The 108,442-nt window shown below is 42.9% G+C and overlaps 14 protein-coding genes and 1 long non-coding RNA gene across 19 annotated transcripts; 9 read left to right on the top strand and 6 right to left on the bottom strand.

Moving 5' to 3' along the window:
- Positions 1–15,989: 15,989 nt before the first annotated feature.
- LOC143214455 (uncharacterized) lies at positions 15,990–18,558 on the top strand. Its single transcript, XM_076435539.1, has 2 exons — positions 15,990–16,708; positions 16,776–18,558. The coding sequence occupies exons 1-2, from the start codon at positions 16,476–16,478 to the stop codon at positions 16,843–16,845; spliced, it is 303 nt and encodes a 100-aa protein (XP_076291654.1). The 5' UTR covers positions 15,990–16,475; the 3' UTR covers positions 16,846–18,558.
- A 6,071-nt stretch (positions 18,559–24,629) lies between these two features.
- Positions 24,630–45,939, top strand: LOC143214454 (prohormone-2). Its single transcript, XM_076435538.1, has 9 exons — positions 24,630–24,854; positions 27,401–27,515; positions 27,618–27,725; positions 27,865–28,000; positions 28,233–28,451; positions 36,805–36,906; positions 37,006–37,088; positions 39,299–39,552; positions 40,985–45,939. The coding sequence occupies exons 2-9, from the start codon at positions 27,401–27,403 to the stop codon at positions 41,069–41,071; spliced, it is 1,104 nt and encodes a 367-aa protein (XP_076291653.1). The 5' UTR covers positions 24,630–24,854; the 3' UTR covers positions 41,072–45,939.
- On the bottom strand, positions 35,068–41,004 carry LOC143214456 (uncharacterized). Its single transcript, XR_013010154.1, has 2 exons — positions 40,845–41,004; positions 35,068–39,614 (listed from the first exon to the last, which is right to left on the bottom strand). It is a non-coding gene; the product is annotated as an uncharacterized LOC143214456 (long non-coding RNA).
- A 666-nt stretch (positions 45,940–46,605) lies between the features above and the next one.
- LOC143214570 (transient receptor potential cation channel subfamily A member 1) lies at positions 46,606–48,248 on the top strand. Its single transcript, XM_076435785.1, has 5 exons — positions 46,606–46,746; positions 46,998–47,130; positions 47,196–47,505; positions 47,712–47,906; positions 47,990–48,248. The coding sequence occupies exons 1-5, from the start codon at positions 46,606–46,608 to the stop codon at positions 48,117–48,119; spliced, it is 909 nt and encodes a 302-aa protein (XP_076291900.1). The 3' UTR covers positions 48,120–48,248.
- Positions 48,249–49,949: 1,701 nt separating this feature from the next.
- On the top strand, positions 49,950–57,319 carry LOC143214450 (VWFA and cache domain-containing protein 1). The gene is made up of 9 exons (XM_076435531.1): positions 49,950–51,186; positions 51,255–51,620; positions 51,697–51,873; positions 52,422–52,891; positions 52,955–53,156; positions 53,360–53,606; positions 53,674–54,343; positions 54,678–55,056; positions 55,557–57,319. The coding sequence occupies exons 1-9, from the start codon at positions 50,715–50,717 to the stop codon at positions 56,087–56,089; spliced, it is 3,516 nt and encodes a 1,171-aa protein (XP_076291646.1). The 5' UTR covers positions 49,950–50,714; the 3' UTR covers positions 56,090–57,319.
- Rpn1 (regulatory particle non-ATPase 1) lies at positions 56,901–60,740 on the bottom strand. The gene is made up of 4 exons (XM_076435532.1): positions 60,526–60,740; positions 59,599–60,326; positions 57,966–59,530; positions 56,901–57,886 (listed from the first exon to the last, which is right to left on the bottom strand). Exons 1-4 carry the CDS (start codon positions 60,601–60,603, stop codon positions 57,585–57,587), a joined length of 2,673 nt encoding a protein of 890 aa, XP_076291647.1. The 5' UTR covers positions 60,604–60,740; the 3' UTR covers positions 56,901–57,584.
- A 936-nt stretch (positions 60,741–61,676) lies between these two features.
- LOC143214452 (uncharacterized) lies at positions 61,677–65,400 on the top strand. Of its 3 annotated transcripts, none has more exons than XM_076435534.1 (3): positions 61,677–61,937; positions 62,079–62,989; positions 63,061–65,400. In XM_076435534.1, the coding sequence occupies exons 2-3, from the start codon at positions 62,333–62,335 to the stop codon at positions 64,762–64,764; spliced, it is 2,361 nt and encodes a 786-aa protein (XP_076291649.1). In that variant the 5' UTR covers positions 61,677–61,937; positions 62,079–62,332; the 3' UTR covers positions 64,765–65,400. The 3 variants fall into 3 exon arrangements, with proteins under 3 accessions (XP_076291649.1, XP_076291648.1, XP_076291651.1); XM_076435533.1 differs by having other exon boundaries at positions 61,677–61,951; XM_076435536.1 differs by lacking the exon at positions 61,677–61,937 and having other exon boundaries at positions 61,963–62,989.
- A 126-nt stretch (positions 65,401–65,526) lies between these two features.
- Positions 65,527–69,550, top strand: LOC143214453 (ADP-dependent glucokinase). Its single transcript, XM_076435537.1, has 5 exons — positions 65,527–66,001; positions 66,331–66,618; positions 66,690–66,826; positions 66,902–67,350; positions 68,348–69,550. The coding sequence occupies exons 1-5, from the start codon at positions 65,670–65,672 to the stop codon at positions 68,588–68,590; spliced, it is 1,449 nt and encodes a 482-aa protein (XP_076291652.1). The 5' UTR covers positions 65,527–65,669; the 3' UTR covers positions 68,591–69,550.
- Positions 69,551–69,592: 42 nt separating this feature from the next.
- LOC143214448 (uncharacterized) lies at positions 69,593–77,046 on the bottom strand. Of its 2 annotated transcripts, XM_076435529.1 has the most exons (9): positions 76,882–77,046; positions 76,303–76,610; positions 76,086–76,217; positions 75,412–75,577; positions 75,081–75,259; positions 74,620–75,000; positions 73,968–74,073; positions 72,637–72,755; positions 69,593–72,562 (listed from the first exon to the last, which is right to left on the bottom strand). In XM_076435529.1, the coding sequence occupies exons 2-9, from the start codon at positions 76,591–76,593 to the stop codon at positions 70,274–70,276; spliced, it is 3,663 nt and encodes a 1,220-aa protein (XP_076291644.1). In that variant the 5' UTR covers positions 76,594–76,610; positions 76,882–77,046; the 3' UTR covers positions 69,593–70,273. The 2 variants fall into 2 exon arrangements, with proteins under 2 accessions (XP_076291644.1, XP_076291645.1); XM_076435530.1 differs by lacking the exons at positions 76,086–76,217; positions 76,303–76,610; positions 76,882–77,046 and adding an exon at positions 75,639–75,962.
- A 2,954-nt stretch (positions 77,047–80,000) lies between these two features.
- Positions 80,001–82,599, top strand: LOC143213863 (transmembrane protein 64). Its single transcript, XM_076434158.1, has 4 exons — positions 80,001–80,307; positions 80,646–81,244; positions 81,320–81,481; positions 81,554–82,599. The coding sequence occupies exons 2-4, from the start codon at positions 80,714–80,716 to the stop codon at positions 81,716–81,718; spliced, it is 858 nt and encodes a 285-aa protein (XP_076290273.1). The 5' UTR covers positions 80,001–80,307; positions 80,646–80,713; the 3' UTR covers positions 81,719–82,599.
- Positions 82,600–82,788: 189 nt separating this feature from the next.
- Positions 82,789–85,171, bottom strand: LOC143213860 (alanine--glyoxylate aminotransferase 2, mitochondrial). Its single transcript, XM_076434156.1, has 8 exons — positions 85,001–85,171; positions 84,726–84,814; positions 84,470–84,654; positions 84,050–84,365; positions 83,768–83,968; positions 83,330–83,644; positions 83,002–83,253; positions 82,789–82,929 (listed from the first exon to the last, which is right to left on the bottom strand). Exons 1-8 carry the CDS (start codon positions 85,065–85,067, stop codon positions 82,828–82,830), a joined length of 1,527 nt encoding a protein of 508 aa, XP_076290271.1. The 5' UTR covers positions 85,068–85,171; the 3' UTR covers positions 82,789–82,827.
- Positions 85,172–85,494: 323 nt separating this feature from the next.
- Ecsit (evolutionarily conserved signaling intermediate in Toll pathway, mitochondrial) lies at positions 85,495–86,754 on the bottom strand. Its single transcript, XM_076435784.1, has 2 exons — positions 85,875–86,754; positions 85,495–85,787 (listed from the first exon to the last, which is right to left on the bottom strand). The coding sequence occupies exons 1-2, from the start codon at positions 86,752–86,754 to the stop codon at positions 85,495–85,497; spliced, it is 1,173 nt and encodes a 390-aa protein (XP_076291899.1).
- A 2,457-nt stretch (positions 86,755–89,211) lies between these two features.
- On the top strand, positions 89,212–90,738 carry LOC143213865 (UPF0598 protein CG30010). 2 transcript variants are annotated; one of them, XM_076434162.1, is made up of 5 exons: positions 89,212–89,422; positions 89,699–89,857; positions 89,936–89,984; positions 90,045–90,265; positions 90,327–90,738. In XM_076434162.1, exons 2-5 carry the CDS (start codon positions 89,705–89,707, stop codon positions 90,564–90,566), a joined length of 663 nt encoding a protein of 220 aa, XP_076290277.1. In that variant the 5' UTR covers positions 89,212–89,422; positions 89,699–89,704; the 3' UTR covers positions 90,567–90,738. The 2 variants fall into 2 exon arrangements, with proteins under 2 accessions (XP_076290277.1, XP_076290276.1); XM_076434161.1 differs by having other exon boundaries at positions 89,212–89,446.
- On the bottom strand, positions 90,559–92,822 carry LOC143213862 (angio-associated migratory cell protein). Its single transcript, XM_076434157.1, has 8 exons — positions 92,669–92,822; positions 92,319–92,526; positions 91,988–92,244; positions 91,776–91,920; positions 91,358–91,548; positions 91,099–91,293; positions 90,842–91,023; positions 90,559–90,771 (listed from the first exon to the last, which is right to left on the bottom strand). Exons 2-8 carry the CDS (start codon positions 92,512–92,514, stop codon positions 90,699–90,701), a joined length of 1,239 nt encoding a protein of 412 aa, XP_076290272.1. The 5' UTR covers positions 92,515–92,526; positions 92,669–92,822; the 3' UTR covers positions 90,559–90,698.
- Positions 92,823–94,022: 1,200 nt separating this feature from the next.
- Positions 94,023–102,771, top strand: LOC143213864 (putative glutathione-specific gamma-glutamylcyclotransferase 2). Its single transcript, XM_076434159.1, has 4 exons — positions 94,023–95,088; positions 99,416–99,451; positions 100,771–101,033; positions 102,001–102,771. Exons 1-4 carry the CDS (start codon positions 94,924–94,926, stop codon positions 102,266–102,268), a joined length of 732 nt encoding a protein of 243 aa, XP_076290274.1. The 5' UTR covers positions 94,023–94,923; the 3' UTR covers positions 102,269–102,771.
- Positions 102,772–108,442: the final 5,671 nt, after the last annotated feature.

Raw genomic sequence — 108,442 nt, 5'->3', positions numbered from 1 at the left:
CCTAACCTAACCTAACCTAACCTAACCTAACCTAACCTAACCTAACCTAACCTAACCTAACCTAACCTAACCTAACCTAACCTAACCTAACCTAACCTAACTAACCTAACCTAACCTAACCTAACCTAACCTAACCTAACCTAACCTAACCTAACCTAACCTAACCTAACCTAACCTAACCTAACCTAACCTAACCTAACCTAACCTAACCTAACCTAACCTAACCTAACCTAACCTAACCTAACCTAACCTAACCTAACCTAACCTAACCTAACCTAACCTAACCTAACCTAACCTAACCTAACCTAACCTAACCTAACCTAACCTAACCTAACCTAACCTAACCTAACCTAACCTAACCTAACCTAACCTAACCTAACCTAACCTAACCTAACCTAACCTAACCTAACCTAACCTAACCTAACCTAACCTAACCTAACCTAACCTCTCAAAAACACTCTCACAACACACTAACGCTAAACTAACCTCTCAAAAACACTCTCACAACACACTAACGCTAAACTAACCTCTCAAAAACACTCTCACAACACACTAACGCTAAACTAACCTCTCAAAAACACTCTCACAACACACTAACGCTAAACTAACCTCTCAAAAACACTCTCACAACACACTAACGCTAAACTAACCTCTCAAAAACACTCTCACAACACACTAACGCTAAACTAACCTCTCAAAAACACTCTCACAACACACTAACGCTAAACTAACCTCTCAAAAACACTCTCACAACACACTAACGCTAAACTAACCTCTCAAAAACACTCTCACAACACACTAACGCTAAACTAACCTCTCAAAAACACTCTCACAACACACTAACGCTAAACTAACCTCTCAAAAACACTCTCACAACACACTAACGCTAAACTAACCTCTCAAAAACACTCTCACAACACACTAACGCTCACACTAACCCCTAACTCTAACCCCTGCACAGGTTTTTTGGAATGCGCAGGTTTTTTGGCATGCGCATGCGCAGGTTTTTTAGGATGCGCATGCGCACATTTTTTGGCATGCGCATGCGCAGGGTTTTTTGGGATGCGCATGCGCAGGTTTTTTGGGATGCGCATGCGCAGGTTTTTTGGCATGCGCATGCGCAGGGTTTTTTGGGATGCGCATGTACAGGTTTTTTTGGGATGCGCATGCGCAGGTTTTTTGGAATGCGCATACACAGGTTTTTTGGAATGCGCATACACAGGTTTTTTGGAATGCGCATCAGCACGTTTTTTGGGATGCGCATGCGCAGGGTTTTTTGGGATGCGCATGCGCAGGTTTTTTGGGATGCGCATGCGCAGGTTTTTTGGCATGCGCATGCGCAGTTTTTTTAGGATGCGCATGCGCAGATTTTTTGGCATGCGCATGCGCAGGGTTTTTTGGGATGCGCATGCGCAGGTTTTTTGGCATGCGCATGCGCAGGGTTTTTTGGGATGCGCATGTACAGGTTTTTTTGGGATGCGCATGCGCAGGTTTTTTGGAATGCGCATACACAGGTTTTTTGGAATGCGCATACACAGGTTTTTTGGAATGCGCATCAGCACGTTTTTTGGGATGCGCATGCGCAGGGTTTTTTGGGATGCGCATGCGCAGGTTTTTTGGGATGCGCATGCGCAGGTTTTTTGGCATGCGCATGCGCAGTTTTTTTAGGATGCGCATGCGCAGATTTTTTGGCATGCGCATGCGCAGGGTTTTTTGGGATGCGCATGCGCAGGTTTTTTGGCATGCGCATGCGCAGGTTTTTTGGCATGCGCATGCGCAGGGTTTTTTGGGATGCGCATGCGCAGGTTTTTTGGGATGCGCATGCGCAGGTTTTGTGGGATGCGCATGCGCAGGTTTTTTGAAATGCGCATGCGCAGGTTTTTCGAAATGCGCATGCACAGGTTTTTTGGGATGCGCATGCGCAGGTGTTTTGGGATGCGCATGCGCAGGTTTTGTGGGATGCGCATGCGCTGGTTTTGTGGGATGCGCATGCGCAGGTTTTTGGGATGCGTATGCGCAGGTCTTTTGGGATGCGCATGCGCAGGTCTTTTGGGATGCGCATGCGCAGGTTTTTTGGAATGCGCATGCGCAGGTATTTTGGGATGCGCATGCGCAGGTGTTTTGGGATGCGCATGCGCAGGTTTTGTGGGGTGCGCATGCGCTGGTTTTGTGGGATGCGCATGCGCAGATCTTTTGGGATGCGCATGTGCAGGTTTTTTGAAATGCGCATGCGCAGGTTTTTCGAAATGCGCATGCACAGGTTTTTTGGGATGCACATGCGCAGGTATTTTGGGATGCGCATGCACTCGTTTTGTGGGATGCGCATACGCAGGTTTTTGGGATGAGCATGCGCAGGTTTTTTGAAATGCGCATGCGCAGGTTTTTGGGGATGCGCATGCGCAGGTTTTTTGGGATGCGCATGCGCTGGTTTTGTGGGATGCGCATGCGCAGGTTTTTTGGGATCGCATGTGTTTTTACTCGACTAGCCTGCGGGATGCATCCCCTAGCACGTGTTTTTACTCGACTAGCCTGCGGGAAGCATCCCCTAGCACGTGTTTTTACTCGACTAGCCTGCGGGAAGCATCCCCTAGCACGTGTTTTTACTCGACTAGCCTGCGGGATGCATCCTCTCGCACGTGTTTCTACTCGACTAGCCTGCGGGATGCATCCTCTCGCACGTGTTTTTACTCGACTAGCCTGCGGGATGCATCCCCTAGCACGTGTTTTTACTCGACTAGCCTGCGGGATGCATCCTCTCGCACGTGTTTCTACTCGACTAGCCTGCGGGATGCAGCCTCTCGCACGTGTTTTTACTCGACTAGCCTGCGGGAAGCATCCCCTAGCAAGTGTTTTTACTCGACTAGCCTGCGGGATGCATCCTCTCGCACGTGTTTTTACTCGACTAGCCTGCGGGATGCATCCTCTGGCACGTGTTTTTACTCGACTAGCCTGCGGGATGCATCCTCTCGCACGTGTTTCTACTCGACTAGCCTGCGGGATGCATCCTCTCGCACGTGTTTTTACTCGACTAGCCTGCGGGATGCATCCTCTCGCACGTGTTTCTACTCGACTAGCCTGCGGGATGCATCCTCTCGCACGTGTTTCTACTCGACTAGCCTGCGGGATGCATCCTCTCGCACGTGTTTTTACTCGACTAGCCTGCGGGAAGCATCCCCTAGCACGTGTTTTTACTCGACTAGCCTGCGGGATGCATCCCCTAGCACGTGTTTCTACTCGACTAGCCTGCGGGATGCATCCTCTCGCACGTGTTTCTACTCGACTAGCTTGCGGGATGCATCCTCTCGCACGTGTATCTACTCGACTAGCCTGCGGAGAGCATCCTCTCGCATGTGTTTTTACTCGACTAGCCTGCGGGATACATCCTCTCGCACGTGTTTCTACTCGACTAGCCTGCGGGATGCATCCTCTCGCACGTGTTTCTACTCGACTAGCCTGCGGGATGCATCCTCTCGCACGTGTTTCCACTCGACTAGCCTGCGGGATGCATCCTCTCGCACGTGTTTCTACTCGACTAGCCTGCGGGATGCATCCTCTCGCACGTGTTTTTACTCGACTAGCCTGCGGGATGCATCCTCTGGCACGTGTTTTTACTCGACTAGCCTGCGGGATGCATCCTCTCGCACGTGTTTTTACTCGACTAGCCTGCGGGGAGCATCCTCTCGCACGTGTTTTTACTCGACTAGCCTGCGGGATGCATCCTCTCGCACGTGTTTTTACTCGACTAGCCTGCGGGATACATCCTCTCGCACGTGTTTCTACTCGACTAGCCTGCGGGATGCATCATCTCGCACGTGTTTTTACTCCACTAGCCTGCGGGATGCATCCCCTCGCACGTGTTTTTACTCCACTAACCTGCGGTATGCATCCCCTAGCACGTGTTTTTACTCGACTAGCCTGCGGGAAGCATCCTCTCGCACGTGTTTCTACTCGACTAGCCTGCGGGATGCATCCTCTCGCACGTGTTTTTACTCGACTAGCCTGCGGGATACATCCTCTCGCACGTGTTTCTACTCGACTAGCCTGCGGGATGCATCCTCTCGCACGTGTTTCTACTCGACTAGCCTGCGGGATGCATCCCCTAGCACGTGTTTCTACTCGACTAGCCTGCGGGATGCATCCTCTCGCACGTGTTTTTACTCGACTAGCCTGCGGGATACATCCTCTCGCACGTGTTTCTACTCGACTAGCCTGCGGGATGCATCCTCTCGCACGTGTTTCTACTCGACTAGCCTGCGGGATGCATCCTCTCGCACGTGTTTTTACTCGACTAGCCTGCGGGATGCATCCTCTGGCACGTGTTTTTACTCGACTAGCCTGCGGGATGCATCCTCTCGCAGGTGTTTCTACTCGACTAGCCTGCGGGATGCATCCTCTCGCACGTGTTTTTACTCCACTAGCCTGCGGGATGCATACCCTCGCACGTGTTTTTACTCGACTAGCCTGCGGGATGCATCCTCTCGCACGTGTTTCTACTCGACTAGCCTGCGGGATGCATCCTCTCGCACGTGTTTCTACTCGACTAGCCTGCGGGATGCATCCTCTCGCACGTGTTTCTACTCGACTAGCCTGCGGGATGCATCCTCTCGCACGTGTTTTTACTCGACTAGCCTGCGGGATACATCCTCTCGCACGTGTTTCTACTCGACTAGCCTGCGGGATGCATCATCTCGCACGTGTTTTTACTCCACTAGCCTGCGGGATGCATCCCCTCGCACGTGTTTTTACTCCACTAACCTGCGGTATGCATCCCCTAGCACGTGTTTTTACTCGACTAGCCTGCGGGAAGCATCCTCTCGCACGTGTTTCTACTCGACTAGCCTGCGGGATGCATCCTCTCGCACGTGTTTTTACTCGACTAGCCTGCGGGATACATCCTCTCGCACGTGTTTCTACTCGACTAGCCTGCGGGATGCATCCTCTCGCACGTGTTTCTACTCGACTAGCCTGCGGGATGCATCATCTCGCACGTGTTTTTACTCCACTAGCCTGCGGGATGCATCCCCTCGCACGTGTTTTTACTCGACTAGCCTGCGGTATGCATCCCCTAGCACGTGTTTTTACTCGACTAGCCTGCGGGAAGCATCCCCTAGCACGTGTTTTTACTCGACTAGCCTGCGGGATGCATCCCCTAGCACGTGTTTCTACTCGACTAGCCTGCGGGATGCATCCTCTCGCACGTGTTTCTACTCGACTAGCTTGCGGGATGCATCCTCTCGCACGTGTATCTACTCGACTAGCCTGCGGAGAGCATCCTCTCGCATGTGTTTTTACTCGACTAGCCTGCGGGATACATCCTCTCGCACGTGTTTCTACTCGACTAGCCTGCGGGATGCATCCTCTCGCACGTGTTTCTACTCGACTAGCCTGCGGGATGCATCCTCTCGCACGTGTTTCCACTCGACTAGCCTGCGGGATGCATCCTCTCGCACGTGTTTCTACTCGACTAGCCTGCGGGATGCATCCTCTCGCACGTGTTTTTACTCGACTAGCCTGCGGGATGCATCCTCTGGCACGTGTTTTTACTCGACTAGCCTGCGGGATGCATCCTCTCGCACGTGTTTTTACTCGACTAGCCTGCGGGGAGCATCCTCTCGCACGTGTTTTTACTCGACTAGCCTGCGGGATGCATCCTCTCGCACGTGTTTTTACTCGACTAGCCTGCGGGATACATCCTCTCGCACGTGTTTCTACTCGACTAGCCTGCGGGATGCATCATCTCGCACGTGTTTTTACTCCACTAGCCTGCGGGATGCATCCCCTCGCACGTGTTTTTACTCCACTAACCTGCGGTATGCATCCCCTAGCACGTGTTTTTACTCGACTAGCCTGCGGGAAGCATCCTCTCGCACGTGTTTCTACTCGACTAGCCTGCGGGATGCATCCTCTCGCACGTGTTTTTACTCGACTAGCCTGCGGGATACATCCTCTCGCACGTGTTTCTACTCGACTAGCCTGCGGGATGCATCCTCTCGCACGTGTTTCTACTCGACTAGCCTGCGGGATGCATCCCCTAGCACGTGTTTCTACTCGACTAGCCTGCGGGATGCATCCTCTCGCACGTGTTTTTACTCGACTAGCCTGCGGGATACATCCTCTCGCACGTGTTTCTACTCGACTAGCCTGCGGGATGCATCCTCTCGCACGTGTTTCTACTCGACTAGCCTGCGGGATGCATCCTCTCGCACGTGTTTTTACTCGACTAGCCTGCGGGATGCATCCTCTGGCACGTGTTTTTACTCGACTAGCCTGCGGGATGCATCCTCTCGCACGTGTTTCTACTCGACTAGCCTGCGGGATGCATCCTCTCGCACGTGTTTTTACTCCACTAGCCTGCGGGATGCATACCCTCGCACGTGTTTTTACTCGACTAGCCTGCGGGATGCATCCTCTCGCACGTGTTTCTACTCGACTAGCCTGCGGGATGCATCCTCTCGCACGTGTTTCTACTCGACTAGCCTGCGGGATGCATCCTCTCGCACGTGTTTCTACTCGACTAGCCTGCGGGATGCATCCTCTCGCACGTGTTTTTACTCGACTAGCCTGCGGGATACATCCTCTCGCACGTGTTTCTACTCGACTAGCCTGCGGGATGCATCATCTCGCACGTGTTTTTACTCCACTAGCCTGCGGGATGCATCCCCTCGCACGTGTTTTTACTCCACTAACCTGCGGTATGCATCCCCTAGCACGTGTTTTTACTCGACTAGCCTGCGGGAAGCATCCTCTCGCACGTGTTTCTACTCGACTAGCCTGCGGGATGCATCCTCTCGCACGTGTTTTTACTCGACTAGCCTGCGGGATACATCCTCTCGCACGTGTTTCTACTCGACTAGCCTGCGGGATGCATCCTCTCGCACGTGTTTCTACTCGACTAGCCTGCGGGATGCATCCCCTAGCACGTGTTTCTACTCGACTAGCCTGCGGGATGCATCCTCTCGCACGTGTTTTTACTCGACTAGCCTGCGGGATACATCCTCTCGCACGTGTTTCTACTCGACTAGCCTGCGGGATGCATCCTCTCGCACGTGTTTCTACTCGACTAGCCTGCGGGATGCATCCTCTCGCACGTGTTTTTACTCGACTAGCCTGCGGGATGCATCCTCTGGCACGTGTTTTTACTCGACTAGCCTGCGGGATGCATCCTCTCGCACGTGTTTCTACTCGACTAGCCTGCGGGATGCATCCTCTCGCACGTGTTTCTACTCGACTAGCCTGCGGGATGCATCCTCTCGCACGTGTTTTTACTCCACTAGCCTGCGGGATGCATACCCTCGCACGTGTTTTTACTCGACTAGCCTGCGGTATGCATCCCCTAGCACGTGTTTTTACTCGACTAGCCTGCGGGAAGCATCCCCTAGCACGTGTTTTTACTCGACTAGCCTGCGGGATGCATCCCCTAGCACGTGTTTCTACTCGACTAGCCTGCGGGATGCATCCTCTCGCACGTGTTTCTACTCGACTAGCTTGCGGGATGCATCCTCTCGCACGTGTATCTACTCGACTAGCCTGCGGAGAGCATCCTCTCGCACGTGTTTCTACTCGACTAGCCTGCGGGATGCATCCTCTCGCACGTGTTTCTACTCGACTAGCCTGCGGGATGCATCCTCTCGCACGTGTTTCCACTCGACTAGCCTGCGGGATGCATCCTCTCGCACGTGTTTCTACTCGACTAGCCTGCGGGATGCATCCTCTCGCACGTGTTTTTACTCGACTAGCCTGCGGGATGCATCCTCTGGCACGTCTTTTTACTCGACTAGCCTGCGGGATGCATCCTCTCGCACGTGTTTTTACTCGACTAGCCTGCGGGGAGCATCCTCTCGCACGTGTTTTTACTCGACTAGCCTGCGGGATGCATCCTCTCGCACGTGTTTTTACTCGACTAGCCTGCGGGATACATCCTCTCGCACGTGTTTCTACTCGACTAGCCTGCGGGATGCATCATCTCGCACGTGTTTTTACTCCACTAGCCTGCGGGATGCATCCCCTCGCACGTGTTTTTACTCCACTAACCTGCGGTATGCATCCCCTAGCACGTGTTTTTACTCGACTAGCCTGCGGGAAGCATCCTCTCGCACGTGTTTCTACTCGACTAGCCTGCGGGATGCATCCTCTCGCACGTGTTTTTACTCGACTAGCCTGCGGGATACATCCTCTCGCACGTGTTTCTACTCGACTAGCCTGCGGGATGCATCCTCTCGCACGTGTTTCTACTCGACTAGCCTGCGGGATGCATCCCCTAGCACGTGTTTCTACTCGACTAGCCTGCGGGATGCATCCTCTCGCACGTGTTTTTACTCGACTAGCCTGCGGGATACATCCTCTCGCACGTGTTTCTACTCGACTAGCCTGCGGGATGCATCCTCTCGCACGTGTTTCTACTCGACTAGCCTGCGGGATGCATCCTCTCGCACGTGTTTTTACTCGACTAGCCTGCGGGATGCATCCTCTGGCACGTGTTTTTACTCGACTAGCCTGCGGGATGCATCCTCTCGCACGTGTTTCTACTCGACTAGCCTGCGGGATGCATCCTCTCGCACGTGTTTTTACTCGACTAGCCTGCGGGATACATCCTCTCGCACGTGTTTCTACTCGACTAGCCTGCGGGATGCATCATCTCGCACGTGTTTTTACTCCACTAGCCTGCGGGATGCATCCCCTCGCACGTGTTTTTACTCCACTAACCTGCGGTATGCATCCCCTAGCACGTGTTTTTACTCGACTAGCCTGCGGGAAGCATCCTCTCGCACGTGTTTCTACTCGACTAGCCTGCGGGATGCATCCTCTCGCACGTGTTTTTACTCGACTAGCCTGCGGGATACATCCTCTCGCACGTGTTTCTACTCGACTAGCCTGCGGGATGCATCCTCTCGCACGTGTTTCTACTCGACTAGCCTGCGGGATGCATCCCCTAGCACGTGTTTCTACTCGACTAGCCTGCGGGATGCATCCTCTCGCACGTGTTTCCACTCGACTAGCCTGCGGGATGCATCCTCTCGCACGTGTTTCTACTCGACTAGCCTGCGGGATGCATCCTCTCGCACGTGTTTTTACTCGACTAGCCTGCGGGATGCATCCTCTGGCACGTGTTTTTACTCGACTAGCCTGCGGGATGCATCCTCTCGCACGTGTTTTTACTCGACTAGCCTGCGGGGAGCATCCTCTCGCACGTGTTTTTACTCGACTAGCCTGCGGGATGCATCATCTCGCACGTGTTTTTACTCCACTAGCCTGCGGGATGCATCCCCTCGCACGTGTTTTTACTCCACTAACCTGCGGTATGCATCCCCTAGCACGTGTTTTTACTCGACTAGCCTGCGGGAAGCATCCCCTAGCACGTGTTTTTACTCGACTAGCCTGCGGGATGCATCCCCTAGCACGTGTTTTTACTCGACTAGCCTGCGGGAAGCATCCTCTCGCACGTGTTTTTACTCGACTAGCCTGCGGGATGCATCCTCTCGCACGTGTTTTTACTCGACTAGCCTGCGGGGAGCATCCTCTCGCACGTGTTTTTACTCGACTAGCCTGCGGGATGCATCATCTCGCACGTGTTTTTACTCCACTAGCCTGCCGTATGCATCCCCTAGCACGTGTTTTTACTCGACTAGCCTGCGGGAAGCATCCCCTAGCACGTGTTTTTACTCGACTAGCCTGCGGGATGCATCCCCTAGCACGTGTTTTTACTCGACTAGCCTGCGGGAAGCATCCTCTCGCACGTGTTTTTACTCGGCTAGCCTGCGGGATGCATCCTCTCGCACGTGTTTTTACTCGACTAGCCTGCGGGATGCATCCTCTCGCACGTGTTTTTACTCGACTAGCCTGCGGGATGCATCCTCTCGCACGTGTTTTTACTCGACTAGCCTGCGGGATGCATCCTCTGGCACGTGTTTTTACTCGACTAGCCTGCGGGATGCATCCTCTCGCACGTGTTTCTACTCGACTAGCCTGCGGGATGCATCCTCTCGCACGTGTTTCTACTCGACTAGCCTGCGGGAAGCATCCTCTCGCACGTGTTTCTACTCGACTAGCCTGCGGGATGCATCCTCTCGCACGTGTTTCTACTCGACTAGCCTGCGGGATGCATCCTCTCGCACGTGTTTCTACTCGACTAGCCTGCGGGATGCATCCTCTCGCACGTGTTTCTACTCGACTAGCCTGCGGGAAGCATCCTCTCGCACGTGTTTCTACTCGACTAGCCTGCGGGATGCATCCTCTCGCACGTGTTTCTACTCGACTAGCCTGCGGGATGCATCCTCTCGCACGTGTTTCTACTCGACTAGCCTGCGGGATGCATCCTCTCGCACGTGTTTTTACTCCACTAGCCTGCGGGATGCATCCCCTCGCACGTGTTTTTACTCGACTAGCCTGCGGGAAGCATCCCCTAGCACGTGTTTTTACTCGACTAGCCTGCGGGATGCATCCTCTCGCACGTGTTTTTACTCGACTAGCCTGCGGGATGCATCCTCTGGCACGTGTTTTTACTCGACTAGCCTGCGGGATGCATCCTCTCGCACGTGTTTCTACACGACTAGCCTGCGGGAAGCATCCTCTCGCACGTGTTTTTACTCGACTAGCCTGCGGGAAGCATCCCCTAGCACGTGTTTTTACTCGACTAGCCTGCGGGATGCATCCCCTAGCACGTGTTTCTACTCGACTAGCCTGCGGGATGCATCCTCTCGCACGTGTTTCTACTCGACTAGCCTGCGGGATGCAGCCTCTCGCACGTGTTTTTACTCGACTAGCCTGCGGAGAGCATCCTCTCGCACGTGTTTTTACTCGACTAGCCTGCGGAGAGCATCCTCTCGCACGTGTTTTTACTCGACTAGCCTGCGGGGAGCATCCTCTCGCACGTGTTTTTACTCGACTAGCCTGCGGGATGCATCCTCTCGCACGTGTTTTTACTCGACTAGCCTGCGGGATGCATCCCCTCGCACGTGTTTTTACTCGACTAGCCTGCGGGATGCATCCTCTCGCACGTGTTTCTACTCGACTAGCTTGCGGGATGCATCCTCTCGCACGTGTATCTACTCGACTAGCCTGCGGAGAGCATCCTCTCGCACGTGTTTTTACTCGACTAGCCTGCGGGAAGCATCCTCTCGCACTTGTTTTTACTCGACTAGCCGGCGGGATGCATCCTCTCGCACGTGTTTCTACTCGACTAGCCTGCGGGATGCAGCCTCTCGCACGTGTTTTTACTCGACTAGCCTGCGGGAAGCATCCTCTCGCACGTGTTTTTACTCGGCTAGCCTGCGGGATGCATCCTCTCGCACGTGTTTTTACTCGACTAGCCTGCGGGATGCATCCTCTCGCACGTGTTTTTACTCGACTAGCCTGCGGGATGCATCCTCTCGCACGTGTTTTTACTCGACTAGCCTGCGGGATGCATCCTCTGGCACGTGTTTTTACTCGACTAGCCTGCGGGATGCATCCTCTCGCACGTGTTTCTACTCGACTAGCCTGCGGGATGCATCCTCTCGCACGTGTTTCTACTCGACTAGCCTGCGGGAAGCATCCTCTCGCACGTGTTTCTACTCGACTAGCCTGCGGGATGCATCCTCTCGCACGTGTTTCTACTCGACTAGCCTGCGGGATGCATCCTCTCGCACGTGTTTCTACTCGACTAGCCTGCGGGATGCATCCTCTCGCACGTGTTTCTACTCGACTAGCCTGCGGGAAGCATCCTCTCGCACGTGTTTCTACTCGACTAGCCTGCGGGATGCATCCTCTCGCACGTGTTTCTACTCGACTAGCCTGCGGGATGCATCCTCTCGCACGTGTTTCTACTCGACTAGCCTGCGGGATGCATCCTCTCGCACGTGTTTTTACTCCACTAGCCTGCGGGATGCATCCCCTCGCACGTGTTTTTACTCGACTAGCCTGCGGGAAGCATCCCCTAGCACGTGTTTTTACTCGACTAGCCTGCGGGATGCATCCTCTCGCACGTGTTTTTACTCGACTAGCCTGCGGGATGCATCCTCTGGCACGTGTTTTTACTCGACTAGCCTGCGGGATGCATCCTCTCGCACGTGTTTCTACACGACTAGCCTGCGGGAAGCATCCTCTCGCACGTGTTTTTACTCGACTAGCCTGCGGGAAGCATCCCCTAGCACGTGTTTTTACTCGACTAGCCTGCGGGATGCATCCCCTAGCACGTGTTTCTACTCGACTAGCCTGCGGGATGCATCCTCTCGCACGTGTTTCTACTCGACTAGCCTGCGGGATGCAGCCTCTCGCACGTGTTTTTACTCGACTAGCCTGCGGAGAGCATCCTCTCGCACGTGTTTTTACTCGACTAGCCTGCGGAGAGCATCCTCTCGCACGTGTTTTTACTCGACTAGCCTGCGGGGAGCATCCTCTCGCACGTGTTTTTACTCGACTAGCCTGCGGGATGCATCCTCTCGCACGTGTTTTTACTCGACTAGCCTGCGGGATGCATCCCCTCGCACGTGTTTTTACTCGACTAGCCTGCGGGATGCATCCTCTCGCACGTGTTTCTACTCGACTAGCTTGCGGGATGCATCCTCTCGCACGTGTATCTACTCGACTAGCCTGCGGAGAGCATCCTCTCGCACGTGTTTTTACTCGACTAGCCTGCGGGAAGCATCCTCTCGCACTTGTTTTTACTCGACTAGCCGGCGGGATGCATCCTCTCGCACGTGTTTCTACTCGACTAGCCTGCGGGATGCAGCCTCTCGCACGTGTTTTTACTCGACTAGCCTGCGGAGAGCATCCTCTCGCACGTGTTTTTACTCGACTAGCCTGCGGAGAGCATCCTCTCGCACGTGTTTTTACTCGACTAGCCTGCGGGGAGCATCCTCTCGCACGTGTTTTTACTCGACTAGCCTGCGGGATGCATCCTCTCGCACGTGTTTTTACTCGACTAGCCTGCGGGATGCATCCCCTCGCACGTGTTTTTACTCGACTAGCCTGCGGGATGCATCCTCTCGCACGTGTTTCTACTCGACTAGCTTGCGGGATGCATCCTCTCGCACGTGTATCTACTCGACTAGCCTGCGGAGAGCATCCTCTCGCACGTGTTTTTACTCGACTAGCCTGCGGGAAGCATCCTCTCGCACTTGTTTTTACTCGACTAGCCGGCGGGATGCATCCTCTCGCACGTGTTTTTACTCGACTAGCCTGCGGGATGCATCCTCTGGCACGTGTTTTTACTCGACTAGCCTGCGGGATGCATCCTCTCGCACGTGTTTCTACTCGACTAGCCTGCGGGATGCATCCTCTCGCACGTGTTTCTACTCGACTAGCCTGCGGGAAGCATCCTCTCGCACGTGTTTCTACTCGACTAGCCTGCGGGATGCATCCTCTCGCTCGTGTTTCTACTCGACTAGCCTGCGGGATGCATCCTCTCCCACGTGTTTTTACTCGACTAGCCTGCGGGATGCATCTTCTCGCACGTGTTTTTACTCGACTAGCCTGCGGGAAGCATCCTCTCGCACGTGTTTTTACTCGACTAGCCGTGATTACTCACCGTGAGAAGACTTTCCTTGCGGATCTGACCATCAGGATCTGACCATGCGTTCCAATTAAAATAGTTCAGCTAGTAGATCTGCTTTGTACACCACATGTAAAAGAAAAATATAAAGAAACACAAAGTATCGTATTCATTACTCAGAAAAATGATTACATTTTATAGGCAAAAAATACTTATCTAAATTATCTTTTTCACACAGAATTATTCGGGAGCTGTGAAATCAATTCTATACATTCGTGTAATTTTTCAGTCCTTCGCTCTTCGTTGTCAATGTTTTAATCAGGGGGTCCAAGCTGGTCCAAGCTGTAATGGGAATAGTTTAACCAGTAAGTTGCGTATCCCGAATGTCAGGCGGCGTTGGTGTCGCTGCAGTTTTTGCGTGCGTGTGCCTATCGCGCCAAAAGCTACGAGAGTCATTCATTGCGATACATATACCAAAATTTTCGACGGTTTTATAAGATCGTCGGTGGGCCAATCAGCTAAAGAGTTGGACTACCAAGCGGTAGACCGAGGTTCGAATCCTGGTCGGGTAAACAGTTTTTTCTCCAACCGTCTACCGCTTTATATCTATATATACTGTTATTAGTTCCGTTCCCAGATCATAGGCGGCGCTGAAATACTGGTTAAATTTTTAACACGCCAGCTTGGACCCCCTGGTTTTAATTCACAATCACATTAATATTAAAAATCGAACAATCTACTCATTTTTCCGTGGCACGTGTTATATTTACATATAATTAATGTACTCTTCCTGCACAAATCTTATCTCTTAATACAGACACTATCGAAACCATATTTCGAGTAAAAACATTATAACCTAAAATTTATTGCACACACCAAAAACCATTCATTTCTACACTTCAAAAATTAATTCGTCTAGGTGTATTTGGCAGATCCTTCACAAGAATTCATAAACCTAGATATGCACTTCCATCATTTCCATCTGCCATCGGCCGTATTTCCATCTGCGTTCAAAATTACTGTAAGCAATTCTAGCAATTTTATATTTTATCTGTGCCCAATAAAGATGAATCCAATTGTATTTGTGCGCAATCGAGATGTGACCGATTCTTCTTGTGCGCAATCGAGATGTGTCCGAATCTTCTTGTGCGCAATCGAGATGTGTCCGATTGTACTTGTGCCCAATCATGCTGTGTCCAAAAGATATGTGCGCAATGTGCATGTGGGCAATCGTATTGTGCGCAACTAAAGGCCTCTCTTTTTACTCGACTAGCCTGCGGGATGCATCCTCTCGCACGTGTTTTTCACTCGACTAACCTGCGGGATGCATCCTCTCGCACGTGTTTTTACATGACTAGCCTGCGGGATGCATCCTCTCGCACGTGTTTTTACTCGACTAGCCTGCGGGATGCATCCTCTTCGCACGTGTTTTTACTCGACTAACCCGCGGAATGCATCCTCTCGCACGTGTTTTTACTCGACTAATGAATGAAAATCGCTTAAAGAGTGTAACAGAATAAATACTCGATATTTTTTGGAACCTTACATTTTGCAAAATATTAACGAGTTTCTTCCGATGGTGATTTGTCACCGATTCACCTTGTGTATCGAAGGGTCAAGAGACTTCGCGAATATCTCATGAAGAAACTAGCAATTCTCAAGCTGTCGGAACGTGACCGTATTGTATAATTAACTTCTTCCTTGCATCAGTTTAAAATTGCTCGAATAACTTCGAATTCCAATGATTACAAAATGAAGATCAAGTACTCACCGTTCACTATTATGGTGACACTTTCCCTGTCAACAGTTTCCGTCCACACATGAATGTGAAGAACTGTCCAAATTGTTCAAAAATGTTTGAAAATGATTCCTCTATCGAATTTCAATTGGAATAGGAAGAATACGATGTATGGAACAGAGTCAAAAATCAATATCGATTTAGCGATCGCACAACTATGTTTCGAGCACCGCAAATCGAAAGTGTTTGTGTGAGTCACTGTGAGTCTCTGTTTAATATCGTGCGGTGATACATAGTCGCGCCGTGATCTACTTATTGGCACAGACGAGGTATAAGGAATCTCGTCGGTGTTATTGCTTCATCGAAATGGGAACAAACTCGAACTTTCTTATCGCAATCAATTTTTCATTAAACGAATAATTTGATAATTTCTCGACAGGGGAAATACGCGAATAATCTTTTCCTTTTTTCATCTTCCATTTCGTCGACCGTTTTGCGAACCCATTTGTTTTTCCCGCCTTTTTCACAATACGTTAATACAATCGGCTACAAAAGTTCGTACTCGCGCGCACAAAATCGGAATTATTCACATTTTGCAATGCTCTTCACGTTCTTTGAAACGAAAAACACAACTAAACTGAGAACCAGCGTACATAGAAATCTGAAAAAATTCGTTACAAAATTTAGAGCATTTCGAAAATTCGAAGGAGCTCTTCATGGCTACACGCGATATCGGTAAGTCCGGGATTTCGTAATTTCGCTTCGGTCGTGTACTCAGGCAAATCAATATGTATGTATCATGTATGTATGTATCTACACGGGAAAACAATCCTTCATTTTTTTGGTTAATTTTTTAGTGAAATATTAATAATTTCGATTCGAAACTTGATAATTGCTGCGAGGGGGCACGCAATGGCTCAGTGGGTAGAGCGCGCGCCTACAGACTACAGACTCCGTGATCGCGGGTTCGATCCCCGACGCCGGCACCTCTGGAAATATACTCCATGTGCTCTGTAAACTGTGGAGCCTAAGGTGGTTCGGAACCCACCTTATAAAAACTACTGTAGGTCCCGTCGCGAAATAATTCCTGAATAGGAGTTCACAAAGCGACGTAAAATAAGCAAAAAAAAAAATTGCTGCGAGAAAAGCTAGAGGTTACATACTTCTTGGAAAACGATTCGGTGCGCGAAGTATATCATTTCGTAGAATTGAAATCGTCGGGGAAATTCCGAAATGGCGCAACGTGTTCGCGTTCAGCTATTCTCATGAATGAAGTTACTCCTGTTTTATATCAACAGGCGTCCCTTGTCTTACTATACAGGCCGAAACATCGATCTATTATTCCTCCGGGATATCCTGCTCCCTCGACTGGCAACGTTTTCCGCCTGGCAGGGTAGTATCGACGAACCGAAATGCCCGGCCCAACGCAGACTTATACTACTGACTACCGACGCGACGCGACGACCAGCCTCGTTTCCTCACTACGAACCAAATGCACTTACGTAAGTACTTACATTTATGCATCCGCTTAACCTCAAATTAAATAATTAACGCATCGATCGGTTTCAGGAATTCATACGGATTTTTATTTATAGAAGAGGTATGCGTTGCAACGGTTATCAGCCATTCGATAGCGTAATGTACTGTATTGTCTATTTATGTACATATTTATATAGTTGTTTCCTTTTTAACCTCAAAATTAATCCCCGCGAAACGTTAACTCTTATGAAATGATTTGTTTGCAGACATTTAGGTAACTGAAATTCGTACGGGTTATATTTCGGAAAAAAGCGTGGCTTGCAAGGGAACTTATCGAAGAAATTGATTTATTCGGGCGCCGACGACAGCGAAGTATAAATTTTCTGATTCCGTAGAAAGAACAAAGAAAACGCGTGTCTGGAGCCCGGATTCTAATTGTAAGACCAAATAAACCGGATTTACGACGTTCTGGATCTGCGATCCCAACATGGAAATATTACGTCGAGACAGACGATACCTTGGTCCAGGACCCGTCAATGGAACATCCCTGAATCCTGGTTCCTCCTTCTCCCTCCGTTATCACCACACCACGCGGCGTGTACATCCCCTCTCTCGTCAGGTTCTCGAAGCTACGGGGATTCGTCGTTCCCAGAATCAACGGGTGACGTCAATGGTGACTAGAGAGAGAGAGAGAGAGAGAGAGAGAGAGAGAGAGAGAGAGAGAGAGAGAGGGGGGATGATGAGAGCGAAGAGTGGAGAGAGGAGAGTGGAGAGAGGAGAGAGGTGAGAGGTTCAACCTTCGGTACGTCAAGCATGTCGAGCTCGTCGAGCACGTCGGATTATATTATTTCACGGAACTCTCGTGCAATTACCGGCCGATGGAGGTCCTCCTGGTCCTTCCGATCCTTCTGTTCGGCGAAATCTCGCGCGTGCGAGGATTAATCGAACTACGGCGACGCGTAAATTAACTCTCCCCGTTTTACCGGAAGCGATGGAACGGGGGTGAGACGGGTCGAGCGTCAGTAACCCTCCCCTTCTCGTCGTCTTCTCTCTTCTCTTTCCACTTCATTGACTGTCTGTGCGGCCGTGACGCAGAAAGACACGACGCACAATGGTCCAAACGGCCGATTTAGGATTGCAAAAATCAAAAAACCAAACATGAAGTAGGCATTTAATACTGTTTCTTACATCAACACACATGTCTGTAGAAGCTAAAATCGACAATTTTACTTGTCGAATCAATTATTGTTAAGTGTGGCATAGGTTGAAAGTAGCAGTATGAAAAGTACATCGATATAAAGGATATCCTTTTCACCTATTATTTATTGTTTAGAACGTTAATATTGATTCTAATTATAATAGCCGTGTTCAGAAGCATTAGGAAGATATGAAAAAAAGATGAAACAATTTTTCGGAAGTGTTTGAATAATGTTTCTCAAGGGAGTATTAAGAAATTTATTTTTTAAGTTTTTTAAGAAGAATTGTGTACAAGTTTCTCTTTTCTGTCACTGTAAATTAAAACTGGCATTATAAATTGAAAAACGATGCTTCCTCTGCTATATTTTAAGAAAAAACAATATTTCAATAAACTTACGGAACTCTATTAGCCTTCTTTATACTTACCTAATGTGTATAGAATACATGTAACACAGAATTATTGATTATTAGAAGCGTTTAGACTTTTGCAGTCCTAAATCGGCCGTTTGGACCACTGTGCGACGGCAGCGTTCCCAGAAAAGTTCTGTTTACGCGTTAAGCTATGTCCAATTGTCCACACTGAAGCAACATCGAGCAACTCTTTGTCGCCTCCATTTATTCGGCATAGAAGAAAAGAACGCGACAAAAAGTTGCCCGATGTTGCTTCAACGTGGACATCCACGAAGAGAGCGAAATCTACGATTAGCTATTGATCCTGGATCCTCATCGAATTTGAATAAAATGGACGGACTGAGAGACTATCTTGAAAAACAGAAGAGAATAGCCAAACTGCGACCAATTTACTGCCGACAATCTTGAAAAACTGCAATTTTTACCATCTATAAACGTTTGTAGCTCATTGCAACGTCGACCGATTTTGACGAAATTTTCAAAATATGTTTAATCGACACAGATCTACAAAACGTATTTTTTAAATTTTCAATATATAAAAAAGTTAAAAATTCAATTTTCAGTATTTTTTCAACAATTCCGATCAATTGCAATTTTTGAAAAAAATTTCTTTTCACATCCTTTAGTAAACTAATTGCTCTAGCTTCCCAAAAATGTTCAAATCGTATAGTACAATATTAAAAAAGTTATCGTCTTCTTTATAGAGCGGTCTTTTGTCCGCTACTGTAGATCTACATATCTTGGACGCTGAACCAAGTTCATTACAAGAACGCACGACGACAATGTTGCGCACGGAGAAAAAATATGAAAAACACGAATCAATGGGGAGCATCGTCGAAGGTCAGGGAGGAGACACACGCGATTCTAAATGGCTAATATCACGGTCAAGCATCGAGAAAATGCCGCACCCTACGGTCTTCGTCCCAATTCCTACCGAGGATACGCATTTTCCCTGAATCCGTAGAAAAAAATGGGAAAGTCAGCCTCTGCACACTAGCGGCCGTACGAGCTGCAATTTTCAGCATGCACTATCCCCAGGCCGAATTCATTATCTTTTTAAACTGCTGACATTATTAGCTGCTGCGTCCGACCGTACTGCATTAAATATCGAAGGGGTTGAAAGCATTTTCCCGGCGATACCGGGCACAAGCTGGTTCAGATTCGATTGCATTCTCATTATATGTATTCTTTCTACTTGTTCTGCTCGCTAGGAGTAGGAAGTTTCGAGCATCGTTACCCAATTTCAGCATTCGTTCCGTTATCCTACAGCTGTGTTCACGCTGAAGCAACGTCGAGCAACTTTTATCGTTCGCAGAGTGAAAGAAAAAGTTGCGCAATATTGTTTCAGTGTGGAAACAGTTTTACGATCGCAGTTTCTGGACCTTGCGACGAAACGAACGTTCCATTCGATATCTATTTTCTAATTGTTTGAACGGTACTCGAGAACTACACACAGACAGTTTCCGGATACTGTTCGGTGAAAAGTTTCGCTCGTTATCGGTGTGCACTGTACACCCCCGATGGTTGGTTTGCTCGGTATCCTTCGCGCAAGCGTGCAGCCGATTCTTTGCCACAAAGCCTGAAATAGGTCAATTACGGTGTTGCGTCGTATCACGAATCTCGAATCTGGAACCTCTAATAATGCAGAACATCCGCTTCCGGGAACTTGCTCGATCCAGTCGCCTTTTTCCAATCGTGCATTCAGCCGCAGCACTCGCACCAGCCGTTCCACAATTTCGAAACGGTGGGTGGCAGGTAGATCGTTATCGGATTAAAGCGCGCAGCAGCGATGATAGATACGATACACCCTCGAATCCGCTCGGTTTCCTCGAGCTATTCGATTCCAGCTAATTGCAAGTTCATTGCGAAACACGGTTACCGCGAGAAGGACGCAACGCGGCGCGGTAATTCGGGGACGTTCGGTTCCCGTAGACGTAGTATTCGTTTCAATTTTCTATTTCACACCAGTTTGTTGCAAATCAGGTAGAAAATTTTTATTTTGCATAAAAATCCGCTGTTTCATTATGATGTAGAACAAAATTTCTAAGCTTTCTTAATTTTATTACAGTACGACTACTGAAAATTCTATCACATATCCGGATCCCTGTCGGTGAAGTGTCAAGATTTCAAAATTAGACGCGCGGGAGGACGAGTTAACGAATGTGGAGGCGTCGTGAACGTTTAGAAGGTTTCCAGGATGGCTCGTCGTGGTGACGATAAGTATTTCGCGCGACGTAACATCGTCGAACGTTGTGACGTTGGACGTCGTCAAGAAGGAGCGACGTGGTAGAGAAAGAAGAAAAAAGTTTGCCTCGTCGCCCCTCCATTCCTCTTCCCTCGTGGAATAGAGCGAAAGGAGAACGCGTGGGTGTCGGGCGGTTGCTGGTGGGCGTAACGAGGGTCGATGCGACGTGCGTGGGTGTCCGACCTGTTGCGGAGGCTGAACAAGAGAACAGGATAAGAAGAGAAGCTGAAGCCAGAAGCAGTCACGGAATACGGAAATCCTAGGTTCTCGGCATCAGCCAGAATTTTACCACCATGTGCATACTAACAGGACGAAATGTATGACAGTAGGACCTCGATTATACAAACCTCCGACGTCGGAAGTCTTTAGTTTCCCAAGGCGATCCATATACAATACATATTCGAACTGTTTGGTTCGGATAATCGAGGTTCTACTGTATACATATGTACAACTAGCTTTTGCCCGCGGCTTCGCTCGCATAGAAAACCGTTTAATGCCCTCGGAAATTGATATTGTTTCTCCATAAAACCTTTTAACCCCCCATTCACCCCTATAGAGTTTTAATTTTATGTTTTGCCGCCATCTTAGATTTCAAACCCCCTTTTCACCCCTTAGGGGATCAATTTTTTAAAATGCCGAAACAGGTGTTTGATTAATTATATCAAAGAGCATTAAGATCAAGTTCCAAGCAAATCCGACCACAAATAAAATATTCCTCAGACAAACGTTGCAACCCCTTTTCACCCCCTCAGGGATTGAATTTTTTGAAATGCCGAAACAGGTGTTTGATTAATTATACTAAAGAGCATTAAGACCACGTATCAAGTAAATCCGACCACGAACAAAATATTCCTCATACAAACGTTGCAACCCCTTTTCACCCCCTCGGGGGTTGAATTTTTTAAAATGCCGAAATAGGTGTTTGATTAATTATATCAAAGAGCTTTAAGACCAAGTATGAAGTAAATCCGACCATGAACAAAATATTCATCATACAAACGTTACAACCCCTTTTCACCCCCTTGGAGGTTGAATTTCGAAATATCCTATCTTATCCCTTATATAGATCATAAAGGAAACCTCTGTGCAAAATTTCAGCTTTCTAGGTCCAAGGGTTTAGCCTGGGCGTTAGTCGGTGAGTGAGTGAGTCAGCACTGCATTTTTATACATATAATCTAGGTGCACGGTAGTGCACCAGCCAAGTTCTTGCACTACCTCCTTTTACACGAAACAACTTAGCCGTTTTTTAGAGGCTTATAACTCGACACTGGAGGGAGATGGAGAGATGTAATTTCGTACACTTGGAACCTGCTAATGTTGGAAGATTAATGTTTTGTCAATATTGAGACATGATAGCATTTCCTCAAGCATAGCAGGACCTCAAAAATCGCTAAATTTGTCACTGACTGACTGACTGACTGACTGACTGACAGATCATCAAAACCTTTTGGGTACTTCCCATTGACCTACAATTTCCAGTGGATCCTGCTGAAGCGATTACGATCCATAAAAGTTGTATGTAGCACTGAGCAGAGTTTCAAAATTGAGCGCGGTTTATATATTTTGGGACAATTTAAATTAATAGTATCGAAGAAAACCAAGACCAATACTGCAATCCCGGATAATGAGGAGTTGTATCGTTTTCGAAAAACTAATTAAGAAAATTTATTTTGCAACATTAGTATGCTATAACAAGGAACCAAGCGAGCAATGAGACTGCGATGTTCGTTTAATGCGACGCCATATAGCAAACATTTTGATAAGTTGAAAACTATTGAATTTCCCTCAAAACGTATAATCTTCTTAAAACGTACACTTAATAATGAAAATAATATACTGCAACTAACGAATCGGGAAGTTCTTTGTGTGGCTCGTGGAGAGTCACACACCAAATAAAAAAAAAACATTAATAGCTATAGGTACTACTAGCCATGCGTACCACTAACCCTTTCGCAAGAGCAGTCCTATCCGCGAGCTCGCGATGCGAGCGAGCAAAAACAACCCTACTCGCGAGCGAGCGAAGCGAGCGAGCAACAATAACCCTCTAGTTTTTTTTCAGCCGCACAGCTAGATTTGACAAGCTGTACAACTTTTCGAAGTTGCTGGATCAGAGAAGAAGGAGGACCTTCGTGAATGCTACAGCATACACCGTTCTGTTTCGCTGAGGAAAACTGCAATGTTGTTCGCTTTCAGCCGAATTCTCTTCCGGCCGATCTACGAATTGATTTTTTGAACACCCAATCGGGAGCCCGTTGGTGGCGTCGATAACGACAGGAAGCAGTCAATTAGAGGGAGGCTGCGACCGCCTCGAAACAATAAGGGATGCCGGAGGGATATTGGGGAAAGGGCAAGTAGAATCTTAATGCGGAGGAAGATTTCAAGGATAGGCCCCGACGAGGTCTGTTGGGTCATCGCGTGGGCAGACGTATTTCGTGGCGTACAATAGGGAGAGGGTGATGGCGAGGGTAATGGAGAGGGAGAGGAAGACAGCTCTCGTGTGTACACTATACACGGTACACCATACACTGTACAAGTGTACAGTACACGTTCGTCGATGGTAGCGGTAGTGGTGAGCCGCGTGCGCGCCCCTAGTCGCGTCATATCAACCCCGTATCACGAGGGTGGTTTCCACACGAGCCACGTATCACTGTTTACGCGAGGATGCCCAACTAAATGATTTCAATGAAGCTCGGAAACATCTGGAAAATCAACCCAAGTGTTTATTATGTGCGGCGGTGACGACGACGAAGACATGCTCCGGATGCTGCAGGTCTCGTCTCTTTTTCGAAATCCAATAGGCTTCATCTCAGAGATGCCGCCGAGATGGATTCGCGAGCAAATTAAACGGTCGTTTCGCGCAGAAATGACCTGGAACGTTAGCCAACAGATTCGCTGAAGTTAAGCGGCAAATTGCATTGCGAACCAGCAACAGCCTGTTCGTTGTCGACGTAAACCGGGCGTACCGGACTCTTTCGGTTCCTGGGAATTCGAAAAATAATTGAGAAGAACGTCTTCCAGGAAAGAGCTTCGAGGAAGTTGCAACTGCTACGGAGAACGCAGAGTAATTTCTTTATCTACCTGAAGCTTACTGATTGGTTCAGCAATCATTGTGCTACACCGAAAGGAAACTTAATCTTCAGTCAATCGCGCATAATTTTCTATGTATCTGGTTGCGTGGAACTTCATACGACTCCAACGTAAATACATTTTCTTCAACATAAATGATTTTTAACCCCTTGCACTCGGAGCTATTTTAACTCGAAACTTAAACATTTCTTCCGACCTACATAGATGCATTTATGACAAAAATGGGTAAGCACAATTTAAAGCAGTGGGCATATTAAACAGATTTAAAGACATCAATGTATTGGTTTCAGCTTAATCAGATAATTAAAAGAATTTCACTCCTGTGTCTAGCAATCAAAGCAAACATTTTTTATTTTGCATAAAGATGCGCAGTCTACTAATAATGTTTGCAAACAATATTTTGAATAACGGTACGCAATTTCCAGTGGCGCCTCAGAGTCGCCACTTGAGTGCTAAGGATTAATTCAACAAAATAACTGCTTCAACGCAAAATATGTATTTGCTAGTGTGATCGACGCCTTTGTTTATGCGTGAAACAGTAATTTTCAAGTCTTGAGATTGGAAGTAAAAAATCTCCTGTCACATATAACGATGAAATCATGAATGAAATGATTACCGGGGGTGACTTGTTGGTTCACGATTCAAGTTGCTATCGTTGTTGAGAGTCTATTAAAAAGTTCTCAACCCATGGATCATAGATTTTCAAGAATTACTTGATAATCGCCAGTGGATAATGTGTTGAGAGTCGGGGAATGTTGTTTCCGAGCGGAACGAGGATATTTCGAATTTTGTCGAGATTCTCGATGTAAATATTCGGGCTGCGCGGCTGTACGAGCGGTTGCCTAGCTAGGGGGTTGTCGAGGGGTTGTCGAGGGGTGAGTTCCGTGGAAGAGGGGCGAAGCAGAGAGAGAGAGAGAGAGAGAGATAGAGGGGGTGTCGGTGGTTCGAAGCAAGTCGGTTGTTGGTCGAAGTGGGGGTTGGTTGATCGACCGTATCCTCCGCCGGTTTTCTAGTCGCCCCGCTGAGCTCCAACGCTCATTCTGCCTCGATCAGCCGAGCACGCAAGTTCTCTGCATCCCCGGAAAACTGAGAACGGAGAACAGCACTCGCGAGACAAACTCCGAGACATAGACAGAGACTGAGACAGACCGAAGTAGAGGGAGAGTGGGAAAGAAAGATAGACGGGACAACGGTTCAAGGAAGAGATTAGACAGACAGCTCCGAGAAAGGTAGACAAATAATATTCTCAGATATTTGTCGATGTGTTTTTCTTGCATTGTTTTCCATTTGCTCGTCGTGGCTCGCCGGTAGATATGTTTTTCGTTCGCCGGGAACTCGAATCGACCGGCCCGGGGTCGATTTAATTGCCCGGTTTCCACGTCGGACAAACCACGGCCAAAATTATGTTTCGGTTGCTATTCGAGGAAGCGGTACGGTCCGGTATCGCGATCCAGTTACGATAACGCTATAATTGGATGAATTTCGGTTCGGGCCTCGCTTCCTCCGATCGCTGTACCGATTATTTCGCCGCGCAGTTTATTCCTGGCTGTATGTATATGGTTTCGTTAGTTACTTGGTTTTCTTAGTTATAGAGTTTCCAGAGCTATCCAACCCATTAACCGGCTGGCAATTTCCAATTCTCGCAATGCAATCGCGACAGACTACGAAAGAACGATAGCACCTTATCTCCGGTTAACGGGTTCGAATAACGCTGCTGAATTCTCGAGGAATACGATCGTTGCGTCGGATACGTACGCCGCACACGGATACCGTGACGACGAGACTCGGTCGTGTGTCGCGACAGCGTCGAAAAGATCGGAAAAATCGGTTGGGACACGAGAATTTGAAGCGCGATCGTCTCCTCCGAGACTTCGAGGCTTGTCAATGGAGACACGGTCAATGAAATACATCTTTAATTGCGGGTCGCATAGGCGCGTACACAAACGCAAGACACGACTATAGTTTTCCCGGACGCAACAAGTGTGCGATTTCTGGGTCTACTATATCCGGTTTCGTTCGATTCGACGCGACGCGACGCGACGCGACGCCATGCTCCCCACTCATTTCGATTGGCCCGCGACAAGCAACTTCTCGCTCCGAATCTTTTCACGCGGCTACTTTTTTTCGGCGATCTCGCGGATCTCGATCGCAACTTGTTCTTTTTCATTCTTCCGCGTCGACTGGTCGAACTTCCCGCAAGTACATTTCGCGCGAAACTATTCTAGAAGTTTTCTACCAACTTCTCTAGATTTTTCGGAATGGTCGAAATGGACGCGTCCGAATAAACAAACCCCGAGTGGCAGAGGTGCAGCGAGTTTCGAAAAATTTGATGCTTCGTAAATCGGTCGAGCGGTGAAATTTTTCTGACAGCCTAATTCGACTCCCCGGTCGAGCAGCATCGTTATCGATCAACCCTAACGCGGTTTCGCGCTGCGCGAATCGGGCCGTTCTCTCGAACCCTGACATTTCGAGCCGACGGAATGATTCTCGGACGAGGCGATCGCCAATTCTGCGCGGGCTCTGTTAATTGCACGCCTAATTACCGAGAAACTGGTGGTCGCGTTGCTGGCACAGCGCCGTAAACTAATCGCAAGGCTGTGAGTAATTTCATTATCGAGGACGCTTCTCGTCGCTTGAAACCCGTTGCAGCATCCGTACGCCGTTCCTCGTCTTTCACAGCTTCCTCCGCTTCCGATGCGACCCAGATACGCTGGTTCCAACTCGATCACGAGTCTATCGGTAGTCTCTGCGGTTCGAACCCGGTCGAGTTCGAGAACGTGTCGCGAACGTCGATCAACTTCTCCGATAAAATTGGAACGCGATTTCGAATGACGAACACGTTGGATGAATATCCGATCGTTCGTGAGGATACGTTCACGCCGAAGCCGCGTTTAAGCTATAATAAACACATCAGTACAGCGACAAAAGCTGTCGATCGTCGCGTCGCTTCTCTTACCGTTTCATATGGCACCGGATTAATACTTCCACTGTGACGATTTCGTAAAACAAATAGTAAACTCGTAAGCCTGGACTCATTTCAAAGTCTCCTGTCAATCGCAAAGCAGTGTTCATTGCCAACCAAGATATTTTTACATCGTTTTTCCTCAAACAACCAGCGAATCCAAACATTTAAAAAGTTTTCTCGCCAACGACAAGCTGCGTCGCTGTTTCGTCGAGCAAATTCGGTCGCGTGAAGCCCTGTGGCGACACATCTCTCGCGAAAAACGTCGCAAGTTAATTGCTAGTTGTACCTCAACTGTTGCGTGTTTCGATTTTAGCGGGAAGAATTCAGTTTCGAAGATTCCGGTCTAGATTTCTGAGGGAGCAGGCGGAACGAATCGGTGCCGGGAGTTTCTCGGTCGGATGGTCACGGAGCCGCGCCGTGTCGCGTTCCTCGCGATTGATCGTTCGATTCCGGCCGAGCGACCGTTCGAATCACGATAAAATGGTACCTGAGGATCCGCGCAACCTCTTATAGCAGCCGCGACACGGTATGCCCGTTAATCTTTCACGTGCAATGGAAATAGATTCCTGACATTTCGCATTACGTGACATTTAAGTTTCTTTCGTAGTGACCTGCTATCTTCGTTTCAACGTAAACTTCGACCGGTACGCCAACGGGAACGCTTTACGTTAACGACGCTCTTAATCTAGATAAAAAAACGCTCGAAACGAGGCTGCGCATCGATCCCCCCGTTCCTGTCCGAGAGAAACCGATCTCCGGGGGCCCGAGTCGTTCGACTATTTCGAAAAACTTCGCTTGTGGGTGTTTCAGATGATCGCCTGGATGGGACTGTTGTGCCTGTACTCGGTCGTCTCGCTGACCGATTCCTTGCCGACCAACATGGCGCAGGACGCGAAGAAACCCGAGCAAATCATGAGACCGAAACGTAAGATTCTCCGGGAGTCTTGTGATCCTCTTGTTCTTTGTTGTTGCTACTCCTTGTCGCGCCGAATTGAACGTTACTATACCGAATGTCGGAAATTTTCAGTGAAGAGGGCACAGGAGATGCTGATGTTCGGCAACCAACAGAACCATCAACCGGAAAGCAACGCTGCCGATCAGGTCCGGTCTTACGCGTCGTCCAACGCGGAAAAGAGTAAGACCTTCTCGTTGTAAACGTTGTAAACGTTCGGAACGTTCCGGAAAGTTTCTCCTCGCGTCGTGGATCTCTCTTCCAAGGAAAAGATTCGGTTACCGGTATCCTGACAGAGATTCTTCTTCGTTTCTGCTCGCAGGGACTCCTCTCTCTTCCTCGTCGGGTCTGGGAGGCCTGAAGGTGGCACTGTCGGAAGAGGAAGTAGCTCGCTCGAAAACACCTTCGAAGAATCTCTACGATCGCGACAGCTTCTCCCCTTACGAGAAGAATTACGAGTAAGTGAGCACGACCAGCGATCGTGTGGAATAATCATTCAGCTATGTCCGCACCGAAGCAACACCGATTTACCGAATAAAAGAAGAAGAAAGCGACGCGACAAGTTGCTCGATGTTGCTTCGGCGCGGAACGGACCAATTGTATCGTCTCGCATTTGGAAACATCACGCTCCGAAAGATCGGTCGTCCATATGTTCAAAAGTTAATCGAGAGAATCTGTTTCGCGGCACAGTTACGGGAAGGTTCTGATGAACGAGTTGGGCCAGCAAGAGTCTAACATCTGGGACGTCCCGTCGTATTCGCGTTACTACTTGAACGAGGATCGCCGGAAGAGATCCGAGAAAGCAACGATCTCCGGGTCCACCACCGTCAAGCCGGTGACGGCTTCCTATCAGTCGCCGGCGTCCACTCAGCAATCGGTGCAGTCGCTGCAATCGCAGGTCAAGCGGAGGTGAGTTCCTTAATCTTTAACGTTACAAATCGCAAGAAAGATTCGCTCGTTGTCCTCCGATCCGGCTTCGAATATCCGAACGAGTTGACACCGGGAAATACCGCACGATTTCCGAAAGGAAAAATACCAAAAGACTACTGTTTCGAATTAATTCCACCAATTGTGTAGAACCGCCGCGTCTCGGGAAATACACGGAGGCGCTCGAAGAGAGCTTTTAATTAGTCGGTTGAACTTGCGAAGCGGAGGGTAGTTGTTCGAGCCAGTTTGACCGCGTTACAGAGTCTCCCGGGGTGTGTAGCAGCGAATTCACCTGTGGAGGAGGACAGCGGTCGTTGAATCGAGCCAGGATCGCCGGGCTTTCTCGTTTGCTCTCGGGACGGCCGCGTTTTCCCGACCACATCATATCCCTCTATTTCTTCGACGTTCCTTTCTGAATGGGGATGAGAGGGCCGGCGAGGGCGTTGCCCTCTGCAGGAACGACGCGAAGCATCGTCTGGCCTCACCTCACCTCACCTCTCCTCGCCTCGCCTCGCCTCGCCTCGCCTCACGTCGAGTCGAGTCGAATCGAGTCCCGCCGACTCGTTCGATACGACTCGGGGAGGCTGTCGTTATCGAGGGCTGATCATGAACCGCCCAGCTGCGTCTAGTGCCGAACACCTTTCAACTTTGTGTGTGAACCCTCTACTCCCTCTGTTCCTTTCCTTTTCTGGAATGCTAACTCCTCCTCGACTCCGCGTTAAACGTTCAATTGCAGCCGTGTTTGCTCGCGCCCCCTTTCGAGCCAGCCCTCCCACGTACCGGGTGTCAACAGCGTGTGCTATATTCAACCGCGTCCAAAGCTTTCGCCAATTTTCTGTAAAGGAAACCAGCTTGAAACACCGTTCCTCTCTGGAACTTAATAGTTCATCCTACCGAAAGCGGATCAACAACTTCTCGAACGGAAAGTTTGTTGATGTTCGTCATGCAAGAGAATTTGCTTCTGCCGAAAACGGGTTCCTTCGTAGAGAACGGCGGCTTTGATCGTGAATCCTCGTGAACCTGAAAACGTTTCTCGCCTCGCAAGTCGAATCGCCAGTTGAATTGAATCGAAGCGATGTATTTATAGCGGCTCTCTCCACTACGCGGGTAGGATAGTGCGTCATTAATTAGGATGACGTTCGCGATGACGTATCGCTCTACGTCGGAGCATGAATTAATTATTTTCCAGTCAGCCGGCCGACCCTTACGTCAGACCTTTATTTTTACGCGCAAACCTCGTCTCGCCTAGTCACCTGGCCGCCTAGCCGCCTCTATCCCCCTCTATCCCTCTATCTCTCTCTAGCCACCTATCCAACTATCCAACTATCCACCTAGCCGGGCGTGCATCGCCTGACCTGCAAACAAATGTCACAGGTCAGCATTGTCGGGGCACACGTGTACACGCGTGTGCAGCGTGCACACACGCCCACGCTGACGCTCATGTCGGCGCCCACGCGTACCCGAACTAAAGCTAATTTTCTCGAGGCGAAGGAAAGTTCTGGGGAAGCATCGCGGATGAACTTTCTGCGGGGAACGAATTTCTCGCCCGCTTTTCCCGAGGCTCGACATTCTCGTTGACATTTCAATCCGTTCGCGGCGGACGTGCACGTCGAATTGCCCGGAGATGCAAGTATGCGTGTGCATTCCGCGTTCTCGACTCGGTGTTTAACACGCGTTCAGTATTTACCCAGCAGTCTTGAAAGTTCTATGAAATCAGAAGAATCTGTCGAACGAAATCAGAATCTTTGAAATCTTTGAAAATTTGAAGAATGACTCTGAAAATACTCTGTCACCCTTCTAGCACTTTGCCGATCGTAATTGAATGTGCTATACTCGATACATCGACGTAAAAATTCACTTAAAAATATGGCCGAATTATTCCGTCCCCTATTTTTGGAAGACGTGGCATTCGGAGTGTTAAGGATGTTCTGGAGGTACAATGGGAGACAAAAGTACAAGAAATTCGAAATCCATCAATACATGTATTAGCAATGAAAGCCATTCATGAGTATATTTTGCATACTTTTGTATACTTTTTTTTACACTGTTGTCGCGTTTCCATGCTAGTAAGATGACAACACGATAAATTTGACGTTTTGTAACAGTTTATAATTTTTCGCTCTGTAACTGTTTAGTGAATCCTAATAAATTTTCAACATAATTAATTACATAATTTTTACTATATGTATATAAAAAGAACTGGAGTTTCTAGTTGCGTTTTTTCAAGGTTTATATAGGGTTTGAAGTGGAATTTTATGAATTCTCCATAAGAAGACGTGTTAAAATGTGCAAACTTTAAGTTGCTATCATTCTTAAACGGTGCGGTGAATCGAACCCAAACTTTGGTAATTGCATTAATTTAGTAAGAATTATATCTCGTCAAATTTTCAAAAATTTTGTTGCGTTTTTATATACCTCCAGAACATCCTTAACAAAGAGTTCGAGTTCGGTGGACTATAATTACAATAAGAAAACGGTTAAATGGTCCAAAACATTGCGGACCACAATTACAATTACAGTGATTCGTCAAGTAATTGCAATTACCAATTACAATTACGTGTAATTGTATTTCTCCAATTTCAAATTACAGTAATTGGTAAGTAATTGTAATTGAAAATGTAAAAGTAATTGAAATTACATTTTGCCCAATTCTGGGCGAATAGAGTTCCGACAATGTTGATTGCTCGTCAAGACGTTAATCGTGTTCGGAAGTGGAAAACTGAATTAAAACTGGATGAAAACTGGAATTAAAGAAGACTGAAAGTGCCATTTTTTAATAATTGTTTTTTTCCGTAAAAGGGATGTACGTTCCAACGTCAATGCAATGAAATCAGGCTGAAAGTTCCGTGACGATTGGTTACAAGTCGATCTTGCCGGTTTTGCATGGATTTTTTCAGAATGTTGGCACTTACAGCCTTTCTCAATTGCCGGTCTTCAATTTTGTACCTAGAAAAATCACGATTTTCCACGGATATTCGAAAAGAAACGTTGGGAGAGGTCAGGCGACGCGTAGGAGAACGAAAAGAAGAAGTAGAAGAAACCAGAGGGATGGTTTCGCATTTTTCTCTGGACCATAAATTATTCACGGTCGTCGGAAAATTGTGGTGGAAAACGGAGAACGCAGGCGCGCGCGAGCGAGCGAGCGAGCGCGGTGTTGCATGTGGCGATGCTGACGATGCGGTGGCGAGGCGTGGGCGCGAGAGCGTGGGCGTACGTGTGGGCGTATCTGTGTGCGTGTTGGCGCAGCGATCGGGGCTCGTTCGATAAGCGTGACGCAATAGGGTAGATTTCCAGCGGGGTGGGTCCACGAAAAGCTGAATGGAGCCACCGAGCTAAAGTAGGTCAGGCCTGACTATCGCTCGGCGTATATCGCGTGTCGCGTCTCCCGTCTTGCATCTCGCATCTCGCATCTCGCGGCCCCCCAATCAGCTGACGAGAATAGCTAGTCACCTCTCCAGCCTCCGCGAGATGCATAACAATTTCGCGTTCTATCCCTTCGCGTCTGTCTCCTCTGTCTCTGTCGTCGCTTCCGTCTTCGAGTCACGTGCCAGCCGACGCCGTTGTTCGGACAGCTTGCGAAATTGAATCGACGTGCCCTACAGATTCTCCATCCACCCTTTTCATCTACATATTTCTTCGTTATTACGCAGCCCCTATGCCCCGGCCGACACCGAATAGAAAGTACTCTCCGTGCCTCACGAGAAATCCCTCGAGACGGCACAGGGGCAAAAGGGCTCCTCTCGCTCACAGTCAATGGTTAGGCCGTGACATCACACACTTTAGCCAATAATCCGGCTGGAACCAAAAGTGCTAGTGGAATGACCTAATCTCGCATGGCTTGTGAGGCACGCGGAGTACACGTACAGAGAGTGGAACGTTTCGATTTAAGGGAGTAGACTCCTTTTTCCAGGATTTCAAAGTGCGGGATTCGCGTTCTCATTCCTCGATAATCCAAAGATGGGGGTTTTCAGTAGTCAAAAACGATAGATAACAGATCAATCTAGGCCGCTGTCGCCCTTAACAATCGTATCTTTTCGTTTACGAGGCGTAATTTGCATTATTCGGCAGCATGTAGCTATGAGAATAGCTACGTGATATGACTTGTTCTCACGTGACGCGACGGTCACGTGCCTGTACTAGGGTACTGTTTAGGAACAACATCACACATAAACGCCGTAATGGTCTGGACCAATACATATATGTATGTATTCATTCCTATCAAAAGGAGGAAATGGTGAAAAAAGGGTGATAGGTGGACGCATCCACATTTCAACGACCTACAGTAACAACACAATTTCTCTGTAAATCTAGAAGAACTAGTTTAGTAAATAACGTCTAAGAAATGAGTTGAAAAAATGCATTTAGTCGGAATTGTGAAAAACAATACTAAATATTTATTTTTACAACTTTTTTAGCTGGCCCAATAACGAAAATTTAAAATATGTGTTTTGTCAACTAGTACAAATTATATACGCTCTGAAAATTTCATTGAAATTGGTTCATTGGTTCACGAATTATAAACGATCAAAAATGGTAAAACTTGCCACTTTATGATACACTACAAATTACCACTTTTGATCGTTTCTAATTCGCAAACCAAAATTCAATGAAATTTTCAGAGCGTGTGTATACTTAATTTATACCAGTTGACCAGGCACATCTTTTGAATTTTCGTTATTGGCCCAGCTAAGAAAGTTGTAAAAATCAATTTTTACTACTGTTTTTCACAATTCCGTCCAAATGCATTTTCTCAACATATTTTTTATACATCATTTCCTAAACTAATTCTTCTAGCCTTACAGAGAAATTGAAGTCGTTTGGTCCATTCATGAAAAAGTTGTTCTGATTTAAAGTGTGTGGAATCAGTTATGCTTCTTACTGTATGTACTATTAGGGTGGTTCTTATTTATTCTTGAAGAAAATTTTTTCGAGGGGTGAACCCCTAGGATTGTTTCAATTAATAAAAAGAAAATCTCTGTGCGTTTGTTTTACGAAAAAAATTAATCTGATATAAAAGACGCAGTCTGTCCGGAAGTTTTTGTCGTACATATTTAACAATACAGTCAGTAATTTAGAAGATATTCAAGAAAAACGATTTTACGAGCATTTAGTTAATTATTTTAATGTTTAAGGGCCCGGGGGCACGTTTTCCCGTTATCCCGTTATTGTATTGGGTTGGGTTAGCAAATAAGTTCGTTCGGTTTTTTACATTGGAATAAATCACAAAAACCGAACGAACTTATTTGCCAACCCAATATAATCGAAACAATCCAGGGGGGTTTCGTAAAACAATTTGAAAGTCGAAAATAAGAGCCATCCTAATATAATATGTAGACAAACGATCTTCATGCAAAATAACAATTTTCTACCTTCATTGCAAGAAGCTGAAGCGAAATAGAAATTTATTTTCTTTCTCAATATGTTTAATCCTTTGCACTCGGAGCTATTTTAACTCGAAAATTCAACATTCGTCCGACCTAGAATATTTCCATTCTCTATGATTTGTTAAATTTCATCGAAATAAAAATGTTCTACTTGTATAGCAACAGACTGGAGTGAAATAGAAATTTATCTTCTATCTTAATATGTTGAATAGGTTGAAAATAACGTAACTTTTAAATTCGTCTAATGTTTTTACTGTTTTAAATGGCACCTACTCAGTTTTGTCAGAAATGCATAAAATCCGCGGTCTAATAAGTAATAACTCATACAATAGAGTTAAACGCGTTTAGTAATTGGTTAGATACCAACATATTTAATAATGTAAACAATATTCTGAATAATGGTACAGCAATTTTCAGTGGCGTCTCAGAGTCACCACTCGAACAATACATATAATAGTATTGTATTTTTTAATGCGTCTAATATTTTTACTGTTTTAAATTGCACCTATTCATTCTTGTCATAAACGCATAAAATCCGCTGTCTAGTAATATGGTTTAGTGTCGTTCGTGTGCGGTGTACAGCTTGATTCATCGACAGCTTTTTTTCGTCTAGTTGCGGGAACAGTATCAGAGTATGTACAAAGAAAGAAAATTCAAGAAAGAAACGAAATCCAAGTTCCGTCTCGGGATAAATTCGACAGTTTCGAAGATGACTGTAGAACGGTCCCAATTTCACAATCAGCGGCGCGGTGTCAGAGACATTTTCGAATTGTCCGCTGATCAAATCGTGGTGCGGGCGCATATGGAATCGAATACGCCCGCGGTCGTGTCGGCAAACTGAGAGGAAAAGCTGAATGAAACCACCTGACGAGTCTGTTCCGTTTTGGCATATGGCCGACCAATCAGCTGACGGCGTCGGCGTCGCGCCAGTCTTCCCTTGTATTCCCTGTGTATCGATCATCCTCGGCCGACCGTATGTATCAGGCATGCTCCGCGAGGAGCGAGAACCTAGGACCCGACCTACCACAACATCCTGTCGAGCCTCGGAAATGGCCGAGTGACGTTCACACCGAACCAAATCAAACCAACTCAAACTCCCGATATCGAGATAATTCGTTAAACGATGCACAGTGCAGCATTTGCATCGAAAAGTTGGCCAAAATACGATTTTTCAAATGTTACGCAAGGTGAAAAATTTCTAAGCTATTCGAACGTATGAACAACAGTGTAAATACCAGTTTATTCTTTTAATTCATGTACTCGCGTAGCGTTGTTATTGCACTTAAAGTAAAGATTTTTGTAGTAGAGTAAACTGTACAATGATTGGCACCCTAAGCCAAAATCGCAGAAAAAATCGTTTTTATCTTTTTTGAAATGTTTAATCGAGCTTAACTTTCTATTATTATAAGCTAATAGAGATTTTTCAGCAAAATCAAACAGTTTTACGAGTCATAAATCTTTTATTATAAAATATATTCAGTGAATAACAATCGTAAGGCAAATAGTACAGTCATTGGCACATTTGCTAACAGTCATATGTGGAACTCTGTTATGAAAACTTACAACGTTGCTTTGGAATATAAATAAGAAGCAATAGAAAATGATTTTCTTCACCAGGAATTCTTAATATTTGCCGTTTAAATCAAAAGTCCCAATAACTAGTGCAGTGCCAGCAATAGTACAGTTTACCCTACTCCTTTTTCTCGTCACCTGTTTCTGAAATATCGCTCGGCTATTAGGATCGTTTATGCGGGACGACGACGATGCGATTTTTTATTTACAGACACTTTTTAGACAGGGTATACATTATAGTTCTCAGCAATTTTCACTTTCTTATTGTTTGTCTGTCTAAATTAATCAAGTTTGAAGATGACCTATTACTTCCTGCGATATTTCGCATTCGTAGAATTTTCAAGAAAGAAAATTGTAGGCTTCTAAGTATATCTCGACGTTCTTTTTCTGCGCCACTGGAAACTAAAGGTTTCTGTTGGCAATGCAAAAAATGCGGCTGTTACATTACTCTTTGTACTGCGATGTATGGCAAAAAAATGTTTCCGACAAAAGTTAATCGGTATTCAAAACATTATAGAACTTTTTTTTATGAGAAATGATGGTCAACTTAATTTTGTAAATACCACTTCTTCCCCTTTTCGTTTTCCCTTAAACACGCAGATTACAGTTTTTTTTTAAACGAGAGAATATGGAGACAGGCTTTGACATTGGGCCCAGCCAGAAACATAGAAACGTCCAGTGGCAGCTAAAATCTTAACTTATCAAGGTTGTTCGACAGTAATAATCTTTGCGTAACGTATAAATTGCACTGCCAAAGGACGTGAACCACAATTATGTATTTCGCCCGTGTAAGAAATCGAAGTGTAAGTGGCCATACACTGATCGCGCATTTGTCGTTGCAGCGTCGCACTTCGAATGCGGTGTAGTATGCAACGGCAACAGTATCCGATTTCGAACGGGGCCGAATCAGAAACCGATATCGTTTCGAAACCATGGAACGCGGTTCGAGTGTCCGGACTGTCCGGACGTCTCGTCTCTCGATCGACACTAAAGACCTGCACGAAGATCAAACACGTGTTCACGCGGATATCACCTTAGGAATTACTAGACTGCGTATCTCTATGCAAAATAAAATTGTTTGAAATTAATTGTGGATAGCAGGAATAATATAAAATTTATCCCTTCGCGACTTTGTTACATTAAAAACAACATTACAGCATTCTTGAATTTTTTAAAAATCTTCTCCCGTTTTATATTCCATCCAACCAATTTCTTCATAAATGCATGAAGATCCGCAGTCTATGAGTCACCCTTTTCAAGGAAATACAGCATTTGGGACCACATCAGTCTTGTTCAGAGTTCGGTAGTTCTAGCGTTAAATGAAAACAACGAGCGAGCATCGACTGTATCAACGTAACAATGCAAATGGTAATTTCCAGCGTGCCGATTTACCAAGAACCGCGATTCAAGAGGGAATTGAATATCGATCCGGAGGAGATGTTGGCCTTGCTGTCCCTCTGGGAGAACGAGCGTCGCAACCGGTAAGCGCGGCAAAGTTGCCGATAATTGCGAACAAACGCATAGATTTCCACCGAACCGTGCCAATTTCTCGTTTCTTCATTGTCTCGTTCTCTTTGCAGGAACTGGCACAAATACATGAACGAGGAGTACGAGAACATGGACGAGGATGGCAATCTTCTTGAAGAGGAGGACCCCCGAAACGGTGAGCAGTCGGATTCCAGCAATTCAAGCGATTCGACACTAAACCCACCGAACACTAAACCGAATAATACCTACTATAACAAAGGAAATTGTTGTTTAAAGTTTGAAAGGAACCATATATGTATGTCGCAAACAAATTAAGATATAAGCTGTTAGAGTTTTTGCATAATTTAATTTAGTGGAGTTATGCGTATACATAGATAAAAGCCTACTACATACATACAGTGACTCCCACTAATATTCGGACACTCTTAAAACCGCCATAACTTTTTTAATATTGGACTATGCTATTTGAACTTTTTTGGAAAGCTAGAGCAATTAGTTTACTACAGGATGTGAAAAGAAATTTTTCTAAAAATTACAATTGATCGGAATTGCAGACAAAATAGTAAAAGTTGCATTGTACAACTTTTATATGCGGGCTTATATTGAAATTTAAAAAAATACGTTTTGTAGATCTGTGTCAATTGTATGCACTGTGAAAGTTTCATAGAAATCGGTTAGTGCAGGAAAAAACGACAGGCATTGAAAGATGTAAGAATCCTTAGAATTACTGCAGTTAGAGGCCGAAAACCGTGAAAAACTGCAATTTTTACCATCTTTAAACGTTTGTAGCTCATTACAACGTCGACCGATTGTGATGAAATTTTCAGAATATGTTTAATTGATGTTTAATTTACAAAACGTGTTTTCTAAATTTTCCATATAAGCCCACATAAAAGAGTTGAAAAATACAACTTCTCCACCACGATCAAAATAGTACTGCGATTGTCAACTCGGTTTTTTCGCGAATAGTTAATCACTTGCACTCCTTTGTCGAGTATGACTCGACATCAGAGAAAGAAAAATGTAAATAAGCCGGGTTCTACATACATATACATATGTGTTTGGTTCTTCCTTTATCTATTTAATTGTCTTGTTTTTTAGTTATAACAAATGGAAGTTCCACAAATATAAATTACAACAAAGTTTGACAGCTATATCTATAATATAATTAGTAAACAAAATTGTTTAAAGTAAGTAGCAGTCGAGGAACTGTCCTTTGAAGTAAATTTGAAGTAAACAAAACACGTCCGATAGTAGAGAGTTGTTGGCAACAAAATTGAAAAATAATTCGGGGTGCAAAGGGTTAACGGTGGATTTAGGTGGGGAAATGTAGCATCTGTGTTAATTGGACGGGGAGTGTCGGAAGGACTGTAGGTGGAGAAGTAGGGAAACTGCCAAAGAAATTCCTTTTGGTATTGTCTTCGGTCAGTGACGTGATTTATAAGGGTAGTCCGCTCGTCGCTTCGATGGGTCCGTCGTACGTGTTGTCAACCTGTCAGGGTTGAAGATTCGCATACGTTTTTTGCTTGCTATAACGTCCTTTACAGGTACATATGTATATCGCCTAATCCGTTGGAGGAACGGTGAGGTACGGTAGCATTTTATTGTATAATACAGGATTGATATTCTTATAAGAATGGATAAAAGATATTTTTTCATATTTTGCAACTTCGAATCTATGATCCGAATGGGCAGCGAGACGATGACGAGCTGTTTTCGTTTGCTCGAGACACGCTCACGATTATGTTCTGTCTCATCGATACGGTCGGGTGGACTGTAGTAGTAGGCTTGTCTACTGTATACCTATAACTCCACACAATTAAATTTTGCAAAAACTTTAACAGCCTCTATCTCAATAACTATTTGTTTGCAACATGTGGCTCCTTTCAAACTTTTTCTTTTCTGGATGAGTGGAAGGTGTTGATGTAAAAACAAATTTAAAACAATTTCCTTTGTTATGAACAACTGTGCGGTAAGTTTCTCTTACAAATGACCATTACTTTTTATACGCCCTTACAACGCCAAACCCAAAAACATTTGTCCGCCGATGGTCGGTTTAGGGCCCGTTCAGACACGGCGGAATCCGCGCGTTTTCGACCGCACGATTTGAACCGCGTCAAAATTGACAGTCGTTCAGGATGAGGCGGTAACCGTGCGGACATACAGGAGAGGGGCAAAGTTTTAACCCAGTATGAAGATGAAAATCGCGCGGAAACAGCGCGGATTTGATTTCCTGCGGTTCAAAGGCGGTAGCCGCGCGGATCTTTAGACCGCGCGGATCAAGAGTTTCCGTCGTGTCTGAACGGGCTCTTAGTGTTAAACGAATCGAACGACTCCACACGTTTCTCGAGTCCCTATCAACCTCACCCTGACCTTGATGTACAGTGATTCCCTGGATGGACTCGCCGATGTACCCGGTTCGCCGTTACGGTGTCGATTCTCTGTCGCCGTCCGATATTGGCATCGTCCGTACCCATCCGCCGAGCTACTACGAGCAGTACGGAAACCAATACGGCCAACAATTCGATTCCGGATCCCAGTACGGCGACAGCAGCCCTCAGTACGGCCTCGTCTATCCTCAGCAGAGTTACTACAACGCCCCGGAGAAGAGGTTCATGGTTTCCAGAAAACGCTCGCAGGTCGGTAACAGTCGTTCGACCGCACTGCCCGCACCCGCGCCCGCGCCTGCCCTGGCCGGAGCCTACAGACATCGAAAATAAAAGATACAATAGGTTCTCGCTCATTACACTACCGATTAAGTGCCCTCGTTCCTTGCATTTTGTTCGAGCAAGTTGGGAAATGTAACTTATTAGCGGAAGTAGTAATTCCGTGATTGTTCCTTTATGTTGTTAGACGAATGTGCCCATAATTATGAAAGAGGTCTAAGTCTAAGTAAGTCATGTATTTCTTCTTTCGAGATATTTCAAGGAAAAGGATATTAACTTTTAATTACTCGCATATAGTACTTACAATCTCAAAACTTTAAATTTGGTAGTTTGAGCATAAACAAAGTTGTCATCTATTTTGCATTAAAGTAATTATTGATTGCGGATCTTTATGCATTTATAGCAAAATTGAGTAGATGAAATACAAACTTGTTGGAAAATGTTTCAAATTGAAGATGTCAATACATGATTTCTCCTCTATTAAAATCTTTAGGGGAGGAAACAACATCCAATTTAGTTTCTATTTCTTGCAACCGATGCAAACAATTCTTATTTTTCATAAAGATCCGCAATCGAGTATAATTATTGTATTGAATAAAAATTTATTTATGTCGTAACCTACATAATTTTTCTACATTGTTTTCTACATAACTATGTTATGCAATGTTTTCTACATAACTATGTAGAAGTCTGAGTGCGAGTAACTGAAGGTTAACACTAAATGAATTTTTGACTATATCGTAAAAATTACATTGAATTCATTTAGTTCTTTTTTTAATTTTGACTTGGACCACTTTCATAATTATGAGCACATAATATCGCACCCCTAGAAGAACATCGTCACAATTCAAAGAAATGATCCTTCTAACCAGTCCTGGATCTTCATGCATTTATGAAGAAACTGGGCGAGATATAAAACAGTAAAAGATTTTAGAAATTCAAGAATGTTGCAATGTTGCTTTTGATATATCAAAGTCAATTTTTATGTTATTCCTGCTTCTCACAATCAATGCAATACATTTTTATTTTGCATAAAGATCCGCAGTCTAGTGATGAGTGTTCACACAGTCACTGAATATCTGCTTGAGGAACATTATAAACATCAATATATCAAAATATCATAACTTTAATTGCACTAGCTGCTGCACAGTTCAACGAAATTTAATTACAATTTTCTTTTTCCTATCTCCTGGAAACTCGTATTTTTTGAGTTGTGACAGTATTCTTCTAGGAACGCAATATAAGCACACATTGATTGGACACACCTCGTTTCATAGTAAAACCCTCGAGTCTTGCCTGAAATTCCGATCCCGTTCTCGCGCATCGAGCGAGTACCTACTGTATCGTAGTAGAGCAAATCTCACGTTTCGAAGATTCCGCCGCATCGATCGTGTTCGTTTTGCAGACGTACGATCCGTACTCGAGCGCCGGCCAGTACCAGATGAGCTCGCAGACACGGGGATTCCCGTACCAGCACCGTCTGGTCTACTAAGCTCACTCGACTTCGACCCGACCACCTAAAACTGAATAACGATACCAGGAATGAAATTAAGGAATTATCGCATTTCGGATGTGGGAAGGCAAGAGAGAGAGAGAGAGAGAGAGAGAGAGAGAGAGAGAGAGAGAGAGATGATCCACGGCGGATCAAGAGCGACGAAGAACACGAGCTGCTAACGTATTCCGAACCCTTCATTTTCGCTATTCTGTCTTTGTTGTGTACACGGCGGTACGCGCTCTCGAGGCTGGCAGAAGGAGGAAACAAAGACAGAAAAGAAGAAAGAAAGACTACTTCTTATACTTTAAGAGAAAACACGGTGCTCGAAAAGACTTCTCGTTTCGCGAGGTCACGTCGAAAAGCATCGCAGAGTGGAAATGATCGTTTGGCCAACAGCTTCCCGGACCTTGGCAAGCTCGACAATTATATCGAACGTACTGTTGCGATCGAAATTTAGCCGGTAGAGGGAAAGGAAATTGGTTGGACGCGAGGTTGTCGCTCTTCGGCGTGCCCTCGCATACTCGCGCACTGGCGCACTGGCGCACTCGCGCATTCTTCCGCTTGAAACGACGAGATCGAGGGGCCCGTACGCGTTACAATTCGCGAAAGGAACTCTACGTCCAGGCCCGTAGAAGTATAATGCTTGTCGACTGCTCGTGAAACATGTCGGATACCCAAACATAAGACACGCCTGGACCGTACAGCGTTCGTACAAGAAACGTTCTCGAGCCGTTCCCGAGTCGAAACAGTTTGGAGGACAAACCCGTGTAACGCGTATCGGGCTGCTCGCTACATTTAAGCTCCAAGCTCGCACCACGACTGAAATCCTTAAACGATCGTAGTATTCGAATCAAACTACCCCTCGGGCGCTAGGTTTCCACCGGGAGCTGGCTTTCTTTTTTCGAGAACGGGATGGGATTGATCCAACGCAACGGTCTAGACGCGACATACATACATATACGGTTCGAGGAAGACGACCACATGGAAAAGGATCCAACGGAAGAACGGGAAGAACGGAAGGAAGAATCAAGATACGATAGGAAACTACGGTCGACGTTGTACCGCTGAAATCAGCTGAAATCTAAGGTGCACTGATAATACACTGGCGAGTACATAACTTGCGACATTTTCTTGCGAGAGCATCTTGTAGAAGTATGCGCGCACACACACGGAAGAACAACTGTCGCTCTTGCAGGAAATGTGACAAGTTACTTGTTAGCGTATTCGCACCAAGAGTCACGGCCATCTCTAGGACAGGCCGGAACATGGTAAATTCGGCAACGCTGCCCCTATATGCTACTGCGTATACATGCAGTACACGGTGTATTATGGAGGTGTTACGACTAAGCACCTCTGTAAGGTTGACGTTTTGTGATAGATAGAGGTTAGTTCGTTGCTTATTGTTAGATGGCATATCGGCTATCGGGCATGTTCAAGCTTTCATGTACGTGTGAGAATGAGATTGTGTGTAGCAGCGTGTCCATGTAGCCCATGCTAAGGTTATGCGCCACGTAATAATACACCGTGGTAAATATGTATTGCTGAGTGCTGAATACACATGAAAGCTTGAAAGTGTCAAATATGCGATCTGACAGCGACCAGAGAATTAACCTCTATCTATCGCACTTTTCTGAGGGAAATCCGAACTCCGAACACTCTGTCTATAATATAGCGTGATGCAGCAGCTTGATCGGACTGATGTTCTGCCTGTACTAGAACAAACGGTCTGGGTCTGTGAAACGTATCCTTGAATGTAAGGTCCGTCGGAGGTATACGTTTTGCGAGAACGATTCGGAGAAAATGAGAAAGAAGAAAAATAGTAAAGACAGACGCGATTTTCTGTGCCCTCTGACCGAGAGAATGGACAACGGTCCAAAAGCGTCGCGCGGGACTAAATGTAAAACGGTTCGACGCCGAATGAACGCTCGGCGTCGAAACGCTAAACGACATATCTTCTATTTGGATTCACGCTTTATACTCCGATCCCGCTCCGACTAAACGTTCCCCTAGACTTTTTACCGTTATAATCGTCAATTAATTTCCTAGCCGTGTCTACGGTTACCGATCGATAAAGATAGCCGATATCCGATATTCGATAACCGATAGCCAACGGGCGAGGATCGCTTCGCGATCGATCGAGGCGATCAGACTGTTCGATCACCGTATACCGCGCGCGAATCTACGATGACGTTTGCTGTATCGAACCGATGTCCGCGCAGCCCTGGTGTGGATCCCGCGATCCCGTTTAGATCGAACATATCTGACATCTCTAAAATCGTACGCCTAAAATTGCTGAAATCCCAACCGTCGAAGCATCGAACGCGAGAGAACAGAGTTCGAGACTGGAGTGATTTTCAATGACGAGTTGCGATTGAAAATTGGCGGTCGAAGGAGACGTCACGTCGCGTCGCGTCGCGTCGTATCGTCGAGTCGAGATCGAATTCGAAATCTGGGCGAGCACCGAAGCGCGGAACACCCGTTACCGATATAATCCATCGTCTACCATTGTTAGCCGAGCAGAGCCGAGAGGGTTAGAGGTGGTGTTCGGAAACGACAAGTCACCGGAGTCCACATCCGACGATTCCGTTTCTCGATCGAAAAACCAAACACGGCCTTCCACTGCAGCAAACTTGTTCCGAGGAGACTGAATTCATTTAGTCCTTTCCGTTTGTCTCGTTTATCTAGTCTCGTCGTCTCGTCGTCTTATTGCCTTATCGTCTTATCGTTTCATCGCCTCGTCTTCTTGTTCCGGTTCACCAGCCAAAGAAGAAAAGGAAGAAACAAGGTTACAAGGGAAAACGCGACGGAAGAAGGATATTCGACGAAACCCTTGCGACTCGACATTTATCGCATATATTTTTGACGATCGTTTAGCGCGTAGTTTACACTTACTTCTATACTTGAGTCCAAATAAGAAGGTACTTGTTCTGCGCATGTGTTGTTGCGCGTCAGCCATGAAATTCATGGCGCCAGCCAATGATCGCGTGGTCGGCGGAGTACGAGTAGTAGGGGGATTAGCCAATGAATGAGTTCCGTTAGAATCAGATGCACAGTAGAGTCGTCGGCTAGTAAGTACATTCTTATTTGGAACCAAGTATAGCGATAATAAATTAAGTATTGCCGAGACGACGACAAAGTGCAATTCAGTATTTGTTATACGATATGCATATACATTCATATTCATGTACATATTCATATACATACGTATACGTACACAGGATGTCTTAAAAATGTTCGAGTTCCTCGAAAGGAGCGGTTCCTGAGATTATTTGAAGCGACATTTTCATTTGCAGAAATGTCCGCCTCGGGTTCTCTGACAATAGAGACTCAAACGCCACGCGTACCTGACACTTCTACCTCCTGCTGGGTAAAAGAAATTACTTTTTCCGAAAAACACTGAGCGTAGCGTTGGCGCCGCGCCGCGGAGAAGCAGTGAACAAGAGAAGGAGCGAAATTGATTTAATTAGAACTCGGATATTCAGCCGTAAATGCATTTGCTGTTTCGAAATGTGTGTCACTGGATCATTCGGAGACGAACTGCACTAAGGGATGTACGATCCGGTCAACTGATAGTAGGTAACAACCATAAGCTTCGAATTGACACGTCTTTAGAGATGTTCTCTCTACCGCGGTTCGAACGACACCGATTTTACGCATGATTTTTCTGAAGAGTTTAGGGAAGGGATGCATGTCAACCGACGGGGTGGTCAGACAAAAAACAAGACAAGAGATTCATGGCAATGACACGACAAAACATCGTCTGCCTCTTGCTGGGTAAAAGGATAGACTTTTTTCGAACAGTCACCTATTGACTCTACGTACCAATCAGCAGAGACCCAGTGACACAGATTACGAAGCAGCAAGTGCATTTACGGCTGAATAAGAATTTCTGCTCCTTCTCTTGTTCACTGCTTCACCGCGGCGCGACACCAACGCTACGCTCACAACAGTGGAACCTGCCGGCGAGGCCGTGCTCTGATTGGTCCGTGTTTTTCGATAATAGGCCGTTAACAAAACCGAGGCGGACATTCCCAATTTCAAGGAACGCGAACATTTTTTGGACACCCTGTATGTATATGTGTAATGTATGTATGCAATTAACGTTACTCGTAGACGATGGGAAGTATTCATTAGTTATCGTACGATTCAATAAATAACTATCGATCGGGCTTGCGTTTCATTCAGAAACAAATCGAAAAGAAATTGTTGGTATCGACGCTGAGAAAACGTCTAAACAAAAGTTTCGTAGAAAAATCGTCATGCCCGATCGTTGGTTGCCTTTCGTTTGACGTTCTTTTGCGACGATTTCGCTTCCGCTTTCGCTCTAATTTTCATAAGATCGGAAGTTTGACGACGCGCGATTCGAGGCTCCGCGAATCAGTTCAGTCCCAACGAACAGCATTTTAAACTTTGAACGACCGTAAACAGCTCTGAACATACTCGACAGCGGCCAACCGTCGCGTCGACCGTTTTACTTTACAATGGATTCTATGTGTGCGTACTAATCAATAAGTATCGTGTAAACGTATAAACGTGTAAACTTTCGAAGTCTATTATACGTGTGCAGTCTTAAAAATCAAAATGAAATAACGGGAAAAAGACGCGGATAGGAACAAAGGAAATTTGTGAGGATCGTATAAATCGAGCAGCGATAGAAAAGAGAGGAGGAGGACGAAGAAGAAAAAAAAGAAGAAGAAGAAGAAGAAGAAGAGGTCGTGTGTGTGTCACCCGTGCGCCGTAAATATTTTTCAAACCCATGGTGCTTTTGATCGAACGATATATAATATTGTAAAACGATATGAAAGAGAAATAATAATAATAATTATTATAATTATAATAATAAATAACTATATTCTATTCGGACGTATTACTTCCTGCAGCAATGTTTATTCGCCTCTCGATCGATCCTCATCGAGCGAGATGAAAAGTTGAAGATCATCGCGCAGTTACCGTTTTGCTTCTTCTCGAAGAATCGTTTCCTTTCGAGAGATTAAGTTTTCTCGTGAATTCGTGAAAATGCCGAAAACGGTGAATTGGTTGGATCAGTCCCACGGGAACGTCGATTGGAAATTGCTGCACGCCTGCACCTTCCGCCACAGATCGCTCGCTAGAGAAGCGCTCGCGCAGGTTTGACGACAAGAATTACAAGAGACTTGCACTTTGTCTTGGAAAGAAGTATTAGATCGAGTTGAAAAATCGAAAATTGCAGTGTGCAACTTATGCTCGCCAACCTAAGTCTACCGACAGCCTTTTTGGGTCCTCCCACGGTGTATTATAGAGGTGTTCGGACTTCCCTCACAGAAAAGTGTGATAGAACCTAATCTCTATCTATCACGAAACGTCAACCTTACAGAGGTGCTTAGTCATAACACCTCTACATACATATGTATAAGGGTCGTTACCCACTAGGACGCCTCCTCTGTATACCTGCGCCATCGCTCCGTCCCCGTTTTGGGTTTCCTCTGTGTATCTCAATGGGAGGCACAGTCCCATTGAGATACACAGAGGAAACCCAAAACGGGGACGGAGCGATGGCGCAGATATACAGAGGGGGCGTCCTAGTGGGTAACAACCTTTATACACCGTGGGTCCTCCTCATGTGTAGGAGTGACTGGGCCCCGTGTATTGCTTACTTACTACCAGATCCTGCGGCACTGAGACTTTACGATGCGGTCTCCTGAACCTGGAAGCAGGTTAAATTGAATGAATAAGTCACATAAAACCTTTTCTCATTGTGCTTATTACTATGTGCCACGTGTTGGCTGCAGATCGGCGGCCTACTAAAGAAATGGCAACGGCTCGATAATAAAATAATAATGGTACACTAAAAAAGAAATTACTGAAACGTATCAGATAATCGACCGTACCCTAAAGTCATTCTTAGGGTCCTTGCCTTAACCACCGTTAACGGGATTACCTGCAGGGTGCGAATGTGAACTGCAGAAGATCGGACTTTTTAACGCCCCTGCACATCGTCGTTAAACACAACGACGTCGATCTAATTCAGCTACTCTGCGATCAGCCGTCTGTGGACATCGAGTCGAAAACGATGTACGGTAACTCGCTTCCAATGAACTTTCAACCGATTCGCGTTCGATTGAAAATGGGAAACTCTTAATCTAATCGAGCGATCGATCGAATCGACGGGCAATTCGGCAAGGTCTCACGTCCCTTCACGTGGCGGCCAGCCTCGGGCACAACGAGGCGCTGAGAAAACTGTTGGAGAACGGCGCCATGGTCAACTGCAGGGACCGTTTCAAGCGATGCCCTTTGCACTACGTCGCCCTGCGAAACGACACCAAGAACGCCAGCGTTTTGCTCAAGTACAATGCGAACGCGAACGTTCGCGACATCTTCCACGAGAGCCCTGTGTCCTCCAGCGTCAAGGGGACGCCCCATTTGCCTATGATCCAGCTGCTCCTGAAACACGGGTGAGGAAAATCGTTATTCCCCAGTCAACAAAATCTGTTCGAACAGATTAAGACCAAGACATGTTTATTGGAACTGGATTTGCTCCTTATTTGCTCTCCAGACCAAAACCTGTCGCCAAATTCATACAAAATCAAGAGCAGATTGCTTACTGGGAGGCATCCGAGATCGATTACGAATCCGAATCCGAGTCGCTTCTTCGTTTCAGAGCGACGGTCGAATCTTCTGCCGAACACTATACTCTGGGGCTGCTTCTCGAGACCGTTTTGTCAACTCGTCTCCTGTCGGACATGAGCGTGCTCGATCTATTGTTTCAGAAAGCGGACGTAAACACGACGGACTTTATCGGATTGCGTACGCCGATGCACATCGCCGCGATGACAGGAAATTTCTTGTTGGCTGTGTCGGTTTGAAATATCTTCCATCGCTATTCTTCGATCGAATCGTTGCTTTATCCCGACTCTGCTATATCTCGCGATCCTGCAGGTATCTCATTGAGAAAGGAGCTGATCCGAACAGAAAGAACCGAGCGGGTTTCACGCCAATCGACGTAGCTCTGAAATTGAAGAATTTTCAAATCGCTGATCTGCTGGTGAGAGCTGCAAATTCTGGTTAAAATACTAACCGGTTTTCCCGTAAGACCCAATGATTCCGGCAAGAATCATTTGCTCCGTTCAGGGGTCCGTACAGCGTCAGTCCATGGATGCTGAATTATCGACCGCACCATAGACATATAGAGATAGACTGCGCCGTCTTATGGGCGAGTTGAAGCCCACAATGGCGGCGCGCGGAACAAAGAGTGAGAGAGAGAGCATTAGCCGGGGTCCATAGCGCTCTCTTTCTAATTGATGTGTCGACACATCATATAGAAAGAGAGCGCTATGGACCCCGGCTAATGCTCTCTCTCTCTCGCACGCCGCCATTGTGGGCTTCAGCGCTTCGTTCAGGCCGCGCAGTCTATCTCTATATGTCTATGGACCGCACCAACTCTGTCGATAACTTTTCATTAGCGGTTTGAGCGTTTTGCCGCTGCGTGGATTGGCGCTATACGGACCCCTGGACGGAACTTCGAGAATATAATCTCATAGACACGACATGTGTATGCAGTATTTTATTGATAAATATCCATAAATATCCCAAGTGTCTGGCCTGTAATTGCCCCACAACCCCCAGAACTTGAGAGGCCTCAGTTGCCGAGAAGTGTAACACAATACGGGTCGAGTACATCGGTGTGACACCAGCAGACCACTACTAATCCAACAACAAAACTTTGTTATTTTTCATTATTTTTCTATTGGACTTTCACCAACATATTCGTGGCATTTTTCTAATGAAAATAATGCCAAATATGATATAATTCCGATAATATTTACTTGTGTATCTGTGACGTCACGTATTACTTTATCTTTGCTTCAAGGGAAATTATCTGAACCGTGTCTATGAGATTACATGATCTAAGGCTGCGCCCTTGTCTGTCGGTAACATTAGGTCCGTGGTCGGTAATGCACCAACACTTGAACGAAGCAAAATGATTCTTGCCGGAAGAATATGCTTTGCGTCTTATGGCAAAAATGGCAAGAATTATTCGCACTCCGTTTCTGTCTGTCCTGTTCAATAAAAAATTTATATAACCGAAGCGTTTCTAAAACATAATAATCTGCAAAATATAAGAAACGAATTGTTCGTTACCGCTCCATGTTTTTCGATAGCGTATAGTACTGCCAGAAAGGAAATTTCCTCTCTATTATAAGCTGCCGCCATAGTTGCTATATACAATTTTTTTTTTTTTTATTAAATATATCTTTATTGCTATTAAACTCAACAACAACAAAAATATAACAAGGCTTGAATCCACTCGGATCCATTAGCCAACTGTACATTCATACCTTATTTCTAAGTTACAATTAGACTTATACAGTACTATATATATATATGTTGCACTTTTTCTTAGTTTTTTGTTTTTGAAACTTATACTTTAATGTCGTTTAGATCACAGTATTCTTTGAGTATTTTTAGCAGTCTAATCTTTGGTTCGCTTAAAAAATAACTTACATCTACTGGAGGATTTATATTAACTTTTCTTAATTTTTTAATAAAGTCTTGTCTGCCCTTTTCATATAGAGGACAGTCCCATAATATGTGGTTCATACTTTCTACAAGATTTCCACACTCACATTCCACGCTTTCTATTATTCCTTTTCTAGCTAGTGATTCCTTAGTGTTATAATTCTAACAATTACGTCTCTTGGAATTCCTCTTTTGTAAAACCATGGTTTCTTTCTTGTATCATAGTACTTTTCATAATAGAGTATGCCTTTTGAAATGAACTGATATTTTAGTTTGTCCTGAAAATCCTCCCACATTTGTTCACTATAAATTTGTTTGAAGTCTGTATAGGGTATTTTAATTTACTCATTATGTTCAGTTATTGTCGCTGTTTTTGCTAATCGGTCTACAACTTCATTTCCTTCAATACCTCGATGCGAAGGGATCCACATAAATTCTACTTTACTGTTGTTGCTATACATATACAAAATTTGGGATTCTCATCAACTCCCCCTACTGGTCGTAGACAGTTATTGCACAATCGAAGCTTCTGTTATTTGAATATTCAAATGAGCAGGATTCAAAAACATCGAACTTCTCAATATTTATACCGACTAATTCGTTGTCGAATTTCGGACTAGCTAAATTAGGTCACTGGGATATCCTTTTCGTTTTGAGATAACTTTGGCGTTGAAGTTGAACGTAATTGCATGCGTTTACAAACGCCAAAGAAATGTTGAATTACACAGTTAAAAAAGATACATACCAACTAAATATACTTCGTAGTACAATAAAAAGTGTTTAAGCATTTCTTGAATATCCAGAAAAAAGTTCGAACGATTTCTGGGTAATTCGTTGAATAAGATTTACGATTTAGATTAGATCGTTTCGGCTGCAGAGCCAGAGATCAATCGAATGTATTCTGCGGAGAAGTGAAACGTTAGAGAACCGAAGAACCGTGGGATTTGAAAACCGCAAAATCTATCTGGAATATCGAGAACCCGAGATCGATTGTATTTCAATTAGAAAGTAATAAGAGTACTTTGTCCTACTATTCCCGGTCTCCACTTGTCGACCTTGTTTGTGGTGGTTGTTGGTCGTTATGGCGCCATAACGCGAATCGTTAAGGTTACAACATAGAATAGGCGTCAAGTTTGAAAACGGAATGACTGTCGAGAGGGTTCTGTGTTTGGGACTAGTTGCGATAGTTCTAGCGATTCTGCCCGCTTCGGTTGAAAATAATTCGACCGGTGACGTGAATTGTCAGTTCGGCAAAAGTTCGCGAAAACAAGTGAACGCGGAACCATTGAATGGGACATGTCTACGGGACATTGTGATTCGGCTGTCAAACGAGTTTCGCTCGATCACGGACGCGGAACTCGGTTTGATATCCTTTCAGCAGATACTCGATGCAATGGAATTCACGAACACCACCAGCAGCCTGAGCACCAGGCTATCTTTCTTGGTGGATAAACTGAACAACAAGCTACTCTCCTATGTCGAGCTTCTCAAGCAAAGCTATGATGTCGTTCAGTCGATTTTAGCAAAGAACAAAGACCAGTTTGCCTATACTGCTGTTGGAGGATTGGATAGCGTATCCATTAAACTGTCTGACTTTTGCTCGCAGATAACGCAAGGTATACTATCATAGAATCTTTCAAATCTATTCCTCCAAACGATTATCGTTTCGTTGCCTGTGTTTCAGTCCTTGCCATTGTATTGAGGAATCAAGAATTCAAGAACATACACATCCTGCCATTTATGTATCCGGCGACAATATGCGGACCTTATAGTTCCGATCATAACATCGGGCCCCTTCTATTGGCTCAATACTGCCCAAAAAAGAACGTGCTTCTGCTGTTCGAGCATGGCATGTTTATGTCTGAAGGGGACATCACTTTAGCCCAAATAACAGCAGAAAGAATAATCGATATGTTGTCACAAATGGATTATATTAATGTTATAGGGCTCTCTAGCAATAATTCTATATTTTGTAAAGACGGTTTACTGAAAGCGACCGACATAAACAAATTCCAGCTGGCCCGTTATATTCACAGCTTATCGAGAATGGGTATAATCTCTTTCTGTAGTTGGATAATTGACAAAATATGTAATTGCATTCGTATATCTTGTTCTGCAATTTCTAGAGACCAACGAAACGGTCGAGTTCAATTTCCACAAATTGGTGGAGAATGTGAAAGGCGAAATCGTCTTTATACACCTGACCAATACTCTTAAAACTACTACGCATATTACCAAGATAAACAATATGATTTCCATGGGAAAAGTGAATGGATACCTAAGAACGATCTTAATTCTATCGGGTGAGTATATTACTAAGTATAAGGGTATATAGGTTTCGCAATCCAAATTCACCCTTTTGCAAATAAAGTATTTTTAAGTATGTTAAATAAAAAGTAAATTAATTGATAAGAAATTCAAAGTTTTATTTATTTGGAAGATGTACATCAAATATTTATTTAGAAGCAATTACCAATTCATTAACTTTGTAAGGTATAAAAACTGTGTGTAGATATGTATATTCATTGGAGCCATTTTCTGATTAATAAATTTAAAAAATGGAAGGACATATGTATTTATTAAAGCGTATTGAGTATTGAATCTTTTATGTTTCCCTCGCAACATTGACACTGTTCATGTGTGCCTAACGTTACACAGCATTTGATTGTACTTTCCTGTCCATGGTGACTTCTTCTGAGCTCATGGGAGATGCTTTCAAGTGTAATTAATTTTCAATATTCTCAATAATTTTCAATAAGGTTGAATTTGACTTTCAAAAGGGTGAATTTGGAGTGCAAAGCCTATATTACTCTCGCAGTATGTTGTTTGTATACGTTGTTCTCTTTTACAGACCAGGAACCCCACGTAAACCTAAAGGAACACAACGACAGCATAGTAGTTCTTCCGAGTCAGAATATATTAGCATACGAAATATCAAAATTATTTTCGCACCTAAAATGTTCCGACGACCATAAGAAAGATTATTACTTGTCCGATCCGTATTTCGACTTGTACGGTAAAACAATGTTGTTGTCTCTAGGTCACATCACTGATAAAGCATTGATATCGTTGGATATTCAACTGCAAAATTTTGTCGACGATCTAACGTACTTTAATGCCGGTCCAAACGTATATCCCATATTATTTGACAATAAAGGCATGGTTTGGGCTCACAAAGATTTTCCACGAATGGAAACGATAATGGAACAACCCCTTAAAGTTAAATTACAACATATAGAAAATCTTTCTCCCGAGACCGTGACAATGATGATCGAACAATACGAAGGACTTGTGAACGTGGAAACAAAACTGGGCGAACAGGTACTTGGTTATTTACAAATTTGTTACGATAAAACTTATATTAATGTAGACTTTACGATTTAGAAGTGGTACAGGTGGAAGCATCTGCAACACGAGAACTTGATAGTATGTTTAGCATCGACCAGCATGGAAAGCACAGGATTCGCTGCAAAATTGATGCCGACGTTGTCGACGAATATTCTGCATCATCGACTAGATCTGTTGTTACACAGCCTTTCCGATAAAGGCGTTCTCTGCGTTAATAACAATAGACTGGAAACCTTATGTAAGTTAGCCCGCCTCCGCAAAGAAATTACGTAGTAAAATATACTTCGAATATTAACCCTTCTACGACCGCGGATGAGATATCTCGTCAATTCATATCCATAATAAAGATACACGAGATATATCGTCCATAGCATCGTATGTACGACAGCATGGTGGTGAGATAGTGGTGAAAGAGTTAAGGAAAGAACATTGATTTTCCAGCAACGGGCGTGGTTTATCTTTCTCCGTGGTGTCTGCAATCTCCAACGGAACAGCTGAAATTAGTGGATGCGGGGTCAGCCGTAACTATGCAAAGTTACATGGCGTATTTGAAGGATCTAACAGGAGTTCTCGCTAATCCTGGTCTGCGGCATTCCGTTAAGCCGGACGTAGCAATATTGACACAAATTTTGGAGTACTTTAAGGGCAGACATATAGAAAGTCCATTAAATAAATTCATAATACGAAGGTAATTTCGAACCCTGAAATAACAGCAGCTCGACAAAACGTGAGAAATAATTTCAAAATAATTTTAGATACATAATCGGAACTATGAGCGGCGTTTTAGAAGTATACCCGGGAATCATGTTCGATTCTGGTTATGATCCTAAAAGAAGAATATGGTATGCGAACGCTTTGGAGCATCCTGGGAAATTAATTTTCGCACCGCCGTATTTAGGCGCCGGTGGATCGGGCTACGTTGCTACGCTGAGCCACACTGTTCATCGTGACTCTAATTCGACTGCCCACGAAGATGCTATAGCGGTGTTGTCCATGGACGTGACGATGGGTTTCATTTCGAGGCTGTTGAAAGAAATGTTTCCCTTTTGTAACGAGTCCACGGTAAAGTGTTTCCTGATGGATGACAAGGGATACTTGGTGTCGCATCCAGCCCTGTTAGAACCTAAAGCTCTGTTAGACGGTAAAGTTGAGTTGCAGCATTTGACTCACAGAGAATCGTTGGTTGCAAACGATATATTGAATCACGAGTTATTCGTGAAGAAGAAAGTCTGCGCGAATTACTTGAACGGCACTGTGCAGAGGTATTATCAATTTAATACGTCCCTCGACGAAGTTCTCACGAACATACTTCACGGTGAACATTGCGTCAAATATCAAGTGGCTGCCGTACCTGGGACCAACGTATTTTTGGGTGTAGTCAACGTAACTTGTAATTTCCTAAAGGCTTTCTGTCCGTGTAGTACGGTAAGTAACTTCTTACTTCGAAACCCATTCGAAACCCAATATACATATATACAGCGTGCCCCACGAACTCTGTCCACTTGAATATCTTGGTTATTTCAAACAATATAAAAAGCATAAAAAATTGGACATTCCATTTAAAAGAACAAAGGTGACCTCTATATCTTCCGTCCGCCTCCACTTGCAAGAATACCATTTATACCATATTATGTAGCTTCTTAAAGCCTACAACTTCCGTAAGTAACATTTTCTCGTATTGTTTGAAATAACCAAGGTATTCAAGTGGACAGAGTTCATACATGTACATGTTCATTGATTGTTGACGACTGTTTTACAGAGAGATCGTTCCTGTTTCAACTGTAAAAGAATGGAGCAAACCGAGTGCGAATGTCCATGCGAATGCGCTTTGTATTTCTCGAACTGTGCCGACTATACCTCGTATAATTTAAACGATTTAGAACCTTGTCCAGCGTACCACGAGCAAGGGGGTAGCTCGCAAGTATCGTACACGCAATCTGCAAGTCTGAAAACGTGTCCCTCCATCGATTGCAAGTCACTTAAGACGGAGAACGAGTGCCTGGGCATTGTGGGGTGTCAGTGGTGCCATGTAGATAACGATGGAGAAACGCCGTTGCAGGTTGCGTTCTGCAGCGACATGTCGAAATGCTTTGGAGGAATTCTTGGATCGTCCATGCCACTCAACGATGGAACATACAGTAAGAAACACAGTTGTATTCGAATCGTTATACAGTGTGGTTCACCAGATATTACCATTATTCTTCGTAGCGAAGAATGTTTATATAAGGTTGAATGGTTTCGAGAGATGCATAGTTTGGTCTTGTGATTTTTTTGTAGATGGACGTGTAGAAGAGAATGGAGGTCATCAATATTTTTTTAAATAGGTATTAACTATTAATAGGTAATACTTTTTTGTAGAGAATACCAAGCTTCATCGATTGGCACAGGAAAAACTTACGATCCCATTTTAAAAAATTCTGATGACTTTCACATATCTCTTCTACGCGTCCACCTACCAAAAAATCACAAGACCAAACTATGCATCTCTCGAAACCATATTCAACCTTATACAAACATTCTTCGCTACGAATAATAATAATAATGACGAAAATCGAGGTGGTAATATCTGGTGAATCACCCTGCATACAGTTTCTTTGAAAATGTACGATGGTTTTTTTTCGTTTCTTTTGATTCACAGATTCTCAATCGACTGAAGAAACCGCAATACGAGAATGGCCATCCGTTGGTTCGGTAGCTGGAGGAATACTGGCGTTCCTTTTGATACTGGGAGTCATGTTATTTTGTTATAGACTGCGTTCCGTGCAATCTGGGCTGGAACACCAATGTTTGCACATTCACACATCGCCAGACATTTTGCGTATGACGCATCTGGAAGGCGACGCGGAACCCATAGATCTGGATCAAACGAAAAATAATTTAGACTCTCTTATAAGGGACGGCGTAGCTCCCATATCACCGTACAGGGTTTCGACCAACTATAGAAAACCGCCCGGCGGTGACAGCGATCACGGATACAGCACGATGACGCCTCACGATGACTCGGAACAGCAAACGTTCGTTGAGCCGTTGTTGTTCGTCGGTATCAATACCGAAACGGATCTAAGAAGACAATCCGTTTGTCTTCCGTCTCCCACAACTCATCTAGGGTCTCCGCACCACGTTCTAGCCCCTGTCACAGTTCATTGCAACATGGAAGCAAACTTTTGCTAATGCGCGGCATTGCAATCACCCCTAGCACCCTACGAGGAGAATTTTTATATACCGAACTATTGTTCCTTCGCGAAAGAACAAATATTTAGATTTACACACGTTACTACATTATGAAGCATAATGTAAGAGATATTTTTCCATTGGCAGCAGAGTTTATCAGTTTTATAACGTTGTTTATAAATGATCGATTTTTTTACAAGATAACGTAGCAAACACATAGGTCTATTAATAGTTTAGAGTAACTACTTATACGCGAGTAACAGTATTCTATCGATTTGAATGTTACTTAAATTGCTGTAAGTACTCGTGACGATATATAAATCTATTTTCTAATGCATCTTGATACGAGAACTAAGGCCATAATCGTTAATATCTTAATCGTGTCTGATTTTATATGCTTTATAGTTTATAGTATTTTTATAAATAGTACCATGAGAAATGCTGGCTACAGTTTCGTTAAGTTTTAAGGTCCCATCGTCGTTTGTCATGTTACATATCATTGTAAATGTGCTCGAATATCATATAAAATGACCATATATTTTTATATAAATTAAAAGCAAACTGTGTAATTCAGGTCTCTCTTTCTCTTTCTTTCTCTCTATCTATCTATCTATCTCGCATTTTGTTAATTAATTTAGTATTATCACGTAAGATAAGAAACGGGACTTATTTTTTCACGCTTAACGAAATTGTTCAAGACTAAATGAGATACCTCGTTTTGCAGTTTGTCTTTTAATGTATTTAGGAAGATTCTGTCAAGGACACAAACATCACAAATTAATTATTTATATATGATATAAGTTACTTAGCATTAGATTTTATATTAGATTTTATTGATCGATATATAAACTTGCGTAATCATTAATGGCGAAGCTATTTACATTTTTATACATCGCGACACTTGTTTGAGAAATGTGTATACCAATACTGTTGTACGCATTCAAAAATACGAAGAAGGCTTTCCTGCAGCTAAAATGATCTGTGAGCTAAGAGGTAATCTCTTGGTCTTACATTGTATACACTTGTTTCAATGACCACTCGTAGCATGATCTTGCCAACGTGTTTGTAAGCATTCGTTGTAAATCAAGAAAACGCGATTTTTCCGCCGTGAACGAAGATATTGTACTGTATATTTTCCTAACTTGTAAATGTAGAAGAAAATTATACTTTTTGAACGATTTACATGTTGTATCAGTATTTTCGATATTAAAGTATAACTACCGTTAAAAAGTTGTGGTTTTATTATTACCGTACATAAAATACAAAAAAAAAAGAAAGGAAAGATTATCAAATCTGAAAGGTTTATTCGTTTCATTGTTTCTAATGTCTGGTCGAAAAATAAATGAACATGATTTTGGTTGTCACTTAAGATTTTGCTATTAATCAGGAGATCATCTCATCAGTATACACGCAGTAACATTCATTTATATTTTACGCTAGGGACCGATGTATAATGTGAATTGTGTGTGTTTCCGTTAATGTATTAGCGTTTCAGTTAAGGGACGAAGTCTGGATTTTTTCTTAAAATTACAAAACCTTCCATGATCGGTGTTAAGGGAGTGTATTCTTCCGTAGCCAATTCGGCTCGTTCGCCGTACGCCAATAGAACAGGCGTGGTATGTGTTTGGAAACCTGTGATAGTTTTTGGCTTTCCTGCTTGACCCACCACGTCCACGGCGAGACCGACTCTCACGGGAACAGGAAGAGGATTCAATTTTTCGTCGAAGGTTACCAACATCCTCGGTTGCATTGCAACTGCTAGCGTGTACAAGAGATAATGCGAGCGACCAAGAATCACTGTAACAAAAAGAACGTGACGATTGTAGAACAGTTTCGTATAGACGAGTACAATACAGTTATCGAAAAACACACTCACGGTTCTTTACGTCCAGGAAACCGATGAGAGTAGCTAGAAGACCAGCCAATGCTACAGGACTTAAGATCTGTCTATCGCTGTGGTAAGGGGACAACGTCAATGTTCCTTTACCAAGATGAGTAAGACCCTGCGCTATACGTACCATGAACAAATTATTTGGATCTTTCGCGTGAAATTGAGCAAGCTGTCTCAACATCGCGGCCAATCTCGCATTATTCGTTCCTGCCCCGACCAGTCCCATTGCGAAGATCGCATTGTGAGCTACTTCGGGATCGCTGTCGTGAGAGAATTTCGACAGCGTGTCGAGTATATTCAACTTTGGATTGGAAACCGATATAAGCCCAAGAGCAAGAGGAACCGATCGTCGGATCACAGGCTCGCAGTAACGTAGCAAATGACCGAACGTTCTGTACGCCATTTCAGCGCCAATCTCTTCTCCCATGGCGATCAGAGCGATACCAAGTACAGCGATCGCTTGCCTGGACGCGAGGCTGTCTCGTTCGTCTTCTTCCTTCATATCTTTATCCTTTCGGTCGGTCTTGTCGTCGCTCTTCTCGTTGGACGGTTCGTAGTGTTCGGAACAAATGTGCAGCAGATGTTGAATTTTTAGAACATTCCCAGTGCCTGCGTACGCGCACACTTCTACCAGAGTCGTGGACATCGACCTGAAAGGTTCCGGCAGTACTTCCAGAGTAGCTATTATCGCCTCTGCCGCTTCTTGTTTGCCCAAGAAACACAGTCCAACTCCTAGAGCCAGATACCGTGCGTAGGTGTCTCGAAGGTCCGCCGCGGACTTGTACATTAAGCTCTGCATAATGGTCGTGGCGACGTAAGCGTTACAAGAACCGACAGCAACCATGCCCAACGCTAGACAAGTCACTCCTACTACTTCCCAGTGTGATTTCGGATCGCTGAGCACTGGGATCAACAAGCCGAACACTGCTTCGCGATTCGAACCTGCGTATGCCAATCCAAGACCGACGATCGCACCGATGCGCATCGTCGGGCTGCTGTGTAAAACGTAATCCGAAAGAAGAGCCAAAGCAGGATCGCATTCGATTCGAACACGACAATTAACCAGACCGCAAGCTAACAATGCTCCGGATTTAATGTAGTCCTCGGAGGAATACAGATACTTGTCTATCGGCGTTAAACCACCGTCGACGTCCCACAGCAACACAAGACCAAGAGACGCGGTTGCACTCAACATTCCATGCTCTTTATTTTTATACAACCATTTGTTACCGTCTTCGTTTAATAATTTATCGTGACCGAACGCTGCATTCACGAACCCATTAACGAAGCTGGCTGCGAGATTTTGCCTAGCCGAATCCACTTGGCCACCGCCGAACGGAGCTCTCGAGTTTTCTAAATGTGACTTGTACACGTCCTCTGGTGTTTTCGGCTCCATTATGTCCAATTCACGGGCCAGATTTAGAAAGTGATAATTCAACAGGGAATTCGACATAATCTCTACCAGATCCTCGTATTCCGGAGTCGACTCCGGCAATTCTAAGAAAATCTGCTGCCTGCCCAACATGAACGCCAACTGTTTCTGTACCGATCTGAAAAATTCGAAACGTTAGAAACCGTTTGATTAAACGAGATTTATCTCGACAACGATCCCACTCACAGATCTGTACATTTGATGAATATGTCTTCGATGAGCGGCAAATCGTTGAGCTGCATCGCCAGTCTCACAGCTTGCGGATACAGGCCGAATTTTCTGTAGAGTTTCGCAGCTGCGTAAAGCAGAGTACTGTTCTCTGGATCGGCTACGTAAGGTACACAGCTTGTCAAGTACAAGCAAACGCGCTGATACGCGCTCTCATCTACGTACTGCTCTAATAAATCTAATCTTTCGATTTCCATTAATAGGTCGCAAGCTTCGGTTTCTGCGTTGTGAGCCATATTGTACGGCACAATCTCGTGTACCAGAGCAATTAACTTCTTGCTTGTAGCCTCAGCGTCGTCTGCCAGCTCGTCCCATTCGCTGGCTAGTTCTCCGGACAAGTGTCTCACGTATTCGTGTCCCCACTCTCCGATAGCTAACCTGGATCCGGTAAGTCTATACTTTAAGCATTCTCTGCCCTCGCTAACAGTCATCGCAAGGACAGAAATAATATCTGAACACAGTTCCTTAGATTTTACATTAGTCATTTTGTCATAAATAGCTTTCATAGTGTCATAGTGGGAACGCAAGAACTTCAGTGGCTTGGGAACGCTGGTCATCGAGGTGGTCGATGCGCGAATGTGAGACTGCAGAGATTCTAAAGCAGGATAGTGTAAATTCGTATTCTGATCTTGTAGACGTTCGACAAGACTAGTGAGTTCCTCTTGCAGAAGTTTGTCTTCTTCGGACTAAAAACATATTACATTAAGTAAAATTGTTTAAATGTATAACAATATTAAATTCGTTTCTACTTTAATAATAGAACGTCTTCAATGCGTAATATGTAGAGGTGTAAACAACAATTTAATTATTGATTGTCATGATATGTTTCGAAACAACCGTGTTCATTGTTAACATTGTCCAATGGAACGAAAATCGGAAACTCACCAATTCATTTTTCTCTTCCTCCTTTCCATTTCTGATGTCTTTGCTTGGCTTTATTTCCGCTTTAACACTTTCCGGCATTTTGTTTCAATTATTTCATACGATAGATACAAAATACAAAAAACTCGTCGATCTCCTCCCAGGAATTGTTAGTGTTTTAGGTTACAGAATAACCGTAAAGACTATTTGCGAGTCACTCAGACTCGTCATAGATCACAGAGAACCACAGAGAACCCACAGAGAGTGGGTTACTTCATTCTTCATTTCTATTGGTCGAGCATTACTTGTACCAGAGAGTAAATATAGATAATATACTCCCTGCTTGTATATATCAGAGCACAGCAGGCTGTGATCAGAGCAGAGTTGGGCAAAATGTAATTTCAATTACAGTTACAATTACTTGCCAATTACTGTAATTTGGAATTGCAGAAATACAATTACAATTACATGTAATTGTAATTGGAATTGCAATTACTTGACGAACACTGTAATTGTAATTGTGGTCCGCAATTACAATTACTGGTTGAGCGAAAGTAATTGCAATTCCAATTCCAATTACATGTAATTGTAACTGTAATTGTTAGTAGCAGTTACAAGACTTACAAGTAATTGTAGCTGGTAGCTGCAATTCCTTTCCAAACTCCAAACAGACGACGCTCGCGCGTCGCGTGTGAATGTTCACGTTCACGCGCGACGCGCGAGCGTCGTCTGTTTGGAGTTTGGAAAGGAATTGCAGCTACCAGCCACAATTACTTGTAACTGCTACTAACAATTACAGTTACAATTACATGTCATTGGAATTGGAATTGCAGAAATACAATTACAATTACATGTAATTGTAATTGGAATTGCAATTACTTTCGCTGAACCAGTAATTGTAATTGTGGTCCGAAATTACAATTACTGGTTGAGCGAAAGTAATTGCAATTACAATTACAGTTACATGTAATTGTAATTGAAGATGTAATTAATTACTCATGTAATTAATTCCTGCCCAACTCTGGATCAGAGATATCCTGGGTACATTCCGATTCACGCATGATGCGAATACACTGTATAGTGTATTAGTATAAGAGTCTCTATGCATACACTGAACAGTGTATGCGCATCATGCGTGAATCGGAATGTACCCCCTGTTTGCTATATATACCATACCAGAACCATACTTTACCATACCTGCTTGTGCCAATGAGAACACGCCATAAAAATGGTAAACGAGAGTATATTTACAGTTGAATATTGAACGTTGATTGCAGTTGATTGTTGAATCGAATAGTGAAAAACACGTGCGTTCCATCACGTTCCATGGACAAATATGAAATGATAGAATCCCAAGACTCGACGGCGCGAGTCTTGAAAGATAAATGTGAAAATTCTGTTTTAATGCAAAATGAATTGCGCGGTGAATCGTATAGGTTAGAATTCGATGGTATTTACACATATTATTTTTTCATGGATTATTTTATCTTATTGAAATACTGATCGACGATTACCTTTTTCACGTTTGCGTACATATCACGAGTGTATTTTAATCTATTCATTTTTTTATCCGCTAGCCTACGAGAGCTCGATGATGTAAATGTAAATAACGAAAATGTCAAAAGCAGATACAGTGCCAGAGGAAACGTATAATTTATTATCTGAGAGATTTAGTACTGACTTTTCAGAACACGAGTTCTCATTAAAGGGTACTTAATCCTTTACCTCCGAGAAAAAAGATAGATATATATATATATGTATATTTATAAATTGTGATACATAGCAAGGTAAATACTATATAAGTTGTCCAGAAAATCATAGCACTGAAACAATGAATTTGCATTGTGATATCGTGAACAAGAGACTATTTCGCCGTGGACAAGTTGATGTCATGGACATGCCAGTCAAATTAACCAGCAATTACAAGTACTTCTTCGTTTATGAGGATCAAGTATCTAAGTTTGTTGTGCTGAAAGGATTACACGGAAATACTGCGAGCGAAGTGGCTATGAAACTTCTAGACGTGTTAGCCATCATCGGAGCACCGCAGGTTATACAAAGTAACAACGGACGTAAGTTCGCAGAACAGGTTGTGCAGGAGTTACGTTTTTTATGGAAAGATTTCGTTATTCTTCATGGAGACATTTCCGAGAATAAAGAGAACAACAGAGATTTTAAGAACTTGCTCGAATGCTGGGCTCAGAGAAACCCTACCACGACGTGGTACGAAGCTCTGAAACATGTACAGATTTTACAAAATTCCACCTTTCGATGCGAGAATGGAAAGATTCCGTATGACATACTGTTTGGTAGAAATGTGCACGAGGAATTTCAAAAGAGAACTAGCACAATGGGTAACAAGGAAGACATATGGACAGAAGAAGAATGGATTAGTCTTGTATCCGATATGTCTACCGTTAGCGAAAAGGAAGAGGCTGATAGGTTTATGGAAAGTTCAGATTCTATAGATATTAAAGACATGGATTGCGTAAGTATAATGTTAGATTACGTATTTGTTTCTTTACGCTAATTAATGATCAATATCGTTTCGTTTATTAGTGGAGGGACGACAGCAATTCTGCCAGCGAAATCAGGAACGAGCTTACGAAAGAGCCTCCCAATTTTAATTTTGTCAATGTTAAAAGCGAACCGTTGAACATGCATACCGAAGATTCTGTGTGCGAAGACATACTGGCCGATGATAAAATTAAGTCAGTCCCTGGGAACGAAGAATTGAAATGCAAGATCTGCCAGAAGCAGTATATGAGACTCGGTCACCTGAAAAACCATATGCAGTGGCACAACAAAGGGAAGAAGTTCGAGTGCACCTTGTGCAACAAGACGTTCCATGTTTGCAGCTTGTACGAGAAACATATGCGACAATCGCATCGACAAACGCATAGTTTAAACAGGACGAGAAGAAGCAGAGATCGTTCGCAAGAAGAAGAAGAAACGATGTCGAACGAGAAATCATCCGAATTGAATAGTTCTGCGAACGCAGATTCTACTCAAAAGAATTTGAAAACTGAGGACGAAGGCCCTCAGGCACCGAAACGTTTATGCCTACTTAAGGAACGGAAAAGTGCGTCTACGGAGAAGGTAAGCAACGGAGAGTCATCTTTGGAATGCACTTACTGCAAGCAGACATTTAGTTTCCCTAGCGTATTGAAAAGGCACATGCGATCTCACACGAACGAAAGGCCATACATTTGCGAGATTTGTAACAAGAGTTTCAAACAGTTAGGGCATCTAAGTCAACATTCGTTGACGCACAAGGACTACCGTTCGTTCCAGTGCGCGGTCTGCGGAACCAAGTTCGGCAGTTTGACCGCGTTGAAGGTGCACACGCATCAGCGCAAGCACAAGGGAGGCTACGTGACGAAATCGAAAAAGCCCATTCGGTTGTTCGAATGCGACAATTGCAAGAAGGTCTTCACGACTAAAAGCGTGCTGGAGCGACACGTACTGACCCATTCGCACGAGCGTCTGTTTCCCTGTATCGTTTGCGGGAAAAAGTTCAAACAAGCGGGCCACGTGAAGTCGCACATGTTGGTTCACACCGGCGAGCGGAAGTTCGAATGTACAGTCTGCAAGAAGAGGTTCAGCCTGCGGAACTCGCTGAAGAAGCACATGTACGTGCACAATGGGGAGAAGCCGTATCAGTGCGACGTGTGCGGCGCCCGGTTCCTCGAAAAGAGGAACTTGAACGGACACCTGATGACTCACACGAACGAGCGTCCGTTCCGCTGCAAGATCTGCGGGAAACGGTATACTTTGGCGGACACTTTGCGTCGCCACATAAGCGCCGCTCACGAAGACGGTCGCACGTACCAATGCGAGATCTGTGCGAAAATGTTTAAGCAGCTGGCCCATCTTTCCGTTCATAAGAAAGTGCACAACGACGAGCGGCCGTTCCAGTGTCATCTGTGCGAGAAGAACTTTAAGCATAAGAACGTCCTGAAGTCTCATCTGGCTATTCACGCGAACGTCAGGCCGTTCGAATGCGACATCTGCAAGGCCACCTTCGTCAGAAAGACCAACTTGCAGACGCACATCGCCTCCTCCCACATGAACGAGAGGCCGTACGTTTGCACGATTTGTGGCAAACGGTTCAAGCAAATTAGCCACTTGAATGGTCACGTGGTGGTGCACAGTAACTTAATGCCTTATCAGTGCGACTACTGCGATCGACGTTGCAACAGACTCGACAATTTGAAAAAACATATGCGCCTTCATACGAAAAACAAGGAGGGAGTAGTTTAAATGAATGGCGAGATATATCTCGTCGAGTTTTAAGAACTCGAATGTGCGCGAGTACTCGACCCTGTGTGTATTATTAATTGTAAAATCTCTGAATATATCGGACAATTCTTGTCTAAAATTGTAAATTTAGTTCAACGAATTGAATACTTTCTATTAGAGATGGCGATTAAGGTACAAACACATTATTATCGCGTCGCGTGGGCTCGCGTGCTATCACGTTCTACAATACAGAGGACATACTGATGGATATACATTTACATATATTGCTCACACTCTATTACTTGTTTTCATAGGAATAGTAATGTGTTTATACCTTTACGATCGTCTGGACTTCGAGTATTTTTATATATATATCTGACATATATAGAATCTCGCAATCGCATGCACACGGCGGAAAAATGTTACTACTCTTCCCCTGGTATTTTTTATTAATCTATAGCGTAAGTTCTCTCCCGCTGATGAAATTTACGAGTATACATATAGAGATCGACGTGCTGCATAATTGTACAGAAACGTGGAAAATAAATGTCTAATTTTAGACAGAGATTTGAAAGCGTATGCATGTATGAATGAAATCGATGATATATATGTATCCGAACGTTATATCATTGTGGTAATATTTTTTTTTTAAATAAACATTCTCAGAAGAAACTACACGAACGCGTTCTCCTTCTTCGTACACTATCCCGTTATTGAGAAGCGATAAGAAAAGGTTTCGACTTATACATGTGGGATAATGTTGATTGTTGCGTATCGCGGAGAACGAGAAACACAATTTACGCGATAAGTATGCATCGCATCGATTGCATTGCACGTTTACAGAAACCGTGTGTATATGTACTCGCGTGTAGAGTGTCAGTAGATATAGTTGCGGCGTTGGTGCATTGTTCTCATTGGTGTCTGACATGGGGTATAACAGAGGGTTGAAATTCGGAACGGCCGTCACTCTACTGACGGTTTTGGTGGCGATTTATTACAGAAACACCGAGAACGTTCTTCAGAAACGTTTGCAAACTTTAATTCACGGATTGGAGACGCTGGAAAACAAACACGTGATCACCTCGAAGCCGAAAGTCGCGATAGGTTATGGTGTGTGCACTGACGTTTTCGTGAACGCCGATCAGCTGCTGAAATACACCGAGGAGATCGGCCAACCGGAACATTTCGATGAAATTTACACAGAGTTGGAGTTGCTCAAAAGTTTTGCTTATTATTTCCGATATGGAGCCGCCGCGGAGTGAGTCTCCTACTTATTTGTCTTTTTCCCTTGATCTTCATGGTCTTCTTTAACCCTTTGCACTCCGAATTATTTTGCAATTTTGTTATCAACAACTCTCTACTAGTAGTAGTAGTAGTAGTAGTATTTATTTAAACAGTGTTTAAATTATTTTACAACCCCATTGATGTAGGTATAGTATCAATAGGAGTCTTTTTTTTTACATGAGAACAGATTAATCAGTTTTACATTACTTCTTATGGGAAAAGTTGGTTTGGTATACGTCCCATTCTTTTTTTTTTATTAAGATCGCATACCGAGGTTCCACTGTATTTGTCTACGTTTTGCAGGAGATTCATGGCGAATCGGACATTGTTTGACGAGCTCGTCGCCAAAGCTCGCACGTTCCCGTCCTTCTATTCCACTATCGGCGGAAATGCGGCGGTTATGGCACTACGATTCGCGAAAGAAGGCTGCGACGTGACGCTCGCCGCCAAGTTGACCAAGTCTTTGCACCAGATGATGCCGCAGGTGATCAACATCGTTGGAGGAGAAGTAAAACGGGACGATATTCACTTGATCATAGAGTACAAACGCGGAGAGGTTTGGGGTCCTTACTCCAGTGCTAGAGCAAACAGGTGTCGTATCGTATTGTATTAATCCTGGAAAATGTTCTTCGAATAATAACATCCTTCAAATAATCCTCCAGATACATAGTCCACAACGATGTGAACAATCCGATGATAAGCTCCATCGATGCATTCGATGAAGTCTTGTCTCAAACCGAGCCTAATTTGCTTGTGGTCAGCGGTCTACAAATGATGGATAGTTACCCTTACCCAGAAGGTAATAGTCATCCTAACGTACCAAGAATATAATCTTCTGTATCGGTCTAACAAAACTCTTCGATTCCCCAATTAGGCGAACAGCAGAGGCTTTTGTTCAAGGTGAAGAAGCAGATGATGGAACGGTCCCAAACCACAAAAATCCACTTCGAAATGGCATCGTTTGTGGATGCTGGGCTGCTGTTCGAGTTGTGCGACTCGATCATTCCTTACGCGGATAGTTTAGGCATGAACGAACAAGAAATCACCAACCTGCATAACGCCGTGTATTACAGGAACATTTCGTTGGTTGCCAATTCGACGCCGCGTATCGCGTCGGTTCTGGATCAAATGCGAACGCTGTTCAAAGTGATACGCATGAAGAGTAGATCGGTTCCCCATGCGCGAGAGCTCACACGTATTCATGTACATACGTTGGCCTATCAAGCCATATTCACCGTAAAAGGATCCATGTGGAAGAACACTATGGCTGCGGCAGCCAAAGCGTCCTTAACAGCTCACAGACACGTCTGCGCCACGAGTAATGTACGTACAATATCGATGCGAATGCAAATGATTTCATTGGAACGCTGTGCGCTTTCAAATAACTTAACGGGGTAGACTCGTTATCCTAGGATTGCAAGGATGCACCTTCTCATTTCTCTATAAAAGATAATGGGGTTTTACAGTAGTCAAAACCGCTAAATAAAAGTCAATCTAGGCCGCGATCGCCCTCAAAAATCCTATTTTTACGTTTACGAGGTGTAATTTGCATTATTTGAAAGTACAGCTTGTCAAATCTAGCTGTGCGGTTGACCAAAACTTAGGAATATGCAGACAAAAACAAAGACCGCACTTGACGAGAGAAGGATGCAACATATGAACGGTAAGGTACATTATTTCTTAGGGTGGATTTATAGTGGAGCAGCGAGGTGAGCTGTGCGGAGAAAAAAAAAGAAAAACAAAGAAAATACATATGTACTTTTTCATTAGTATGTGTCGAAATGTTGTCACGAATGCTGGTTTCTTTTCACCGCGCCGCTATCATCGATGCTCGCAGCTCCACTATAAATCCACACTTACAGCAGTAAACATACAAAACAACTGTTTGCATGTTTGTGTGAATACACTTGTGTCACTTTACTTTTTAACTGAACTGTCGCCACGTGCATCGTTTGACAGATGACGATCAGTTCACCGTCGTTGCGAGGTTCCGCCTATTTACCATTGCGCAGCGGGGACATTCAGCCTGATTCAGCCGCACAGCTAGATTTGACAAGCTGTACATAGCTATAGCTGCGCATGTAGCTATTTTCATAAAGCTGCGACAGCTACATGCTGCCGAATAATACAAATTACACCTCGTAAACGTAAAAATAGGACTTTTGAGGGCGATCGTGGCCTAGATTAATCTTTTATCTAGCGCTTTCGATTACTGGAAAAGACCATATTTGCATTATCGAGGAATGAGAAGCACCCTTGCAATCCTAGAAAAACGAGTCTACCTCCTTCATCGTGTACTCAAGTTTACGAACCGTTTCAGGTGGACGTGAAGAAAGCAGCGTTGATGTTGGACGATAGCTTCTCGACTTCCATCATCGATGGCACCCGAATAGCGCTGGATATCAACAAACCAGTGTCGTGTTGGGACGAGATACTGAAAACAGGAACCGAAGACGTTACCATTCAAGTATGCGTCGCGCCAGTTTTAGTTTGCACCGAAGCTGTTCAAACTGCCGGTGGCGGTGATAATGTTTCAAGCGCGGGTCTAATATTGCAAATCTAAGCATCGTATTGTTCGCAAACAACTAAACGACATCGAAGTATCTTTATTATCAGTACTGTTCCGCTTCGGCACTCGGGTAGTGAAATTAGTTTTCACAGCACCAACGCTTCGGATGATTAGATTACCGTTCATTCCACGAGACGTCATTCCAAAGTAGACAAAGGTGTTCAATCGTGTCACTTCGCAAAGGGAACATTTTTTTAAGAATTTTTTTAAAACAATGACACGTTTTGATATATCGTACTCCTGTTGAAAGTTAGCCGATTCGAAGTTAGCGTAGGCGCTAATGATTTTATAACCGATTGACATGTTTATTGTCAAGTGTGCGCGTGTGTGTATGCAATGAATTAGGATTTTAAGCAAACTAAAAGTTTGTCAAATGTTCTACCACTTATTGTTCCGTACATGACAGGAACGGTGATCGTGACTGACAATGAGACCGTGTAAAATACTGAATATTACTTTTGAGAAAAGTACCGACACGATTAATGAGAATGTAAATGACACACGATAAAGATGTTTAAAAAAAGACAGACTAAATGTCAATTCATTCCATGCACGAGTTGTCCCGGCAACCAATCGTAGAGTTGAAAGATAGCATTTATCCGCGGATTACACAGTTTGTGTATACGAAGCAAGTAGTGGAAGTTTGTCTTTGCAAATTCGTTTCATTGTGTGATAGAAAAACGCAGTTGTATCTTGAGAGAATTATTGTTAAATAATCAAGCAACACGTTCGAAAGTGTTATGACAATACTAAACGAGGACATCGGGCATGTTAGTACAATACTTATGCCTAGAGTATGTTTTATGTTATACACTGTGCCATGGAATATTTAATGAATTTGATAAAAAAAAAAAGGAAATTCCATATTTCAATTGTATATCTGTGTGATTTTACGCGGAAAAGGAAATTTTTCAAAGTGCTGAATAAAGCATAATCGAGCAATGCACACAATTATCGGACCGTCTAGTTATTTCGTTGTATCCATCACTTCCCGTATCGTTTCTCATTATTTTATTAATGGACTTTATTAATGTACATTTGGAAATTTGTTTAAAGAGCGTGGTTTTCATGCTGTTTACGACGTGGCTGAAATGTAAGCGTATTTCAAGTGTCGACGAGGCTGGTTCTTACATGTCTAACTTATACCGCTAAAACCACGTAATATCCTCGCACGACCATTAGTCAGAATTATAAATTTCAATGGAAATCAATCTCGCTTTACGCAAACTAATTCTGCAACATCGGTATAGAAGTTCCACGAGTTCTTTAGCGATCGATTCAAACCGAAAGAATAGGTATAGTATGTTCAATAAAAAATAGTAAATATCTCGTCACGACACGCGCGTGTCTCTTGTTTTCACGGCGACAACGACAATCTGTTGTCAGTAAACGAATTCGCTATTTACTATTTCCTATTTAAAATACTAGTTTACATAATTACACGATTTCATTTTAACGCGTGTCTTTCTGTGTGTATCTATCTGTGCGCGTTCGTGCGCATGTGTATCGTATGCTGTACCATATGAATGTTACATGTAGAGATACATTCGTCGGTTCACAGGTGGATGAACGTTTGAGAACAGCAACTATCGGCAGAACCATCGCGTGTCGCGAAATATTTTGTTACCAAAACGAGAACGGTCAAATCTGTACGTGTGTGAAAGTCCATAGAAATCCTTATAAGATCGTGTCCCCCTCGTCGATGCCCAACATCTTCAAATCATCCGGGCCGGGCTGAGTGTCCACCTCGGCATCGGCCTGTGTGATCTCTGGTGGTGGCTGGTCCATGTATTCCGGCCCGTAACCGACGCAACCTAGCATACTGTACATGGACGAGTACATAATGTTGGTCTCCTGATGGCTTTGCTGTTTGGCTTCGGTCTCCTCTTTCGGGAAAATGATGTTCAAAGCCTCTTGGAGGTCGTCAGGCAGCGGAATGCTCGGGTCGGTTCGTTTCTCGGTCGGCTCCGGTATCTCGGAGATATCAGGTGCGGCGCCTTCTACCGTTGGTATTGGGGGCGGCGGTGGATTCTGATGATTCTGAACGAACGGGACGACTGGAATTTGCGGGGGTGGATTGGTCATGTACGGTGAGTGAGTCTGCACAGGTGGGCGTACCGGTTGATGAGCGGGGAATCGCGGTTGGCTTTGAACGAACGGAGGCGGGTTCGATATAAACGGCGGTGGTGGTCTGCTGGGGGAGAATTGGGGTCTACTTTGTCCTGACGTTTGTTGTTGCTGCTGCGATTGCTGAGTAGCCGTCGTGAACGTGGGTGGAGGTCTGTTCAGTGGCGGAGGCGGGTGAGGAGGCAGAGGTAACTTTGATATGGTCGGCGGTGGCTTCTGCTGCTCTATCATCGGCTCCTCTATCACAGTCTCCTCGGACTGATCCTCTATCTCCATGTCTACAACCTGCTGGGTCGGTTTCGCCTCGTTCAACACCGGCGGAGGCGGTGCCACCAATATCTTCATAGGTTGGTTCTTGGTGCCTTGGGCCGGCGACGGGTTAACGTTGCTTCCGCTATTGGTATTGCTGTTGACAAGGTTGCTGTTACCGAGATTGATGGGAGTAGCGAGTTTCGTGATGTGTACCACGCCCGGTGGATTGATGATCTCGTTAGGAACCTTCGGCGTGTCCTCGAACTTGCTCTGTTGGTATGGGAGCGGCGTGATGTCTTTCTCGGGCAGTTTCGGCTCCTCGGTTTTCTTCTTAAACAGCGGCAGCCTGCCTATGAAAGGCAGCTTCCCCTTGGACACTTGGGGCGCGGACTTCTTCGTCTGCACGTTGCCCTTCTTCGACTTGGACGCGGACTCGTTCGTCTTCTTCTCGAACTTGGACTCGTCATTCGACGAGTTGTCGTCTCTTCTATCCTTAGTGTACTTCTCGTAGTTTCTCTTCGGACTGTCGCGCCAGTTTCTATCGCGACGCGGAGAGTCGTTGCTGTCCCGTTTTCTACGATCGTCGTAGTAGTCCCGGTCCCTGTCTCTGTCCCTCTCTCTGTCCCTATCACGGTCACGATCCCTGTCCCTGTCTCTGTCGCGATCCCTGTCCCTGTCTCGACCACGTCTCCTGTCATATCTGCCGTAGCGATCGTATTTGTCCTCTCGTCTGTCGTATTTTCTCTCGCGATCCTCCTTGTATCTGTCGCTCTCTCTGTCCCTCTCGTCCTCCTTATCCACGGATTTGTTCTCCGGCGGCTTCACGGTCATGTTGACCTGCTGTTTCGTCCAGAATCCCATATGAGGTTTCGGCATCTCTTCGGGCTTCGGCAGCTCGATCGGTTTGTTGATTATAGGTTGCGGCTTCTCTTCCTCCTTCTTGATCCAGAACGGCTTGGGCGGCTCCTTCGGTCCCCACATCTCCAAACTCTCCGGTTTCGTTTTGTTCGAGAAAGATGTTTGTTCCTGCTCTTCCTCCTCCTCTTCTTCTTCCTCTTCCTCCACCGTCTTTTCCTCGCTCAATCGTCGACCGCCGATCGACTTCATCTCCTCCTCCTGTTTCGCTTTCAATTTGTCCCGGATTGAGTTCAACAACTGTCTGTCGTCGGTCTCCGCGGGCTGCGGTTCCGGAGTCGGCGGCTGATTCAAGTGCTGAGCCATTTTCGACCAGTGACCCTTCAACTTGATCCGATGGTAGTCTATCTCCTCGTTGAGAATCGCCTGAGTCGACGCTTTCATCTTGTTTCGCATCGCTACGCGTATGCTCTTCGACATGTCCTGATCGGAGTCCGTGTCCGAGTTCTCAGACTCGCTGGAGCTGTCGCTGCCGCTGCTCCTGTTTCGCCGTTTCTTCGACTTCTTCTTGCTCTTCTTCGACTTTTTCGATTTCTTCGACTTTGGCGGTGGATCGTCCTCTTTGTGCTTCTGCAGCTCCATTTGTATTTGTTTGTGCTTCTCCTCGGAAAACGCTTTCTCGCGGTCCGCCATCCAGTCGGTCTCCCAGTGGGGATTCTGTTCCACGAAACTCTGGGAAAAGGAATTACGTGTTACAAACATTGCCGCCCAACTTCCCGTTACGGTCGAATCAAGCGGAAACTTACGGAATAGTTTTCGGAATGCTGTTTCGACTTCAGGTGCAAACTCGCGCAATGAAGATCACCTATCCAGGAGTCGCACAGCTTGCAGTACCATGCCGTCGCAGCGCTGAAGAACTGCAGACCTATAACCAAATGAACCGACGCTTAATATCGCTCAAGCTTTGAATATTGGTAAACAATTTAAGTTCATAAAGAATGACCTTATATTCTGCCACGACACATTCATGTCACTGAAAACAAAAAGTAATACATTAAAAGATGCTCAATAAACGGTGGACAACATTAAATATCCCTTGGATGGTCCCGCGTTGATCTCTAGAAAAGAACTGAGGAGTGATGGAAGAAGAGGGAAGAACTCGGCTTTTTTATTTTTGTACAGTTGTACCACATCGTGTTTACAGGTAGGAGAGAAAAGTTAACGAATTACATGAACCAACGTAACAATGTACGTACTACAATTGCCACGGATCTGCAATTTTAGAAAGTATTCGTTCAATCTGCAACTGTTACGATCATTAGCGATGTACCGATAATTTTATACAAATATATCGAATTCTCTAGCAGTTGTAGTAGGTTTCACAAAAGTACTTTGACTTATAATCACTTATATCACGTATGTATATACATGTATGCATAGATATATAATATAGATATAGATATAATGTTAAGTATACTAAATACATGACACGGGCGAATTTGCACAGTTTACACATCTCGGTATAACGTAATACGGTACTTGAATTGATACACGCACTATATCATTATGATGCCGATACTTTCACATCGACAAAAGGATCTTCCGTAGTTTCGTTCTTGAACGTGAAATCAACCTAGGTACGATGTGTATTCGACGAACGATATTAACACTTGGGAAGAATTCGAGAAACAGTTCGACAATAGAAGCTGAAATCGCTCGAAAGTGTGCTCCTCGAGTCCCATTACAAAATCCAGTGCATCGCTACGGTGTTTAACCATCGTTGCTACAAAATTTGCTGCCAACGTGTTTCACACGAATAAAAACGCTCCCCGGAACCGGACAACAGAAAACAATGCTCCACGGGACGTGGATTGAAAAATTACAACGTGTGAATAATCTATTACCACGGAAAAGGAGAAGCCCACGCATTGTTTTCGTATTGTTGCCTTTCTTTTTTTTTTTTCGTTGTTTGTACCCCACAAAGAAAAAAGCCGTAGATTTGGAATGAATGCAGACAAATTTTCGAGCAAACCATAGCCGTATAAGTTTCTTCAATACATACCGGGACACCACAGTGTCTGTGCACAAGCTACGGAATTGTATTCTATTAGTAATTATCCACTGAAATGAACCGTACCTTTGATCGGTGTTCTTTTCGTTGGCAGTCCTGAATAATAGGGCACTTCCTTTTCTGTTCCTTCTCCATTCCGCTCATGCCATGGCATGTCAACTATCTTCCGTTCCTGTTGCAGGGAAGAACGTGTTAATCGACAAAGGTCGTTACAAAAGAAATGCGTGTACGAGATTATTGAACTCGATGGTACAATATGTTAACGTGATACTGTTCATGGTAACACCAATCGGACTCTGTACCAAGTACCTGCACGTCGATCGTTACTGTAATATATATATACATATATATATATATATATATATATATATATATATATATATGTATATATATATATATATATCATCCTTACACGAAATATGAGTTTGAATTAGAAATACATAGTTTTAACCGAATCCGTTTGTTCAGTCACAATGTAAATCGATTATCAGTTACATATTTCCGCTTCCTGTTCTAATATAATCGTAAATGTTATTTACATGAAAACGATCTTCGATCGGGATTTGATCACTTTTATATTTTATTTTGATTGTTCGTTCGTTTGTTTTTTTTTTCATTTATTTACTTGATTTGAATTCAATGGATTAAAAGCACTTATACCAAAATCGGAGGAGGCTTTTACTACTGGCTCTACTATGACAACGATAAGGCGACTTACTAAGCAAGCTTCTTTGTGTTCATTGCTATGCAGATGATTCAAATATTCCTTTGCAGTTTTAGGAAATATATCGCAGACTTTACACCAGTGCATTTCCGGATCGTAATGCACGAAATTGTACATAGGTTTAGCATCCTCGGGAGATCGTCGATCTTTCGATTCTCGTTCATTTTTTGGCTCCTTATCGGAATCGGAGCCCGATGATCTGTCTGGTGTCTCCGATTTCCCCTTCGGGAAATCTTCTTTGGGACTTCTCGAACGCTTGTTAATTTCTAGTTTAAACTTGCTTTTAAGATCGTCGACGGTCGCCTTGTCTCCGATTATCCCGGTAAGCATGTCGATAACGTTATGTATCGATTTCATTTTATTTTGTATTTCGATCTGCGAACAAGAAAAAACAAGGCGAATATTAGCAAATCGTTTGGTTCCGCTCGAAACGACGACACAGTGCAGTTGTTTACCTGCAACTTTTGATTCTCCTTTATGATCCGGTTGTTCTCTCGCCCACCCTCTTTACCAATTTCGTCGCACTGTTGACGCAGGATTTCCAGTTCGCGTTGCAACGTGGCTGACTTTTTAACGTATTCCTCCCGCTGTTTAGCCAAGGTCGCTTTTTGCTGTTTTACTTCAGCTGCGATTGCTGCGGGGCATCAGATCGAAACGAATTTTAAGATTGCCTACACGCTACTCTGCCCGTTTTTCGAAAGATCATAGCTGAAGTCTTCTTTCGAAAAACAGAATATAGCTACGCCAGAGATTTCTAGAGACAGAGAAAGAAATTAGATGACACACCTTCCTTCTTGGCGTCCTCTGGTCTCGCCATAGATGAAACTAATCCGGAGGAACCACTGTCCACCGGTCTCGACGATTCTTGCTGAGATGATAACGTTGGTGGTGGCGGTGGTTGTTGATTGTTATATGGCACCTGATTCCCTTGCCAATTCGGCGGAGGATAATCCTAACAAAATAAACAAACGTTTGACCTCAAATACTGGAACAGTATTTCCAGCGAACCTTACCTTTAGTCGTCCATACTCAAATCAGAACTTTGGATAATACACGGAAGATTCTTCAAGATGAATCATCTGCTCAATAATACTGGTTTCCAATGTCGGTGTGCCAATCAAATAAATAACGCGGCTGTTATACTCACTTACGCGGGTTTTCTCTGGCGACATTTTGCCGTATAAAGGAACTTAAACATCATCCCCAGAAACTAATAACACCGTGTGCGGAACACTTTGGTAGCGCACGAATAGCAATTTTTTAGCGTTACTCTCACATATACCATACGACGTAACCAAACTAGCAAAGTACAAAACATTCAACAAATTCCTCGCCGATAGTAGAGCTTAATTGCATCGCTTTGTTCGCGATGCAATCTGAATCAACGCAAAATAAGATTCTTGCACAGAGTACATACTGTTTTTGCAAATAGAGTTCATTATATTTTGTTTTAAACTTACGCTGCGATAACCAGTAGGTTGCTGGTAACTGTAGTCATAGCTTTGTCCGTAGTTGTAATTGTAATTATTATATCCTTGATTGTAAGCAGGTATGGGTGGGGGTGGCTGACTCGTGTTTGGTGGTGGAGGCGCCTATAGCAAATAAAAAACTTCTATACATATAGGAAACCATTAATCGATGAACTTTTTGCAGAAGGAAATTCAGTTTCGATTCTACCTGATACTGATTGTGAACTGCTGGCACGTAGCCACCTGAACTCGGATTAGGAGTAGATGCTTGAGACTGAGATGTCTGCTGCTTCCATTCCTGCTGCGAACGATTCGACTCCTTCCTTCTTCTGTCTCTGGAACTTGAACGCGACCTTCTGTCTCTAGAACGAGAACGACGGTATCTGCTTCTTCTCGGCGACGGAGATCTGTCGTATTTCCTAGACCTCCTTCGGTGAGTGGAGTCTTCAGAATCCGCACTCGGACTTCTTGGTCCTTTGCGCCTTGACTCCTGTTCCATTTTATTTCCCTTCCGTACTAAAAAACGGATGTATTTCTCTCAAAACCAGATAACGACCACGACCAAACGGAAGCACGATCACGCTTTCACGAATTACAAAAGTGGCTGTCTATCTACTAAAGCTATCGAATATTGATTAATTTCTTGAAGGTTCGTATAACTTGAAGCGATGCACATCTCAAGGGAAAATAAGAAATTATTTTATATGTCGCATTGCAGCCATTGCTATTTCGCGATAAAACATCGACGTTGCTCTTCGGCGTGTCCAACGTGATTACAACTATTTACCTTTGTCAGCGATGATCCCGCGACTTTAGTACTTCGTTCTTGGTAAGTACCGACGCAAAATAGCGAGAATAATACGCCTTAAATCGCTTGAAAACCATTCATTCAACGTAACGTAACGCGGACCAAAAAACGAATGGACGAAGCCGAACTACGACTGTTGATGAACTACAGAAAAATAAAAAGGTATTAGATGGACAAACGCGAGGTGAAATCATCTCTTCGTTTTGTTACCAGAGTAAAGTCCCTAAATGTATCAAACCCAATCAAACCTGGCCAGCCACCTGACCAGCTGATTTTATATGGTCCAAATTGAGTCCAAATCAGTCCAAATGCTCTTTGTGTTGAACAATGTTGAAATATATTCTCTGTATTATTGCGGGGTAGCGTACAGAGCCCTTTTTTTGGAAAAAGTCTACAGAAGAAAATTTCTTCTATAAAAACGTACACTATTATTGTTTATAAAGTTTCAAGAGACAAATTGCTAAAAAGGGCTCTGTACGGGACACCGGAATAATACAGATAATATTTCAACACAAAGAACATAAAAAAATATTGCTTTAGACTCATCGAAAAATCAAGCTGTTTCGTATTCTCTGTCTTTGTCTCTCCTGTGAGTGACATATCTCCCTCTCTGTCTTCGTAGTTCACCTCTACACCGATAGTGGTATCAGTTTCGCTCCCGCGCACCATTAGCGGAAACCGCGGACCTATCAGAACGCGGTTACAATGAACGGGTCCTGGCTCAGCCAATGCGAATGCTACGCTCAACGGGGCTTGTCGTAGCCGCGCTCTGATTGGTCCGTGTTTTTCGTTAATAACTCTTGCTCGATCTTTACATAGCTGCGGAGAATATTTTCGCAAAGGCAACAGTTACTCCAAACTGCTCCAAAAGTCCTCAGGAATCACCTCTTCCAAGGAAGTACATGGAAGCAAAGAGGATTAGAATCTAATTGAATCTAATCCTCTTTGCATGGAAGTCAATGGAAGTACAACTGGTACAATATTTTCGTGACGCCCTGTATAGTGACAGTGACTATAGTCTATAGTTGTCTATAGTCTAGACTATGTCTACATCATGGACATAATTCCTATGTCCATGGCTTAGACCATATATACCTATCTTAGACCATATATACCAATAGACCCGGCATAGGTATAGTATGTGTATAGGAAAACCGAGAGTACAGCTCGGAAAAGATAAAGGACGGTGTGACGTCACAAGATAAGTTTTAAGCAGTCTTAAGATAATTTCAAAATGGCTGAAACGGCAGACCGACGCCGACACTACGCCATCATACACTTGCTCCGTGTAAATTTTGTGTAGCAAGCTGGTAGCAATACATCGATGGCAAGAAATAGAAATTAAATTGAATGTTATTTCTTCCCTGAATGATTGTAATAGAGCAGAAATCATGTATTGACATTTTCAATTTTTCAACGAATTTGAATTTCATCTACTCAATTTTTTTGTAAATGCATAAAGATCCGTAGTCTAGCAATGCAATAACTAATCACAAGCGAGGTAAATGTAAATTGTGTAAAACTAGCAGTACTACCTTAAAATGTTGTAAATGTGATCAATTTATATGTAAAAAAACCATTTTGTAACCTGCATAATATGTCTTCAGAATCAAATATCGCGCGATTCCTAAAATAGTTAATATATATAATACTATTATTACTTTATATCTTAATAAAACATACAGAATAAACGTCTGTATCTCAAATACAGTTTATAATAGATAATTTCATGATACAATGTCAAATTCTTTGAAATTATCCTGTCCATTCTTCCTGCGTACTGGGTATGTGCATGTACATGGCGCACCCGGTGATCCCCCTCACCCCCCACATAAGCCAAGCGTAGGCACTGTCGATGAGCATATATGTATAGCTTATACATCTTTCGAGAACGTGACGTCACACCGTCTTCATCTTTTCCGAGGGCCAAATTATCTGCGCCGGATCTATACTTAGACCATATATACAGATATATAGATATATCTATAGGTATATAAAAATATATATGGTATGGACATGATATTTGGTCCCCTCAGGGTTTCAAATTCATTTACCAATCCTCTCCTTTTTCCACTCTCACCATCGCCTTTTCAGCGGGACCTACTGTTTATGGTGGGTTCCGAACCACCTTTTGCCAACAACACGTGAAAAACACCCCGGGTGGGTCACTTTCCGGTTTTTGACCAGACGGTCACCCATCCTAGTGCCGGTCACGTTCCACGTTGTTTAACTTCGGTGATCTAACGAGAACCGGTGCTTTCAACGGGACTACGGTTGTTGGCTTATAAAAATATATATATATATATATATATTTAAGTGTATATAGCATTTAAAATTTTGAGTTTTAAGGATTTAAATGAATTAAAAAATATAAGTTTTAGTAAAAGTGTTTAATTATCACATATTTATTACATCAAAATAAATATATATATTATATATCTGTATCTCGTCGGTGCATGTACATACCCAGTACGCGGGAAGAATGGACAGGATAATTTCAAAGAATTTGACATTGTATCATGAAATTATCTATTATAAACTGTATTTGAGATACAGACGTTTATTCTGTATGTTTTATTAAGATATAAAGTAATAATAGTATTATATATATTAACTATTTTAGGAATCGCAGGTTACAAAATGGTTTTTTACATATAAATTGATCACATTTACAACATTTTAAGGTAGTACTGCTAGTTTTACACAATTTACATTTACCTCGCTTGTGATTAGTTATTGCATTGCTAGACTACGGATCTTTATGCATTTACAAAAAAATTGAGTAGATGAAATTCAAATTCGTTGAAAAATTGAAAATGTCAATACATGATTTCTGCTCTATTACAATCATTCAGGGAAGAAATAACATTCAATTTCTTGCCATCGATGTATTGCTACACAAAATTTACACGGAGCAAGTGTATGATGGCGTAGCGTCGGCGTCGGTCTGCCGTTTCAGCCATTTTGAAATTATCTTAAGACTGCTTAAAACTTATCTTGTGACGTCACACCGTCCTTTATCTTTTCCGAGCTGTACTCTCGGTTTTCCTATACACATACTATACCTATGCCGGGTCTATGGGTATATATGGTCTAAGGGTCTATAGGTATATATGATCTAAGGTCCATGGTCTACATATAATATAGTATATATTGTCCTATATATACTGTCCTATACCGTTCGATGAGAACTGAGAACAGGAAACGTAAACGGATTTTAATTATAACATGTTCCGTATTTAACGGGCTTGTATGATTTGTATTTTTATCGTAAATCCATTATATTCTTCCATAAGAATGCACAGTGGTACGAGAAGGGAGACTAAGAATCGATCTGTTGTCCGTATGAAATAGTGATGGTAGAAACGAGGAGATTCTTTATTATGATAGTGTCACACACACAAGGTAAAAATAATTTGCACACCTGTTTGTCATTTGCACTTGGCCTTGTGTCGATTTAACAAATCAAATAATTCCGAACAAATCATCGACAATCGTGTCGTTTGATGAAATTCATTCGCACAATGTTCGTATTTATGCGCGCTTTGACAGATAATCACTTATTGTCAGTGTCAAAATTGTAATACTCGTACTCGAGTATAACTAATTCGTAGCTTCTCTCTTGTATGTCGCTATCACGAAAAAAGTAACATGTAGCACATCCACATGGGAGTACAAGTAAAAAAACCAATTGATAAGTTCGATGTAACCAATGAGTTATATGCCGTTTATTTATCGAGTAGATTGTGTCGAGAGGATGATAATTAAGCAGTCTTTTCCCTGTACATAATGAGGAATAATTGCATCGGCCATGGACATAATTAATATAGAGGATGTAGAAGCTAGCGTTAGACCATCAAAGAATTCTTCGTCGATACAATGCAATTGCATTAATTCTAATTCGATATGTTACATTATTGTAACGATCGCTACTTTGGCTCTCTTGGGAGCGATTGTCTTCATCTGTAGAGACTACATCAAAGTGCTGCTATACTGGATCGAACATCAAAACATATGGATCGTCACTATAATATTTATCGCTTTGTTCACGGTGGTTTCATTTCCTATCGTGATCGGCTATCTATTCCTTATCATAGCCAGTGGATATCTCTTTGGTATATTAAGAGGCATTATGATGGTGGTGTTATCTGCTAATTTGGGAATAGCCATAGCGCATGTTACTCTCAGTGCGTTGTCGTCGAAATTGCCGATTGGAGCACTCTTGCAAAACGACACTGCGAGAGCAATACTCAGAGTTATATCTGGACCACAGGCTTTTAAAGTCGTTTTGTTCGCAAGATTAACTCCTATTCCATTCGGTTTACAAAATACTATTTTTGCAGTGGGTAACATTTCTTGTTAGTATTGCGCGCACAAGTATATCTAATTAAAATAATAAAATAAAATAAATATTTAGGTGAGCAACATGGGTGGCATTCAATACCATTTAGCTAGCGCATTAGGTTTATTACCAGCCCAAATAATTAACATTTATTTGGGCAGCAGCTTGCGATCCATGCAAGATGTTCTTGAAGATAGATCAACAGCAGCAACTGGTTATATCGTCTTCTGTTTTCAAGTAAGCATCTATTTAAGTATAACGATGCAGATGTCTTTCTATCTATGATTGATGTATCCATTTTATTTTCAGATTCTAATAGGTATTTCGTTAATGGTGTACGTTGTGCAAAAAGCACGAAGAGAACTTCAGTTGGCATTATTAGAAGCAGACTTGGCCTCGATGGCTGATTCCTCTCATTACCTTCTCGATACATTGCCAGATTCTAAGATAGTTTTAACGAATTTACTCGCCTGAGGCTCGTATACAAGCTTTATTTTTGCAGCGGATATGTTCCTTTCTTGAATTCGAAATTTTTAGAAAATTTCATCGCCGGACCACATAATTTAATATAAAACGATTGATGTCATTTAGTTATCGAACAGAAAAGAATGGTTATACAATCATTATCTGCATACATAATATTATGAAAGAACTGAGTATTTTGTGATACAAACAGTAATTAATCGATAGCTATTTGATTAAGTACGATATAGAAAGATTTTTTAAGCAATAACTGGAACAGATAGTGTTTAGCATACATACACGATTTCTTAATGTAACAAGGTGTCTATATTTTGTGCCAAATTTCATTTCCAAATAGAAAACGTCTTCGTGTCTTACGTCTTCATTTACTCTATACAAATTTTATTGCATTTACATTTGTTAATACTGTACAATTAGTAGCATTGTAACTTTCTTTTTCTACATTTTCCCTCGTATAATGTGTTGAGAAACAAGTCTTCCGAAAGAATAATATACTCCAAAATATATATTGTGACTCGAAGACTTGAGGACAAAAAATAATGCGGAAAGAGTACGTGAAACATGGTGGTCCTTGAATTTTAATTTACATTAATAGAGGAACGGTGATTTAGGAGAAATTGCTTTGTGTATATATTTCTACTATATCTTTAAAACATAACGTGTCTAAAATATTTACATTTATAAAAATCTGTGAATATACAACAATTATTGTGACAAAAAGATCGGAATGCATTTTTTCGAGGAGACTGAAACTGCAATGAAGTTTATAATGTGACAAATGATCGCATTCATTTATTACGGCATATAATTTATTATTCCTGAGTTTGACGTAAATGTGTATATCATATACTCTTCTCTCAAGTCAAGAAAAATGTACAAAAAGACGAAGGAAAATAATTTTATTGCCAATGTATTATACATTGTTCATTGATACTGTGCATAATTAATTTCACTTACGGATAGCTGCACAGTTTGCATGTTAACTTAAACTTAATAAGAATACGAAAACTGTATTGTACAAATTGTAACATAAATAATTTAAATCTTAATTGACTGTACCAAATAAAAGGGGTCGTATTTATGTATGTGTTCTTCTTAAGTTATGATTTACCTTGATGTTTTTCTAACACCTTTCTAATTACATCAAAAGTAAAATCCGCGTCCTCCTTGGTCACGCACAAAGGTGGTTTTATTCTCAGTACCTGCGCATTTAAAATACGAGCCTTCGTACTTGAAATACTATAAATAATTATGTTAATTACTGATTCGCTTACGTTTGCATGTAATCCTCCTTTGCCAAGAAGCACACCCATATCTTTTATGTCTTCGAAAATCTCGAGCATTCGTTCTTTTTCTAATGGTTCCCTTGTTTCTGAATTTGAAATCAATTCTATGCCGATGATCAGTCCTTTTCCCCTAACATCGCCGACGATATCGGGGAATTCCAGTAACAGAGAATTCAAACGATTGATCAAGTGTGTACCAACGGCATTCGCGTTCTCTTGAAGTCCCTCTTCTTCGATAATCTGCAATTAATTCAATGAAGTGTTACATTTTAAAGAATGTTTACAGGCGTTATTTACATATTACATGTACACTTACGTCGAGTACCGTCGTTCCCACGGCACATGCAACCGGATTTCCACCAAAAGTATTGAAATGCAACGCAGCGTTTAGACTGTTGGCCAGCTCGATGCTAGTGACTACTGCGCCAAGTGGAAATCCATTCCCTATCCCTTTCGCCAGTGTCACTATGTCAGGTACTATTCCATGACCCTCAAAACCCCAGAAATGTTCGCCAGTTCTACCAAACCCAGTTTGAACTTCGTCCGCTATGCAAAGGCCACCTCTGCCGCGAACATAATCGTATATCTTTCGGAGAAACCCTTTGGGATATTGCACTGCTCCTCCTACTCCCTAATAATTAATAATCATGATCAACTCTTTCACTATAATGGACGAGATATCTCGTCCACGGTAGTGGTAATTGAATGGAGAATATTCTTGTAATAAGAACGTCTTTCCAAGTGATCAGGGTACCTGAATACTCTCAGCTACGAACGCTGCTATACCCTGTGCACAGGGCAAACTAAAACGAAATGTATCTTCAAATTCGGTGAAATACTTTTCCGATGCTATACACATTTCATTATTGCAGTCGCAACGCCTGTTTGCTTGCACTATGGAATCTCTGCATTTCGAACCGCCCCACAAACCTCTGTAAACATCTGGATATCCCACCTGAAATTAAATCTTGCATAAAAATAAGTTCGATTGTTTAATATTTAATAGAATGTATCCCTATATAAGGTCGATACCCACCTGCAAGTATCCAGGTGGTTGTACGACGTATGGGTATCTCCAAGTGCTTATAGCAGTAGAGGCTACAGTTCCATAAGTTGCTCCATGATAGCCATTCTTCAGCGAGATGATGTTTTGATTTCGCGTATGAACTCTAGCCATCAAGAATGCTAACTCATTCGCCTCTGATCCGCTGTTCGTTAAATAAACTACTTTCAGCTCTCCCGGAAATTTTGTAGTTAATTTAGTCACATATTCGTGTAAACGAGGCTGCATGTATACGGAGGATATATGATTTAATTTTGTAACTTGTTCAGTTATGGCTGCAACTATTTTTCTAGATAATAAATGATGATGAATAATACATGACTTGCAGAAGAAATATATATTAATAATAAAATGAAGGTCTTTCTGTATCAACTATCGAATTTATATACTTACGGATGAGAGTGTCCAACAGATATCGTAGCGACACCACCAAACATATCCAAATAACGTTTCCCACGATGATCCCACAACCATTGTTTTCGACCTTCGTGTATAATCAAGGGTTCTTTATAAAATAATCTCAAGGAAGGAGACACCACTGACCCGTATGCTTCTCTCATTTCTTTGTAATTCAGACCCTAATCATAATAAATATCTATATCAGTGGAAGCCCGAAACTAACATTATTATCATGGATAAACTATCTCACCGTGTAAGTAGATGGTACGTGTTTACAATCTGGCATTTTCAAAAAATCGGGTGTGTTAGTTGCAAAAGAACTGATTTGATTGGTGAACCCTATCAAAGTAAAGAAAGATTCAAACTTTGAAAATTTAATTCAATCTGTGAACATCGATGAGATTTGAATTTCGCGCCAACACATCGTATTTTCGAACACCGGAAAGTACTCGTTTGTCAAAGATCGAAATTCAAATAGAGGCTCACGTATGCGAAGATTTATAATCAATATAATAAAACACTTACGCTTCGAATGTTTATATTGTACGTTTAAGTTCATTTTGGCAATTATTTTATTATTATTTACGAACATATCGACGTAATGTTATTTGTAGAGTAGTGTATTGTAAAACACGTTTTCACTGTTGAACAATCAGTTGTTTTCTGACGATACCGCACTGTTACGTGTACTCGAGTCTAAAAGTTAAACGAGTTTATTTTTATTTGACCGCTCATGTATAAATATGGGTAATTGAATAATGTATATATACAAAGGAACTGAAACAACTCCTTGTATGAATACCGATGTATACGCGCATTATACCTGATAAAATATTCAAAGTAAACAATGGTGTGGGCTGGTAGATCGACCGATGATGCAATACATTTTAATCCTACGCCAATTATAGATGGAAATTGAATGAAAAAATAAATACTTCTTTTTCGTGGAAGTAAATAATTTAACGCGATTGTTTAAAAAGCAATTTTATTTACACATCTAAATTATTTACTTACATAAACTAATTGCCTTTCAATGTATCTTTGTTTCCTCCGTCTACAGTTTGAATAGAATCTTCATTTTTTCCTATGTACAAAGGATCTGCTGGTATCGATTTTAATTTAAATACTATAGGTATATGATTTAGGATAGTATTCGTCTTTTGCAGACACCTAATCCAAGATAGTAAAGAATCTTTGGAGGATGTGCCAGTGAGACACATCGCATAATATACACCATCGTCCTGTTCATGTAAGGTAACAGGCATACGATTGTGCAACTTTTCCCAAAAAGGAATTTGTATCTTGTCGACATCTAACAAGAAAATGGTCAAAAATTGTCAGTGAACATACAAACTATTTAATTGTATCGCATTATTTGTTTACACGAAGATATACTTACTATCATAGCTATCGTTTATAACTTCTCGTTTAATTGGATCTCCTTTCAGTACAAAATAATCCATATAGCTATCTCCAACCCAAATTGTAAAAGGTCCTTCTATGTACAAAGGCTGATTGGTAGGTTGCATGGCAAGAAGTTCTCGCTGTGTTCTACTCATTGTGGATAAAATCCATGTATCGTCCACAGCATCCGGTATATCCTTTGTCTTATATTCTATAATTTCGTTGAGTACATCTTTGCTACACAATTTTTTTAGAGCATAGTTAGCCAGCTCTTTCGGATCCCTAGGCGAAGGGTCTGGGACAGGCCAAGGATTTAATCTAGAAAATATTGGCATCCAATATGTCATGCGCCAAAACTTCTTTATAGCCAAACTTCTTTCGCCGAAGATGTTCAAGATCATTTCCTGCATCTCGTAATCAGGTATCACACGATTATCTTCCATTTTACACAATAGATGAAGGGCTGTGTCTTGTTGTTTCGGAAAATGATACATCATGGCTTGGTACTTATTCCTCGCTATATACTGTCCCTTAGGGAATACATCCATCAGCGCTTTATAAACTTCCAGATCCTTGTTTACCCCGAATTCTTCCATGTATTTCATAGCATGCATAATGAATTCTGCGTGGCCAGTTCTCAGACTAGTCTCCTTCGAATATAAATGTATAACATCTAAAAATGTCTCTTTCTCCTTCTTGTCTGCTGTATAGAAAGGATAAGCAACAGGAAATTTATCCGTGGACTTATTTTTATTGTATAAAATATTGTGATTGTTGTGGAAGTACTTGACAAGTGCTAACTGTACAAATTTCGATTCATTAGCTGTCCCAACTTTATGCAACAAGGCAGGAATCTTTCTTATTAATAATTCCATATTAATTACTTGTTCGTGATCTATGTCATTAAAATATACTATAATTTATCGCTCATATATATATATATATATATATATATATACTTAATTTGTTTACACTAAATTAATTTCCAATATTTTGATACAATCTTAACATTTGGTAATGCAATTCCGCTGCATTCTTTCTTACATCATTTTCATGATATTCAATTAAAATAACCGAAGTGTGTCTAAAAGTACTTTGCACCGATTCCCGTTCACGCACGTTCACGTTGGTTCACTATAAAGTGCAATATAGGGGCAATATATGCGCTTCCGCGCATTGCCACGGCGCTCGTGTCACCTGGCAATAGCCGCATGCGAGCGGCATAGCGAGTCGCCCCTCTGGATGATCCTTTGTCTGCTGCCTAGAGCTTAGACCATATATACTTATAGACACGGTGCAGATACTTTTGACTGCCGGAAGATCATTCAGATGATGGTAGCTCGTGACGTCACAGTTTCGAAAGATGTACAAGCTATGCTCATCGACAGCGCCTACCAGCTTGGCTTATGAGGGTGAGGGGGGTATACCCGGAAAGAATGGACAGGATAATTTCAAAGAATTTGGCATTTTATCATGAAATAATCATTATATAAAGTATATTTGAGATACAAATGTTTATTCTATATGTTTTATTAAGGCATTACAATGAAGTATGAATTAATAATAGTATTATATATTAACTATTTTTCACTGCAATTTTAAATCAGCACATTATCCCCATTTTGAATTGCTACAAAATTCACCCAGAGTAAAAGAACTTGCTCCAACTTGCTCAGGTTATGGCGGTCAGTCGTGTAATGGGTAGCGTCGGCGTCGGTTAGCGTCGGTCTGCCGCATCAGCCATTTTGAAATTATCTTAAGACTTATCTTGTGACGTCACGGGCTACCACGATCTTTCGGACGCTCAACTCTCGGCTTTCCTATACACATACTATACCTATGCCGTGTCTATAAGTATATATGGTCTAAGGCCTAGAGCGTTTTTTCATGGTTTTTTCCTTAGACTGACCATATATGGTCATATACCTATAGACCCGGCGCAGACACTGATATATATACTAATATCAGTGGGCGCAGATAATTTGGCCCTCGGAAAAGATGAAGACGGTGTGACGTCACGTTCTCGAAAGATGTATAAGCTATGCTCATCGACAGTGCCTACACTTGGCTTATATGGGGGGTGAGGGGGATCAGTGGGTGCGCCATGTACATGTACATAGTGTACAGTGGTGTACCTGTACTCTGTACAGCGTCTTTCCGCTGTTAGTCTTCGTACTGATTATTCGTCTTTCTTTTCCTTAGCCGTTGCTAAGTGTTACACGTATAAGTAGAACTTCCTTTGTGCTTTGTAGGCAATTACTGCCTTTGTAACAGTCAATAAAGTTATTGTTACTAATTATACTATATAGCAGCAGTGATTCTGATTCAATTGCAATCTATCGGACCAATAACGCGCCATAGAGCCACCCCCATCAGTCACCAGTAGAGATAAAACCAGATAAAACCTACATTGAGTCACTGATGCCAAGGCTGTGGTACTAAACCATACCCCCACCATAGCCTACTATTACCCCTACGTTGTTTTCCAACGCGGCCGCGCGCTACGCTACACTCACCAGCGTACCTCTACTGTATCCATAGAGGTTGATAGAGGTACGCTGGTGAGTGTAGCGCGCGGGCGTGTTGGAAAGGATACGTAGGGGCAATAGTAGGCTATGGTGGGGGTATGGTTTAATACCACAGTACCACAGCCTTGGCATCACTGCATTGAGTATGATTGAGTAGCTGACAGAGTCACCGACGAGATACTATTATATCTCGTCGGTGACAGAGTCTTCTATGTTTCGTTTTATGAAACCTCTTTTGCGGATCTAGATTCCTGTTTTGCCAACGTTGTATGTATCAGTTTTCTATTTTATGGACCGTGTAAACTACGTTAATTTATTAGTAAGAATGGAGTGTAATACTGGATTTCTACTGATTTCTACTGTGCGCTATACATAGTATGTAACTCGTCTCGCCGATTCTCCGATGGAGAATGACCTTATGACAGGACATGACCCGTCTGGGAACACTGCGGAGAATCTCTGATCTCCGTTCCAGTGTTGCTAGATGGTACGGGAAAACTCGCGCATGCGCGGCGAATCCAGGAACGTATCTGCCAGTATCTGCGTTCTACAGTCCGTAGCTTGTGGGGCAAGTTTTCTTTAGAGCGGTCTTAAACTTTTGTCCGTTACTGTATATATACAATTAGAATATATTTATATATTACATGTACGTACACATCAAATTTTAATATAACATACGCATGTTAAACGGTATGTTTGAAAATCGAGAAGAAAAGATTGTGCGAAGCTATGCGGGGCAACCAAGGTGCCCGATTTCGTACTTCAGTGACGCTGGAATCGTCGCGCATGTCCGAGTTTTCCCGTACCATCTAGCAACACTGCTCCGTTCTCCAATCAATCAAACATGGCCGACGGTTCGGTCCAGAGACGCACATTGAAACGTTATCGGAAATTTTATCGGGCTTGGCTTATTATTTTATTGGAATCTACCGCGTTATTACGCGATCTGCGTACGTTACGTCGCGTCTGACATAATTGCTGCTCCAAGACGCAACCGAGATTCTGCGGGAGTGAGGTTATGTTTTCCCAAATGAACTGTGTAATCCTCCCAATTTTAGACAAGTGTATTAGTAAAATACAGACGGGCAAGAACAAAATTAAGTGAACAATATGTAGATTACATAATGAATAAATATTAAACTTGTAACACTAATGTTAATTCGATAAAACTTCGGTGATAATCATACTCATTGTATGTCAACTTGATTTTGTTCCCCACTGTGTGTACTTACTTCGTTTTCGTGTGGGCAATTATCTCTCGATTGTCACGAATTGAATAATTTATGTACAGAATACAATGTTTCCACATTTACGATCAGGATTGTTTACGATTCCTATCAAAACGTCCGTTTCCAAAGTACACAGAAGGCAAAAATCAAAATATGAACAGGGACAGTCTCCGGAACCTAGAGTTCGAGAATATTTCTACTACATAGATCATCAAGGCATGGTACAAGTCTCTACTAAATTGAAAATAACAAAAAACACTATCGAATTATTTAAAATGTATACTTTTCTATATCTGTAGTTGTTCTTGGATGATGCTCGCATGAAGAATTTCACCTCGTGTTTTAAAGGTTGGCATACATCTTGATAGATATATATTTCGATCTGTTTCAATCTTTATATCATTTTAGAGAAGAAATTTTTGGCATTCTTTTTCAAGCGGTTGAAGAAAAATGAGACAGGAAGGTATATGAAGGATTTCCCATATATTTCACCTTGCGGTCCAGAAAGGAATTTTGTCAGATGCGACGATCTGCCAATAGTATTTACTAAAGTTTTGCAGAAGCAGAACAGCGAGACAGGAAACGAGGAAGACTGGTTCGGCTATGCTCACGCAGAAGAATTGCTGATGGTACGTTTCAAAATGTAATCCATGTATCTTGGTTTAAGTTTTGATAATTCATTTGTTGTAGGTGCCATTCGAACCAGAAAAGTTGTACATGAATATTCACACAGGAAGAGTATATCATCCTGCGCCAGAGAGAGCAGGAGGAATAGGTCTAGTAAGATCGAAAATAGCAATAGAGTTCAGCACATTATTCAACTTCGACAAAGGTGAAGAGCATGGTCCGACTCATTTTCTCTGGAAGGATAAAAGCCATTCGCTGGATTCAGAGTGGTGCAAGGACAAAATGCTGCAGACTATGAGCTAAAAATAAATAAACTTTATTTTTAATTAAAAAAGGAAACAAAGTACAATATACATATGAACAACTTTCATAAAATGTACATAGATTTTAGATAATAACAAAGATTTTATATTTTTCTCTATGTAATAGATTACGTTATGATAGAGACGAAATATCAAAAATTCTGGCTGTTGAATCGTCGGACGTTGTTAATGCCTTCTCACCGTTCCTAAAACGCATTTCTGTTAAATCTCGTTACACTCGTCGAGAGAAAGTAGTCTCGAATTGCTTCAACTTACTCGGAAATACATAAATCGAGAATATCTGCGGTATGTCCTAGGAATGATTGTACACATAGACCAGTTCTTGCGTCGAAACATCGAAGTATACCGTCTAGTCCTGCCGAGAACAGGATAGTTGTATTCCCCTTCCACACCAATTTTGATATACCGCTTTCTTGCTCGATGTTTTGCCTAAGTACCTGAACAATTCCAATGGAAATCAGTACCGTATAACACCGCGTAAAGTTGCATCTGAATGGTAAGAGTGGTAATACCTGTTTCGAGATATCCCAGATAAAGATTTCTCCGTTAACTGTACCAGTCGCAGCAACTGGAAACGCAGGATCCTTGCAGAAAGCTGCAGTCTCTACCCAATTTCGATCACTGTTATCTACGACGTTCCCAACGTCCTGCTCCATATGCGCGTTATTTCTTTCGCCGGTAATCAAGTTTTGTAGAACGGAAATTATCTGGAGATTGTAAACCGTGTTACTTGGGCTCCTAAAGTACACCACGAGCACCGTTCCTTATTACCTTGCCTGTGTTCGAATTACTGATTATAGTTTTTCCATCCGTAGCGGCTGAGAGGACTAGATTATTATCGGGATGACAATCAAGGGTGATGATAGTGGAGGAATGGCCTGCGCAGGACGATAGGATGGAACCAGTTCTCAAATCTATTATCCTAATGATTCCATCCTCGTAACCAACGGCGATACGTTTGCCTGAAAAGTTGTATCTCGTTTAGACATGATCCGTTTGATTTTCTGAACTTACAGTAAAGTCGCGCTTTAGCTCCCATCACAGGGACAGAGATCGTGCAGGGAAACTACTTTTTTATGACTGCGTCGACCGCGCCGGAAGTACAGTGGAAGGAGTAGGCGAAGGGACAGTGAGCGTGGAGATCCTCAGGGGGCTAGATCGCGACTTTATTGTATCAAGAAATGAATACCATCTGGAAAGATTGTTCCAGTCTCTGCCCGGTAACTATATCCCTGGAAAATCTTGCAATCTCCATTAGGTATTTTCCACATGTATACTTCTCCATAGACAGAGCCTGCTAGCAATACATTTGCAGCTATGTGCCACTTCATCCACTGTAACAAGAAGTCTTTCTGTTATCTCGTTCACAACTGAAAGTACAATGACAGAGATCGAACTAACTGTCGCATCTCCCATGTTGTAGTCCCAAATTTTGGTTTTGTCGGAAACCGACCAAACTTGAATTAAACCACTCATGTCTCCAGTGGCTAGATAGGATTCGTCGTGATTGAATTCTGAAAAGATAATGCTATCTTTGTGTCCAGTACAGTCGAGAATAATCTCTCCAGATGATGTGTCCCAAATGTAAGCTTTATCCTCTTCTCCCCCTGTGGAAGCTAGTTTCCCATTTTTGGACAAATAGCCGCAGAAAACCGAGCCTGAAATTTTCAATGAAATTACGCTTGTTCATGAAAGAATATACATTCGTTGAGGGAACTAGAGCTTGCCTGACCTTGCTTGTGGCCAGTGAACAAGCAAGACGCATCTCCCTGCTCCACAGGTTCAACTCCCATCGTGTCTTCAACTCCAACATCGTCAGCCTCAAAAGCCTCGATCACTTCGTCAACATCACCCACGTATATCAAATCGTCTTCATCCATTTGACCATTCATATCTGGAGAGGATGGCGGCGTGTCTGTCTCCGTCATTTACTTTAATATCTAATAAAGCATGCAACAGGTCATGTTTTAAGAGGGTTACAAGTATCTTTAAGTAGGATATAAACAACACCGAGCAGCGGTTCGAGAATGTTCGTTTACCACGCTGCCTGGGCAAAATATCCGAGCGCTATTCAATTCTCACCTTTGTCAGAAATCTCAGATCTTAGGCGATACTTTCTCGTACGAAAAAAATGCGAATTCAAACACCCGTCAACAACGCTCTGCTCTTTCGTGAATATCAGCTGATTGAGAATTTTTGTCTTATGTTGCATGCCCTGAAAGGGTCTTGCTCGGGCGGATCAAGTAAATTCCTGTAATAACGGTAACGCGCATGTCAGATTTCTATTTCATCTACAAAACTTTGCGCATTTACGATTTATTAGACAAAAATATTCAACGCTTATTATTTGCTTTCATCGCGACGTTTTCGAAAGTACAGCCTTTGTGTTATTAGCAGAGCCGTAGATTAAAGTCTCTGGAAACAGTTAAGTAATTTAAGGGAATGCAAGTTTAATCTTCAATTACTCGCACTCCACTTTCTATGTATATACATGCAAAATGCAAAGTCGCGTAACTTTTTAAAAATTGGTCAAAAGGACTTGAATTTTTTAAAGATCTACATAGTTTGCTACAGATTTTGCATTTTAAATACACCCTTCTGTAAATCAATTTCACCCTTTTGGAAATCAATTTCACCCTTTCGTAAACAAATTTCACCCTTTTGCAAATCAATTTCACCCATTAATATTGAGCCTTATGTTTCTTTCGCAGATATATAAATTAATCAAAATAAATAAATAATCAATTTTAAATATTCTTCATGGGTGAAATTGATTTACATAAGGTTGAATTTGGAGTGCAAAATCTATATGTATGTACAAACAATTTGAATCTACCGCCATAGTCGGTGAGCAATCGCGTCATCTACGAACAAAAGACAGAAACGCGTGTTTGCTCGTTTACCATCAACAGCAAAGCGAACGATTTCCGAGAGGAACTGTCGGCTTTTGTTTTATTGCGGCAGGATCATTTTGATGAACTTCAACGAGCAAACAATCATCGCTGACGTCCTGATTCCTTTCAGTTGTTAACGTTCATTTTTATAAGATATTGAATGAAATTATACTCATATCTCTATGGAGATTATTCTCAATTGGATCGGTCTACGTACAATCGTGTTACCGTGTTATCACTTCAAAGCCATTTGCCCATTCGCGCCAATTTCATGGGCAGAGCTGTTGAAAAACAATTGTTACATAATTATCGGGCAACGGTGCCGGTCGCGTGGTAGATGAAGTAATACTAACAACATCAACATCTGTCAGGGCAATCGAACTTCGGCTGTCATACGTCAATCGCACTTTGTGTTTCATCAGCCGCCGCATCCGTGTTCTCCCACTAGCGCCCCGATCGTTCTCTCTCTCTTGTACCGTCAGGATTGTCCTATCGTCCTCTTCGTTAGCTTCCTTCCATCTCTTTTCACAAATGGAGGTACACGCCCGACCGGCCCGACGAGCCGGCAGTCTCAGTCAAGCTTTCGCGTGGACTAGTTGTTCGATCCGGTTTTTCCAAATTTTTTCCATGTGCTTCCGAGAACGGAGTAATTCCAATCAGACGACCAGAAAAATCGCACCGATCATATCGTCACGAATCATCCACGGCACGCACGACAAACACCAGACACCATCATCGAATTCTACCAGGAATCCTGCGAAGGACGCTACGAGAAATCCCCGAGAAACGCGAAGAAAGTCGACTGATTCCCGTGAAGTGGTAACGGTACAAATCATTGCAACGATGGCTTTGTTGCTGCTGAAGAGCCGCCTAACGACACGTGAAAATCGGAGAAGAGACACGTGATCGAACAACCGAGAATCGTCGAACGAATAAGTGAATAAAAGTGGAGCGAAGGAAAGAAAAATGTTCGTTGAGGGAGCGAGATTTTCTTAACGACGTTGGGAGCTTTCGTATCTAGCTGGCGGATAGTGGTACGAAAGCACAGTTTAGCCACGTGTCGCGCGCTTGTCAAATCGATGAACACGTTGCAAGTAAACTAATCCCCGATAACGAAGCTTATTTATTGTAGTATTCAAATTTTACCGTCAACGCTCGTTCTCTGTTGGGGTAACACTGTAAAGTATTCGTACATAGCTAGATACTGTCCAAAGCAGCGGGCAAATTTCACCGAACACGCTAGCGCTCGATCATTAGTAAATATTTTCAACTACGCGCATTGGCGTGAACAGTATATCCCGTCATGGATGATACATCGTTTTAAAACGATTCGAGGATTTCCACGGGGGACAATACAGCGTGTCGAGCCTCGACAGAGTCAATGAAACACGCTTTGGTCCGAGGTCGAACGCAACAGAGAAGTTGACACCGTTGACAGCGAACATGGAAAATAGGAATAATGGGAATCACGAGTTTTGGGTGTTCGGTTACGGGTCCTTGTGCTGGCATCCAGGATTTAAATATAAGAGGAGCGTCGTGGGACACGTGAAGGGGTTCATTAGGCGATTTTGGCAAGGAAACACGACGCACCGCGGCACTGTCGAAAATGTAAGTGTCGGGAACGTCTGCGTTCTCTAAGGACCAATCTTCTTCTTTCCATTATACCTTTAACCCTGCTACCTTTAACCCCTTCAATTTTATTCGCCAATTAATATTCAATACAATAATTCTCTCCTACGAAATTACGAAGGACAACCACCCGTAAACAAAATCGTAAGGGTTAATTCCACGATCGCGAGGACAATTGTGTTTCAAGAGATTACAGGGCAGCTCGTTTTAAATTCGTTTGAAATTAAATAATAAATTCGTCTGTAATCTATAAATTGCGAAAACAGGTTCAATTTATTTAATTTCTTATTTTTTTAGCTAAAAGCTTTGTGAGCTAATATAATTAGTAAACAAAGTTGTTTGAAATAAGTAGCAGCCAAGGAACTCTTCTTTGAAGTAAATTTTAATTAAAACACTTAAAATAGTAGGGAGTTGTTGGCAATAAAATTGAAAAATAATGAACAGGTTCACTGTTCTTTAACATTTACTGCTCTTTGAATCCGGTAACTTGACCGCCACGTGTGTCTAGCTTTGCCGAAGCGCAGAACGATTGTATTTTCGTGCACAGAAAGGAATAAACATTATCGTATGCGAGTGTCATTCGAATAACATATTGTTTCGACACTTTTTATTTACGCGTTAGAATGTTGGAAGACAGTGCGGCGCGGCGTTCGGAACGTCGTAAAAGATATACAATACATACTTACATGTTAATATGTATCCGCAATCGCGAAATATTTTTGATTGAACAGATTGTACAGCTTTTACGCGCGTAGGTGTCTCGCGGTTGTTCTATTTATAGCAGTAATTTTCTTGTTCATGAACCGGTCGCGTGAATTCTTTTACACAGTTTTGGCAGCCATCCATTGACACGCTACCGCTACAAGGATGCACTCTTGCTTGACGTTTCTAATTTGCGACGGTAACGGCGTAACAAACGTATCGTCGCTGTATCAACCGCTCAGACACAATTCTACACAAAAAATGATGTGATTAACCCTTTGGACTCCGAATTATTTTTCAATTTTATTGCCAACAACCCCCTACTATTTGAAGTGTTTTATTTGAAATTTACTTCAAAGGACAGTTCCTTGACTGCTACGTATTTTCAACTATTTTGTTTACTAATTACTAGACTGCGGATTTTTATGGATTTATAAAGAAATTAGTTGGGCGAAATATAAAACAGTAATAAATTAGAAAAATTCAAGAATACTCTCAAACTTGGTTGTAATTTTTGTAATATTTTTGAAACTTAACTTTGTTTTTAACTAAACTTACGAAATTAAATGAATTAAGGAAGAACCAAATACACATACCAACCCGTTTCATTTACATTTTTCAAACGGTTTGTTTTACGACCCTTAAATGTAAAATTGGTTTAATGGCCTGGTTAAATAAAAATTCTAAAGACATTAGAAGAACTGAATGATGTTATTTTCGACTGTCTAAAATTATTAAAACGGAAAATACATTCTCATTTCGCTTCAGTCTCTTGCAATTGACTCGGACAATTTTTATTTTCCACGAAGACGCACGGTCTAGTGATAATTAAAATATTGTGTAAATATTCCGAGCTTGTGCAAGTAAAGAATAACTATAAGTAAAATAAAAATACTAGGATCGTGTATTAAAATCCGTTGTATTGCGCTGTTCGTCTTTCTTTTCGTCGCATCTTTCAATTTATTTTAAATTCTTGGGACGCGTGCGTCACTTCTCCCGTGATTCAGGGATTCACGGGATCAGCGCGATATTTACAGGCACCGGGAAGATTGAATCGTCATCGGAACAAAAGCTTCGTCGTGGGGAAATTGTTTACGTCTCGAATCACGCAATGCGTAACGCACATGCACGCGCGTGCACACCGCTCAATAAGTAGCCACGGATGCTTCTATTAAGACCAATAAAACTTGGACACTGTTTCCTCCGGAGTAACGAATTAATATCGTTACAATAATATATTCGATCAAGCCGTTAACTTGATCACAGAAACCTTTTCTTTTTCGTCGCAAACTCGTGCGATCTGATTAAGGGGGCTCAACATTGCAATGAGAAGTTCAGAAGTGGTCAATTGTGATTCTTAAAAGTCAAATCTATACATAGTGCTCCGGTGCCCAAAATGCATATTTTTACGTAATAAAGGAATAATTTGTAATATTCGGCAGACACACCGCCTGTCACAAACAGTGTCGCCAGTAAGTGACTTAACCAGCTCTCGAGGGGAATACAAGGTACCCCCTCTCTGATGACCAGAGTAGAGTAATATGTGACACGTTGCGCGTACGCGGCGCAAGACCGTGTCGTAGACTGGAGTGGTCATTAGAGAGGGGGTATTTGATTCCCCTCGATTGCTGGCGACCTGACGACACTGGACACAAATAATAATACAGCACCTCGAGGTTTCGAAATTTTGCACTAGTAGCACCACTGTCTCTGTCCTAAACTGCATGTTACAAATGTTATAATAGAATACGGTTGATAATGCAGGTCGTACGGTACGTTATACCGTTATACCGTTATTACAGTAATTTATAATATTCGGCAGATATTGCCTGTCCAACACCGCTGGTATTGGCCTGTCACGAGGCAACCGAAGTAAGCAAGACATCAGAAGATAGCCGCTTCGCGTACCAGAGTTTTTGTTCAATAAAAGCGTTTGCATGGACGATGGACACTGTATTATCGATGGACAATATACAATGTAATATCAACCTGCATTATCAGCCGTATTTTATTATAACATTTGTAACGTGCAGTTTAGGAACGAGACAGTGGTGCTACTAGTACAAAATTTCGAAACCTCGAGGTGCTGTATTATTATTTGTGACCAGTTTCGCCAGGTCGCCAGCAATTGAGGGGAATCAAATACCCCCTCTCTGATGACCAGTCCAGTCATCAGTCGCATTTTAATTTAAAATAAATGAATCATAACAAAACAAGACAAATGATAAACCATTAATACAAAGTTCCTTTTAAATAATTCTATAGGAATTCTATAAGAACAAAATGACATTTTTAATCAATTTTTTTATAATATAGCTCTCGGGAAAATAATGGCTTCAATCAAATCCTCTTTCATAGATGCTCTTAAATCCGTTTAAATTATTTTTAATGCTGAAAAAAAATAATCTTTCAACACTGACGTGTGTCGAAGGCATTGCCGTTACAATTCTAGCTGCGTCGCGAATAATTTCAGGACAAATAGCGATAGCTCTTCCACACTTTTAGTTTTGATAAGCGGTCATATTTTTCCATTTTTTTCAAGCCATCATAAAATTCTTGCCGAAATTTGATTTTTTCAATGTCTAACTGGTACATCTATTGAATTTAAAGTTTGGTTTATTTATTTATAAACAGTTTGGTTTAACTGATGCATCAAGTTTTTCCACTCCAGTAAAAATTTTCCGGGCATCAAATCTTCAGCTTGCAGCGTTAAGGTGACAATATAGGGATATGACAGAACCTTTTCTAGTTTTGCTGTTTGTTTCCATTGTTCTTCAGTTAACGAAACACATTGACTATCGAGATCTTCAATAAAGGCTTTTAATTCAATCAAACGCTTAATCATTAAATAAGTGCTCCCCCAACGTGTAGCTTGGTCTAGAATAATTCCTCTTTGCTAGCACGTCTTTTAAGTATTGCATCAATTTTAGGGGTTCTGCTTGCAACAGCCACTTGTCTCAATTTTCCGATGAGAGTAGTTGCGTGTTGATTTTTTAATCGATCTCGTATCGCTAATTGTAATGTATGAACGGCACATCGCATATGTTCAATTCGGAATATCTCGGACGCTTCTTCAACAATATCATCTAAATGACCATTGCTTTCTATCGTTTGGTTTGCTTGCAAGTTATTTCTTACAATTGCATTTTCTTCATTAACATCGTTAGTGCTCTGGGCTATTTTGTCATGAAATATGATGACGAGTTGATGACAGGTCCTTTCGGTTGCAGTTTTGCCAACCTGTTCACCCGATATCTTCTCTTGATTCCTGACCGTTACGCAAACGTCCCAACATCAGATGAGATCGCGTTCCTCACAGTTTATTGTACTAGCCATCGTCGCGCGTCGATACGATCCAATGTATATACGAGGTTTATTAAATGACTGTGATTTCTCTCGATCTCGTGTTACCCTGCCGTTACTAGTCCGATGCGAAACCAGTTGCAGCTCGTAGAAACCGATATCTTTCGAACACATTTCGTCCCCGTGTTCGTGTTACGTGTTTACGTCACGCTGACCGCGCGCGTTCCCTTGTTCATTGTTTGTTTTGTTTCTCCTCGAAATGCTCTCGTTTGCTAACTGATTCCGTTTTCTTTTGTTACAGCCTGGACGCGTGGCTACGCTGATCAAAGAACAGGAGGTAAATATATGCGAGCTCGCAAACACTGAATCACTCTCTGGTTACCCAATCCCCAGATTTTTCTAAACATCGATAAACAAACACGCAACCGTAGAGTAAATTATATCATTTCTCGTCTCCGGAAACACAAATTAATCTCTTAACGACTGAGTTTTCCGAACATTCGATGATTACGTACAAAAATGTTTTCAATTCCAGATAGTGATTATAGCAAATAAGACTTAAATGAATATAAGCATGTCAATAATAATATATCTCCATCTAATTAGGATTGTTAACACCAGGGCTTCGGAGTCGGTAGACAAAATTCTTAATTCCAACTCCGACTCCAACTCCTCTTTCTTTGTACCTCCGACTCCAAATCCGACACCGACGCCGATTTCGACTCCGATTCCGACTCTCCAAATTGAAAAAATATGTACTCAAAATAATGAAGAGTTGTAATAAAACTGAATAAATAGTTGAAATATTGTATTACAGTCTAAGAATATGGAACAGATAACTCTGATACAACACAACACGACTGTTACTTTCTCACTTTCAGGAAATAGTTAGCAAATACTATTACCATAACTTTAACTGTTTCTCCTCTACATAGTGCCGAGGTATACATATACATATACAATACGTCTACATATACTGTGGATCAAATATTAGCAAGTTATTTATGTATACATAAATCTATTAATGATTTATAAACAAAAGAGCCAGTGTTGGAGTCGGAGTCGATATATTTTTTTCCGACTCTGACTTCGACTCCGGGTGTCGATATATGTATGTATAGCTTTTTCTTACTCCGGCTCCGACTCCAGTGATCAGCAATTACTCCCAAACTCCGACTCCGACTCCGACTCCGAAGCCCTGGTTAACACTAACCGTACCATGACCGGTCAAATGACCGCTTACACATTGTTTAGTTTTTAATTGTTGAAATTATAAAGATGCCTCCACTAGAAATAATTGAATACATTTTTTTTCATTATAAAAATTGTGAAAAATCTAAATAAATTCAGTCCTGTAATTTTTATAAAACAATTATATCTGACACATTTTGTACCCGGCACGGTTAGCGTTGGAGAAGAAAAGAATTTTTGTAAATCGTTCCATAAAGATCCACAGTCTTGTTTATGTATTATTCAAATTTTCAATTCTGTCAATACATATACAATGAAAATATAAATTGTTCGAAAAGAGGTTGAAACGGTTCTTCGGCTAATGAGGTGCAGGTCCGATGGAATTCGGAAATGCGATAATTACATACTGCCCCTTGATGGCGATGCTTTCGATCGCAATTAAGTCGATTTCTTTTGTCGCCGCAGGGCATCGTGTATGGCAGAGCATTTCAAGTCGAAGACAGCGTGGCGCTGCTTTATTTGGAGAACCGCGAGTGCACTTTGGGTGGATACGTAACGTCCTTTTCAACGTTCCACAGCCGGGACGGAGACAAAAGTTTCCCCGCTATCGTTTACATCGCAACCAACAAGAACGAGCATTGGCTAGGGGATGCACCGTTGCACTGCATTGCGGATCAAATCTTCCAATCCTCCGGCTCGACCGGGCACAACGTTGAATATCTTTTACGGTAACCTTTCAGTCCACTTTCGTTTCAACCTGAACGCTTGAAAGTTCGACCACTCGACTCTCCTTTCTCCGTTAAATAAATATATTCTAATAAGAACGCATCGGTAAACCCTTTCATGGTCCTCAAGGACCTTTGTTCTCGAGCCAGACAACAGGCGGTTTCGTTATATGTATACGAGGTGTGTTGAAAGAATAACGGGAATTTTCAATTTTCAATTAGATATTACACACTTGTGCCAGGATTTTTGATGGATTTTTATATATGTAAGTATTTGTGGTTCTTCGAAACAAATATAAGTTCCACAAATAAAAATTTACAACAAAGTTTGAGAGCTGTACATTTAATCTGATTAGTGAAGGAAATTGTTAAAAATAAGTAGCAGTCAAGAAACTGTCCTTTGAAGTAAATTTTAAATGGAACACTTCAAATAGTAGGTAGTTGGCAAGTAAATTGAAAAATAATTCGGAGTGCAAACGGTTAACCTCATCTGTGCTTGAAAAACGACGACCTCTTTATTTTTGAGAAGAAAAAAAGTCACGCAGGGCCATGTCTAGTGAATATGGAGGCTGGGGCACCATTACAGTGTTGATTTTGGCCAAAAAATCACGAACAAGCAATGTAGTGTGAGAAGGTGCATTGATCTGATCCATTTTTTCAACAAGTAAAAGATCGCTGATCGTACCAAATCAACATGTACAAAAAAAAATGACGTGAATCGGACTAATATAACCCGCGAAATTACGAAATTCCCGTTATTTTGTTAACACACCTCATATCTGTAAATCTTATTTGCTCGTAGCACGCGTGATTTGATTTTCCGGTCTGTCGACATGTGGCTGTATTTATATTTCCGTACTAATCCCCTTTAGTCTGCGTTCGATAGCATATCCAATTTGAAATCAGTGGTCAACGAGAGAACACAGACGCTCGGTTATCATAATAATGATTAAGAATGTTTTGTCTGCAGACTGGCCGAATTTATGCACGACTATTTACCCGAGGCCTGCGACGATCATCTTTTCACGTTGGAGCTGTTGGTGCGCAGACGAATCGAGCAGGAGGACATGTGTCTTAGGACTTTAATGGGTGACCGAGACTTCGTCATCGTTATCGATAACGACAACGCGGATTCCGACGATGAAAACGATAACGACGATGTTAACAATATCAGGGAAAATACGTTCCAGTTTTTATTACGGGTACCACACAAGAACTCGCGCTGCTTGAAGATATAGTTCGCGTGCAATGTTGAAATCTCTCAGATACTATAGAAACGTTTCGATAGACTCGCAAGAAGCGACGAAAAACGTACAATGAAACGGGAAGTAGAGATTAGGGTGTATTTTCAACCGTATTCTTGTGTACAAATTGTATTTTAAGAATTCAGAAGCGATGTAAGGACAACTCGAATATATTTTTAAATGTGCCGTTTTTGTTCCGACGCCGTGCTGGACGTTGTTCACGGACGAATTTTTTTTTATACAAGATTGTGCCTTAATGTTAATTTAGCGCACAAACGATTGTTCCTGCAACTTCTTAGGTCTTCAAGAATTTTGTATTTTTCAATCGGCGTAGCCTATTGCCGAAATGCACGAAAATAATTTTATCGGAGAACGAAGTTTCATTTTCATGGTCTATTTCTCCTACCCCTAACTTTACTACGTTACTGTCTTTTACTCGGGCAACGTGTGCCTCGTTTATTTTACAAATATAACATGCCGGTAGACGAGCGTTTCAATTATTGTTTTTCTTTAGTCCTCTCTCTTAGTACGTAGGCTCTTGCTGCTTGTCCCTCGATCCTAATCCCTTTCGTTAGTCCTTTCCCTAACGTCGATATTCAACGGGTCGAAAGAGCCATACAGCGTAGTGGCGAAACGCTGAAACTGGTAGACAAATGTTACCGACCGGTCTATTTTCTGTGCCGGATGTCGATAATGTAGACAGATGTCGATAATGTGAATCAATATTATTGATTAGTGATTAGTTGTAAATTTTGTAAAATTGCGTTGAATAACTTTGTGAATATTCCAACGAATTGCATTTGTGAAAGCAGATTCAACGAAGACCCTGGACCCCTAACACGGCAACGCCATCTGTGACAGGACAACAGAATTTCTACCGCTATTTACCGCAGTTTGAGCTTTTCGCCGCTATGTGGAATAGCGATATATGCATGTTCTAATTTATTGTTATTGAGAGTAACAACAAAAATACAAAAGACTTGAATACACTCGGATCCATTGGCCACATATACATGTGTAAACTTATATCTATATGTTTATTATATATCCATTTTCATATTTTAGGTAGGACCGAAACCACAATAGTATCTCGTCGGTGCCGAAACTGTGGCGTTATCTGTGGTAGATCGTAAGGAAGAGCTGGCGCGTATCTAGGGAAGTAAGGAGAGGGGGAATCTAGAGAAGAGATAGTAAGGGGAAGGAAAAGGATGATATACATACATATGTATACTGTATACAGTATAAGGAGTAAGGAGCATAAATGTTTCCACACACTTTAAATCAGAACAACTTTTTTATGAATGGACTAAACGGCATTAATCAATTAAAATTTTAATCAAGATTGAATGATTGATGTGTACGATTAAAGAACGTAATCATTGAAAAATGGACGATTGAATCAATCGATTGATGAAGTTAATCGTCAATCGTTGATTAAAAAAAGAAATCATCGAAAAATCGGAGACTGATTGGATCAATTGTTGAAATATTTCACTACGAAGCAGTTGATCATTAATCAATTATCCGATTGACGATTACAATTGAAAAGAATGCAATCGTTAACCGCAATTAACGACTAAAGTAGGAGTTTAATTGTTAATTGCGATTAACGATTGCAGTAGACATTTATTTCTCAATCGTTAATTAAATTTTTGCCTAACTCCGGTCTATGCAGTTGATATAGCGACGATACATTTGTTACGCGCGACCGTTGCAAATTGGAAACGTCAAGCAAGAGTGCATCCTTGTATCGTGTCAGTGGACGACTGCCATATATGTATAGATCGATCGGAAGAGATCCGTACATTAAATATTTATAATCCATTTTGTACTCTCTCGGCATTCGTGTACTTTCTCGAACGTTACGATATCGGGGCAATTTTCATAATTTTCGTTAAACCGCAGCGAAAGGGGAGCATGGAATTCCTGGTTACGCCGTGACGGGGCTCGAAAGATCTTCGTTATTATTTCAGCGAAACGAAGCGTGCACGGGTGCACGCTCGAGTTGGCTCAAGTACGAGTTGTTAACTTCTTCGTGCGGATTCTGGCCAATTTATTACGCGCAAAATTCGTTGTTTTATATCCTGCGATTGGTGGTTTCAACGCGCTGTCACGGAAATCTTCCTGTACAGGCCGCGTTGTTTCCTTGGACGACATTGCGAGCAGTCACTTGCAGAAGTGACGCATTGCTGACATTGTCATCAAGCGCGTAGGCAAATTATTGAAATACCAAGTTGCTACTGTTAAAAATTATGAGAACAGAATTATAAAGTAATTACCGGCGAAAGAAGGGGATTAAAAATGACAAAATCACCGTGCGTTTAGATACGAAAAAAAGGTTCGACGTTGGAAAGTTAGTTCGAGGTTAGGTTCCTACTATTAACGCTTTGCACTTCGAATTATTTTTCTATTTTGCTGCCAACAACTCCCTACTGTTTTCAGTGTCTCATTTTACCTCAAAGGATAGTTTCTTGACTCCTACTTATATTAAACAATTTTGTTTACTAATAATATTAAATGCAGCTTTCAAATTTTGTTGTAATTTATATTTCGGGCAATTATAGTTGTTTTGAAGAACCAACCTGAGCCAACCCAGATAGTACAAACACATCTCAAAGATATCTGCAAGGAGTCTGTCGCAAGACATCTGACAAGTACATCTGACACAGATGTCTTTTACGTCTCTAACACGTCGTTGTCACATCTTTGTACGTCTTAACACATCTTTGATAGTAAACTGGGAGACTGAAAGATATTTCTCACAGGTCTTTCTGACATCTTAAAGATGTCTTGTAAAGAGGTCTAAAAAATCGCCTGAAATACGTATCTTTAAGACGTCTTTTTAGGCTTCTTTTATGCATCTTTTCGGAGGTCTTTCAGGCATCTTTTAGACGTCTTTTTCAGATGCACAAAATCTTCAAATTTAAGAAAAAGTTATAAAAAAAATTAGAATCTATATGTATATATGTATATTACTACTTTCATGCACTGCTTGAGAGAATATTCCACTTTGTCTTCGAAAAAACCTTATTACAATTTAGAAATTTTTATGCAATTGGCGTGATTCGAACTCGGGACTCGGGACTACCGTTTAACTTCATGATGTGCTTCCTCGCTGAGCCATGCGAACCTATATTGTTAGATTCATTACTTTTTATTCTTATAGGCTCAAATCATATCAAATCATATAATTATTAGAAGAGATAAACTTGGTGCCTTTTACACGTCTAAAAAGGCGTACTTTTTCAGACGTAGTTTTGACGGTTGGAGGAAGGTGTCTTTTATGCATCTCATTTCTGACGTAAAAACGACATCTCCGAAGAGGTGCCTTTTACACATCCAAAAAGGCGTCTTCTTGGATACGTCGTTTTTACGTCAGAAATGAGACGGATAAAAGGCACTTTCCTCCAACCGTCAAAACAACGTCTGAAAAAGTACTTTTTGGACGTGTAAAAGGCGTCTTTTGAATGACGAGAAAACGACATCTGTCAGACGTACTGTGCTACCTGGGAAATACATACATAAAAACACATTTCATTGACATTTTCCTTTCTCCGAAGTCGAGTCGCACTCGACAAAGGAGTGCAAAGGGTAAAAAGTAGCTATTATAATATTATTATAAACTGCAGAATTACAAAGTAATACTTTCCATTCCCGCTCGCGATGCAAATACGAGTTACCGGCGAAAGAAGCGAATTAAAAATGACAAAGTCACCGTGCGTTTAGACACGGCGAACACGTCGCCTCGAAAAAAGGTCTGACGTTGGAAAGTTAGTTCGCGGTTAGGTTCCACGATTAACGATTTGACGACGGAATCGCCGAGTCACGAAAATAATCGCAATCCGTGTTAACGTCGGCGAGAAATGCAACAAAGTGTTCCGTTTGGAAAGCGTTTCGCCGGGTCGAATGAGACCCGGGCCCGATTTCTTAATACTCGGAATATTTCTCCATTGTCGACGTGCGCGCGGGGTACTGTTCCCGGTGTCGGTGGACGATGGTGAACAGAACAGGGAACGCAGGAAGAAGAGGACTGAGAAGCTCCTTACGGAACGCACGTAAACGAACGTTCGTCACGCATCGCGACGATAAAGCCAGCCATGTATCTCGGGGATAACGTTACTCTTGGCTGCGTGTGTGTTGTCCTGTAATTCCATTAATGCACCTCGCGCGGACAGAACGTTCGACAACAACAAAAAAACCTGCAAGCCGGTTTCCATGTGAACATCGCACTTTTTTCGGGGACACGGCCGAACACTAATCTCCGCAACACGCGAAGCAGGACTCCAACATCGTCGTCTTCATTGTTATGTGCTGCTTCAATTCCTTGACGCGCGAATTAACGCGCGTTTGTTGTTGAACAAGAAACCCCAGAAATTTAGGGAAGACCGAGTCTAAAAGTTCCTGGGGCAAGTTGTTCCGATTATTATTTAGAAAAGAGGAGAATAACGCGCGATTCGTTTTAACCCTTAAATGCACGATATTTTGTTTACAGTTTCCATTTATCAAACATTACTAAAAAAAGAGTGTATATTAAGGGAAAAATAAGGGAAAAAGTCACATCTTTGTGAAAATATTTTTTATTACAAAATTATCATATGTTGCCATATTTGAGGTTAGAAAATCTACGACGCATGAATAGCGCGCACCGTATACAAAGTACATACAAAGTGAATGTAGAGCCAGAGCAGAATGTGTAGCCAAACGGCAACATTTTTTGTTATAAAAGTGGATGAAGACACTCTGTCGTCCATTTTTGTTGCGTCCGCGGTGGTGTGACGCGTGTTTTTAACGAAGGCTTAGTTACGTAATGATTGCGTAAATTCGTGCCCGGTTTGAAAATAAAATTCAGTGGTTAAATTCTAAATAATACAGCTTCATTAATCAATTATATCGCCGCCTGAATGTAAGAACTAGGTAACTCGAAATTTGGACATTTTGAGTTATCTACTTCGTATTAAAGAAGAAATCAAGTAGAATTTATTGTAAATACATACTGGGTAACCTATCAAAGTAATCTACGACATCTAGTGAGCAGTGTTCAAAGTAGATAAAAAATAAATACAGATTTCTATTTATGTTATAAATGGGCAAAAAAAGGTTTAAAATTTTTTTGATCCAAAATGATATTTTTTCACGTATTGTTCCACTTAAAATAAAGAAATATAAGCAGATGATGGCATTATGTTTAAAATAGCGGTCTCCCTACCATAATCTTAAAACCTTAAAATACTGTTTCATCAATTTCTCTAAAATAAGGAATTGTAAGTTACCCAGTTGTTACATTCAGGCGGCGATATAGTCGTCACCATTCTCTTCTACAATTAGAAAAGAAGCCTTTCCAGCCCTTCTGAACAGCATCATGGTAAGAATTAATTCCTGAACCTGTTTAAAAAATAGTCCCCAATTGTGTCCCCACTCTACCTTCTCCCTCTATGACGCTATTTCCCACGCTTCCGCCGCGGGCCGGTCACGTGACCGGTACTGGCAAAGAGAGGGTAACATTTTCCCCTTAATTCGTGCTCCTTCCCCTTATGAGGCGACTCTGGGCCTGTGTGAGAATTTTGCTGACATTTCCAGCTGAATACCGAAATGGTTTCAGGTGTTTTGAAACTGGTTGCTAGTCGATCCGGTCGCGAGTCAGCTTGCGAGCAGGGACGTTTGTCGTGCTGCAAGGTATATCGTAACCCTAAGGAAGAAGAAAAATGAAGAAGAGAACGCGCGTGTAATAACCGTGACGAACAATATAACCGTATTCGACTTTTCCGCACGAAAGCGAGCCCGTGAAAACCACCAGCGAGACCGGAAACGCACATTTTCGTTGTGGCCGTGCCCTGCGGGAGGATAACATCGGGACTCGCTCGTTCATGCCAGAAATCGGCGCGTTTTCCGCGGACCGTGGCCGACGATGAATTTCTACACTCTTTCACTGCGCGATTAACCTGGATTCATAAACATTAAAGAAACTCCGCGTCGGAGGCTGATCCTGAACCATGAAACGCACGAACCTACTCGCGTCTTCGTTGCAATCTGCAACAACGTTTCTGCCCGTCCAAAAGTGGAACGGTTCTGTCTTCTACATGGTCTTCTAGTACAGGCAGTTGCACCATTCGAACCTCTTCTGGCTACTACGTAGGGGAGATCGGGGCTAGTTGATTAACGAGGTTAGTC

The sequence above is a fragment of the Lasioglossum baleicum genome, chromosome 12 (assembly GCF_051020765.1).
Source record: "Lasioglossum baleicum chromosome 12, iyLasBale1, whole genome shotgun sequence".
In the NCBI taxonomy this organism is placed as follows: Eukaryota; Metazoa; Arthropoda; class Insecta; order Hymenoptera; family Halictidae; genus Lasioglossum; species Lasioglossum baleicum.
Note: the sequence above shows the minus strand (reverse complement) of the source record. Positions and strands in the feature narration are given on the sequence as shown.

What these genes read in the sequence shown, in the direction of transcription:
- LOC143214455 (XM_076435539.1), top strand. Translation starts at nt 16,476, where the DNA reads ATGAAGTTACTCCTGTTTTATATCAACAGGCGTCCCTTGTCTTACTAT. An exon ending in TACGAACCAAATGCACTTAC is followed by an intron (nt 16,709 to 16,775) that starts GTAAGTACTTAC and finishes GATCGGTTTCAG; the next exon opens with GAATTCATACGGATTTTTAT.
- LOC143214454 (XM_076435538.1), top strand. Translation starts at nt 27,401, where the DNA reads ATGATCGCCTGGATGGGACTGTTGTGCCTGTACTCGGTCGTCTCGCTG. An exon ending in CAATCGCAGGTCAAGCGGAG is followed by an intron (nt 28,452 to 36,804) that starts GTGAGTTCCTTA and finishes GGTAATTTCCAG; the next exon opens with CGTGCCGATTTACCAAGAAC. An exon ending in GAGAACGAGCGTCGCAACCG is followed by an intron (nt 36,907 to 37,005) that starts GTAAGCGCGGCA and finishes TTCTCTTTGCAG; the next exon opens with GAACTGGCACAAATACATGA.
- LOC143214570 (XM_076435785.1), top strand. Translation starts at nt 46,606, where the DNA reads ATGGCGCAGATATACAGAGGGGGCGTCCTAGTGGGTAACAACCTTTAT. An exon ending in CACTGAGACTTTACGATGCG is followed by an intron (nt 46,747 to 46,997) that starts GTCTCCTGAACC and finishes GATTACCTGCAG; the next exon opens with GGTGCGAATGTGAACTGCAG. An exon ending in CAGCTGCTCCTGAAACACGG is followed by an intron (nt 47,506 to 47,711) that starts GTGAGGAAAATC and finishes TCTTCGTTTCAG; the next exon opens with AGCGACGGTCGAATCTTCTG.
- LOC143214450 (XM_076435531.1), top strand. Translation starts at nt 50,715, where the DNA reads ATGACTGTCGAGAGGGTTCTGTGTTTGGGACTAGTTGCGATAGTTCTA. An exon ending in AAACAAAACTGGGCGAACAG is followed by an intron (nt 52,892 to 52,954) that starts GTACTTGGTTAT and finishes TTTACGATTTAG; the next exon opens with AAGTGGTACAGGTGGAAGCA. An exon ending in AATAAATTCATAATACGAAG is followed by an intron (nt 53,607 to 53,673) that starts GTAATTTCGAAC and finishes AAATAATTTTAG; the next exon opens with ATACATAATCGGAACTATGA.
- Rpn1 (XM_076435532.1), bottom strand. Translation starts at nt 60,603, where the DNA reads ATGCCGGAAAGTGTTAAAGCGGAAATAAAGCCAAGCAAAGACATCAGA. An exon ending in AGGAAGAGAAAAATGAATTG is followed by an intron (nt 60,327 to 60,525) that starts GTGAGTTTCCGA and finishes ATATGTTTTTAG; the next exon opens with TCCGAAGAAGACAAACTTCT. An exon ending in TTTCCTGGACGTAAAGAACC is followed by an intron (nt 57,887 to 57,965) that starts GTGAGTGTGTTT and finishes TTTTTGTTACAG; the next exon opens with TGATTCTTGGTCGCTCGCAT.
- LOC143214452 (XM_076435534.1), top strand. Translation starts at nt 62,333, where the DNA reads ATGAATTTGCATTGTGATATCGTGAACAAGAGACTATTTCGCCGTGGA. An exon ending in ATATTAAAGACATGGATTGC is followed by an intron (nt 62,990 to 63,060) that starts GTAAGTATAATG and finishes TTCGTTTATTAG; the next exon opens with TGGAGGGACGACAGCAATTC.
- LOC143214453 (XM_076435537.1), top strand. Translation starts at nt 65,670, where the DNA reads ATGGGGTATAACAGAGGGTTGAAATTCGGAACGGCCGTCACTCTACTG. An exon ending in TCCAGTGCTAGAGCAAACAG is followed by an intron (nt 66,619 to 66,689) that starts GTGTCGTATCGT and finishes ATAATCCTCCAG; the next exon opens with ATACATAGTCCACAACGATG. An exon ending in TAGTTACCCTTACCCAGAAG is followed by an intron (nt 66,827 to 66,901) that starts GTAATAGTCATC and finishes TTCCCCAATTAG; the next exon opens with GCGAACAGCAGAGGCTTTTG.
- LOC143214448 (XM_076435529.1), bottom strand. Translation starts at nt 76,593, where the DNA reads ATGGAACAGGAGTCAAGGCGCAAAGGACCAAGAAGTCCGAGTGCGGAT. An exon ending in AGGAGAATCAAAAGTTGCAG is followed by an intron (nt 75,001 to 75,080) that starts GTAAACAACTGC and finishes TCTTGTTCGCAG; the next exon opens with ATCGAAATACAAAATAAAAT. An exon ending in GAAAAGAACACCGATCAAAG is followed by an intron (nt 72,756 to 73,967) that starts GTACGGTTCATT and finishes ATTTGGTTATAG; the next exon opens with GTCTGCAGTTCTTCAGCGCT.
- LOC143213863 (XM_076434158.1), top strand. Translation starts at nt 80,714, where the DNA reads ATGGACATAATTAATATAGAGGATGTAGAAGCTAGCGTTAGACCATCA. An exon ending in TACAAAATACTATTTTTGCA is followed by an intron (nt 81,245 to 81,319) that starts GTGGGTAACATT and finishes ATAAATATTTAG; the next exon opens with GTGAGCAACATGGGTGGCAT. An exon ending in ATATCGTCTTCTGTTTTCAA is followed by an intron (nt 81,482 to 81,553) that starts GTAAGCATCTAT and finishes TTTTATTTTCAG; the next exon opens with ATTCTAATAGGTATTTCGTT.
- LOC143213860 (XM_076434156.1), bottom strand. Translation starts at nt 85,067, where the DNA reads ATGTTCGTAAATAATAATAAAATAATTGCCAAAATGAACTTAAACGTA. An exon ending in TCTGTTGGACACTCTCATCC is followed by an intron (nt 84,366 to 84,469) that starts GTAAGTATATAA and finishes TTTATTATCTAG; the next exon opens with AAAAATAGTTGCAGCCATAA. An exon ending in AAGGAGGATTACATGCAAAC is followed by an intron (nt 82,930 to 83,001) that starts GTAAGCGAATCA and finishes TTAAATGCGCAG; the next exon opens with GTACTGAGAATAAAACCACC.
- Ecsit (XM_076435784.1), bottom strand. Translation starts at nt 86,754, where the DNA reads ATGGAATTATTAATAAGAAAGATTCCTGCCTTGTTGCATAAAGTTGGG. An exon ending in TATAAACGATAGCTATGATA is followed by an intron (nt 85,788 to 85,874) that starts GTAAGTATATCT and finishes TTTTCTTGTTAG; the next exon opens with ATGTCGACAAGATACAAATT.
- LOC143213865 (XM_076434161.1), top strand. Translation starts at nt 89,426, where the DNA reads ATGTTTTCCCAAATGAACTGT. An exon ending in TGTTTTCCCAAATGAACTGT is followed by an intron (nt 89,447 to 89,698) that starts GTAATCCTCCCA and finishes ATTTATGTACAG; the next exon opens with AATACAATGTTTCCACATTT. An exon ending in ACATAGATCATCAAGGCATG is followed by an intron (nt 89,858 to 89,935) that starts GTACAAGTCTCT and finishes CTATATCTGTAG; the next exon opens with TTGTTCTTGGATGATGCTCG.
- LOC143213862 (XM_076434157.1), bottom strand. Translation starts at nt 92,514, where the DNA reads ATGACGGAGACAGACACGCCGCCATCCTCTCCAGATATGAATGGTCAA. An exon ending in GTTCACTGGCCACAAGCAAG is followed by an intron (nt 92,245 to 92,318) that starts GTCAGGCAAGCT and finishes TGAAAATTTCAG; the next exon opens with GCTCGGTTTTCTGCGGCTAT. An exon ending in TGGAACAATCTTTCCAGATG is followed by an intron (nt 91,549 to 91,775) that starts GTATTCATTTCT and finishes ACAACTTTTCAG; the next exon opens with GCAAACGTATCGCCGTTGGT.
- LOC143213864 (XM_076434159.1), top strand. Translation starts at nt 94,924, where the DNA reads ATGGAAAATAGGAATAATGGGAATCACGAGTTTTGGGTGTTCGGTTAC. An exon ending in ACCGCGGCACTGTCGAAAAT is followed by an intron (nt 95,089 to 99,415) that starts GTAAGTGTCGGG and finishes CTTTTGTTACAG; the next exon opens with CCTGGACGCGTGGCTACGCT. An exon ending in CGCTGATCAAAGAACAGGAG is followed by an intron (nt 99,452 to 100,770) that starts GTAAATATATGC and finishes TTGTCGCCGCAG; the next exon opens with GGCATCGTGTATGGCAGAGC.